Raw genomic sequence first — 129,975 nt, 5'->3', positions numbered from 1 at the left:
ATGCATGGTCGGATTTGTGTGCCTAATGTTGATGGGCTACATGAGTTGATTTTGAGAAGGCCCACAGTTCGCGGTATTCCATTCATCCGGGTGCCGCGAAGATGTACCAGGACTTGAGGCAGCACTATTGGTGGAGGAGAATGAAGAATGATATAGTGGGGTTTGTAGCTCGGTGCCTTAACTGTCAGCAGGTAAAATATGAGCATTAGAGACCGGGTGGATTGCTTCAGAGGCTAGAAATCCTAGAGTGGAAATGGAAGCAGATCACCGTGGATTTTGTAGTTGGGCTCTCACGGACTTCGAGGAAGTTCAATGTTATTTGGGTGATTGTGGATCGGCTGACCAAGTCCGCACACTTCATTCCAGTTAGAACTACTTATTTTCAGAGCGGTTGGCTGAGATTTACATCCGCGAGATCATTCGGCTTCACGGTGTGCCAGTGTCCATCATTTTAGATCGGGGCACGCAGTTTACATCGCAGTTTTGGAGGGCAGTACAACGAGAGTTGGGTACCTAGGTTGAGTTGAGTACATCATTTCACCCTCAGACGGACGGACAGTCCGAGTGCACTATTTAGATATTGGATGACATGTTACACGCTTGTGTCATTGATTTCGGGGGTTCATGGATCAGTTTATGTCGCTCGTGGAGTTTGCCTACAACAATAGTTACTAGTCGAGCATTCAGATGGCTCCGTATGAGGCTTTGTATGGGAAACATTGTAGATCTCTGGCGGGTTGGTTTGAGTCGGGTGAGGTTAGGCTTTTGGGTACTGACTTGGTTCAGGATGCTTTGGACAAGGTTAAATTGATTCAGGATCAGCTTCGCACAGCGCAGTCTAGACAGAAGAGTTATGCCAACAGGAAGGTTCGTGATGTTGCTTTCATGGTTGGGGAAAAGGTACTGCTCAAGGTTTCACCCATGAGGGGTGTTATGAGGTTCGGGAAGAAGGGCAAGTTGATCCCTCGGTATATTGGGCCTTTTTAGGTACTCCAGAGGATTAGATGGGTGGCTTACAAGCTTGCCTTGCCACCTAGTTTGTCGAGTGTGCATCCAGTATTTCATGTTTTTATGCTTCGGAAGTATGTCGGCGATCCATCTCATGTTTTGGATTTCAGCACGGCTTAGTTGGATGGTGATTTGACTTATGATGTGGAGTCGGTGGCCATTTTGGATCGGCAGGTTCGAAAGTTGAGGTCAAAGGACATAGCTTCAGTGAAGGTGCAACGGAGAGATCAGCCAGTTGAGGAGGCTACTTAGGAGACCGAGCGGGAGATGCAGAGAAGATATCCACACCTATTTGAGACTCCATGTACGTTTCTAGACCCGTTCGAGGACGAACGTTTGTTTAAGAGAGGGAGGATGTAACGACCCGGCCGATCGTTTTGAGAGTTGTAGTCCCGTTCCTCCATTTACTGCTTATTTTATACTTTATAGATATTATGTGACTTGCCGAGGTAGTCGGTTCGGGTCCGGAGGGATTTTGGAATGAAATGAAACACTTAGTCTCAAGGTTAAAGCTTAAGTTGAAATGGTTGACCGGATGTTAACGTATGTGTAAACGACTGTGGAATTGAGTTTTGATGGTTCCATTAGCTCCGTTTGGTGATTTTGGACTTAGAAGCGTGTCTGGATTGAGATTTGGAGGTCCGTAGTAGAATTAGGCTTAAAATGGCGAAAATTGAATTTTTGGAAAGTTTGACCGGGAGTGGACTTTTTGATATCAGGATCGGATTCTGATTTCGGAAGTTAGAGTAGGTCCGTAATGTCAAATGTGACTTGTGTGCAAAATTTGGGGTCAGTCGGATATGATTTGATAGGTTTCGGCGTCGTTTGTAGAAGTTGGAATTTCATAGTTTCAATAAGCTTGAATTGGGGTGCGATTCGTGTTTTTGATGTTGTTTAAGGTGATTTGAGGTCTCGACTAAGATCGTATCGTATTTTAGGACTTGTTGGTATGTTTGGTTGAGGTCCCAGGGGCCTCGGGTTGATTTCGAATGGTTAACAGATCGAAAATAGGACTTGGTGCATGGCTGAAGCAGGGAGTCTGCTGGTGTAATCGCACCTGCGGAGCTTTGATCGCAAGTGCGAGCTGAGGAGTGCATATGCAGCCAAGATTGGGGAGGAATGTGGTCGCACGTGCGAGGAGTTTTCCGCACCTGCGTGGCCGCATATGCGGCGTGATGGTCAAAGAAGCGAAGTGTGCGTATGTGCGATGGGAATTCTGCACCTGCGATTGCGCAGATGCGAGGTAGAGGACCACAAAAGCGGAGGCCCAGCTCTAGTGGTTCACCGCAGAAGCGGGTGGAATGTCTCTTCTGCGACGCCGCAGATGCGGTTAAGTTTCCGCAGAAGCGGAAGGGTTGGACAGAACACTTAAATTCAAGGGTTCGCGATTTTGCTTCATTTTAACATTTCAAGCCCGAGTTTGGGCGATTCTTGAGAGGAATTTCAAGGGGCTTCTTGGGATAAGTCACTTGTGCTCATTTTTTATCAATAATCTTGTTTCCCCATTGAATTTCCCACCTAGTTTGTGTGTATTTAAGGTGGAATTTGGGAGTTTGAGACTAGGGATTTGGAGAGTTGATTTGGGGATTTGAGTGACGATTTGGAGTCGGATTTTGGTAATTTTGGTATGGTTGGACTCATGGTTGAATGGGCTTTCGGATTTTGTGACTTTTATCAAATTTCGAGATATGGGCCCGGGGATCGGCTTTTAAGTCTATTTTTGACTTTTGATTAATAACTTAGTATATTTCTTTTGGAATTGATTCCTTTAGCCTCTGTTGATTATATTGAATTGTTTATGGCTAGATTCGAGGCATTCAGAGGCCTTTTCGCGAGGCAAGGGTATGTTGGAGTAGAGATTTACTTGGATTAAGGTAAGTAACGGTTCTAAATTTGGTTATGAGGGTATGAAACCCCGTATTATGTGTCATGTGTTTGGTTTTGAGGTGACGCACATGCTAGGTGACGGGCATATGGGCGTGCATCATAGGAATTGTGACTTGGTCAATTCCATGGAACTGTGTAGTTGAATAATCTGTTGTTATTCGTACATTCTCTACATATTAGAGAAATTGAATTGCAAATCATGTTTAGACCATGTATTGACACTGTAGGGACCCACAGAGGTCGTGCATATGTTGAATTATGTGCTAAATTGTTGTTTTGTACTCAATCACAGCTTTACTTTCATATTACATCTCAGTCTCTATTGTTCATTATTGATGCATTATATCATTGCTGTTTGGGCTGATTATCATGATTTTTGAGAGCCCGAGAGACTGGAGAGGTTGATGACTGAGTGAGGACGAGGGCCTAATTGTGAGGATATTTATGGGATCGGGCTGCATGTCGCAGCATGTTTCATTAATTTATGCCACGATTGGCTTGTTATAGCGCTTGGGATGAAGGAGCCCCTCCGGAGTCTGTACACACCCTCAGTGAGCGCAGGTACCTAATGAGTGCGAGTACCGAGTGCCGAGTGTTGAGCGATTGAGAAGAATGAGTGACTGTGAGGAATGGGTGATTGTAAGGTTGGAGTGAATGGGAGGACTGAGCGACTGTTGCTCTGAGAGGATGCATTTGACTTTCATTTCTATTGCACTTCAGCTGTCACATAACTCACCCAATCTCTCTGCCTTTTCTGAAGGGGCGATTCGGGAAGCCCAAACTTTGGGGGCCCTCGAGATAAACCGATCTCATGAAGGGGAGGACCCCTTCTGTGATTTGTTTACTGGTGTTGAGGATGTTGCTGGCCCTAGTGATGTGTCTGGCCTTTTCTGTGAAGTGCAATAAGCTCTAAATCGGGTAAGCTCTAACTCCCTTCGTTGATACCACTTTCATGTTTGCTATTCTTTTCGAACTTCTTTTCTTCTTTCTTCGTAGGCCGCATCAGTTCATCGAGAAGCATGTTCTCGGTCTCGAGTCGAGTTGCGTCGATACGAGGCCGACCTTTAACGGGTCGTGAAGGAGAGGAACGTCCTTAAACTCCTCTTAGGGCAAAGGGGAAAGGAAATCAAAGACCTCCGAGCTGAGTTGGGCAAGGCTCACCAAGATCAGAAGATCTATCCGAGCAGGTAATGATACTATTAAAAGCCTATGGGCTCGATATAGGAACAATGGCTAATTTTTTGGTCTCACAGCTGCAGCAGAAACTTAAGATGATCAGGAAACTCTGTGAGGAGGTCGATGTGATAAAGGCGGAGTCCTTGAAGTGGAAAGAAAGTATGGACTACTTTGCTGCAGAGAAAGAGGTTGCTCGAGCCCAATTATCATCAGCCGAAAACCAACTTCAAAGCATGAAGGAGAAAATCTCGGTTCAAGCAAGAAGAATAGAGGAGCTCAAGGCTCGGTTGGCCTCCGAACTTGCCTAGGCCAAATCTGACGCCGAAAAGGCAAAGGCCAATGTGGATGCATTCGTGGCCATCTATCGGGCGGATGTTAAAGCTGCTCAGGTACAAGTAAAAGAGGCAGCCGAGACCGCCAACACTCGAGCACATTGGGGTTCTGAACTTACTAAGTGACGATCTCGGAGGGAGACCCTCGAGGAGATCCATGCTTGAGGTTTCGATCTCACCGAAGAGATAAAAAGGCTAAAGAGCTCGAAGCCAATGCTGAAGCCTTGGCTTCCTATGATGATGATGGTGATGATGGGAGAAAGAGTGGGTCCGAGAGTGGGGAGGAGCCCGATGGGGAAGAGACTGCCCCGTAGATAACCAAGAAACTTAGCCCTTAGTTTTCATTTTTAGTTTTTTGTGTAGGGTCATGTTCGGACATTGTAAACATTCTTGTATATATATAAAGATCTTTTTTTTCTCGACTTTCCTCTGTTTTATTCTCTGCCTCGTGAAGATTTTGTTTCATTCATGCCTTATGAAGATTTTCATAAGGCTTTAGGCAATTTGATCGTATTTGGACCTTGTAGCCTTTATAACTGAGTGAGTGCTTGCTCTAACTTGAAATAAGGTATCCCCTAGTCTTAGTAGTCGAGTGAGTGATTGCTCGAACTTGAAGTAATATAGCCCGTAGGCTTATTTGTCGAGTGAGTGATTCGAACTCGAAGTAATGTAGCCCGTAGGCTTAATAATCGAGTGAGTGATTCGAACTCGAAGTAATGTAGCCCATAGGCTTAATGGTCTAGTGAGTATTTGCTCGAACTCAAAATAAGAGTATCATGTAGGCTTAGTAGTCGAGTGAGTGCTTGCTCGAACTCGAAGTGATGTAGCCCGTAGGCTTTTATGGTCGAGTGAGTATTTGCTCGATCTCGAAATAAGAGTAGCCCGTAGGCTTAGTAGTCGAGTGAGTGCTTACTCGAACTCGAAGTGATGTAGCCTGTAGGCTTAGTAATCGAGTGAGTGCTTGCTCGAACTCGAAGTGATGTAGCCCGTAGGCTTTATTAATCGAGTGAGTGATTCGAACTCGAAGTAATGTAGTCCGCAGGCTTAATGGTCGAGTGAGTATTTGCTCGAACTCGGAACAAGAGTAGCCCGTAGGCTTAGTAGTTGAGGGAGTGCTTGCTCGAACTCGAAATGATATAGCCCGTTGGCTTTATTAGTCGAGTGAGTGATTCGAACTCGAAGTAATGTATCCCGTAGGCTTAATGATCGAGTGAGTAATTCGAACTCGAAGTAGTGTAGCCCGTAGACTTAATGGTCGAGTGAGTAGTTGCTCGAACATGAAATAAGAGTAGCCCGTAGGCTTAGTAGTCTAGTGAGTGCTTGCTCGAACTCGAAGTGAGAGTAGCCCGTAGGCTTAATGGTACAGTGGCAGTCCCCGATTTGTGGGGTAATCATCGGCCCTTGAGTCTGTTTACGTAATAGATCATGAAATAGAGGATGGGTTGTGAGACATGAGATATGGGCAAAGAAGTTTCTTTTCATGTCGTTATACATGTGTTTATATTTTGTACCAGGGATCGAGCAATCTACACGAGCATGGTTCGTTTTGACCATTTGGCTCTTACAATTTTTCCTATCGGAACCCTGTTGTTATGAAGTAACTTTATTGCATCGAACTTCATATATTTGAGGGTAATGCCCCACCAGTATTTGAGGTTGATTGTAAAGAGGTCTCGGATACTGTTAAATTGTTCTAAGTTAGCATGATCAATGGTTGTCTCATTAAAAACCTTGCCGAAAAACCCATTTGAGATAAAAACGATCTAAGGGGAAAAGAGTGCAACGCGTGCTTTTAGACCTAAGGCTTCGTGTTGAATAATCCATCCTTGTTCTTGATTGAACTTATGCAAGGGTTAGTTTCGAAATATAAACGAACATGGGAAGGTCGTACCTTAGCAATAGTATCGTTTTAGGTATGACATATTCCAATTGCTTGGTAGTTGTTTGCCATTTATAATACCGAGTTTGTAGGATCCTTTACCGACGTTTTCGAGTATTTGATACGGTCCTTCCCAGTTCTAACCTATTTTTCCTTCGTTTGGATTTCGTGTGCTGAGAGTGACTTTCCTTAGCACTAAGTCCCCGATTTTAAATGGCGAAGATTAGTTCTTCGATTATAGTATCTTTCGATCCGCTGCTTTTGGGAGGCCAATTGGACGAGAACGGATTCTCGTTTTTCATCCAATAATTCGAGGCTAGTATTCATAGCCTCGTGATTTGACTCTTCTGTTGTATATCGAAACCTGGTACTGGGTTCCCCAACTTTGACTGGAATCAAGGCTTCACAACCATATACTAAGGAGAACGGGGTTGCCCCCGTACTGAATTTTGATGTTGTTCGATATGCCTAAAGAACCTCGGGTAGGATTTCTCTCTATTTTCCCTTAGCGTCGTTCAACCTTTTCTTTAGGTTTTAAATGATAGTCTTGTTTGTCGATTCGGCCTGTCCGTTCCCACTAGGGTGATACGGTGTCAATAATATCATTTTTATTTTGTGGTCTTCGAGGAATTTCATCACTTTGCTGCCGATAAATTATTTCCCATTTTCACACACTATTTCGGCAGGTATCCCAAATCGATATACGATATGATCCCAGATGAAGTCTATAACCTCTTTCTCTCTTACTTTCTCGAACGCCTGTGCTTCAACCCATTTAGAGAAATAGTCAGTCATAAATAAAATGAAATTAGCTTTACCTGTGATCGATGGTAGAGGGCCGACGATATCCATTCCCCATTTCATGAATGGCCATGGGGATAGGACTGAGTGAAGTTGCTCTCCGGGCTGATGGAACATCGGTGCAAACCTTTGATATTTGTCACATTTTCGAACAAAATACTTTGCATCTTTGTCCATATCGATTCAATAATATCCTGCTCTGATTATTTTTCGGACTAATGAATCGGCACCGGAATGATTTCCACAAGTACCCTCGTGAATCTCACGTAGGATGTAGTCGGTGTCTCCTGGACCTAAACATACTGCCAATGGTCTATCGAATGTCCTTCGGTATAATGTTCCATCTGCAGTCAATGTGAATCAAACAACTTTGGTTCGCATGGCCCTCGACTTTTTAGGGTCCGATGGGAGTTTTCCGTTCTCCAAGTATTCAACATACTTATTCCTCCAATCCCAGGTTAAGCTTGTAGAATTTATCTCGGCATGACCTTCTTCGATCACGGACCTCGAAAGTTAAACGACAGCCCCCGAGCTGATCTCATCTTCCTCGACCGATGATCCCAAATTTGCAAGTGCATCGACCTCACTGTTTTGTTCTCGAGGTATATGCTGTAAAGTCCATTCTTTGAAACGGTGCAAAGTTACTTGTAGTTTGTCCACATACATTTGCATTCTATCCTCTCGAACTTTGAAGGTTTTGTTTACTTGATTTACCACCAGTAAAGAGTCACACTTAACTTAAATGACTACTGGTCCCAAGCTTTTAGCTAACTCGAGACCTGCAATCATGGCCTCATACTCGGCCTCGTTGTTAGTCAACCTAGTAGTTTTGATAGATTGCCTAATAGTGCTACCCGTAGGCGGCTTTAAAATGATGCCTAGCCTGGACCTTTTTAGATTCGATGCCCCGTTTGTGAAAAGGGTTTATACCCCCGATGATGTACCCGATTTCAACAAGAGTTCTTTTTTGACTTCGGGTACGAGGTTTGGCGTGAAATCGGCCACGAAGTCCGCTAAAATTTGAGACTTGATGGTCGTCCGGGGTTGATATTCGATATCGTACCCACAAAGTTCGACGACCCATTTGGCCAATCGGCCTGATAGTTCGGGCTTGTGTAAAATATTACGAAGTGGATAAGTGATTAATACACATATGGGGTGATATTGAAAGTATGGTCTTAACATTCTAGAGGCGCTTATCAGTGCTAGTGTCAATTTCTCTAAGTGTGGATATCTAGTTTCTACTTCCCCTAAGGTTCGACTTACATAATAAACGGTAAATTGCGTACCTTGCTCTTCTCGAACTAGGACACCACTTACCGTGATTTTTGATACTGCCAAGTACAAGCAACGTTTCTCGTTTGACTTTGGGGTGTGCAGTAGTGGTGGGCTCGATAGGTATCGTTTCAATTCCTCTAATGCATGTTGGCATTCCGGGGTCCAGGCGAAATCATTCTTCTTTTTGAGCAGAGAGAAATATCTGTGACTTCGATCCGACGACTTTAAAATGAATTGGCCTAAGGCAGCAATCCGTCCCGTTAGCCTCTGCACGGCTTTTACACTATCTACGACGGTGATGTCTTCGATGGCCTTGATTTTATCGGGCTTGATCTCGATCCCTCAATTCGATACCATGAAGCCAAGAAACTTGCTCGAACCGACCCCTAAAGCACATTTCTCCGGGTTGAGCTTCATGTTATATTTCTTTAAAATCTCAAATGTTTCCTGCAAATGAGCCAAATAGTCCTCTGTGCGCAGGGACTTAACTAGCACGTCATCAATATAAACTTCCATTGATTTACCTATTTGTTCCTCGAACATTTTATTTACTAGGCATTGGTAAGTAGCTCCTGCATTTTTTAGCCCGAAGGGCATTACATTATAGCAATAGGTTTCATACATGGTGATAAATGAAGTCTTTTCTCGGTCCTCCAGGTTCATTTGGATTTGATTGTACCCGGAATAGGCATCGAGAAAAGTAAGGATCTCGTGGCCGGTCGTGGCATCGATCATGCGATCGATATTAGGCAGTGGAAAAGAATCTTTAGGGCACGCCTTGTTTAAATCCTTGTAATCTACACACATTCTAAGTTTGTTCCCCTTTTTAGGGACTACAACTACATTGGCTAACCATTGGGGATATTTCACTTCCCGAATGGACCCTATTGTGAGAAGTTTAGTTGGCTTGTTCTTTATGAATGCGTATTTTACCTCGGACTGGGGTCTTCTCTTTTGCTTCACCGATTTGAACCTTGGGTCCAGGCTTAGCCGATACGTCGTTATATCCGGTGGGATCCCTGTTATGTCTAAATGGGACCAAGCAAAATAATCTATGTTATCAATAAGAAATCGAATAAGCTTTTTCCTGAGTTAGGAGGTTAATCTCGTTCCCAGCCATGTTTATCGGCAGAATTATATCGCCTTTGGAAGTTTTACATGCCATATTGAATCCGTTTAGAACCAGGGTTGCGGGTACGACCTGGTCCTGTAGACCGAGCTGTTCTATAACCTTCGATCTAATAATGTTGGACGAGCTACTTGGATCAATTAACACACGCTTAACTTTAGTTTTATTCATAAGTACGGATATTACCAGTGCATCGTTGTGAGGTTGCATGACTCCTTATGCATCTTCATCATTAAAGGGCAAAGTTCCTATGGGTGCGTAATCCCAAGTTCGATGTCGCTTTTCTCTCATAACCAATCTCTTAGTGCGTTTAAGTACTGCCCCCTGAGGGGTATCGACGCCACCGATGATCATGTGGATGATGTGCTGTGGTTCTTCCTATTCGTTTTATTTACCGAAATCTCTGTTTTTGAAATGGTTTTTGGCTCTGTCGGTTAAAAATTCTCGAAGGTGCCCTTTATTGAATAACCGGGCTACCTCCTCTCTTAGTTGCCTGCAATCTTCTGTTCTGTGTCCATGGGAGCCATGATATTCATACATTTGATTGGGGTTCCTCTTGGCAGGATCGGTCTGTATGGGTCGAGGCTATTTAGTATCTTTGATGCGTCTGATAGCCGACACGATGGTGGATGCATTGATGCTGAAGTTATACTACGATAACCGTAGTGCTTCCTTCGGTCTGGTATGCCTATCGAACCCATTTCTGTTCATCAGTCCCCGAGACCCTTGGCTTCGATCATTTCTCTTTTTGCCTCATACGGGGTTGCGTGAAAGTTCGCTACCCCGGTGATCTCCGTTGTACAGTCGGTATCGATCATTGCTTGACCTTGGTTCTCGATCGGTATCCCTTTTAAAATCGGATCCAGAACCCAACTAGTCGTCTTTGACCTTTATTTTAGATTCATACCGATTGTGCACATCGGCCCAAGTTATAGCTGGGTATTCGATTAGGTTATGCTTCAGCTGCCGTGAAGCCATCGAGCTTCATTCGTTCAGACCTTGAGTGAAAGCTTGAACAACCTAATCGTCTGTGATTAGTGGTAGATCCATTCGCTACATTTGGAAACGAGATACAAATTCTCTTAGCATCTCGTTATCCTTCTGTCTTACCTTGAATAGGTCCGACTTTCGGGTCTCGACTTTTATGGCCCCGGCATGTGCTTTTAAGAAACAATCTGCAAGCATAGAAAAAGAATCGATAGAGTTAGATGGTAAATTATGATACCATATCATAGCCTCCTTCGACAGGGTTTCGCCGAATTTTTTCAATAATACAGATTCGATCTCATCATCCTCTAGATCGTTTCCTTTAATGGCACATATGTAAGAGGTGAATTTCAGGCATGCGAAACTTCTTTGGGATTAGTTTAGGGGCCGCGCTCGGGGGAGGGGGGAAGGCTTCTGTACGAATTTTTTGGAATCCAATCCTTTCAATATCGGGGGTGCACATTGGATCTGATCAACCCTGGAGTTGTACGTTTTCACTTTTTTGTTGTTTTCTTCGATTCTTTTTTCTCCTCATTCTATTCGTTTTGTCAGTTCTTCGAACATCTTAACAATTTCGGGATTAGTCCCCGATTCTTGCTCATTTGACCTCACTATAGCTGGTTCTATTCTGTGAGTGACTTTCCGGGGCGGATTGGGCTCCGGCTTGCTCGGTATATGGGTTTGACTCTGCAACTGAGCTATTGCTACCCGTTGAGCTTGCAACATTTCGAAAATCATACACAAGCTGACTCCATTTTCTTCAACGTTATAGGTATCTCGAGCTGCGGATCGAGTACCACCATGAATGTTATTTTCAGGTTCAGAACTTTGGCCTGCCTCGATGGCCACATGTGAGTTAACGTCCAATGGTACTTCGACTCGAGCTCCAACGGCGTTGACGAGTGGCTTTTCGCCACCGGACGCCAAGTTATTGCTCTCATCTTGAAGGCCAACTTCGTTGCCGATAGGCAATGCCATTAATCTGGAGTTCGCTGTTGCTAGTCTGAAATCAGAGATGCTTTAAAATAAGCGTGAAACAGTTAGTATTTCAGAGATTCGTGTCAAATAGCCACTGTTATCCTTAGCCCCACGGTGGGCGTCAAACTGTTTACCCGAAAAATGGATGGAGTTAAATTTGTACGTAGTTCTAAGGGTATGTGGTATAACTTGACACAAATCGTAAGAATGAATAGAAATACCGAATGAAAAATAAGCAAAGTTGGAAAGAAGATGATTTATAGATTAAGCAAGATGAATCAATCTATGAAGCTAAAAAAGGATAACTCTTCAATATATGAGTGTATGATATCTCAGTTATAATATATGCCAAACATGGTCCTTACAGAAATATAGCCATCATTTTTATAGTGGGGGGATCATACTTTAAATATAATTAAAAATACATAGTGGGAAACCCATGATAAATCGGTTTTTCCCTAATTTTCGCCGAGATTCTCTCCCTTAGTGCGGCTACAACAACTCTTGTCTATGAGCTCGATCTTGATCGGAATCGGTATTGGTCCGTTTTCAGTTTTAGAGCTCGATGCGGGTTTGAGGTCGATGCTGACTCGGGGTCTGATAATGACTTGGGCTCGGTATTGGTTGGCCTTTGACCCTTAAGCTCGATTCCATCACATCTCATCATAGTTCGATTCGGACCCGAGCTCGATAATGACTTCGAGCTCGGTATTTGACCTGTACCTGAAATTTGATGCTCGTTTGTGCCTTCTTCGGATCCCATCTCGATATTATGAAGACTTTCTTCGGTCCATTATGTTCCCATCTCGATCAGACATACGAAGGCCGAAATCAATTTCGACCGTATACAGATAGTCCCCTCGTTTCTCGAGATGGATGTGGCGAGAAACGATATGATTTCCCAACGGCTCGATCAGATATAAGCTGACGTTTACATCGAGCTCGATCATGACGCACGTGATAATTGTCCCGTTTGTTTAGTTTTTCAAGGCATTTAATGCGTGTCAGAAATAATAACCATCCAATTTATAGTGGATGGATCCTACTTTAGATATAATTAAAAATACATAATGGGAGACCCATGATAAATCAGCTTTTCCATAATTCCTGCCAGGATTCTCTCCTCTAGTGCGGTTGCAACGACTCTTGTCTATGGGATCGATATTGACTCGAGCTTGATATCGACTCGAACTCTCGATCTTGACTCGAGCTCGATTCTGACTCGGAGCCTTGTTTTGATTCGGGGTCAGTGTTGGTCGGTCTCTGCCTCATAAGCTCGATAACTTCACTTCGCATCATAGTTCGATTTGGATTCAAGCTCGATAATGATAACGAGCTCGACATTGATCGGTCCCTAGGGCTCGAAGCTTGATGACCTGACTTCGGACCTCTAACATGATATTATGAAGACGCTATTCGATCCAATACATTACCATTTCGACCAGTTCGTACGAAGGACTAACCAATATTTGACCGTATACAATTTGATATAACTTTACCCCATCATATACCAGCAAAATGCAACAAAAAGGTGTACGAGAAACAACAACGCATCAATTCTCGCTTGAAATAGGTTGTGCCGTAATTCTCGGGGGAAGCATACAGTTAGCCATTAATTAGAGCTGTATTTACTCTTAAGTCACTATTTAAAATGTATTTACTCTTTAACCAGTATTTTAATAAACTTTTATCTGACCGAACGAAAATACCCCTGTGCTAGACATGGTATCTATAACTTCATGGGTGTTGTGTAAATATTAAGAACAAAGTATCCTGAATTAACACATTCTATTTTAAACTTTAGGACATCATGTCCTTAACTTTATATGTACAATGTAAATGTTAAGGACATGGTATCCTTACTTCATGAGTGCTATATAAATATTAAGGACAAGGTGTCCTGTATTTGCACCTTTTGTTGTTAAACTTTAGGACATTATATCCTTAACTTCATATGCGCAGTGTAAATATTAAGGACACAGTATCCTTAACTTCATGTGTGTAGTGTAAATATTAAGGACACAGTGTCCTTAACTTCAAGAGTGTTGTGTAAATGTTAAGGACATGGTATCCTTAACTTCATGTGTGTTGTGTAAATATTAAGGACATGATGTCCTTAATTTCATGAGTGTTGTGTAAATATTAAGGACAAAGTGTCATGTATTCTGTTGTTAAACTTTAGGATATCATGTCCCTAACTTCATGAGTGTTGTGTAAATATTAGAGACATGGTATCCTTAATATTTACACAACACTCATGAAGAACGAGTAAAATCGTCTTTTTGTATTAATTTTAATAGAATAGTGGCTATTTTCGCCCAACATTTAAAATGCTGAATAAAAACTAAATACCACATTAAAAAATGGCTACCCCACGCCATTTCTACGTAATTCTCAATCAATCATGCGGCCCGACCCCCACATGTGCCAGGAACTATCGGCCTCATTTCAAAAATACTGCTTGTTCATTAATCACAGAAAAAGATTTTCGCTCTGGTTTTCCTCTCTAACAACCATCCAAAAATAGTTTAAGTTCCTTAAGCTTGTTGGTAATATGTGTTCGAAACCAGAAAATTAGAGAAGTAAAGAAATATTAGTTCAATAAACAAAACATAAAATAATTTTCGAGCCCATAAATTACTTGTGTGTCCTTAAGGAATTTAATCCCTTCAATGTTGCCCAAGGTTATGGATTACTTCCTCCCAGGATAAAACGGAAAAACTATTATGTAATACTAGCAATCGAAATTATAGAACTTCAACGAACTAAACGAATGAAGCAAATCACACTTGACATTTTGTTTATTTAGAAAAAGAATGCAACAATATAGAAAAGAGGAGAGAAGTTTTTAGAATTTTTATGTCTGAAAAATGAGGCCAACCCTCTAAATTTATAGGCAATGAAAGGGTAAGATGACGAGGTGCAATCCAAGAGGTGCCTCTTCCATTTTCCATTCACACTCTTTAGAAAAAACCCAACAGAATTCACTTGTTTTTTCTTTTTTGTGTTTAGAGAAAATTATGGATTTTTTGATAAATGAATTGAAGCTATAAGACATTTTTGAATAATCATGTGTAGCCAGTGTCGTTTGCTTTTGTTGGATTTATTTTTTACATTTAACCGGTCTAAAGTCTAAACTCATTCTTTTCACAGTTAGCTCAATCCATTCCCCTCTCATTACTGCTAGTTGCTCCGGAAAGAAATAGCAGTAGTTATTTATGTTCTTACACTTTTCTTTAAAAGCTACTTTGTGCCATCCAAAAAAAAAGTTTTACAAGCTACTCTACGTATTTAATGATTGCGAATGTGATGAGCTCAAATGACACCAACAACAATGAGGACACGTGAAGAGTTAAAGGGGTTGCGGTGGGGAAGTGGGCCCTCATTGGGAATGCATATCACCAAGGTTCAATTGGTCTAACACATTCAAAATTTTGTAGGTGAGCTACAGTAATTAACTATTTTAGCAGGATTTTGTGCAAGTGAGTTCAATGATAGAAGTACATAATTTTAATAGTAAAATAGTAGTTGTCAAGTGGCTTTAAATAAAATATTTATATAAAATTTATGCAACTTTAATCATAATTTATACATATACACAATATTATTTTTTGATAAATCGGATTCAATTGAACCCACTTTCTACCATATGCGTCGGCCACTGGTTATGACCCAAATAAAATAGTAACTGGATGCATCTCTTTGTAACCGGAGGCAGCTCAAATTCCTCACTTATTTATAGTAGGAAAATATACCCCACCTTTTTTTAAGACAAGAAAAATGGAAAAAAGATTTATAAGAAAAAGAATCTCAATTGAAAGTGACTCCCAATATCTGGCAGAAAAAATAAAAATAGCAAAAGATGCGGTGCAAACTGCAGAAATAGTAGTATTTCTTTTCGTATTTCAATTGATCTCCCCCGGCAAAACCAACAGAGTTTCATGTCTCAAAACTCACAAATTTGCAGAGCACAGAATAAACAGTTGCATTTCGTTGTTTATACATGTCATGTCGTACATATAATAAGTTCCAAGAAGCAGTATACAAGAACCATGTATACGTTTGTACGAAACATATACGAATACATATGAAACGTTTTACCTACCAAACATCTTCTTCCAATTCTTCATCTTCCTCACAACGTAATCACAAATCAATGTCTTCCCTTTTCCTCTCAAACCCTCGTCCTTTTCGCCCTCCTTTAAACCCTAAATCCAATCCCCATCTCGTTTTCCCACTTCGTACCCTCAATTTCTCCGCCAATTCTACTCCACCCCCTCCTCCTCCTCCTAACCCCAATACAAAACCACCCACCCTCAAAGAACCTCCCTTTTCCCCTCCTCCGCTGGAGTCTGCAGCCGCGGAGAAGAAGTCATTCGCGGTGGCGACCGGCGAGCTTTTCCTCGGCATTGCATCGCGAGTTTTGAGGCGTGGGAATAGTATAGTTAATGGTGCAGAAGAGAGTGAATCGTACTTTTGGGAACGGCGAAAGGAAGGGATAGCGGCGGTGGTTGAGGATCCGGTTCAGCCGGAGGTTGTGTGGGAGCAGAGGGAAAAAGACGTGGAAGCTGAGAAGAGCATGAAAACGGTGACTAGCCCTGGGTTTAGCTTCTCTGCTGCTGGGCTTTTGTTTCCTTATCATCTTGGGGTTGCTAAGCTTCTCATTGAGAAGGGCTATATCAAGGTTTGGTATATTCTACTTTATTTAGTATTTGGTTGTCGAATAATACTGCTTGTTGTTCTCTTGATTCTGTAGTTGATCAAGTAAGATAATATCAAAATAAAATCTTTTTGCTAATCCATAACAAGTTTTATTTTACTTTGGAGAAGGGGAGTGGAGGAAATGGGAATCTAGATGGATGAACCGCGATGAGCATAGTAATAGGCTATTGAGCTCGTTTGGATATAAGAGAATGTTGCTTCAGCTCCTTACCAGTTAATATTTTATTGATGTATGCCAGCAAAATGCAGCTTGGGGTTAAGTCATAATTGTTTTTAAAAAGGGCACCCTGGTGCATGAAGCATCCCACCTTCACACAGGGTTCGGAGAAGTGCCGCACTCCAAGGGTATTGATGTAAACAGGCTACCATAATGCAAGCATTAGTGGCTGCTTCCACGGCTCGAACCCGTGGCCTATACGGAGATAACCTTACCGTTGCTCCAAAACTCCCCTTCATTGAGGTATAATTGTTTTATACCAGCAAAATGCTGGTAAATACATTCAAAAGGGAGAACTTTATGGAGAATGTAAAGAACTTAGAATATCTTTACCCATTATATCTTTCAGTTAGTGAATTGATAGTTTGAATATAACAAAACGCATGAAGAGGATTCTTATAGGGGACACCAACTAATTGGGATTAAGATGTAGTTGAAAGATCTTATATAGACTTCTATAAGAACTTAGCAGTAGTATATTGATACATATTTATTGGATTTAACTATTGATGGGTGAGTGACGTTAATCGAGTGCCAGATGTCCGAGCCAAATTGAGTGTGTATAGCTCACTTCATAGTGCATTGCTCTTTGGAGGAACTTGAGGATTCGGGGACATGTATGTTAACCCCGCACATCACATAGGAATTAGGATAGATGAAGAAATTGGACAAGTACTTGCTACATCTGTTGTTGGATATTGTTGTTGACCATATGACCCTTGAGATCTGGAGTTTGGGCCTAATGTTTGTTGCTATGATGGTACTTCATGATGTGTAAGAAAGGGAATTTTACGGAAAGAAGAGAATTTACTATTAATGGGGATAATACTTTGAGAATTTAAGTTGCTACGGACCTTTTTGTTTGCCTTTCTTTATAAGTATTTTATTGAGCTTTTGCCTTGAATACTCAAGCAGCTTGATTTGCTAATAAGCTTATTGAGAGATAGAGGATTAAGGTCAAGAGGTTAAGAAAGCGTTATACCGGACTCTAAACACTGGTGGAGGGTCTTGTTGGATGTTCATTTTGGTTACAAATTAGAACTACAAAGATGACTTTTCTCAGTCCGACATATTTCTTCTTTCCCAGGAGACAACACCACTGGCTGGTTCTTCTGCTGGTGCAATTGTATGTGCAGTGGTCGCTTCTGGTGCGAGTATGCAAGAGGCTCTAGATGCTACCAAAATATTAGCTCAAGATTGTCGGCTCAGCGGGACAGCATTTCGCCTTGGTGTAAGTGTCATGACATAATTTCTTAATTGTGCAGGCTATAAAAATCATATACGTTCATAATTGTAATCTTTTAAGATAATTGATAGGTTTGATCTCAGTCAAAGTCTATGAAACAGATTTGATCTATAAAAAGTAGTCATTCGTGAAAATGAAATAGATTAATTGATAATTTTAATGTGTTTGCCTCAGTCAAAGTGTATGAATTGGGCATCTAAGAGTAAAAGATTTAAGTGACAGTCGTATAGAAATTTTAATCATGACTTGATTTGTCCACATAAAATTGTAATCTCTTATTTGGTGACAGAATGCAAATGTTTCTATGTCACTGGAAAATAACTTGACATGTTTAAAATTGGCTTATCTCGTGTCATCGAGATCTAGAGTACTCTTCTTGATGACAAGTATTTAGCTTTTTGGTATTTAAATGTTAAAGCATCTAAAAAATGTCATTCCGTATCAGGCTGTTCTTAGAGAAATTCTTGAGAAATTTCTTCCAGTTGATGCTCATATTAGGTGCAACGGAAGAGTTCGTGGTAAGTGTAGACTAACCTTTGTTCGTGCAAGCTGATATTTTGAAGCTCTTATGCAATACAATATGGTTTATCTGGGTTGAGAATGATGTAGTCATTTCATCCCAGTTGCTGTAACACAGATACTTTGGAGGCCCAGAGGCTTATTGGTTGATCAGTTTGATTCTAAGGAGGATCTTATCAATGCTGTCTTTACTTCTTCTTTTATCCCAGGGTACACATTCTTTCTGGCTTTATTAGCTTCTCTTTTAGCTCACACTCCAATCTAAACCTTTAATCTAAACCTTCAAAGTATCGTGAATCACAGATATCTTGCTCCAAGGCCAGCCACACTTTTCAGGAATAAACTTTGTATTGATGGGGGACTAACACTGTTTATGCCACCTACATCTGCTGCCCAGACGGTAACTTCTGAAGAAATTAATTAAGTAGTCCGCTATACTGCACATGTCCAGTCATGACTACCTTGCTTTGTCATTCATGTACGCCAGTTGCGGATTGATTTTGCCATTGTATGTCCCGTGCATTGAAATAATCTTTGGAGAGGAAGCTAGTTTCAAATAACCAACTTGCAGTTCTAAGAAAAATGCTGTGACTTTGATGAAGTTCATAAAAAAAGGCTAAAGGCCTGGTCTATTCACCCGACTTCACTTCACTTTATATTGTAGAGGGTGACGGTAAATCAATCCAACCCATTAAGAGATATTTCTGTTACCTTCTGGACATTTACTTAATTGACTTCGGACATCTGTAGACAAATATTTAAATCAAGTCATCTGATAACTAGTTGTCAACTGAAGCCCTGTCTGTTGTGGCTCTAGAATTAGTTCGGAGTTGCTAATATACACATTATTCTCAACTGTAAATTAGTAGTCTCTCCTGTTTAATAAGTTATCTGAAATCAGAATGCATTTTCCCTGTCCTTATGTTCTCTTATATAGCCTAAAACTAATAGCTATAAATTCAGAAAATCTCCCTGGGTTGTTGATTACCTATAATTCTTAAGATTTTATCTGTATGTTTGATTAGTAATCTACTTGTCTTTTCCTCTCATGTTACATCTTCCAGCATTTATTAGCAACATTTTTTTATAATGGTGGTGTTCGGGCTAGCTTACACGCACCTCGATTGTTACCTGCTACCTCCCACCACAGAGAGGTTTAGCTAGATGGAAAGTGATCACCTAATTTCTTTTTGTCTCTGTTAGGATTTGAACCCTGGTCTCCAAGGTTTGCCCCCATTGACCACTAGACCACACCCGTTAGTGCTAACAGTTTATGCTTTTTACCTGTCAGTTCCACAATAGAAACAGCGGTGACTTATCAGGATATTGATTTCTTTTCATCTGATTGCTGGAGGCAGTTAACAACTGATAGGTTGTATCCAGGTGCGCGTTTGTGCTTTTCCAGCCAGTCGGTTGGGATTGCAAGGAATTGGGATAAGTCCTGACTGCAACCCTGAAAATAGGGCGACTCCCCGCCAGGTACTTGAACTAATGCTGCTCGGTGGGCCGGGCCTGAACCGGACCGGACCGGGCCCGCGGTCCTAACGGGCCTGGTGGGCCTGGTGGGCCGGTCCTGGGTGGGCCGGTCTTGGTGGGCCTCTGAGCCCGTCACGGGCTGGTCTCCATGGTTGAGCCCACGAGCCCGGGACCGTTTGGCCCGGGACCGGCAGGCGGGCCTGGGCCGGTCCTGGCGGGCCTGGCGGGCCCAACGGCTATTTTAAAAAAAAAAAAAAAAAAAAAAAAATCAAACGGCCATATTTAAAATCTAGCCGTTTGGGCTGAAAATATGACCGTTTTTTAAGTTAAAAAAATGGCCATTTGGCCCCCAAACTTTATTTTAACCCCAAACTTTATATAATTACACTTTTCCCCATTTCTCAACTATAAATACCCCCTCATTCTTTCATTTTTATTCACCAATTCATCAATATCTCTCAATATCTCTCAATCTCTCTCAATCTCTCTACTACAATTACTTAATTTATTGTTGAAATTTCGTGAAAAATTGTGAAGTTGTTGAATTGAAGTTTTCAAGTGTTCAACGATTTTCAATTTTCAAGAAGTTGTTCGGCAATCCGGTAAACTCGTTTCAACTCTTACGTTTTTATAATATATTTTTGTGTGGTTTAGTTTGCATAATTATAATTAATATGGCATTTACTTTGAAAAAAATGTTTGGTAAAGGAAAAGATAAAACCGGTGAAAGTAGTGGCCAACCAACTACCCTTCCCCCGGCTCCCCGACCTAGAAAAGATAAGCAAGTTGAAAGTAGTCGCCAACCTAGACGTCCTCCTCCTTCCGTAATTCTTGATAGTGATCACCCTTGTTTTCAATTTACCGATAGTGAATTTTATCATAATGTTGCACCAGGTGATAGATTAGATGATGAAATTATGAATGCTCTTTATCCTAATGAAACCATCTTAGAAAATAATGAGGAAAATGAGGATGATGATGAAACTCAAGCACCGGATTTAGATGATACACCTACTAGTCCTCTTAATAACCCAAGTGATGCACCGGTCGACCCACCTGTAGAAACTCCTACTTTTAATAGAGAACCTGCTAAACGCTTAGAAACATCATTAGTTTGGAATTTTTTTACTCAAGTAAGAGAAAAAAATAAGGCTAAGTGTAAAACTTGTGGGAAATTAATGTCGCATAAATATGTAGGAGACCGTAGCGGCACAGGTAGTTTGACTAGGCACATAAAAACACACCCTAGAGATAAGGCTAGATTTTTTCAAATGAAAGCGCATCTAGAGGGGACAAGTGTAGATTCTGCGATTAACCCTAGTACAGGTTCAAATCTAGTTCAACCAGGAATTAACACTGTCACTGGAGGTATTTTATATTACGATCCAAATAGAGATCGTGAAGAATTAGCAAAGATGATTACTGTTATGTGCTTACCTTATACTTTTGCTTCTAATCCTAATTGGGTTCATTATATTAGAAGAGTGTTTAATCCTACTTATAAAGGTTGGCCTCGCGCAACAGTTAAGAGTGATATTTATAAATTCAAACATGAATATGAACAATATTTGCGTTATTTATTTACTCATATACCTAATCGGATTTCTATTACTACTGATATTGGTAGAAGTGGTAATGATTGTGATTACCTAACTGTTACAAGTCATTGGATAGATGAAGAATGGATAATGCAAAAACGCATAATTGCATATAGAATAATTAATTCGCGTCACACAGGTAAATTTATAGCTAACACTGTTGCAGATATTTGTAGATATTTTTGCTTTAGCGATAAAATAATGGCAATTTCAATGGATAATGCTTCTAGTAACACCAGTGCTATAGGCATGCTTACAACAACACTAAATCCTGCATTTACTAATATTTTCCATGTTAGATGTATTTGTCATATTTATCATTTAATTGTCGGTGATGGTATGCGAATATTAAACATAGAAATTGAAAAGGTTAGAATGGCTCTTAATTGGCTTTTTTATTCAAACCGTAGAAGTAGACTTAGAGAGTATTTTAAAAAATGTGATGAATATGGCCTTAGAGAAAGAAAGGTTCCTAAACCTTGCCCGACTAGATGGAATTGTATGTACGAAAGTTTAGTAGTAGCATATGAATATAGAAACCCAATTAATGCAACGTTTAATTCTCGGGTAGGTGGTGAAGATGATGATGAAATGCTTACCACTCAAGATTGGACTAATGTTAAAATTCTTTTAGATTTTTTAGAACATTTTCAAATTGCAACAAATGCATTTTCTGGGCAATATTATCCTACTATTTCAAACTGTTTAGTTTATATTGCAGCACTATCTGATTTGTTTGTTGAATTTAGTGAGGGTGGGGATATTTATGAACTTGCTATAAATGAAATGAAACAAAAGTTTAAAAAATATTTTTTTCCTATCCCTCCTATTTATGGTCTTGCTGCAATGCTAAATCCTACAATGAAATTGGGAGGTCCTCATTTTTGGTATTCAAATATTTATAAGGCTTTAGATCTTTCAAATGAGGAAATTGCGACACTTGCAGATGCAAAAGCTTCAATTAAGATTAACGCTCAAACAGTTTATAATGCTTATCAACTTGCCTTAGAGCATGCTAGGCCAACTATTCCAACCCCTACTTCGTCTAGCTCACAATCCTCTAAAAGAGTTGCGGGCTTAAAAGCTCTTAAATCTTGGACGGAGTTCAGGGGGTCTCAAGGTGAAAATTATGATGAAACTTCACATCTAAATGAGCTTCAAGTTTATTTGTCTCAGGGACTTGAAAAGGAGAATCCAGACGGCTCTTTTGATCTTTTGGAATGGTGGAAGGCAAGGGAAAAACATTTTCCTGTTCTTGCAAGGATGGCTCGGGATATTTTATCAATTCAAGCTTCAACTGTTGCATCAGAGAGCGCTTTCAGTCAAGCAAGACTGCAAATAGGTGATCATAGAGCGTCTATGAGGGATAGCTTGGAAAAATCAGTATTGTTTAGAGATTGGATCCGCTCGGAAAGAAGAAACTTTGGAATTGCAGAAGCACAACCGGCGATAGATGAAGCTTATGAAGAAATGATAGCGGAACTTACGGAGGATTCGGCTTCGCCCGGAAGTGGTGATGAACAAGCTTCTTTTCCACCACCACCAACGCAACCTCCTCCGAACCTTGAAGGATTTATGAGATTTGTTAGAGATAATACATAGAATAATATGTAACTTGTATTTTGGCACATCTTCCTTAGTTTTTTTCCTTCTAATGGTGGTATTAGTACCTTGTTGTGCTCATTCCATTGGGGGAAGGATGACTAAGAAAGATATGTCATTTTTTGGTAATAAAATTTATTGCTTCTACCCATGAGCTTCTTTTCGCAATATTTCTTTGTCTATACTTAGAATTATTTATATGCTACAATATATACATAATATACAATATATATACTACAAGAAAATATATTTATAAGATACAATATATACATAAGATACAATATATATACTACAAGAAAATATATAAGAGAATATATATACATAAGATACAATATAATATACTACAAGAAAATATATTATGCTACAATATATACATAATATACAATATATATACTACAAGAAAATATATAAGAGAATATATATACATAAGATACAATATAATATACTACAAGAAAATATATTATGCTACAATATATACATAATATACAATATATATACTACAAGAAAATATATTTATAAGCTACAATATATACATAAGATACAATATATATACTACAAGAAAATATATAAGAGAATATATATACATAAGATACAATATAATATACTACAAGCAAATATATAAGAGAATATATATACATAAGATACAATATAATATACTACAAGCAAATATATTATGCTACAATATATACATAATATACAATATATATACTACAAGAAAATATATTTATAAGCTACAATATATACATAATATACAATATATATACTACAAGAAAATATATAAGAGAATATATATACATAAGATACAATATATATACTACAAGAAAATATATTATGCTACAATATATACATAATATACAATATATATACTACAAGAAAATATATAAGAGAATATATATACATAAGATACAATATAATATACTACAAGAAAATATATTATGCTACAATATATACATAATATACAATATATATACTACAAGAAAATATATTTATAAGCTACAATATATACATAAGATACAATATATATACTAAAAGAAAATATATAAGAGAATATATATACATAAGATACAATATAATATCAAGAAGTGATATTTATGCATGACAATTTAGTGTTTTACTATTGTTTTGTTATTTTCTTTTTCGTCAAGCACTTTAATAATTAGATATACATATATACTACATATTAATATAGCCATGATACTACAAGAAATTGTCTTTAAAAAAAAAAAAAAAACCCGCTAGGCCCGCGAAGCCCACGAGCCCGGCCCGTTAAGCACAGGACCATGTGGGCTTAGGCCCGTCACGGGCCGGTTCCACCCATTAGGCCCACGAAGACCGGGACCGCCAGGCCCGGGACCGCCAGAGCCCGGGACCACGAAGCCCGGGACCGCGAGGCCCGGCCCGTTAGGCCCACTAAGGCCCGGGCCCGGGACAAAATACAGCCCTAACTTGAACATCTTACGGTCAATCGCCTGGTTCTTCTAGTGATAGACCAATAACAAGTTTTCTCTCATCTAATTTTTTGGCCACATTTGCAGCTTTTCAGTTGGGCGCTTGAGCCAGCAGAAGATGATATTCTTGATAAGCTATTTGAACAAGGTTACACGGATGCAGCTATGTGGGCTCAGGAGAACCCGGTCGGGGAGTTAGTTCGAGATGATAGTTCTTCAATAGGCAGCAGTCTAACACAATAGCTTTATACAGATTGATTTTGTTCAAGAGTGTACGAGATGATACAATGGCGTTGCAAGAATCAACTCATTTAACCTGCAAATAAGAGTAGTCTCTATGATACACAGTACACTTCAACAATGATGGAGCGCTCCTTGCCTTAACAAGGAGCTGATACTGAGGAAGATCGAAGAGGGTCGGAAACTGGTGGTTGGTTAGTAGCAACGTTATGTTTTGTATATACAGCATTGCTAAGATGTAAATTTTAAAGCAGGGAAGAAAGAAATGAACAGAAAAGCAAAAGAGGATAGGATTTAGGATATATGAGTACAACTAGGGCTCGATATTCCTGTAACATATACTGATGAAAAATGAATAGCAGCTTGGTATTAAGCATTATTTTCTCTTCTTGTATAACTCTAGTCACAGTTGACATTTTCCATTGCAAATTGCTATAGGGAGAAAAAGTTGGTGCCCTGAAGCTCCCATTTTGAAGTGGATATTGTTGTTAAATACATATTTGTAATATCCTTTTTCATACCAGTAAGATTTAAATCTTAGTGTTCGGTTCCTAACGTAGCTACTAGTTTAAGTAAAATTCTTTAGTTACTACTAATACGTGATGTCGAAAATATCCTTGTTATTACTGCATGAATAGCTGGTCAAATTTACTATTTATTTTTTCTAACCGGTATACATAGATTATATACAGTTATAAACATATTACATATGGGTTATACATATATTATACATCAACTGGCTATTTTTAGTTTAAACGGTCGGGTTTACGGCTATCTAGGTTAGTTCTTTGAAAAACCCGTGATCAGTTCGTATTGTAATACTCTATAAAAATGAATCAAAATGCTTTGCTTCACTAATTCTACCAAAAGTGATACAATTGTAAGTACAATGATGAGTGCTATGACCGACTCAAGTGCCCTTGATAATAACACATACCAGAGATTTAGCAACGTGGAAAATGAGCACACCAAGGGAGAAGAAGATAATTTGAGACAAAATAAACATGTGAGTCATCTGGAACCTGTATTTTCAAATTCAACCAGAAAAAATTTATTTACACTTAAAATAAGACCCCATGTGAATTAATATTAAAATCACGAGCTTGGCATCATTTTTAAATTTTCTGTCAAACCTTAAAAATAGCGCAATCTATCAAACTTTATTGCTCCATCAACGAAAGAGCAATAACATAATAATGAGAAATATCTCTGGCCCTAGATTGTTTATTTACTCCTTAAATTAATAATTTTTTAATTTAATACAAATAATATTAAATTCTCCGGTTCAAGTCATCTAAAAAAACCCAACTTCAATTTTCCAAAAAAATCTCAAATTACTTTCAGTGGATCGTTGTCCATTTAGGCAAGCTTAAAGATGAGTTCAATTTATGAAAAAAAGATACTCCATATTATTAGATTATAGCCAAGGTTGGAAATTAGGGACCAAATGTTAGTTTCCAGAACTCCAAGTCTTCAAAGAGGCCGTTCCCAAATATGAAAAGCGAACGAGCTTTGACCTGCCAACTACATCCATAAAGCAAGCAGACCGTACGATGCATTATTTTGATGTCAGATCCTAAAAACTAAAAAAAAAAAACCAAAAAAAGGAGGAAAAACAAAGAAAGATCACTGTCTTCAGTTCTCTACAAAACACTCCACAAATAATCTTTCATCTCAGAAAAAAGAGAAGTAAACTAAATGGTTTTTGAAAGTTCAGAGCCAAAAGGACAAAAAAGATGCACAGCAAATTACTTGCAGGAGTAGAACTAGTTAGCCCATCACCTGCTTTTTATGCTCTCCATTACCGTTCCCATCTTCCATTTTCGCCCAAGATTCTGTGCTGCACCAACAATTCTTCTTCTTCTTCTTCTTCTTCTTCGGACCATAAGTTCAAGTTCAATCTTGTGGGTGATAGGAAGTGGAAGTTCAATGATATTGATACCAGTGAGTGCACCAATTTCCTTTCCCCTACTTCAATTTATTTCTTCTTGGTCTTTTTTTATTTGTTTATAATTTCAAGATTCATTTAATTAGGTCCAGTGCTTTTTAGTTAGCTTATGTCAGTAAGTATAGTTGAACTGGCCTTGGGCCAAACTTCTCTCCTTGTTAATTGAAGCAGAAGTTTCCACTGGGACTGGTTTTCCACTGTAAATGACCTTGATGCACCCTCAGAAAAAGTGGAAATTGAATGAAGATTGAATCTTTTGAGGTTATTGACAATATGTTTTCACCAATATTGATTTTCCCCCTTCTATGGCTTGGGGGTGGTAGTGCTAGTGCTGTATTTATTTGTAAATTAAGCTTCACAGATGTAGTGAGCTACTTTAAGATGTCATGTTTTGTGCTCTATGTGATTATGCAGGAGAGTTGAAATAATATTCAAAGGTAACTTTTTCTTCTTCTTGACATTTTACATGCGAAACTATATTTCAAAAAGAAAAAAAAGGATGACGGTTTAGGTCCACCTTTCCTGTTAGGTTAGCAGCTAAACAATGATTAAATTGGTTATTCAGTTTTCCAACAAGTAGCACTCCGAGCTTACTCTTGCTCTGATACAGTCACTTCCTTTTACAGGTAGAGTGCAAGAATCAGTAAATCACTGGCTGTCAAAGACACAAAACTTTTTCAATGAAGTCACTTCACCGCTGGTAAAAACTGTAAATGACAAAAGAACCAGTGTGCATGCTGATACTCAAGATATGGAGGACACATTCATGGCTGAGCAGACTGTTGATAGCCAAACACTGAATGGTGATCTTTCTGTAGCTGCTATTCTTTCCATTGAGCAATTTAGCAGGTAAGATACATTTTTGTGGTCACATTGATTGGAACCACCTATTTCTGCATCAAGATGCTTGATTTTATGTGTCTATCTTGGAAGTGCCTGCTGTAAGTGTAATTCTTTTGGATTCTTATGTGTTGTGGTGAATATCCTGCGAAAAAGGCAGGGTGGCCGATAGATTTAAGGTAATTTGAGACATCTCCTCATGCCAAGGAGTCCCCCTCTTTATGTTTGTTGAGCATGTGCTAGAACCGTAAATAGGGGCCTACGGAAAAGTTTGCCATTCGTCAACGTAGATTTCCTACTTTTTTTCCTGAGGGATTGGACCCTTAAAAGGTCATTTTAGGCATTTTATTAGACAAGTCAGTAACAGGAGTCATTCTCCTATAATAGTTCAGTGTGAAAAGTTGGTCTATGAACATGTTTTAAGACTAAATTGGTTTCTAGAGAAGTCTTCTTCTCTCTCTCTCTCTCTCTCTCTCTCTCTCTCTCTCTCTCTCTCTCTCTCTCTCTCTCTCTCTCTCTCTTCCCCCCCTCCCCCCGCCCCCCCTTCTTGTTTCTCTTTTCTTGATTGGTTTTAGAGTAATCTCTTAAAAAGCTACTCAGATAATTTTCTCCGAGGTTTTCTTCAGGGGCATGGACTCTTCAGAATGTCCTCTCTGGACACTTTAATGGTCCTATCTATGTTGACAAAGAGTTCTTTTAGGAGACAATTCATTCAGATAAAGTCCTTCAAGTGTACTTGAGGTAATTAATGAAATGTTCTTAATGGGTGAATATAGAGAGAACTTTTGGTTGAGTGTTGAAACGCATAAAAATGAGAAAGAACAACTATGGCAAAAAACTCTGTTGGGCTGACATTGAGAGACAAAAGTTAGTGGAGCAAATGGGATTAGATACTCCAGTAGTCCTAACTGTAAATGATGGATAATAGGCGTTGTACGTATTGACCCGTGCAGTGTTCTAGCTAAACCGTTAGGTATTCCGGCTGGGGAGTATGTTCCTATATGTGACTGGATATTTGAGCAATCTGATTATATAGCTTATATAATGGGAACAATGTTAAAATGAATAAAATAATGGCCTCTTTTTTCGTATAGGAAGTGTGTTTCTTGATGTGAATAACGTGAAAGGATCAGTAAGTCTGTTGTAGACATGCTGGCATGGGCTGACATGAACTAGGCCTTGCCTTTTCTTTCTTTGGAAAAAAAAAACTTGTATTCCCTCCATCACACTTTCTATTTTGAGACATCTATAATGTTTGACACACTTGCATTATAATTTTTTTTTTTTGATAAGTCACTTTTTCTTTTTGAGAAGGAATTTTCTTCGATAAGTCACTTTCATGATAATTCTCCATCATATCAATTTTAGTGCCACCATTTGATTGGGCATGAAATTGAAGATGTTCATTTGACTTGTATATAATATAAGTGGCAGTTGCTATTAAGGCGATACATGCAATGTTTGTTTAACAGAGCAAACATCACATTAAAGTTTGATTAGTTAGTTAAATGTACTTAGTTTTTGAAATTTGTGAAAGTTTGTGTAATATGATATATTGATGGAACAACCAAAATAAGAAGACTCATATAAATTGAAATAGAAGTAGTATTTTATACAATTTCATATCTTTTAATGAGTTGAAATTCAATTAATAATCCAAGTTCTAACATGCATACATGATGTCATGTTTTAATTCGACGGAAGGGGTTAAAAAATTTGACCTCTCATCTTGTGGCACATTTAAGCACATCCAAATCTTGGGCGTCTTTGGGACATACTAGGTTAGGATTGCAAAACTTCTAGATGAGGAATTCTCGAAGTTTATTCTATATCACAATTTTTGGTTTGGTCATTATCCTACATAGACCTCCAAATACCCAATCTATATGTTCAAAACTATGATGATAGAATGTGTTATAAGGGAATAACGTATACTTAATCATGGAGGGTGGAGGGTGGTTGTCTTGAAAAAACTTGCTATCTCTTGAAATCCATGCAAAGTTAACTTAACAGAACACAATGGGAGCAGAGAATTCATATAGGCAATACGGACTGGTTGGGATAAAGATTTCGTCGGTATCGGACATTTATATCTGGTTTGGTGCTTGTCAGGAGTTTGTTTAGTTTGGTTAGATATTAATGTGTCAGTTTAGGGATAAGGGTGATGCTTAGAGAACCTTTAGTTTTGGAAAACCTTAATTTGTCTTAAAAGATAAGTTATTGGCATTAGAATGAATATGTCCAAAATGAAGCACAATGGATATAGAGGACTCATGTAGCAGACTAGCTAGATTGGGAAGTAGTTGTTATTGCTATTGTAGAGAGGGGGAGATGGAGTGGGGGGAGTTTAATTGGTTTAGGAAAAAATCCAAATAAAAATTATCATGATATGGTGAAATATATTTTTTAATCCTCTTGGAGTTAGGTGGTGCAAAAGTTTTTGACATTTTTGTATATGCTTGTCCTTGCAACCTTCGCTCGTTTTAGGAAGTCATTCTTGCGATTGAGTATTAAACTTGTGGAGTTGAGCTTACAGTTGTTGCTATCTGTGGTTAGCTTCAATACCCGACAAACCAATGATGAGTAATATATGTTTTTCTAAATTAAACTCTGGAGCTGTATATGACATATGATAGACATGCAGGATGAACGGATTGACTGGAAAGAAAATGCAGAAGATATTCAAAGCACTTGGTCCTGAATCTGTTCATAGTGATGCTCGCAGTTTGGTTGAATACTGCTGCTTTAGGTTTCTGTCGAAGGATTCTTCTCTCCTTCATCCTTGCCTGAAGGTTTGTTGGCTTAACTTCGTGTTTCCTTTCTAGTCTTTCATTAGCTTTTGATGAGCATAACATCAATTTTTTGCCTTTGTGAAACTGAAATTCTTTTTGGAGCTAGAAGTCTTATGTTCAGTTTGCTCCTCAATCCCACCCCTCCGATCCAATAAAGCAGAGCCCAATTTTCCATTTATTAGCTCTAAACTATCGTGAAAAGTTTCTTGTACGGTTAAGCCCTAATCCTTTAAGTAGTCTCTGCTTGTTGATGATTTGACAGAAGACAAATCCAAACTGAAGAAGAGAACATGTAACTCTTAGTTGGCTTGAAGTATCTTTGTGATCCTGTCAGTCATCATCTCTTTATATATGGATATTAAACGTTTTTAATTCTACTTTTGGTTTTGGTTTTGGTTTATAAAAGAAGTTTCAATATCTTGCTGGATATTTTGTCTTTTATGGTGAAGAACTAAATTTTGCTGTTGTGTTGATTCAGCACAATCTGAAAGCTGTAGTCTAGGATCAGTAAAATGTCGGTTTGAACCCTTTTAGATCAAGGAAGAGAAGAAGATAAACAAAGATAGAAACCTTGAGATCTCTCCTTGTTCCTCTAGGAATTGGAATGTTTCCAGTTAGCTAGTTTTTCTTTCCATGCATGAAGTGGCTCTAGAGTTTTACTTAAACAAAATGCAAACTCAATATTTTCAGGTAGGAATGAGCGGTAAAATTTAAGATTTATGTCTACTTATTATTAATATTTTCAGATGTGATTGCAGGAACCTGCATTCCAGAGACTGATTTTCGTAACTATGCTTGCCTGGGAGCGACCATATAGGAGCAGAGGAGACTCCCAAGCTAAAGTTTCAGAGAAGCATTCTCTCCAGGTTGTTTCTCCGATCTTTAGATTTCATTGATGATAGGTTGGATTGAATGTGACGTGGGCCACTTTAAGTATAGGTTGTTGGCTTTAGGCTTTTAGTGCTAAGCTGTTAATCTAACTATAGATGCATTTTAAAAGTCAGCTGATGGATAAATAAGATAGCATCAGCTACAATTGTATGACACCTTATATTACTCTTCTGATGATCTGCCAAAGAAGATAAATTTCTGGTGATGTGTATGCTCTAGAACTGATATGTTAGTTGATACCATCTTTTCAACCTCTCTGCCAAGAATCCACATATATTCTGTCTTTTCTTTCTGTTTTCTGGTGATGTGCAGTCAGATCAAGCTCGACTGTTGAAGTTTAACAAATTTCCCACTTAACTGAGTATAATTTTGGAGGCTGCTTGATTTTTTCCAAGAACAAGCTCAAACATTTGACATAACTCAAACAGTGAATAGTTTATGCGTAAATGTGCTGTAAAATGGTGGATGATAAAATCCCTTTGCAGTCATAATAGTGCATTTTAGGGGTGAATAAACTGGAAATGCTTGACATAGTTGGTGAACACCCCTCGGTGGCAATATCAATGACTATATATCTTTATCTGTTAAAATTTACAAAAGAAATTGCTGAGAATGAAGAAGGTTTAGGAAAGTAGAGGCTGGAGGTGAATGCAGTGAGGAGGAAAATCTTTTGGTTCTCGGTCATATTTAGTGCAGACCTCACTTTTGCTTTCCACGTATCCTAATTGCTTCCCTGACGATCAAAAATAAAAAGTTCTCCTTAATTTGCTAGGATATTTAATATTTGCAAACTTGGAAAGATGGCTTCTCCATTATTCATGTATTATATTCAACTGAGTGTTTCATGATTGTAATTCACTGGAATACTATGAAGACAAATATATGACATCAAGCCTCTTCGTGTTTGAGGAAGACTAATTTATTTTTCTAGGCTTTGTCGCATACACTTCTGTTGCTGTAACCTAAATATATCTGTTCCTGCTGAAGCTGAAGAGAAGACTTGTTGGAGAAGAGGCTTTTGTTCGTATTGCTCCTGCTGTTGCTGGTATAGCTGATTGGGCAACAGCGCACAACCTTTTCAAAGCTCTTGCTGGTAATGATAAGGGTATCTCATTTACCTCATGGTCCACATACATCGGTGAACTTCTCAAGTGAGAACCCTCTCTTTTTAGTTTCCTTTACAAAAGTTTCTTCTCCAAAGCGTTATTATGTTATGTGCATGTGATTGCACAAGTCAAATTTATGGTTGATTATCAGCTCACATACACAGAAAGTCGTAATTCTTAGAGAATATGTAGTTTATTAATTTGACAAATCAAAAGCTGAGCTGGATTTCTTGACAATTTGGCGTACTGTTACAATTCCATAAGAGTTTGACGTACTACTGAGTAACTATTTCTTTTTTAATAAAAATGCTAAATCCATGTAAAAAAATATGCCAGAAAATTTGTCCACTTGACTATGAGGAAGTGAACTTATCACATAATTCTGAATAAGGCAAGTATTTATGATTTGGATGAATACAAAAGCTTCAGAGTATTCATTTCTGAAATCTCCTACAATTTCTTCATTTTCTTAACATTTCAGTTGTTTGGTTTTATTAATATTTTGAGTAGTCCTATCCTTTTCAGTAATGGGGGAAATTTTGTTATTAATTCCTATTTTTGTTCATTAAAAGGAACTTATGTAGAAAATTCTTGACTAAGCTTGAAATTTTGAAGTCACCAATATAATTTTTCTGATGTTCATTTTCTTATTTTAGAGTGCATGAAGGACGGAAGTCATACCAGTTTAAAGATAACGCCCACCTCCATGATGAGAGAATCCTGTGCATTGCTTCCGGTGGAAAACACCCCGTTCTTAAATGGGAGAATAATATGGCATGGCCAGGAAAACTAATATTGACTGATAGAGCTCTTTACTTTGAGGTACTCATAATAATTACATACTTCCAAAGAGAGCGTAAAGGTCTCATGAGATGTTTCATCCTTGAGTGTAAAGTTTAGTTGGTATTTCCTTTATACTCCTAATAATTGAGCCAAATGGATGATGAAATTCGTTTGATTTGGCTAGTTGAACAGTATGCACATGAGATACTTTTTATATAATTGTTCTGGTGTTGTGCAGGCAGTTGGTTTGACGGGGAAAAGAAATGCATCAAGATTGGATCTTACAGGAGAAGGTTCACTCGTAAAGAGAACAAGAGTTGGGCCTCTGGGATTTGACCTTCTAGATTCTGCTGTATCTGTCACTTCAGGTCCTCAGTGCGTAAGCTTCTCCAACCAATCCCATTTGGACTGTATCATTTCCTTTATTTTTGTCCTGACAATCCCATTTAGGACTAAAGGAAGTAGGCCTGGAAATGCTCTTAGTTGCATTCTAACTTCAAGTTTCACATATCCATTCCAATCTTAAAAGGAAGCACATTAACTAATCACCAAAACTATCATATGACTAACTAATAATTTGCATCTGATCGGAATCCTTATACCTCTCGATTTATCATATTAGGCACTTTGTCAAAGTCATATCGGCCTTGGGACAGAGATGTTCCTTTGTTTCTTCTTTATTCCAATTCCCAACGAATTTCATGCTTTGGTTTGAGCCTGGATTTGAATGTAGACTTGTTAATCCTGAAATCATTTGTCCTTCCCCATGTTAGTTGACTATACAGGTTCTCTGACTGAAATTATAGTTTTATGTGATTTCTTTTTTGTTCGTTTATTTTCCTTCTGTTTTGATGTCAAATTCTCCCTGCAACATCCTTCTGGACAACTAGTTATCGTTTAATTTATGTGCTCTTATTTTTTCCTTGTGTTTCCCATTTCCATTAAGAATGGGAAGTTGCTATATGAAATATCCAACCCCTCCTCCCGAAACTGTAACCTGCATTCGTACTTGTAATAATGACTACTGTTATCTTTACAAAAAATAATGGCTAATGCTACTTACTTTTTAGCCTATTTAGTTTTTAAGATGGTTTTGCATCTTGTAGTGAAACTCAAGTTTTCCAATTCATTAAAAGAAACCAGGAGCCATAACTGAGACAATCCCATTTAGGACTAAAGGTAGGCCTGGAAATGCTCTTAGTTGCATTCTAACTTCAAGTTTCACATATCCATTCCAATCTTAAAAGGAAGCACATTAACTAATCACCAAAACTATCATATGACTAACTAATAATTTGCATCTGATCGGAATCCTTATACCTCTCGATTTATCATATGAGGCACTTTGTCAAAGTCATATCGGCCTTGGGACAGAGATGTTCCTTTGTTTCTTCTTTATTCCAATTCCCAACGAATTTCATGCTTTGGTTCGAGCCTGGATTTGAATGTAGACTTGTTAATCCTGAAATCATTTGTCCTTCCCCATGTTAGTTGACTATACAGGTTCTCTGACTGAAATTATAGTTTTATGTGATTTCTTTTTTGTTCGTTTATTTTCCTTCTGTTTTGATGTCAAATTCTCCCTGCAACATCCTTCTGGACAACTAGTTATCGTTTAATTTATGTGCTCTTATTTTTTCCTTGTGTTTCCCATTTCCATTAAGAATGGGAAGTTGCTATATGAAATATCCAACCCCTCCTCCCGAAACTGTAACCTGCATTCGTACTTGTAATAATGACTACTGTTATCTTTACAAAAAATAATGGCTAATGCTACTTACTTTTTAGCCTATTTAGTTTTTAAGATGGTTTTGCATCTTGTAGTGGATTTTTTCTTTTAGCTGATTTAGAAATGCTTATAGATATATTCTGCTCTAAATTTATTGCACTCATATCAGGTTGGACACATGGGTATTAGAATTTGTGGACTGGGGAGGAGAAATGAGACGGGATGTGTGGTATGCATGCATCAGTGAAGTAATTGCTTTATACAAGTTCATACGAGAATTTGGACCAGAGGAAGGTGATCAATCAGTGTACAATGTCTATGGCGCCCAGAAAGGGAAGGCAAGAGCAATTTCTTATACTACCAATGCTGTTAGGAGACTCCAGGCTCTTCAATATGCTCGAAAGCTCTTGGAGGAGCCAACTAAATTGGTTCAGTTCTCATATTTACAAAATGCACCTTATGGTAACGTCGTATTACAAACTCTAGCAGTTAATTGTTGGGGTGGACCATTGATTGCAAAAGTGACTGATCAAGAGTATCAATCAGGGGGATCACCTAAATCCACAAACGAGGCAACAGAAAGTAGTAGTCATGTGTTTGACATAGATGGAAGTGTGTACCTGCGGAAGTGGATGAAGTCTCCATCATGGGGTTCTAGTGCTTCTCTTGCTTTTTGGAAGAACTCTCTGTCGAAACGGGGGATAGTTTTCAGTAAAAATCTTATTGTCGCTGATATGAATTTGATGGAAAAAGCAGCAGTGACCTGTAGAGATAAATATCAAGTTGCGGAGAAAACACAAGCCACAATTGATGCCGCAATGATTGAAGGGATACCTAGTAACATTGACCTTTTTAAGGTTGTCTTATCTCTTTCCTTTTCTGTTCTTTCTGCCTGCAAATTTTTCTGACTTTTGGATTGATTAGTCTGCATTCATACATCTCGTAACTCCAGAACATTAAACGACCTTTTTGAAATTCATTCATGGGTTTAAATATTTAAATGCTTGGTTATAATTAGGACAATAAGCATGATAAATTTTGTAAGATTTCTTTTCCAAAAAGGACTTGCATTTGAATGGTCGCCGAGGATTACTTGAGAGCTTTGCTAATTGTTTTTGCACAAGGTAGGCTGATATGTTGATATTCTCTTGTGCTTGGAAAAATTATAGAAGCCTCACTCTACCCAAAGGTGTGCCCTAGTGGTTGATGAAGTTGGAAAGAAAGCCATGGAGACCGGAGTTAAAACTCGAGCAGAGACAAAAACAGTTAGGCCAATTTCTTCCGGTTGAAGACATAATTAAGTAAATAAAAGAGTGCTATCTCTAGCAACTTAAGTTTTGGATGAGATGATCACACACTTCAACATGGTATAGCATAGCAGGCAAAGGTCCTAGTTTGTGTCTCACTGCCATCCATTATCAAGAAGAATTTTCAGGTGCTTGGCTTTTCAAAAAGAATCAAACACGTGCATGAGGGGGCGTGTTAAAAGACATAATTAAGTAAATAAAAGTGTATTCTTTCTAATAGCTTAAGCTTTTAGATGAGATGGTCACACATTTCAACACTTCCCATCTGCCAAAGTCTCGATAGGCAGAGTTGCCCGGTACCTATAGTGTGGGAAGATACAAGTGCCGGTGAAGTAGTGAAGGTGCGTGCAAGTGGTCTGAACTCCAGTATTATAAAATAATAAAAAAAAACTATAGAAGCCTCACTAGTTAAGACTATTGTTTACTTTTTTGCGGACAGTTTTCGTGGTTATGGCTTCAACTTAGGCAGCTTTTCTTCTTTCTTTTTTTGTGAACTGAAATCTTGATGAACTTGACTTCAGTTTTGAACCTCTATCAGTTCTTTTACTTCATTATTATATTGGATGTTAAAGCATGCGGCTTAACATCTAACCAGGGTTACTTCTCCATTCAAGGGGAGGGATGAGGAACCTACCATGATTCGAAAATGAAAAAAGAAAAAAGGGAAAGAACCATCGATTATTTTCGGAGGGGAAAAAACAACATTAGAAGCTTTTATCAAGATTTCATAAGAATTGTAAATCATTGTGGAAGAGGACTGGACTCGGATCTTAATGTGATAGAGATGTGGCACTATATTAAGTTTGTGCTGCTAATGGTATTGTTCTCTTCTAGGGCTGTCAAATTTGGCCTAAGCCCAAATGAACTGCCCAACCCGCCCAAGAACTCATCCCATCTTGATCCAATCCATCTCAACCCATTTAAAGTTGGGCTGATTTTTACCCCAAATTGATCCATGAGTAACTTTGCTAAAATATCTTAGAAATATTTTTTTTTGTTTGATATGTTATATATGACCATAACAAAAGAAAAAATATCTTATTTACTAATTATACTTTTCTTAATTAAAGGTTGGTAAGAGTTGCGCGGGTTGGGTTATGACCCAAATTTTAGCCTATCGTGACCCATTTCAACCCAAGTAACTTTTGGGCGGGTCAATGACCCGCGCATTTATTGACTCAACCTATTTTGACCTGCTCAAAATCGGCCCAACTCGCCCATTTGACACCCCTATTCTCTTCCTTTATTGAAAGAAATTGGCTAGAATAGCTTGTTGGACTTGGTTCTGTGATCAGCCTTGTTGTTTGTTGTCTGTGTTTTCTAATTCTTACTCAAGCTAATTCTTTTATCAATAATGTTGATTATTGATTTCCCCCTTCTTGACAGGAACTTGTGTTTCCTTTAACAGTTGTGGTAAAAAACTTTGAGAAACTTAGGCGTTGGGAGGATCCCCTATTGACTGCCTCTTCTCTTGCACTTGTATATACACTTATATTCAGGTAAAAGTGCATTTCCGTATATCGAGAAGTCTACTGACATTGATCTTGTTTGCCTGTACACCTTAATGTTTGCTGAGACGTGTGGATGCATTCTGTAGAATACGTATATGTCCACGAAGTCCCAATAAATAATTTGCTTGGCACTGAAAGAAACTTCTTGTGGATAAAAATTTCATTACTGGTCTTAATGATTTTTATCCAACTGGAACCATATTGCTATCTTCTGGGATTGTTGCCATCTTGCATCTAATTTTTACATTAGACTCATGCTAATTTGAGAGACCATTCTAAACCTCCCAAATGGTCTTTACAGCATTTCTCATCTAAAAATTAGTTAGTTTCTGAAAACCATATTCTCAAAAGTTCTTTTTGCAGGTTGTGAAAGTTCATGGGAAATGCTACACTGTTGTACTCTTAAATTTTCGCCCATACGTGTGCATTTGGAAAAAATTGTATAATGTATAAGTTTCTCCTGTTGCTTGTTTTAAAGGATAAGCACAATTGCAGTGAATATGGGCCATGAATATCCATACATATTTATGATGCATCAGAGTAATTTGTTGCTGACTTGTGTTAACTTTGTTACTTTATTTTGTGAGCATGCTCCTGACTTTATTCCTCATATGTTAAAGTTATCTATCTTAATTTCAATGACTTACTCAGCACTCAATTTTCTGGGATCAGGAATATGCTGTCTTATGTTTTCCCAGCAATGTTGATGGTCTTGGCTGCTGGCATGTTATTACTTAAGGGGCTCAAGGAACAAGGTCGGCTTGGAAGATATTTTGGAAAGGTAACAATACGTGATCAACCACCATCAAACACACTACAGAAAATTATCGCAGTTAAAGAGGCCTTGCGTGAAGTGGAAAGGTATCTGCAGAGCCTGAATGTGTCGCTGCTCAAGATTCGAGCTATCATTCTTGCAGGCCAACCTCAGGTATCTCCTGAGAAACTTTGTAATTGCTTCTTAATTTTAACATCACTTGCTATGAAATCAGGTCTGTCTTTCTGTGGCCAGAGAAAGAACTGAAAAACATTGCCAGTGCTATGCTTAAAATGTGTGCTACTCAAAATATGCCTGCTAAGGACAGATAACAATAGCTTAGGAGTAAAACTTTAAACAGTCTCTTCAAGAGTTGATCCCTTCAATTATTTGATTCATTTTAGCTATTTTAAAAGGATTCTGTTTGATCAAATAAAGTAGATAGATTATGTAAGCCCTCTCAATTCCCTACTACATAGCAGAGACATCAATTGTTTCCTTCAAAAAATTGGCGGGCAATTGGAATTACTTAATAAGCAGTATATTATTATGTCCTAGTGTCTAGTTGCTTCGGTGATGATGTCTAATTCTCGTTCTGAACAATAGGGAAATTTGCTCTTAATATTCTCACTCTGTCCCTGTAATTAAGTAAATATTATTCTAGTCAATCAATTTGTTAAATCAGTCTGATCCCAGCAGAAGCAACACTAGGTGAATTTAGTGCAGGTGAATACCTGAAACTTAGAAGATTCTTTTTCCTTTAAATCATTTCCTTCTCGATGGCTAAATTTAGTGAACATACAGCAGTCCCCTTGTCCAACTCCACTCGTCATCACAGGAACTTTCCTCATCCCCAACCACTTGCAGCTATATCCCTAATTCTAACACCACTCGGAATTCCACACCTAATTCAATGTCAATAACCCTCTTTGTTAACCAAAATTGAGATTTGCACTATATTTTAAAATGAATCATTTTTCTTGAGGGACCAAAAGTTGCACTTTCTGCATAGAGCTAATATGATATGTTGGCTTCTTTATAGCACTTAATTTAGAGCTTAACTCCTTTTAGAAACTTGTTCGGATGACCTCCTGCTCCTTCCCCAACCCTACTCCACCCCTCCACCCCCCACCCCAACCTGGTTTTAAACTTAAATACAAAAAGGAGCTAAGCAAGAGCTAAAGAGCTGACAAAATCAAAAAACTTCATATGACAGTCATTAGGAACTAAATTATGCCAACTATACAACCATAGAAGACATCTAGCCTTAAGCACCATAGGAGCTCTCTAACAATTAGTTGTAGCTCCTTAAATTTTTTTTTGGCTATGCTGGATCCCTTTTAATTGTTTTAGGGAATCGATTCTGCATATTCTGGATTTACTGAGATTATTGTCCTAAATATTTATTTAGGTCCACTTTGAGTAATTATTTTAGGGGTCAATAAATGCTGAATGCTGAGTCTACTACTATATATTACTTGAACTTCAGGATAATAGCATTATTTCTTATCTAATACTTCATTTTGTCTTTCTTAAATTGAGTTAATTTTCAAAATCTGTCAGATTACGATGGAAGTTGCTCTGGCACTACTATTTGGTGCAACCATTCTCTTAATTGTTCCATTCAAGTACATAGCTGCTTTCCTGATTTTTGATGCATTCACCCGAGAACTCACTTTCCGAAGGCAAATGGTTTTGAGATTCATGAGCCTTCTGAAGGAGCGGTGGGACACGGTGCCTGCCACCCCAGTTGTCGTGCTACCATTTGAGGATGATGAGTCTGATGCACCAAGCCAAAGAAAGGAGTCCAGTAATGTAGTAAAACCAGAAAAACAGCTAAAGCAGTAGGTTATTGTAAATTCTCTTCTAGGTATTTTCTTTTCTCTTGTCTTTGTTCTTTATCCGGTTAGTTGGCGGTGACAGTAGGAGTGACAGGTTGAAGATGAAGCAGCAAAACATTTTTGCTCTTAATAACAGTATCATTTGGGTGGGATTTTATAGTTTAGCCTCTTGGACCCTAGATGAAATGGTAATTGATTTTGTATGAATGTCTTCTGAAAAGGAGACAATGCATTACTCCCTCTGTTTGAATTTATGTGAACCTATTTCCTTTTTAATCCGTGCCAAAAAGAATAAACTCTTTCCTTATTTGGAAACAATTTACTTTTATGTAATGATTTATAGTCACACAAAATATATGTGTCTCATTTCACACCACAAGTTCAAAAGTCTTCTTTCTTTTCTAAATTCCGTGCCCAGTCAAATGAGTTTACATAAATTGAAACGGAGGGAGTAGAATATAAGATAATGTGATTTTATTGTTGTTTTCATCGCTGGGCTTTCTAAGTTGTTAAAGTAGAAGTTACTTATTTCCTGTGATCTCATTACCTTAACATTTTTTCCTTGGAAAAAGCATTATAATGGGGTGGAAATTTATCATCTTCAGAGCATAAAAAGATAATATCCCAGACATGCAGTTTTACTGTGAAGTTTAAGCTTATGCACTTTGGGTAAATGGCCAAATATTGATGTTTTCCCACTTTTGAAGACTACTCTTGAGATTAAAAAGGGCAGCTCGGTGCATTAAGCTCCCACTATGCTTGGGGTCTTGCTACTCTCGAGATTGTGAACAAAATTTCAAAATACAAGGAAAAGCAATCAAAATCCTTAAAATGAATGAGAAAAGTAAATGTAGTTGCCAACAGGTATTCAAAAAAGATTTGAATCTGTACAAGATTCTGTCAAAACATCACCCCTCCAAGACTAATCACTGTTGTCAATCCAACCAGCAATATCTGCTTTGGTTGAAAGAGTGACTTCAATCCATATGCTCCATTACATGTCACGTTTTTGCCTTTATTTGTACACTCTGTCTGGTTCCTGCAGTTTCAACAAAAGAAAAGATTTCTTCATCCAACTTTGTGGGTCGAACTTCAATGAAGTGGGATAAAAACTACAGAAGACTATGGTTCAAATTCCAACAATGACAGAAAGCGCTAAGCGATTTCTTTCAATTTGTCTACTGGGTGAAGCTACATGGTCATAAGGGTGGTCACTTGACCACCCTTCGTCGAAAATTACAATATGTATATAAGTATAATATTATGTTTTAGAGGTATATAATATATACTGAACACTCTTTGTCGAGAATTTTTTACTTCTTTTAAATTTGAACACCCTTGGAGAAGTTATTAGCTTCGCCACTGTCAGTCTAAATCTTAGTGGTGGAGTTACCAAGTTTTTGTGCTAGTGGATTAGTCAAGGTGTGCACAAGCTGACCTGACATCACTGTTATTTAAAAAAGAAAAAGGACTTATTATTAAGAAGATTAGAATTGCTTACCTTGAAGAACAAAATGACACAACATAGTCAGTAGAAGAGCAAGTGATGACACTAGTTGGGTCATCAAAGGCAAAGCTATAAGCCACAGGGCATGCTGTCTTGAAAATCCTTGAAAAATTTGTAGGCAAACATGACACTGGACTACTATATGTACCCCGGCAACAATATTCATCGGTGTCGAAGACGTTGCACGCGCTCCGGCAAGCGATCGTCTTGTTGTCCAGCTTAAGAGCTAGCTCAGAAGGGCAATTTGGCCTAAGATCACTGTCACAACCAGCAGAACTGCAATTTCCTTTGCCATTTACAGGTTTTACTACTATAGGCAAGTTGAAACCATCAACAAGGCTAACGTCGTAAAAATCAGTTTCTCCAAGGGTAAATTCGGCAATTGAAGCTGGAGGCTGACCCGGTTCGTTACATTTTAGACCGGTTCCACATCTACCGGTTTGGCACGTACCATTATCGTTTTTGTCAAAGTCGCAGCCGGTTCGACCCCATATACGACCACTCCACCCGGCCGGGGCAGTAAAGACGGCAGATTGGCCTTGTTTCAGTTCAAAACCATCTCCACTGAAATTGTTTTTAGGTGTAATTCCAGGCCATACTGTCTCTTTACAATAGTTTATAATGGTAATATTTGCACACTCGGACAATTTTATCCCTGTCACACAAAAATTATATCAAGACTCGAGACTCACAAATATAAAATGATCAAAAAATGTAAAGAAAAGGAAAGACTAATTCTCCCTTGAGCTTGAAACACAAGAAAAATCTATGTGTTAGTAAAACGAAATAACTTAGAAAGATTTTGTACTATCAATCCAGACGATATAAAATATTTTTTTACAGTGTCATTTCCCCTTTATTTAACGGGAGAGAAAGGGAGTACGGGACTGAAACCTTCCATCTACATGATGAAAGGTTAAGGAGCTCACCAAGTGAGCTATCTCGCTAACTTTTTTCATCTCTTATTAGAAAAACGAAGGAAGGAGAGATAATGTGTTACCTAAGGCAATAGCAAGCAAGAGAAACCAAACTTTGGAAGATGAATTAGTGAAGTGCGAAGCCATGACCATTATGTACTCTAACAAGTAGTGTAACTGAGCCTTGATAGTGAAAGAAGTGTAAGACAAGTGAGTTTATAACAAGAACAAAAGATGTCAAAAATAAAAGTTAAGAGAAGAATACGTGCAATGGAGAGTGAACATTAGAAACTGTGGCCAGCCAAGAGAAGGCTTCCTTTCTTCTTCTTTAAATCAAGTGATTATTCCTTACCTCCGAACATTAGAAACTTATGTGTTCGTTACAATTGTCTCTCTCCCTCTCTTATCTTACTAGTGACCTATTTTCTTAATATTTCAATATTAACATAAAGGTGCAAGAATCGTGATGTCTAATTTTCCTTTATTACATACATGTACTGTGGGATTACTTTTAGGTCTCACACATTAATTGGCTGTTCATTTTTGTTAACATACTTTGGCCTCCAAACTAATTGAGATTTAGGAGCTCATGGGACTTTTAGGATCACGGGATGAATGCTTTCTATTAAGCATCTATGTACATTTCATTTATACAAATAATTAGTATAAAGAAAAGTGTTACAATATATTTTTTTGTTACTTGATTGAAGTTATTTTATACAATAAATTTATAAATTATGCTAATTTCTTCCCTCATTAATTAGTATATTTGCTCACTCTTCAATTTTAATTTTATCCTTTTTCTATAGGAACTAGTTTTTCCTCACGCGCGTTGCACGTGTATGCCTAGTTATGTAAAATCGACTTCCATTACTGGTCTTACTAAGATTGGATTGTTCATCAACACTAACGAATCAAGCAAAACAGATTTTGACAAACCCGAACATTTTAATTCATTATTAGATCTCCACAGCAGATAAATAATTTTTGCTCCAAATATCCTCTCTATCAGTCGTCATAGTAGAATAATTATCTTTTCGCTTGACTTTGGACGCCATATTTCTGCTTGTGGCATTTTCTCATAATCTTCCCAGTAAAATAGATGAATCCTCATTCTGTAGCCGAACAATTATGCACTATCAAACTTGATTTATCAGGTGTCTTTTTTTTCAAATTTCTTCACATATTTGTATGTTCGCACAAAAGGAAGATTCCACTAAATTGAAAAATTAGTATCCTAAAATTTTTGTAAAACATTGAAAATAATTCAATGGAGTAAAATTGTGCAAGAGAATTTTAACGAAAAATATAAAATTAATGTAGACATGATATTTTCAGAAAAGTACATTTAGATTAATAATTAAAATTATACTCAATGAATAACTATCATAGAATGATTGCTTATATTTTCTTTTTCTTCGAAGTTGATTCACGAAAAGATAGTGGGAGATGAATAGTCATTAAATTTTTAAACAATATGGCAAAAAACTGATTTTGAAGAAAATAAAAAAAAAGAAAAGAATATATGCGATACTGACACCAAAAGGTAATTCATCATTTGTAATTTCGTATTTAAATAATAAATAATAGCTTTTTCATGCTATGTAACTAATCATTCATAAATTCAACAATTAAGTTGAAAGATTAGTTGCAAAATAAAAATTATTTCATATCACAACTTAATTAAATATGTATTTTTTTCTCACCTAAACGTCTTTCATTTAACTCCTCTTGATTTTACATTGATATGATATTCTCTGCAATAATCTTAATCACGTTATGTTTCGTTTTTCCATCTCTTCGCTTCGTACAAATCTCGTCTTCCATCTTTTACTTCGCTATAACAATCTTTCACATTATCAAGCAAAAAAGAGAACAAAAAAAGAGAAATGACAAATGAAATAAATTAATTTTTTTTATAAAATGTTGTCTACGTACAACGGTACGTTTTAATCTCACCTTTGTTGGCAGTCTTCATCCAAGTCCTTTTGTCAGAGGGAAAGGGTACGATTGTTATAAATACGTTATAAATAAATTTAATATCCTCTTAATATGGTTTCACCTTAGGCCACAAGATCCGTTGAGCCACCCTTACTCTCAAGGGCATATACACCTTGTCCTATGCTGTCACGATCCAAAAATCCTAACCTGTCGTGATGGCGCCTATCTCAATACTAGGCAAGCCGACAACCTCAATAAACCACATTTTCTCTTAAGTTTGAGATCATAATATTTGAATTTCCATAGAAACATCTCACAAATTACTGACATAATATAAATTCCCAAAACGCGGTATCACTGAGTACATGACCATCTAACTGATAACAAAGTCTGACTGCTAAAAACACTGTCTGAAAATATATAACAGTACAAAAACTGAAAGGAAAGAGAGTCAAGGTATGCGGACGCCAAGCAACGACCTCGATAATCTCCAACAGATAAAACTCTGAGAACTAGCAACCGCCGTGTCCAGAATTACTTGGACCTACACACGAGGTGCATGGTGTAGTATGAGTACAACCAACTCAGCAAGTAACAATACTAAATAAAGAACTAAAAGTAGTGACGAGCTTCACGCTGAGTCCAATTACAGAAATTTCCAACATAATAAAGTAGGCATGCTTTCAAGTTTAACAATTAAGGCCAAAACAGTAATTTCATATCAAGTTCAACTGAAACAGGAGATAATATCTCTCAGAAATTTTCAACATAGTGATATATGATAACTGTAGTGCAATAAGAATGAAACCAAATGCATCCTCTAAGGACCACAGTCACTCAGCCATTCTATTCACTCAGCACTCGCACTCAATAGGTATTTGCGCTCACTGGGGGTGTATACAGACTCTGGATGGGCTCCTTCAGCCCAAGCGTTATAATTCATACTAACTCACGTGCTGCACGGACAACTCACGTGCTATAGTATCAATATCTGGATCCGCACGGACAACTTACGTGCTTCACGGACAACTCAGGTGCTATAGTATCAATATCTGGATCCGCACGGACAACTCACGTGTTGCACGGATAACTCACGTACTATAGTATAATATATGAATCCGCATGAACAACTCACGTGCTATAGTATAATATCTCACAATCAGGCTCTCGGCCTCACTCAATCATAAATCTCTTCAGTCTCTCGGGCTCTCAATAATCATGATAATCAACCCAAACAACAACGGTATGATGCATCAATAATGAACAATAGAGACTGAGATAAAATAAATAAGTAAACTGTGACTCAGTACACAATAACAATTTAGCAGATAATTCAACATGTACACGACCTTTGTGGGTCCCTACATTGTCAACACATAATCTAAACATGATTTGTGATTCAATTTCTCTACTACATGGAGATGTACATATAATCACAGATTATTCAACTATATAGTTTCATGAAATTTGACCAAGTCACAATTCCTACGGTGCACTCCCACACACCCCTCATCTAGCATGTGCGTCACCTCAAAACCAATCACATAATACATAATCCGGGGTTTCATACCCTCGGGACCAAATTTAGAACTGTTACATACCTCAAACCGTGTAATTTTCTATTCTGCTATGCCTTTGCCTCGCGAATCGGTCTCCAAACGCTTCAAATCTAGTCACAAATAATTCAATTCAGTCAATACGAATTATATGAATTAAGTCCATATGAAAATACAAATTTTCCAACAAAATCCGAAATTGCACTCAAAAATCGTATGTGGGGCTCATGTCTTGGAACCCGAAAAAAGTTATAAAATATGAACGCCCATCCAACCACGAGTCCAACCATATAGATTTCACCAATTTCCGACATCAACTTGACCCTCAAATCCTCAATTAAAGTCTTTGAAGATTTATACAATTTTCAACCCAATCTTTACCCATCTGAACTCAACAATCTTTCTACAAATCTTATTGGTATGTGTATGTATAAATAACACTCTCACACCCAAGAATCATATTCCCAATCACCCAACTTTACCCAAACTCAAAATTAAAGACCAGGGTTAGAACCTTACCTCTTGGGTGAAGATCTTGTGATATTTCTTGTTGGATTTTAAAGTTTCAACAAGATCTTGATGAACAAAGCACTTGGGTTTCTTTCTCTCTCTAGAACACTCTCATTTCTCTCTAAAAAAATATCATATTTTTGCCTTCAAAATGAGCCCCAAAGACTATTTATCAAAATAGGGGCGGGTTATAAAAACCAGAAAATGGAGCCTCGAAACACACTCTGTGGTCGCATATGCATCCACATAATGCTCATGCGGCCCAAATAATGGGTTGCAAAAAGGCCCTCTGAAACTGGGCAACATTGTTTCAATCTGCGGTCGTTATGCGGTCCGCATACCTGTTCTGCGGTCGCATCATGCACCGCAGAACTGGTCTGCGGTCGCATAATGCGCCGCAGGCCTTCCTCCAAACTTGCCCCACTTCTGATTCACTCTGTCGCCGTTATGCGATCCGCAGAGTGATTCTGCGATCGTATAGTGGGCCGCAGAAATGACCTTTTTCCGGCAAAAATTTTTCTTTACTCATTGGCGCATTGTTCAACCCAAAAGGTCCGAGCCGCGACGAGCTTGCGAGCCGCGAAGAATTTCTGCAATTCTCAAACACGTAAACCTAGTTCGGCACCACGAAACATTAATTTCCTTAGCAATTTTTTTTTTCCGAGGTCGTTACACATAAGTCAACATCCGGTCACCCTTTTCAACTTAAGTTCTAAACCTTGGAACTAAGTATTCCAAATCATTTCAAAACTTCACCGGACCCAAACCAATTACCCCGGCAAGTCAAATAACAATCGAAAAGCACAATTTGAGTAGTAAATAGGAGACGGGGTTGTAATACTTGAAACGACCGATCGGGATCGTTACATATGCGGTGTTACGGGATACCACTTCGCCGAATTTTTTTACTAGTTATGTATAAGAAAAATAAAAATATTAGGAATAAATATAAAAAATGACACCGCTTACAAGTACAATAAATTATTTATTTATTCATTTTTTCAAATTATGATACCGCTAATGAAAAATCTTGCGTACGCTACTGATTGCTCTATCATTGCATGCACATTTCTGTAGTTAATAAGTTTCCGTAGTTAGTCACAAATTTTCATGAACAAATACGTGTTTGAAAATAAAATCCGGAAAAGGATAAAAGATGGATTTTGCTCAGTTAGTTTCCAGTTCATTCGTTATTTAAATAGACAACAAGCAGAGCTAATTTGCCCATTTAGTTCTCATTCATTTCATAATGGAATAGGTGATAGGCAAATTCAACTATTCTGAAATGAGTAATAGCCTATCAAAAAATAGTGCAGAGCAAAAATCAAACTCATGTCAAGATTAATTAAGATGAAAGTTATTTCCCATGCATACAATATCACGACAGCTTATTCTTGTCTAATTAATCTTTCCTCTTCTTAGCATAATTCTTAGAATGAAAATCAAGGAAGAGTGCCAAAAGAGAAGCATTGAAAACTGCATTGAAGCACCATCCTCGAATCCCGGAGCAACCCGACCCGGTAAAGTGATAGTACAACATCAAACCCGAAATCAGGAAACTGAATACAAACTGGATAATTTGAAAGTCAGTGACCAATCTCTTCCACCATGGCCGTACTCCCAAGGTACACAGAAAATAATAAGCGTACATTAGCACATGAACTGAAGCATTAGTAACAAGCGCCACAGGAAACAGAGTCTGCGAAGAAGAAAGCCATAAATAACACATGACAACCACCACCGCATGATGGTACACGTGGAGGAACGACAGCCGTCTAGTTCGAGACCCACTTAGAATAATCAAAAGGGTGTCCAAAAATTCAAGAATCTTGGAGAAGTAAAAAATGTAAGCCCAGAAAAAGACAGGTCCATGTGGAGGAGTGTGATTGGCTGGGAAGCATATGACCCAAGTCCAGTCATTTTCCGGCATTTGGTAGACGGCTGAGAGGGAGCATCCAACGGCCATGATGAGGGAGAGAAGGGAGAGGATAAGGTTGTGAACGGCGGAGATGAGGCGGAGGGCGGCGGGGGAGAGTGGAGGGAGAAGAGGGAAAGTGTGGAAAGAGAAAGTGAGAATGAGGTAAGTGAGGACTGTGAGTGTGAGGAAAAGTGGTGATGCACCGAATGTGGAGCCTTCTTTCCATTGGAAGCTGATGATAATAGGATGAGTAACTAGCCAATAGTGAATGGTGGAGTAGAGAGCTTCCATTTCGCCGCCGACCGCCGGCGATAATGGAGATGTGAGGTTATGTTATCTATTTCGAAGCTGAGATGATAACGAGATAATACTACAGAGGTGATCCCACATCCGGCAAGTCAAAATGGAAAATTTGACTTGTGTTCTTTTCGATAGGGGATTGTGAGGCATCTAAAGCGACACGTCATCCCTTCAAACAAATGGACATGGTTTCTTTTTTCTGTTTTCTATTTTTGCCAATTATGGTACCTAAAATTTATGACAATTAAACCACACCCACCAACTCGTTTTTTTACTAGGAAAAAACTTACTGCCTCCGTCCCATTTATGTGGCAGTTTTCAGTGAAAGATCAAGTTTTCTAGAAAAAATATTTTTTAAACTTGTAATTTCAAATAAATTATAAATAATTGTAGAGCTATAATTTTTTTTTCAAGGATAACATAAAAAGTTTAATGTTAAAATTAAATATAGAAAAAGATAGTTAAATATAAAAAAGATAGTAATGTTATAAGAGAAATCAATAAGTTGGATGTCTACTCTTCCTCCATGATCTTCTCAAATGCTTAATGACATATTCAATGACATATTTCTATGCTTAATGACATATTCAATGACATATTTTTATTCACTTTTCATACCTATATAAAGGCCTTGTAATAGATAGGAAAAACACACAATTGAAGAAGAAATAAGAATCTCTCTTCCTCTCTTTCTCTCTATATATCTTAGCTTGTTTTTCCTTGTTTGATATTGTTATTTTGAGTTATATTTATAACACGTTATCAGCACGATTGTCACCTTCATTTTTACAATCACATCCTAGTTGTGTTCGATTCTCCTTCAAGTATATCACTATATATTCTTTTAGTTTATGGTAATATATATGCACCAATATGCTATTTATTAACAAATTCATATACTGTTAAGCATTTATTTTAGTTGATCATGTTACTGAAGTTCTCTTACCTTGTTTATTGTTAAAGAAAATATAAGATATAGATCTTAAGTGCGTTAAACTAACAAAAATAATTTAATAAATATGTGTGGACTTGCGTAGAGCAAAACTTATCTTCAAGACATTCTACAAAAATAAAATAGTGATAACCAAGGTGACAAAGTAATTATTGTACATACTAGTTTAAATTACTTTACAATTGGTGGAAAGTAATATTTGAATACATTCACTCTTATCACCGTATATGGTTATTCCTCAAATTCACGTTTATAATAAATTACTTTTCTTTTACCATACTAAATATATCTCTTTGTGTTTATTCATATACTCCATAATTCTTGTTTATTTGACATATATATATATTATATGTTACTTTTTATACTATATATATATATATATTATATGTTACTTTTTATACTACATATTTGAAGTGATCAACTTCTTAATTAGTTGTCTGATTTATTTTTACAAGTATATTTTCATTGAAAATTATTTGTATTTGTTCTAACCCATTTACTTTTGTGATTAGTTTCAATATGTCAAACTTGTCAAAGCTAGAATTTGTGGCACTAGAAATTACCGGGAAGAATTATTTATCATGGGTCCTTGATGCTGAAATTCACCTTGACGCTAAAAGTCTTGGAAATACTATTATACAAGAAAATGAAGCATCAAATCAGGATAAAGCGAAGGCCATGATTTTCCTTCGTCATCATCTACATGAAGGGTTAAAAACTGAATATTTAACTGTAAAATATCCACTTGAGTTATGGATTAATTTGAAGGATCGATATGACCACCTAAAACTTACGGTATTACCGAAAGTTCGGTATGAATGGATACATTTAAGGTTGCAAGACTTTAAAACCGTAAGTGAGTATAATTCGGCTATCTTTAAAGTAAGTTCTCTATTAAAATTATGTGGAGACACTATCACAGATGAGGACTTATTAGAAAAAATATTTTCTACTTTTCACGCTTCAAATGTGGTGCTACAACAGCAATACCGTGAAAAGGGTTTTAAGAAATATTCTGAGTTAATCACATGCCTACTTGTGGCAGAGCAGAATAATACTCTATTAATAAAAAATCATGAAGCCCGTCCCACTGGGTCAGCACCATTCCCGAAAGTGAATGCTGTAGCAGCATATGATAAGTCTGAAAGAAAATAAAATAATTACCATGGTCGTGGACATAGTCGTAGACGTAGACGTGGACGTGGCAGGGGATGAAATAATTATCGTCATTATGGTGGAAGTAAACAGGAGAACAATAAGGGTTCTCAAATTAATCCTTCAAAAGGTAAAATTAGTATGTGTCACCGATGTGGTATGAAAGGTCATTGGGCACGCATTTGTCGTACGCCAGATTATTTTGTCAAACTTTATCAAGCCTCCCTTAGAAAGAAAGAAAATAATGTGGAGGCACACTTGACCTTTCAAAATAATGATGATGAAGCAGGTCCCTCAAACAAATATGATTCTGAGGCACATCTTGCATATAAAGATGATGATTTTGGAGGCCTAGCAAATATTACTCATTTAGAAGCTGGAGACTTCTTTGAGGATATTGACTGAAGAACTAATCATCTTACTGGGAATGAAGCTATAATAAAAGTTGTCATTTTGTTATGTTTGCAACTAGTTTATTTTTCTTAAGTGTATTTTCCTAATATATCATGTGTTGCTAGTTTCTACATTCCTAATGTATTTCTTAATATATATTTTGTTTGTCTTTCGTATTTCTTATAATATACTTTTTAATTTTTTTTAATGAAGAATATGAAAATTTTTCGGTCTTCAGTTGGACTCAAGATTAATAAAGATGATATATGTCTTCTGGATAGTGCTACAACACATACTATTTTAAGAGATAAGAGATATTTCTCTTATTTGGTAATGAAAGAAGCCAATGTTAATACAATATCCGGTAGTACAAAATTAATTGAAGGTTCTGGAAGAGCCAATTTATTACTACCAAGAGGAACAAATTTGGCTATTGATGAAGCACTATATTGTAGTAAATCTCAAAGAAACTTATTAAGTTTCAAAGATATTCGCCAAAATGGCTACCATATTGAGACTACAAATGAGGAAAAGATTGAATATCTTTATATTACTACAATAATGTCTGGTAAGAAATATGTGCTTGAAATGTTACCTGCTCTTTCCTTCGGCTTATACTACACAAGTATTAGCAAGATTGAAACGCATGCCATAGTAAATGAAAAGTTTACTAATCAAGATAATTTTATTATTTGGCATGACCGGTTGGGTCATCCTGGTTCTACTATGATGCGTAAAATAATTGAGAATTCACATGGACATTCAATGAAGAACCATAAGATTCTTCAATTTAAAGAATTCTCTTGTACTGCATGTTCTCAAGGCAAATTAATTATTAAACCATCAGCTATTAAAATTAGGATGGAATCCCCTACATTTCTGGAACGTATACAGGGTGATATATGTGGGCCCATTCACCCTCCATGTGGACCATTCAAATATTATATGGTTTTGGTAGATGCATCTACAAGATGGTCACATGTGTGCTTACTATCAACTCGCAATATGGCACTTGCGAGATTGTTGGCTCAAATAATAAAGCTAAGAGCACAATTTCCAGATTATGCAATTAAGACAATTCGTCTTGATAATGCTGGTGAGTTTACATCCCAAGCCTTTAATGATTATTGTATATCAACTGGGATAACAATTGAGCATCCGGTTACTCATGTTCATACACAAAATGGTCTAGCGGAATCATTGATCAAACGCCTCCAATTAATTGCTAGACTAATGCTTATGAGAACAAAACTTCTCATTTCAATATGGGGTCATGCTATTTTACATGCAGCAGCACTTGTGCGGATAAGACCCACAAGTTATCATAAAGTCTCCCCATTGCAATTGGCTTTTGGTCAGGAGCCAAATATTTCTCATCTTAGAATCTTTGGTTGTGCGATATATGTTTCAATTGCTCCACCACAACGCACAAAGATGGGTCCCCAAAGAAGGTTGGGAGTATATGTTAGGTATGAATCTCCTTCTATTATAAAATATCTGGAGCCTATGACTGGAGATTTATTTACAACAAGATTTTCTGATTATCATTTTGATGAATCAGTATACCCAATATTAGGGGGAGAAAATAAGCAGCTGAGAAACGAGATAGATTGGAATGTATTATCAATATTTCATTTAGATCCTCGAACAAATCAATGTGAACAAGAGGTTCAAAAGATAATTCATTTGTAAAATATTGCAAATCAACTGCCAGATGCATTCACTGACCTACCAAGGGTGACTAAGTCACATATTCCAGCTGCTAATGCTCCAATTCGAGTGGATATCCCGGTAGGACAATTAATTAAAGCAAATAATTTTAAACCACGCTTGAAACGTGGTAGACCTATCGGTTCTAAGGATAAAAATCCTCGAAAAAGAAAAGGAGCAAATGATCAAAATGATCATAATACGGAGGTAGTGACTCAAGAAGAGCACAAAGACATAACAAATGATAAAACCTCAAGGGAGGTTCAGGTACCTGAAAATGATAAGAATGAAGAGATCTCAATAAGTTATGTCTTAACGAAAAAAGATGGAACCGAAATAATATTGTTATCGATAACGTTTTTGCTTATAATGTCGCTATTGAAATAATGCAACAAGATGAGGATCTTGAACCAAAATCTGTTGATGAATGTAGACAGAGAAATGATTGGCCAAAATGGGAAGATGCTATCCAGGCAGAATTAACTTCACTTGCAAAACGTGAAGTTTTTGGGTCTGTAGTCCAAACACCAAATGGTGTTAAGCCTGTTGGCTATAAATGGGTTTTTGTACGTAAAAGGAATGAGAAAAATGAGGTACAAAGATATAAGGCACGCCTTGTTGCACAAGGATTTTCACAAAGGCCTGGTATCGATTATGAAGAGACATATTCTCCTGTTATGAATGCTATAACGTTCCGTTATCTCATTAGTTTTGTTGTCCATGAAAAGCTTGATATGAATTTAATGGATGTGGTTACAGCCTACCTTTACGGCTCACTTGATAATGAGATATACATGAAAATTCCCCAGGGATTTAAAATGCCTGATGCACATAATTCGAAGTCCCGGGAAATGTTTTCAATCAAACTGTAAAGATCTTTGTATGGTCTAAAGCAATCAGGTAGAATGTGGTATAACCACCTTAATGATTATTTATTAAAGGAAGGTTATATAAATGATACCATTTGTCCATGTGTTTTTATAAAGAAAACAACATCAGAGTTTGTTGTACTTGCTGTATATGTTGATGACATAAACCTTATTGGAACTCCTACAGAACTCCAAAAGGCAATTGATTATTTAAAGAAGGAATTTGAGATGAAAGATCTCGGAAAAACAAAATTATGTCTTGGTTTGCAAATTGAACATTTGGCAAACGGGACTTTTGTTCATCAATCTGCCTACATAGAAAAGGTATTGAAACGGTTTTACATGGATGAAGAACATCCATTAAGTACTCCGATGATTGTTAGATCACTTGATGTGAATAAGGACCCGTTCCGACCTCAAGAAAAGAATGAAGAACTTCTTGGTCCTGAAGTACCATATCTTAGTGCAATTGGTGCACTTATGTATCTTGCTAACACTACAAGGCCTGACATAACTTTTTCAGTTAATGTCTTAGCAAGATATAGCTCTGCTCCTACAATGAGACATTGGAATGGAATCAAACACATATTGCGGTATCTAAAAGGGACTATCGATATGGGATTATTTTATGGCAATGATTGCAGTTCCGATCTTGTTGGTTATGCCGATGCTGGGTATTTATCTGACCCACATAAGGCTCGATCTCAAACAGGCTATGTATTTACATATGGAGGCACTGTCATATCTTGGCGATCGACTAAGCAATCAATAGTGGCTACTTCATCTAATCATGCTGAGATAATTGCTATTCATGAAGCAAGTCGAGAATGTGTATGGTTGAGGTCTATAATACACCTTATTCGAGACAAGTGTGGTTTGAAGTGTGATAAATTACCCACAATTTTGTATGAAGACAATGCAGCATGCATAGCCCAATTGAAAGGAGGATTCATAAAAGGGGATAGGACAAAGCACATTTCACCAAAGTTATTTTTCACACATGATCTTCAAAAGAATGGTGATATCAATGTGCAACAGATCCGTTCAAGTGATAATATGGCTGATTTGTTCACCAAATCTCTACCGATGTCAACCTTCAAGAAACTAGTGTACAAGATTGGGATGCGAAAGCTCAAGGATGTGAATTGATGCTCTCATCAGGGGGAGTTAATACGCGTTGTACTCTTTTTCCCTCACAAAGTTTTGTCCCACTGGGTTTTCCTTGCAAGGTTTTTAACGAGGCAACCAAAAGGCGTATTTCTAAACATGTGTACTCTTTTTCCTTCACTATGATTTTTTTTTTTCAATAGGATTTTTTCCTAATAAGATTTTAGCGAGGTACATTATCTATGGACATCCAAGGGGGAGTGTTATAAGAGAAATCAATAAGTTGGATGTCTAATCTTCCTCCATGATCTTCTCAAATGCTTAATGACATATTCAATGACATATTTCTATGCTTAATGACATATTTTTATTCACTTTTCATGCCTATATAAAGGCCTTGTAATAGATAGAAAAAACACACAATTGAAGAAGAAATAAGAATCTCTCTTCCTCTCTTTCTCTCTATATATCTTAGCTTGTTTTTCCTTGTTTGATATTGTTATTTTGAGTTATATTTATAACAAGTAACTCTTTTTTGAACAAACTAAAAAGGGAAATTTCCCACATAAAATGAGATAGATGTACATGTTTACATCAAAGCAATGAACAATATATAAATAATTAGCATTTACTTAATGTAGTTCGTTAGTGTGTAATTCTTCAATATATTAGTTTTTTTCAAACTTCAATATATTAGTAGTTTAGTTCGTTTCACTTTTGCCCATCCCTGTTTTTCTTTTTCTCACCTGCTAGGAGAAAGGGATCGTGTTGGGAAGAATGGTGAACTTTTTGCAAGCCAATTATGTATTGTACTCAGTCTTCATAATTACCACGCATCTTTAAGTTTTTGGATATATTCAAACTAACTTAAATTTGATGTTTCACTAGCACTATTAATATTAGTTTGATTTAGATATTATACTAAAAAGGGATGAAACAAGTAGGCTAACATTAATAGAAATATCAAACAGAACAGAATAATTACGAGGGAAAAGATTAAAAGCTGTCACTCCTTGTGTGGAAGTTTGTACATCTTGGTTGGATTAGAATAGGAAAAACATAACAAAAAAGAAATGAAAAAGGGCCAAGTTTTCTCAATCCCTGCCTAACAAGTAAACGTACTCATAATAGAGCTCTAGTGCACGACACTACTACGTCACTACCAGTGAGAAAAAGAAAGTAGATAAGGTGTAGCCATGAAACTATAAGCATCTGAAAAAAAATGATTGATCAGCAATATACCTACAACCTAGCCATTGAAAAGATTTGCAAACTTCAATCTTAAATCTTGTTATAAAAATCTAGAAAGGAATGAGGAAACAACTGAGATGCGGCTTTCCCAGCATCCTGGAACAGTTGAATCACTTCCAGCTGTAATGATCATAACTGAACTTGCATCTCAGCTTCTTTAGACCAAAAATCCTCATCCAAGACTCAGGTTTGCAAAAATTGAGCAGTTGAAGGCCTACTATATCAACTACCTAGGCTCAACTTGCTACCTTTTTCTTGACTACTCTTTTTCTCCGAGCCTTGGGAGCTGCTGGTGTTTCACCCTCAGTCGTTGAGTTATTCTGACCCTGTTTAATACCAAGAAGCCCGAGCCCGGAAACAATGGCATTCTTGGATATGAACCACTTTGACGATGACTGCTCGAGACCTTCAGTAGGCCGACTGTACGCCTTCAATACATCATCTGAATGAGCCAATGGATCCACCTCCACACCAAGCCAAGCTAGCCTTGATGTCTCTCCTACTTGAACATTCAAGGCTCTGCATAACAATAAAAAAATATTATAGTGCTGGAAAAGATCAAATCAAATAAACACCAATACTATTACAAGATCAACGATATACACAAATATATCCTGACCTCTAATCCAAGATATTGCATATAATTTCATCTAGTCTTGGGATACAGATGGTAATCTTTCTTTTACAGAAACAGAAATTGCTCTTAAAACTGCAGTCATTAAGTACTGCATCTGAAGAACTCAGAAAATACTATAGACCTGACAGAAGTGCAAATTATAGCCGAAAAGGACCACAACCAACTTTTTACTCATAGGGGTAATCATCTTTTGTATCAATGTTAGAAAAGGAAGGAGATAGAAAATGGAAAAAACTAATTTCCTGAGTAAACTACCAAAACATGAAATTGACTCTGATAAAACTGCGGTTTGCAAAATGCAATGATATCATCTATTTTCCCAGCTAAATACCTCATGGCAGTGCTGAAGAAGAGAGCCACCCCAATAACATCAAAGTAACTAATTACAGCTCTGTCAAATCCATTCAACAGCTGGTAACGCAGGTTTGCATAAACACCAAGGAAGGCCCCATAACCAAGTGCATTACTGCTCACAGATGGGATACTCACTGATAACCTGGTGAATGGTAGAAAGAAGCCATCAGTAATGACATACTTTACATTTCGCTTAAATGAATGAAACTTAAATGGAGAAATTAAATGACCCATATGCCAAAAAATGCTTACCTTCCCTCTTTTTTACTGGCAAGAAGATTTGATAGACCCCCTTGCACGGCTCCTGCACTGAGTCCAACCATACACAACTCTGCTGCCTTATAGAAAAAAGAATGAATTCTCTTCTGCAAGTCAAATTCTCTTAAAGGATAACTCTTTTCAAAGATATTGTTCGGAAGCTTCTGTAATGTGTTCTGCAAATCGAAGCGGAATGTATTCCCATAGGAATGACAAGGAGCAAGCGTCCAAACAACAGCAGCATTGCAAGCCGTTACAGTTAGAACGTTAAGAAGTGCAAGATCCCACTCCTGTTTAATCCTAGATCAGAGTAAAACAAAACATGTGCACTAAGTCAATCCTCTTGTAGTGAGTTTTATTTGCTTTTAACATTTCTGAACCAGATAAGATTGCCCAAGGTGGGGTGGCTTGAAGAAAGCCGTCAATGCCCCGCCAAATAAAAAAATTTAACAAATAGAACATTAAAAGAAAGGGGAAAAAAAACAAAGTACCTTTCCTTACGGTTTTTGATCTCCCACCACACTGAGCAACCAATTGTAGTTGCCTGCTCCAGAAGCAGCTTGTATACAAATGCCGGATCTGCGATCTTCCTGTCACAGAAAGACAATCCAGAAAAAAATAAGGAAACTGGAAATGTGGGCTTCAATATGTGGTAAAAACTTGAATACTCAAGACATGGTTTAGACAGCAACATATTAGACAACATTTACATTCAGAAAAGCTTAGATGACATAGCCTAAGGTGTCAAGCTGCTCCATGGATTTACAAAGCATTAAAGTTTGGGGACTGATATAGCCAGAGCAACTTCCATCCTGCAAAGTTTTATATCTTATAGGTTTTGCTGGTTTGATTTGATCTTTGTCGAAAATTGGTGCTATCAATTTCCTTTCAAGTTTTTGAAAGAAAAAACATGACTGCTGCTCCTCCATCAGCAGATCAAACACAATCCTGCCAGCTCATCACATGACATAATAGAAATCCCATCACAAAACCACATTTTGGCTGCAGAATTAAGAAGAAAGAAAGTTCCTTTTGGCGCTTTGTCTTCTTTGGTTCACTACTGCAGTAGCAGCTCTTTCATTGAATGCGTGGAAAAGGGTGAGGAACTTGTGATTTAGGTCACAGGTTCGAGTTCTGCACCATGCGAACTAAGCCTGGTGTTTAAGTGGAGCGGGGTAGAGGGGCGGGCCCATTATGCCCAAGTTTCATAGGCTGCAGCCACAGACAGATTTCTTGGACATAAAAAAAGCTCTGCTTCATTCAAAGATCTTTCACGATCTCGAACAAGCCTGGCAAACCCTGGCAGCTGAGTGCCCAGGAAATGGTATTGGGTTGATATCTTTTTCACCCCTCCATTTGATTCATTTCATTAATTCTTCTAAGTACATTCAGACAGTCTTTACATCTCGTTCATTTAGCGGCCAGTTAGAGAAAAGGAATTGACCTTCAAGAAAATGCTTGTGAAGCTAACAACACCATAAGGCTTTGAAGTAAATATGGGAATCGAGCCGAATTCCAGTTTTATGGCCGTAAAACGCCAAAAACCGAGGAACGGTCATGGCGGAACGGTGACCGATGTTCCTTAGGTCGTTTTTGATGGTCCGTAAAAATTTTGGGTGGTCCGGGCCGGGTGGCCTGGGTAATGGCTGCAATGGTAAGAAACGTACTCTTAAAAAAGTTATTATTATACATAGGGGGGTAGGGGTAGGGGAAGGAGAAATAGGGGAGGGGATTACAAAGTGGGGAATCGAACCCTTACCAACAAGGTGAAAGTTCGGATAACTAACCAACTGAGCTACTAAGAATCTAAGATCCCCACTTAAGAAACGTACTTGAAGATGCAAGATATTTGAGATGATCTTAATTTAAACAGACAAAATACTGATCAGCAATGATATTTCTGACATGCCATTACATACTATGTATCTAACAGACAGGCTTTTGTCCAAAATAATTGCCCTAGGGGTGTTTTGAGGACTGTAATAATGATATCTTACCTGCCAATGAATGCCCTGGATAATCCTGGAGGAAGTAACCGAGAAATAGATCTCTCCATGGTGGGCCTAGCATTAATAGCAAGAAATTTCACCATTTGGGCAGAGCTGACTAATCCCTGGATGAACAAGCAGAAACTAAAGTTAGACATAGAAATAACGCAACCAAATAAGACTACTCAATAGAGTAATTTACCATTTCATAGGCTTGCCGAAGTCCAGCTGGTAAATCTATCATTGTCTTCTGCCACTCGTTCAGCACGGCATCAACAAATTTACGATCAAACAACTGGGCAACATGGAAAAATTATGAGTGACATGATACTGTACAATAAACCCTGTAGAATAAACCCAGAATTAAGTAGAAACAATTTCCACTTGCAGAGGCCTCTTACCTCCTGCAGTATCATTCGTCTCCTAAAGAGTCCACCCTCATCTCCCTCATCACCATCATCAAAATCATCGAAGTAATCGTCATCATCACCACCATCGTCACCTCCATCACCACCGCCATGATTTAGATTCTTTCCCATATTTCCACCTCCTCCGCCAGTTGAAAGCTGTGATGTGGCCAAGTTATTAGCAAATTTGCTCAATCAAATGTTTATTAAATAGTAGCACAAGGTTAACAATGAAGCTTAAGATCATGAGAGAGAGACCGCATCGTTCTCAACATAGTCGGGTTAGAATGCTATATGTTATATAGCAGCAGAAGCGACACTCCACACCATCTACACCCAACTAAGAAGTGCATTCAAGAAGAATGCTATATCTTCTCTTGTCTTTTTTTTTTTCACTTTTCCATTTCATTGAAAAGAAAAGATGCTTAAAACAGAAAAAAATAGCAACAAGATGCATTTGGTAAAGGCATACGACACATCTCGAATCTAGTAAGCAACTTCAGAATTATTAATTCTTAAACACATTGCCATTTTAGGCAGAGTCAATTTTAACCAACTTTGCATTTTATTTTTGCTATTTGTCAGAGCTGGCCAGACCTTTGTCAATCAATTGTGAATAGCAATTGAAATCGCACATGGAAAAACTCTTTATTCCCAGTCTCCAGCATAACATGTGGGGAGAACAGAAACATCTATACAGTTATTCATTCTATACACAGCAGTGTCTCTACACCTCCTTCAACCTTTGTTAGCAATATACTAAACTACGACTTAAGTATGAAGATAAAAGTGGAAATACAAGAAAATTTCCAGCTCGAGTGTCAGCCAGTCAAATCTTGAATATCAACTTAATTTTGGTAAGCATGCCTTAATGATAGAAAGAGCCTTCTCTTGTTACAAGAATAACATAAAATGATATATGACGAACCTAAGACCAAGCAGGCAATGCCTAAATCTCTATATTAATCAATCAACAAAGCCTCAAAATTTAAGCTAGTTGGGAAATGGCCAAAACGCTAGAACTTGCTAAATTCCAAGCATTTAAGTTTTTGACAGTAATTTCAGCTTAAAAAGAACCTCACTGAAACATTAAAAATCTTATTTTTAGGCAGAGCTTTTTCAACTATCACTATATTATTTCTACCTCCAATTTTAGCAATCAGCTGGAGCTACAAAATTGGGGGGGGGGGGGGGGGGAACGGAAAATTAAGGGGGAAAACGCAACAAACCTCAGGGCTAGACCTGGTCTGCTTCTGCTGGGTCAAATCAAGCTTCGATTTTTCCAACGTAGTCGCACCAAACGCACCGTATTTTCCTCCCTTCATTACCGGGGCGTACATAACCGAAGACGACGCCGGAGAATCGAGAGAAGGTGAAGCTTGAAAGCAGCGTTCCAAGACGGCCATAGGGTCGCCGTCGACAGCCGGGGACGCCGTAGCCTTGATGATAACAACGTTGGTTTTACGAACTTTGCCGGCGAAAAGAGAAGGGCGGCAGAGTGAAGGGGGCAATAAGGGTTTCGAAGATAAGTGGGGTTTAGAAGAAGGGATGATTTGGGTATTGATAGGCATGATTTGTGCTGTTTGGAATACTGAATGAGACATTTTCTTCTCTTTTTTCAAACTTTTTCTTGTTTGGATAGGAAGAAAACTTATGTAAAGATTTTCTTCATGGGGGTATGGAACTCTCTGAGAGAGCAGAGCAGACTGCAGACGTTGAGGGGGAGAGAGCGAGAGAGAAACGAAAGGGTGAGGTTTTTGAAGATGAAGGGGAGAAAATTAGCCGACTACGCGACAAACCCAATCCGTTGCCTATTAACTCCTTCGCCCTTGCTTTTCCTTTTAAATTTAAACCCCAAACTCAAAATGCTAAATCAACTTATTTAAAGTTACTTTTTTTTTTCGTTGTTTCTTTTTTGTGGTTGGTGGGCTAAGGTGAGGTATGCTAAGGACAGCGGATGGCCAGGATTTTCTTTATTCAATAAAAGTACTATAAAAATTACTATAATAAATATGTCCTCATTTAACATGACTTATATTAAGTTGATTCATGTATGATGAACAATGATTCCATCTTCTCTTGAATTTTGATATAGAATTTTACTAAATTATTGTCTACTGTAAAAAGCAAAATTAGCAAGCGGTAAGCTCAAAAAAATAATAATTGGCATCTACGTTCTAATACTGAAGTCCAGTATAAAAAACACTGATTACCATGATTTGGCCATCTTACAAATATCACGTAAAAATCCCTTCAGAAGTTCAAAATTCTTAACAATGTTTTATGTTTTATGGCATACTTGATTGCGCTTATATAAGTTTGAAAGTTGCCTAATAAGTACCCATTAAAAATAATAAAAAGTGTTACTCCTAGTACATTGTATATATTTTTTGTTCGCACAATTATTCTACAAATATTTTAAAATGACAATTAATTGTTCGCGTCCTAAGCATAGACAGATATATAATTCAATCACGTGTATCAATTAGTTTTTTTGGAACATAGCCGCCAACAGATAATATTAGATTAAATCTAAAAAATATGTACATAAAATATCTAATTTTGCAAGAAACGGTGGGTTGGCATACACCATAATTTGGGCAGTAGATCCGCAAGATTCAGAGTAACCACTTACTTGATATATTATTATTAAAAAAAATAAAAAGGAGAAAAGAAGAACCTTGAAAATGGGTTTCTTCGTGTATTAGAATTGAGAACACCATTACCTGTTGCCAATACATTAGTCTTATACTTTACTTTTGGTAGGAGGAGTGGATTAAGGAAGCTGCAGAAATATCGTATCCAGAGGATAAAGAATCTCAAAGTGCAAAGCATTTCCAAAAAGCCATCCTTTTTCTTCCTTCCCTTCTCTTCTATAAAAGCCTTTGCATTTGTGACTTTCCTTCATCTAATTTGTCAAAATCTATAACTCATTTCCTAGCATTCTTTCTTCCCAAAAAAGAGTATGTCATTGATCCCTCGAAATCGCCCTCGAGTTATTGTCAATGGAGTCCAGAGAATGAGAACATACCATTACTACTGGTGCAGACATTGCCAAAGATCAATCAGGACAACTTCAGCCAATCCATTTGAAATTTTATGTCCTACTTGTTTTGGCCAAGTTCACTATGAACTTGATATTACAAGGCCTAGGGTAATAGTTTCTGATGTCACAAGGCTACAACCACAACCATCCTCGAATTCTCGCCTTCTTGATGCCTTGGCACTCATGACTGATCCATCAATCAGACAACAAAACAATAATAGTGATCAAAATCATCGGACTAGACAACGTGCTCGCGTCATTCTCCAATTTATTGGTCCTGATGATCAACCTATTAGGCCTGTTTCTCCTCATGAGAACGCGCTTTCTTTGCCATTCGTTCAAGAATTGACTCATAACTATAGGCCAGGGCCGCCTCCAGCACCATCTTCAGCAATTGATGCATTGCCAAGAATTGTGCTAAATGCAAACCATTTGGCAAATGACTCTGTTTGTCCTGTTTGTAAAGATGAGTTTGAAGTTGGGATACAAGTTAAAGAGCTTCCTTGCAAGCATTTTTACCATTCTGAATGTATTGTTCCATGGCTTAGAATGCATAATACTTGTCCGGTTTGTAGATATCAGCTAGAAGGTTTCTCAAACAATGAACACCAACATGGTTACACAAATGAATTTAATGAAGAAGAAGAAGAAGAAGAGGAGAATATGAGGAATCCTCTAATTTGGGGTTGGACTCAGCTTACCTCTTTATGGCCTTTTAGTTTGCTGTCAAGTTGGAGACAGAGATATTTTAACCCTTTTGAGACTGCAACTTCTGCTTTTCCTACAGGTTAGTTGGTTCTTTATTCCATTTAAAATGGTCTAATTTTTCACTAAAGAAAAATATTTGATTTTTGGACAGGGAGAGCTTGGTGGAACCCTTGGACTTTTCCTTGATATTGGTTGCTGCTTAGTTGGTTCTTTATTCCATTTAAGGAACTGTGCATAGTAGGTTGTTTTTATCGTTATTTGCTTCATTAGTCACTAAGCAGGTATGTTTACAATTCAACTATATCATTCTGAATTGAATCTGTGCATGGAAATTACCTGTGAATGGGATCAAATTAAGAGATTAAAGACTCAGCAGGTATGTACCCATTCTTCCCTCCCAATTAAGAGATTAACGTTATATGCGCCGATAATGTAAAGAACTTTATATTATCAATGTAATTTAACCGGACATAGCAGGTCGTGATTCTATTTTCTAGATTATTATTATATCAGACTCGATATGAAGAGTTATCTGTTATTATAGCTTATAGATCAACTAAAAAAAATCGGATCGGTTAATACTTAGTATCACGGTGTTTGATGAGTCAACATCCAGTAAGAGGTTGATAAGAATAAGCATGAATGTTGAAAGTATGAAAATTGGATTGGATCAGAGCATCACAAGGCTCACAAACATAAAAGAAAACGGCACTACTTTTAGCTATGTAATCTACTAACATATTTGGAAACTTATAATTATTGCAGTAATTTAGTTTCAGCTGGAACTCTTCTCTAGAAATCAATGTTGCTGATGGCTTATGGATTTCAAGGACATTGTGATTCGACTATTAAAGTCATGGATTTATTTTCAGCCAGAAAGATGCAAGAAGTAGAGGAAGAAAAATGTGAAGGGGAGAAAAAGAAGCCTCATTTTATTTCATAAGGGAGAATGTACAATGTAGTTTGTGGACCAATATTTCTATTATTTGTTCTTAATGATCAAAATTATGTCTAGCAGCAACCTCAATTTCAAGATGTAAAGCTTGTCTTAGAAATTAGAATGATGACAAACCACTAAAAAAATAAATAATTAGGTAACATGTTTGTTGTGTTAGGTGAAGGAATAGATTAACCAATTTCAAGTTTTAAATCTAGTGATATAATAGGTCACATGTTTTATACGGTAATTAAGCAAGTTTCTTAAGACTGATTCATGAAAAGAAAAATATAATATAATGTATCTAAAAACTGAATTATTATATAGAGTTCTACTTTATGTATTACATGTATGAGTTTTGTTCATGTCAAAATGCACCACGGTAGGTGCTAAGCACCCAATCTCATTGACCCGAACACATAATTTACACAAAAAAAATAATAAAATTTGCAAATAGAGTTATCTGGTACCCGATTTTCGGAAACACAATGAATGAACGGATTTTTATGTGAGTATTAGCAACTTTATGATTAAAAGTCATTAAGCATTCATGACTTTAAAATATTGGATCTGTCACTATGATCACCTCAAAAGAAAGAAAAAAAAAAAAGACAAAGCAAATTCAGTTTGAATTACTAGACGGAAGTTTTTAGTGCTCAATTTTGTTAAATTAGTGCATATTTAGTTTCTCGGAAATATAAAATGACAAAAACATGGAAATAAGAATTAAATTAAATTAAAAACAGAACTATAAGGGAGTCATCTGCAATTATAATAAAGTAAGAGGGACGTTAGAGCAATAAACTCGAATACCACTCGTTAAAATAGCGGGTATTTGGTTCGGGTTTAAGAATTTTACGGAGCAAAATGGAAATGGCGGGTTGGGCAGCTCTACCATCCAATAATCCAAAGTTTACCCACACATGGGGTCCCACAACCAGCCACCTCATCACCAACGCCGCCGCTCTCCGCCTCGGAGACTTCCTCCACCGCCGTATCCGCCTCACTTATCTTCTTCAAACTTCTATCAAGGTAACTTTTTGGATTGCGTTTCTTATGAATTTGCTGTGGGTTGTTGATCCTTGCAGTGTTTGTAAAGTTAAATGCCTTTTTTTTTTGCTGTGGTTCCAATTAATTTGATTAAACTCAGTTCAATGTGATTATATTGCTCGAATTTATGATATAATTAGTTAATCACTTGGGATAATGGATTAATAACTAATTGGTGCTGCACACACTAATCCTTTGTGACAACGGGTGCCAATTTAGTATAAATGTATATATTTTAAATATTTTCCACAATGTATATAGCTGAATTTTCTCTAAATTATTTTTACGAAAAATATATTTGGATAGGATTCTTGTAAACTAGCTCTGCTTGAAAAGTTCTTACCTTGGTTGAAACATCGTCTGATTTGCTTTGATGTAATACATATCTCCTTATCCTAGCAGTCGCAAGGAATTCTCGAAATGCAAAGATCTTAACCACCACTTTGGTTGCTGTACAGCATATTTATTGTCATGGTCATGGGCCTAAATTGAAGGATGTTTGGCATAAATGGACCGTTCATGTTACTGGATTCAATATCCTTCAATGGTCACAGGATGTCTTATCTGGCGCACACACGAACTTATTATTCTTCAATGCTGATGAAAGTAGAAGGGAATTCAAACAATTTCAGAAGTCATCCTCAAAGTCGTCTAGATCATTCTTTTCTAGTGAAAGAAAATGGACCAACATATTCCTTGCTCTTAACATATTGTAAGTTTAGTATTCTTAACCAAAATGGAGCAAATACGATGATATTGTTTTTACCTTGGATTAATATTTATATAAGTCAATTCGATCTTTTTCCCATTCGCCGCTCAGAATGAAGAAAAAGGCCTTCTTGCAAATATCAGGAAAAAGTAAAACCAGAAAAAGGCACCTTTTAAATATGGTTTTGATTGGTATAAGGGACAAAGAGCTTACTGTTACACAGAGAACTAACAATTTCTATCTCACTACAGGGTCTATATTGCACAAGTTGCAACTGATGGAAAGCTTTTATTTTGGGGAGCCAAGGTTAGACTGGATTAAAAGTGTAAAATTGCTGATATAATTTCTTTCATATCAACAATATTTTCTTTCACATGGTTGATTGATATGTTTTGCAGATTAACAGTCTTATTAACAAAGGGCAATTATGGAGGCTGATTACTTCTTCATTCTTGCATGCAAATATAGGCCATCTCTTGGTTTGACTTGACTCACGTTTTCTGGATTCCTAAATCCATCTTTGCTTAAGGTTTTAAAGCAGATGTGGCTTCTTTTCAGGTTAATTGTTATTCGTTGAATTCTGTTGGACCTGGTGTTGAAAAAATCAGTGGCCCTAGAAGATATGTTGTGTTGTATTTGACATCTGCAATTGCAAGTAAGACACATCACCATATAAGACATATTCGTATTTCAAAGAAGTAATTCCTATTATACTGTGATTCTGATTGCATCTTCTGAAAGAGATCAGGTTCAGCCATGAGTTACTGGCTTAGCAAGGCACCTGCAGTTGGTGCCTCAGGGGCAATTTTGGGATTAGTAAGTTCTGCTTTCCTTTTGCAGTTTTAGTGGACTTGCTATTATGGTGCTTGCAGCTGGGATTACTATCTCATGCTATTTCATGATTTCTTATCACTTACATTGTCCAACTCTTTGATCTCTAAATGTATCTGCTTATGTGGACTCATTTGTATATTGCTCTCTGGACGCTTGATGTGTAAATCCCATTGGCATTTTACTGCGAAAATTAACTTGCCTTCTAGTTTCTTTTTTTGATAAGGTAAAAGTTAACTTACCTTCTAGTTGTATGTAGTTTAGGAAAAATAATGCCTCATTTGTTTCAGTTATCATGAGAATACTTGGGATACTGAAGTTTTGTTTCTGGCCGCTACAAGGATCTATTTGTCACAATAGCAGTCAAGGAAATTAAATAATTAGACTTATTGCTTTTTCATTTATCTATGAAATACTGATATCCATGTTTTCGTGTCATTACCAGGTTGGATCTTTTGCAGTGTTTGTTTTGAGGCATAGAGGCATGGTAAAAGGCACTGAGGGGGATCTTCGATATATAGCAAATGTGATTGTTTTAAATATGGTAAAGTACTATATCATCTATTCAGCTCCAGGCCCTTTTGTTGGCACTCACCATGCGAGTGATAGAGCACAGATCTTATTATTAAGCATATCCTCCAAAAGTGTGTATTCTTGTGAACCTTCATAGGTTGAAGATGCTAGTTAGCGGTTTAAGGTTTTTAACTTTAAAGTAATATCAGAGTATTCATGAGGGCTGCTCATATCTGTGTTCGGTACCATAATACTTGCATGTTTACTGATTCACAAGTGTCAAGTTTGATCTCTTTTCTTAATATTTCCTTTTCCTTGTTCATCAACTGCTGGCAATCATTTCTCTTACAGGCTATTGGACTACTGAACAAAGGGATCGACAACTGGGGACATGTAAGTATAGCAATATTTAACTTCTGCATCATTTTCTCAGTATTTATGTTTTTTGTTCACCAAAGTGAAGGGGAGTCTAGGAGCAACGGTAAACTTATCTCCGTGTGACCTATAGGTCACGAGTTTGAGCCGTGGAAGCAACCACTAATGCTTGCATTACGGTAGGTTGTCTACATTACACCCTTCCCCGGACCCTGCATGAATGCGGAATGCCTTGTGAACCGGGCTGCCCTTTGTTCACCAAAGCTCGTGCTTTTACCACATTACTGGATGAGCCTGCTTTTGATTTGTAATGACAATCAATGGCACTCCAGCATCTCCTACATCATCTTTCCTTTCTTGTTGAGGAGTTCTTCTCTTCCATTCTGTTGCTCTTTTTAATTCCCAGCAAGCAAAAAGAACAAAGAACAACAGGAAATCTAAGATCTCTGCCCATAAAATATTCACTTTAACCATTCCGCAAGCCATATTTTAAGAGCTTAAATTTCGAGGATGCAAAATCTCTGGGGGTCTTATGATTTGACAAAGGATTATTCATCTTGTAAAAGGCGGTTTCCGCTTATTGAAGTACATTCTGCAAGGTCCATGCTTGCTACCAAATCTGTATTCAAAGTTAAGGAAGTAATATGGGAAGATATTTCATTCCTCTTATGGTCACGTCCTTCTCTTCTTCTTCATACTTCCTCCTCCCCCCCCCCCCCCCCCCAAAAAAAAATCTCTTGTTCTGTTTTCCTTGTGTTTTTTATGCCCTTCCACGTGTTTAATAAGTGTGTATATGTATATATAAAAGTAAAATGATTGCTTTATATTGGAATATGTTTTAATGGTTGTAAGACTTTCTAAGTGTTCTCTCATGAACATTTCAGCTTGGAGGCTTAATAGGAGGAGGAGCAGTGTCATGGCTTCTTGGCCCAGCGTGGAAGATTCAATCCATCTCCAGTGAAGGCCGACGAGTTTTTGCTGACACGGCACCAATTTTCTCTATTATTCAAACTAAAAGGGACAAGTCATAATCCCTACTATTCAACTACTAGTGCGCTAGCTAACGTGACTCAAGCCTTGGCCACCTGCAATTGTACTGATTTTTCCAATACATACGAAAAAGTGGCGTCCATTTATTCATACACTTGTGGTAATGATCCAGTTCACAGGTCTGTGCTGTATATAGTTTGCCTTTGAATAGGGAATATGTGACCAGAAAAATAAGGAGCAAATTAGAGGTCACTTCCTGTCGCGTTCATTAACTATAGATGGAGGCCTGATAAGCTGTATGGCACCTCTGTTTACCTGTCATTATATAGGTTTTTAGGCAGATGTCGAGGTTCTTGGTAATCTAATTTAGATTGCTGTTGGTCTGTTATTTATTGTACACTTCACCATGAGACTTTAAACTACATCCATTTGTAAAATAATCCAATTACTAAATGTTCAATATTTTGTTGATTGTTTTGTTTCAAATTGTCATATATCTTATTCTTACTTAAATGTGTGGAAGAGGATCCATTTTCCTTCCGAGGTACTTTGCAAGTTCAGGTGTCTTAATCGAGTTCATGAAATTTGGTTCACGTTATGAACTTGATTATTTGCAAGACGTGCTCATTTTAAATGCTTAATTGACCATATAACGTTCAGTTTCTGAACTAAGCGACACTAACCAACAGAGAGTGCCACCGAAGATTTCTCGGTCCAGAAAAAAGAACGATACCAATCAGTAGTTTGGAACAATAGACAGAGAGAGCCAAAAGGCTGCTATTTGAAGTTCAGCACATCAAAAGCAGCTAATTACAGTTTAAAGTAAGAATATACATCATGTATAGTGAGGTTATATAATGTGTTGTTGCATGTTTTGCAGCTTGTTCAAGAAGAACCAAACACATCTTACGACTGGTCTCTCCTTGAAAACCTGCAGATGAGCATGTATCTGAAACTGTTGTTTTCCTGAGTAGTCATTCCCTTCGGGAAGAAACATCTTTTAATGTCTTCATGTGAAGTAATTGTGTCAATTAGAGGCCTGCCACCTTTTGGCTTTGACCTGTGATTTCTTCTGTTCATATAGGGTTAACATGGCTTCTCATGGTAACCACAAACTAACCGGCAAAAGATGCTAGAATCCTAGTCAAATAAAGCTGCTTGTTGCTAAGTATACTTCTCTCTTCTTTGAAAATGAGAATTTCTTGTAGAAAGAGAACGTGACATTGTCACCATGTTCAACTAAGGATGTGAAGTACTGCCAATCCGAATAACCAGAATAAGCAAATCTCCTTATAAGAAAAGCCAGGTGCAAAAGCTGCAAGAAAAAAAGCGTCAATAGGATACTTGAAACCAAAACAAACAGCTAATGAGGGGCACAAATATACAACAGATTCCTACAATATTATATCACAAGGTCCGCACGGAAATGGTCATAACACGGTTGCCATGAAAGAGCTTCCTCCTTTTTCACTTTATTTCTCGCTACCTCTAAAACAGAATCTGTTGTAGCTAAAGAGATATCACTTGAGACATCTTAAAGTCACAAATTCCCTAATGGTTCTTAGCCATTCAAACAAATGATAGATGCTACCACTAGGTAAAAGCAAGTCAAAATGACAACAATGTATCATTGTGATTGCATGAATATAAAGATCAAGTAAAGAGGAGAAACTTACATGATGATGAAGATGAGATTGAGGAAGACATTAGTGGAGGAGATACGTCACCTCTTACATTCCTCGTGTTACCAGAGCCATATGATTCAGCAGATAAAGGAGAAGGACCAGGACTGGGAGCATATGGTGATGGGCTTGCTGCAATTCTGGAACTACTTGAACGTGGAACAGTATTTGTCACAGGAGAAGGTGGATCAGCCATGGGAGATGGAGAACTGCTAGGCTCTTTTTCACGAGTTGAGCTACAATGAAGCCTAGCATGTGATCGTAGGAACCTATGACAGTTGGGCAAGGGAGATGGAAATGGAGATGGAGATGGAGAAACAGCTGGTGATGGGGAAGGTGATGGCCACAAAGGTTCATTTGGAGAAGGAGCTGGAGTTGGAGCAGGAGGAAGAGTTGGTGGGGCAGAGTCTACAGTACGGTTTAGAAAGGAAGATAAACTTACTTGCTTCACTTTACCAAAAATAGAGTTATCAAGGCCAAGATTAGTTGCAGGAACAGATCCCATAATTATTTGAGCCAATTGTTGTAATCTCTGAGCCGGTATTCTCCCAGAGTCTGAATATACTGAAGCTTCGACAATAACTGGGGGATCTTTAGTAGAGCCAATTTTATTTGTTACCTGTAAAAATACATGCTGACAGAAAATAAAAGAAAAACAAGTCAGATATGACAATCGAATTCAGAAATGTACTATGGTAAACAGCATGAACGAAAAGAAGCAAGTAACATCTGCACCCACTTTTATATTTTCCAGACAAGGAAAAATGAAAAATAGGATGGGAAAAAGCAGCAAAATTGATATTCCTAGCACAAAAACATATCAACTTGCCCATAGGGAGTTAGATAACTTTGATAGCACATCAGTACAGGGTGGCAGAGAGTTGATATAGTTTGTTCCAAATATTTGGAAATGAATGGCCGAGGCTGGGATGCAAGCATGACTAACTAAATTTGTTTTCAATCTTATCATAGGATTCTCAAAATAATCCGCGCAAATGTTGCAGAAATTATATAATTATATCTCATGCAGTTTCATATATGACCAAATGTCAATAAAATATTAAGAAAGTATATATGCGTTTACCCCTTTTCTATCTCATTTTCAGTAATATTGAACTGCTTATGACAGCCTCAGCAAAGGAAAAACATTTCTAGAAACTCCTGACAACAGATCTATTGCACACATGTCACAAATTTCTGACAGGGAAATCTTATTAAAACCGGATACACCAAGATCTCTGACGTATATCCAGCATAGCTTTATTTTTTTGACAAACATTGATCTCTTTATTCACCATTTAAGAAAGAAACTTCAGACACACGTGTTGTGTATCATTATGTTCCTTTTAGCATCAAGTAGGAATTGCAATTCAGATACAACCCAATGAATAGCTAAAAGAAAAAGAAATGAGGAATATCACTTCTTTCTTCTGTAGTGATTCATCTATGCTTGTGTAGCGTATTTATAATGTGAAGAGGAAAATCGTCAAAAAGAAAAGAGAAAATAGAGGAGTATACGTCGAAATAGAATATCTTCTCTACTATTAAAACATCTGTGGATAACACACAGCAGAAAAAAAATACACAGTTTGTAAGCAAAAAGTAAAGAAACTCATTCTAAAAGATAAGGAAAAAACTATTGAAATGGAAATTTCCTTGAAAAGAAATATAAAAATCAAGAACAAGCATGTGCACCATGGACCAAATGAAAAATCAAGAAATAACACTACATATGTCATTTGATGTGTTTATTTCCCATAAAAATGAACCATAGAACATTTTGAGAATGAGAAAAAAGGTATCATAGAACTAATCTGTTGAGTTAACTAGTAACATAACAGTAAAGCAAGTGTTACGGTGATTCCTAAGCCATGAAAAAGGACTAAGCTAGACCTAAGAGAGGATGTATTAAGTAGACAAAGCATGGACAAACTGCTCGGCATAAATGTGTTTGTATTCTTGCCTTGGTTCCAAAAGGAGTCCTGTCTAAAGTATGCCCAAGTCTTAGCTTTCAGATGCCTCCAAAATCTAAGCCCATCCAGAAATATCAACTCGAAAAGAAAAAGAGATTTCATTTAAATTATGATATACCTCATCCTTCCTGAGACGCAAGTAAAAATTCAGTTGTTCCTTCAGCTCAATAAAATTTTCCCTTATTTCATCGGTAGAATTATGGAGAGTAAAATTGAAGAGGATATCGGGTAGGTTCAAAAAGGATAAGCGCCCGGGCATCATAGTGATTCCACCAGGACATTTCAAGACTTCAAATGAAGACGTCCGTCCAAATATCGAGGAAGTCAGTGTCAGATTGGTATCTCCAAGATATAGATCTAATAAAGCAGACTTCAATAGACTTAAGGACACTGGAGTAATAGAAGAATCAACTGGATCTGGAAGAAAACCAAATGTTACGTCAGTCTGGTTAGCCACACCTGCTCCATGCACGGATAGGATTGCAACCTGAAAATTCCCATTGTCAAGCTGACTTGCACTCTACCGAAACGAGACAGCATATATAAACAAGATTTTAATTTTGAGGAAGGTTGCAAACCTTTATGCCAGGGATAGCAATCTCTTCCAAAATATCATACTCCAGTCTTGCAATGTGGGGAACAATATCTGAAACTGGCTTCTCCAATCTGAAGTATGCTTGAGTAGTGGCTGAAAACAAAAGAACACAGCAACACTAAGAACTGATGATGGGTTAAAATACCAAAGGCGATAAATAAATGAATGGGAAATCAGTCTCCACAGCTAACAAGATCGGAAAGGTCACCAATTTTTAGAGATTATCCACATCAATCAGTCACATAACATGTAAAATTTAAATAGGACATTATCTTTCATCTGGTAAACTAATAGGAAAATACTGAGACTACAATCAACACAGATACAAGCAAGGTCAAGAGCATTTCCACTATCGACTAAAATTCCACCAGCCAATGGAAGCACAAAGGTAATCCAGTGTCTATTGACTATTTACAGTCCAAACTTTTGCAGAAAGGAATAAAATTGTGAAGCAGACCTTACAGCACCACACCCTGGCTATTATCAGAACAATCACGAGTAGCCCCCGGAAAACAAAAAAGAAAGATTAACTTTTACTTCTGTGCTGCCAAAAGAAAGAAATTAGGACTTCCATTTATAAAAGCAAGATAAGATAGGGATCCATCTATCTTGATCAGTATTTTCATCTCCTTTACCCTTTTTCATTGAAGGCATCCGGGCATAAAGCATCACCAAAATCCTAAGCAGCTAAGGAGAAAGTTCTTCGTTATATTTTTACTAGCAGAAGAACGTCGTCAAGAAAGATAATGTGCTTTTCTCATATTTTTTTGGTGAGTGTGAACAGTTCAACTATTTTGTACAAATATTGATAGGACGCAAACTGTATTCTGAATGTGGTGAGATGTGAATAACTTATACATTTGAACTGCCAGGCTCAAGAGCAAGAGACCAAGAGATTAAATGCGCCTGAGCCGTTGCAAGCATAATGCTTACAAGTACATACGATGATTAAGCCTAACAAGATTAGAACTCTGTGAAGCAGCAAACCATAAATACAACAATCCTGATAAACAAAAACAACAGAGCCTACATACATGTATAAATAAGCCTAATAAAACCAAAAACATAGTGCTACTCAATCGATCAGTCAACTACAGCTTAATCCAAAACTAATTCATCTAAAAACACTAATTGCACTACCCTAATTCATCTTAAAACCCTAATTGCACAGCAAACTAAAAAGAATTCTGAAATATTATGATGAAACCCTAAAAGTAGAAGGAAACTCACCGGCAAGTTTGATTGCCTGTTTGGCGTCAAATCCAGATGGTTTAGAACGATGTGGAAGGATCCAGAATAGGGCAGAGAGAAATAGGGCAATACTCAGTACCAAAACCACGAGACACTTGAAACTGAAGATTCTAGAAACACCCATCCAACATCTCCGACAGAAGAAGTTTCTAGAACCATCGATATTCTGCTGCTGCTGCAAAGGCAGTCTCTGTCCTTGCAATTTCCCCATGTCCAGAGCATCTGTAGAAAATCTGTCTCTTTCTCTTTTCTCCCTCCCTATGTAAGAATTTCACTACTTTCTTTCTCTCTCTAAGAATTTTCTCTGTCTAAAAGCTGGATTGACAACTGGGTCTACTCAAAGCCAAGTATGGGTTCAAGGTGAGCATACGCCTTTCTTTTGTTTATTTTGTTTCACATATTATTACTTTACTACTAATAATAGTAGAATGAATGGCATTACACTTCACTCCCACTAAGCTAAAAAGCTTTCAAGTGAATATTTTTTAATTGCATTAGAAAAACGAATGAATGATTGGGCAAAGCAAGCGTTGGGTAGAAGCAAAGGTGAAAGAGAAAGGAAGTATAAATAAAAGAGAAAAGGAGTGGATGGGTTTTTGAAAACAATATTAGCACAGTGGGATTAAAAGGTGAAAAAATAGTCCTCCCTATTTAAATTTAATTTTTTTTTTGGGTGTATATTAGCTGTGCTCTAAGTTTTTTTATACATTTTAAAAATAGGTATTAATACGTATTTTTTATTTATTTAAAATGTTAAATTTTCTACACCAAATTTAATTTTATCAAAATGACAAATAATGTGAATCTGAGATAGTATTGTCTTATGAACCCCTTATAATATTTCTGCTTAAGCAAAGATGATAGGTCCATGAGAATTATAGCCTATTTGGCCAATCTGAAAAAATTAACTTATTTTGAGAAGTATTTTTTTTAAAAGTGCTTTTCAAAAAATACTTTTGGAGAAAATCAGTTTGTGTTTGACTAATCAATTTGAAAAACACTTTTGAACAATAATTTGTGTTTGGCCAAGCTTTTCAAAAAGTGCTTTTATGTGTCAAATTACAAATAAGGACATGAAGAGATTTGCTTAATAATTAATATATAAGTAGATAAATAATTACAAAATTTTATTATTAAAGATAATAATTAAGTTTTTATTTTATTTAAGTAAAATATAAAAATAAAATTGAAAGGTACTTTATTCTTTCAAGATAATTTAAATATAACAAAAATCATCCAATAAATATGAAAGTTCATCCCAAAAGTCATTTTATATTACTTAATAGTTTAAACTAAGTAAGGTTATTTTGGTATATATAATATTTTACAAAGGGTAATTTTGGTAGGAAGAAAAGTCAAAATTGTTTTTTCTTCTACTTCTGGAGAGAAGCTATTTTTTTCTGCTTTTTCAAAACTGCTTCTGCTTCTAGCCAAAAACACTTTTTTCAAAAAAAAAAGCTTGGCCAAACACCTCAAATTGAGAAAATTTAAAAACACTTTTGACCTGCTGAGAAGCTTGGCCAAACATGCTATTAGTTTAGTGAATTTTGTTACCACTTACTAATATATGGGACAAATAACTTTATTAGTCAAAACTTAAATAAATAGAATTTTGAATTGTTTATTCCTTTTAATACGAGCAAAGTATATTCAGATAAAAATATCTATAGTTTGTTTCTCACATTTTTTCATTATGCTAGTGCTAGTATTGCTTCGCTTTCCTTTTTTTTTTTTTTTTTTTGGTGACAACTTTATCTTTTTGCATGTGCGCCTTTTATGATTGTTTATTGTTTTTCACTTCTTTGAGAGTTACTCAACATGTTGTGGTTGGGATTGAAAGTTTATTATTTGATTATTGACATGCAAAAAAGTTTGGCCATTTACATGCATACACTTGGAATTTGATGATTATTTCGTGTGTGATTTGTAACTAATTTCATGATGATATATTTTAGGGTAATGAAATTCAAATATAGGTATATGACAATCAAATTCTGATGGGACAATTATTATATCGCTTTGGTGACAATATATTTGATAACTTACGAGGTTAATATTTGAAAAGGTTATTTCTTTCACTTCAAGAAACTAATTTGTATTGCCTATACGACGTGCACATATGACATAATTTTATTTTTAAAAAACTTCAACTTTCAAGTCACTGACTCTAGAAAAAAAAGTATTTGGTATAATATTATACGTGTATAATGCAATTTTAGTTCTGAGACTACCTAATATTCTTTTATCGCAAATGTTATAACGAACTATATGCTACAAATTTCAGTTTTGCTAACTCTAACAATGGGGACAAAGTCCACTAACTGAATAAGTTACTTCGATCGCTAGCAATCTCGTGCACGGCAAAGAAAAAATGAAGTTAAGTTAAATATTTATATTTATAGTGTAAGAATTTTCTAGATAATTAATATAATTTAACTTAGTATAAAACTTATTAGTTATTATAACATAGGCGATTTTTTATTTATTTAAAAAAGGACATAGCTATTGATGACTAATTGGGCTATCAGGTCTAGAGTTATAGTTGGGTGACTCTCTTAGTATATTTTACAAAAGTTGTTAACTGATAGTAAAAAAGTAAGTATATAACATTAATAGTCGTGGTCTTAATTGTAGTATATTATTTGAAATAGTATTAGTATTAATTTCTTACACTAATAATGCAATATTTGGTTGATATATTTTTAGTTCTCGCATTAATTAATAGTCCCTTTATTAAATGACAACATTTGGTTCCAGTGGTGGATCTAGAGTGTTGTTACTGGGTTCTCGGAACCCAGTAACTTTTGCATAGACCCTGTATTTTTATTAAGAAATCCTCTAAATATTTATAAATATATAATTATGAATCCAATTATTATTGTATATTAATATGAAATTACGGTAGAAACACATAAACTTTAAATTCTCAATCCGCCTCTGTTTGGTTCATAGGGTTGCAAACGGGAACAAGCTAAGTTAGTTTTCGTGATTCCTAAGCACTTGAAATGATGTTAAATATTTAGGTAGTGTTTTTCATATTCAATGTTTTAACCAAAATGTAGAAAAATTAAGTTAGATTAGATAGGTATCGCATTCCACTCGAGGTCCAAAGGATATCTAACAGCTTCATTTAGGAATTAAATGAACTTCCTAATCTAAAATTTCAAGTTGATAGACTTATAGGAGTCATTTTAATTAAATGGTTCATTTTATTTTCTTATAAAACTAAAGCATGCCTTTGATGGAAAATTATAAGTTAGGCGACTTAGATTATCTATAATTAATGTTAGCTGGCCACACTAAAATAAATAATAAGTATATATGTTACCAAATCATGGCACGTATTTTAACCCCCTATGTTATTCCAAACTTAGTGGAGTATTATTTTTCAGAAAAAAGTGGTGTGTCACCTCTCTCACTCAAGGGCGGACATACGTTGGATGAAGCGGTGTCACGCGACACTCTTTCGTCGAATTTTTTTACTAAACATATATAATTATACATTGATATGTATTCTTGTCTGGCATGCTGATTAGGTTCCTGGTTTTGCTTTAAGAGGTCGTTGGCCTCTTCTAACTTAGGACTCCACAAAACGAAGAGCATGTTTGGTCAAGCTTCTTACAGGTCAAAAGTATTATTATTTTTTGCTCAAAAAAATACTTTTTGAAAAAGTTGTAATGTTTGGCTAGGATGAAAGAATGCATTTGAGCAGTAACAAAAGCAATTTTTCTGCTTTTGGGGAAAAACTACAAATTCTAGCTTCTTTCAAGAAACAGAAACAAAAAATAATTTGTCCAAGACAAAAATATCCTTGCAATAAATTTATATTTTTCAAATTATCCCTTGTTAATTTAAATGTTTTCTTTTTCTTTTTTTCTACTATGCCTTTCTTCTCTTTTTTTAATTATTATTTTATTCTCTTTCTCCTATTCCTCTCTGGAATATTCTCTCTATTATAAAGAGTTCTCTCTCTTTTTTATAGTGATTTATAAGAGTAGATTTTTAAATATATTGAATGATATATTTTGATGTATTTAAATCATCATTTAAATAATAAATAATGTCAGGTACACAATATTATTTCTTTGGAACTATATTTTATATTGACTAAAATTCTTAATTTATATTGTTACTTTATGTTTTATATTTTAGTTGAACCTTTATAATAAATATTTAAATTCATATATCTTTAATTACAAGCTGAATCTTTACTGTCCTTTTTTTTGTAATTTGATACTCAAAAGTAGGGGTGGGGATTAAAACCAAAAAACCCGAAAAACTGGACCAAATCGAACAAATTCGGTTCTTCGGTTTCGGTTCTTTGGTTTTCAGTATTAGGATATCGGTTCTTCGGTTCGGTCTCGATATTAGGATATCAGAATTTTGATATATCGAAATACAGAAGTTATAGTATGCACATTTAGTTGCCTAATTTAAATTTGAGTCCAACCCAAGTGTCATGTTTTTACCTGAATAACCTCTTAAGAAACTTATAGCCTAATTTACTTTTTATGTGCTTTGATTTAAAGACATATAAATGTTGCTTTAGCAGTGATCAGTGACAAAGTTTAATAGTTTAAGACTTATAACTGCTGCACTGATCGCTCACCACTCGCCAATATTTTGTATGTGCTTACCACTAAAGATACTTTAACAATAAGTCACCACTAAAGTGTGCTTGGTTTAAATCTTTATATTTGTTTAAGGATTAGAAAAATATAAAGATGTATTTTAGTATAAATATTATAATGTATAATGCAATTTTAGTTCTGAGACAACCTTTTATACTTTTATCGCAAATGTTATAACAAACTACTCATATGCTAAAGATTTCTGTTTTGCTTACTCTAACAATGGGAACAAAGTTCACTGAATTAGTTACTTCGATATCTCGTACACGGCCAAGACACCAAAATCCCCTCGGGGAGACTTAAATGTGAGGTTCAAAATGCAAAAGAAAAATGAAGTTAAGTTATTTATATTTATAGTGTAAAGATCTTTTATATGATTAATTTAATTTAACTTATTATAACATATTAGTTATTACCTGCATCAGGTTTCTACAACCTAGACGGTATAAAAAGAAAGAAACATAGCTATTAAGATGGCTAATTGGGCTGTTAGGTCTAGAGTCTAGTTGCGTGACTCTTTCAATATATTTTACAAAAGTTGTTAACTCACAAAAAAGTAAGTAACATTAAGAGTCGTGGTCTTAATAGTAGTATATTATTTGGAATAGTATTTGTATTAATTCTTACACCAATAATGCAATATTTGGTTGATATCTTTTTAGTTCTCGCATTAATAGCCCCTTTATTAAATGCCAACATTTGGTTCAGAGGGTTGTAAATGGGAACTAACTAGGTTAGTTTTCGTGATTCCTAAGCACTTGAAATGATGTTAAATGCTTAGGTAATATTATTTGTTTTTCATATTAAATGTTTTAACCAAAATGTAGAAAAATTAAGTTAGATTAGACAGGTATCGCATTCCACTCGAGGTCCAAAGGATATCTAACAGCTTCCTTTAGGGATTAAATGAACTTTCCAAAATTTCAAGTTGATAGACTTATAGGAGTCATTTTAATTAAACGGTTCATTTTATTTTCTGATAAAACTAAAGCATGCCTTTGATAGAAAATTCTAAGTTAGGCGACTTAGAACATCTAGAATAAATGTTAGCTAGCCACACTAAAATAAATAAGAAGTATATGTCTTACCAAATCATGGCTCATATTTTAATCCCTTTTGTTATTCCAAACTTTAATGGAGTACAATTTTTCGAAAATAAAGTGGTGTGTCACCTCTCTCTCTCACACACATGTTAGGTGTACAAAATTATCCTTAGTTTTTGTTAAGCGAGACAAATGTGAAAATTCTGATGGTTAATTGGTCCTTCGCGAGTATTATTCCTCAGAAATTAGAGGATTTAATAATTAAGAAATGTTGCTTAGAACTGTAACACTTTTTTTCCTTAAAATGGTTTAGGACCTATGGTTGTTTGTAAAAATTGTATGCTGAGTAAAAAACAATATGGACTGTTTTGGTTAGGTGACATTAACTAACAAGGTATGTTCGGTCAAGCAAGGTTCCATCTCATATCTATGTAAGGAGTAAAATATGTTCATATTTAATGATCGTATGAGAAAGTGATATGTGGAACCAAAAACAGAAGATAGTTAAATCCGAAGGCAATGATCTCGCTTGTCATCGGAGAGAGTGATACTTGTAACGACAAAATTAATGCCGTCATCCGGTAGCATTCAATGAAGAATATTCTACAGCATTAAGTGTATGATCCGTTACAGAGAATATGACATTCACTGCCCACCGTTACACATCCTTCAATGGCCCTCATAATTGTCATTAAAGAGAAGCTTAATCCTAGAGCCTTGTTCCCTAGGTACAACTATAAATAGTGAGCTCTATTAAAATTGTAAAAAAAAAAATCTAATAAGCATACACTATATTCTATCAAAAGCTCAATAACATTTTACTTTCTTGCTTATTTGTATTGTTCTTATCGCTCCAGGTAGCTCTGCGCCCGAAACTAAGATATTTGCCGGCTATTTCAATTTTAAGTCTAAGTCTTATATTTCTGCTTAATTCATCAATTACTTTTGGATCAAATTAATTCACTTGTCTATAAACCATGTATAAATTCAACTGTACCATTTTACGGATAAACAGTTTGACGCCCACCGTGGGGCATAGACAGTCGTGTAATTGAATTGATCCGTACATCTGTTACTAACTTGTGTGATTCTTTGTTCTTAGCAAAAATCATTAAAAATGACAGATAATGGTGTTAACAATACACACAACGTTGAGGCCCAAGGAAATCAGCATTAGCACGAGGATTCAATCAGTGACACCCGCAACGAGGGGAACGAGGCCATGCCGGTCCGCGACGGCCGATATCCGCGACATTTTTGGGAGGAAGTTCCTGATAATGCTGAAGAAGAGCACGTCGTCGAAGCAGTCAGGGTCTTGCAGGAGCAACATGAGGCCATAATAGGCCATCTCATACTGCAGGATAAGGTCATGAAGGAATTGAAGCGTGCGTTGTCAGTGCTTCCAACAACGCGGATGGGTGAGGCTCAGTTCTTCCCGGTGTTCCCGTAAACCAAACGACGCAGAGGGTCGACAACAATACCCCGAGGGTGTAGGGTCGGCTCCGATGGGACCGGGGGAACAGATCTGATCACAACAACGAGAGCGTTCCCTTTAAAATCGAACTCATGCGATTTATGGGAGAAGTAAACGCCTGAATGTATCAAATTTCGGGCACACCACCAGTGCTGAAAGGGTCGGACTCAAAGAAGTACACACAATTATCATACAAACCAAGCACGGCACCAGAACTGATACCGAAGGGGTTTAAAATGCCAGATGTGCCGAAGTATGATGAGACTTCGGATCCTCAAGAGCATATCACCACCTATACAACGGCGGTGAAGGGAAACGATTTAGCTCCCCACGAGATTGAGTATGTTTTGCTGAAGAAATTCGGGGAGACTCTTACGAAGGGAGCCCTGACGTGGTATTCGCTTTTGCCCGAGCATTCCATAGACTCCTTTGATATGCTCGCAGATGCTTTCATAAAGGCTCATGTTGGGGCCAGAAAAGTACAGACCTGAAAGGCCGATATATTCAGGATTGCGCAAGGAGAGTCTGAGTTGCTGCGGGAGATCGTAACCAATTCTAGAAGGAAAGGATGCTGCTACCAGCTGTTCGGGACGAATGGGCGGCCGAAGCATTCACCAAAGGTCTGAAGCCGAGAAGTTCTGACGCTTCCTGGAAGTTGAAAAAATGTTTGCTCGAGTTCCAGGCAACAACTTGGGCGGATGTTCACAATTGGTACGAGTCGAAAATAAGGATTGAAGATGATCAACTCGGTTTTTCGGCGTCGGTTAAGGGTCGGGACCGGGAGAAGAATAAAGAGAAATTGAACGACAATTTCGATACAGATCGACGGTCTTTGAGGAGTCAGTTTTTGCCCTATGAATAGGCCAAAGGACGTGGCAGAGATTTCCGGTCGACGGATAGATTCGCTACCGATAGTAGAACTGATCGCGGCCGAAATAACAGGTCGTTGCAGAACAATGAAACGTCAGATTCTTCCTGCCCCCAGACTTTCCAAATACAACTTCAATGTCAGCGTAATAGAGTTGGTCTCGACTATGAGGAACATTAAAGAAGCACGGTTTCCCGAAGCCAATGAGATCTGATCCCGGCCAGAGGGATCCTAATTTTTGGTGTGAATACCATGGGACAAACAGTCACCAGACTGAGGACTGCCGGTATCTGCACGAAGAGGTGGCGACATTGCTGAAAAACGGCCATCTCAGGAAATGTTTATGCGACCGGGCTAAAAACAACTACGTTCGCAATCGTGATAATGCAGAGCCTTCAAAAGCAGGAGAAGATCCCCCATGCCTGATGATCAACATGATTTTCGGGGGGAACGAGATTAACGGGGTTACATTTTTGGCGGAAAAAAAGACGAAGGTATTAGTGTCCCACAATAAAAGACTCTGGAAAATTGCTGAAGATGACATTACTTTTACGGAGGAAGACATGGATGGACTGCTACTGCCGTATAACGATGCCCTAGTAATCTCTTTAAATGTCTTAGATTTAAAAATTAAACGTGTTCTGGTGGATCCAGGAAGTTCGACCAATATTATCCTATGGAGAGTGTTGGAGCAAGCCAAGCTCACTGGAAATATCATTCCGGCCACAACACTCCTCGCCGTGTTCAATCTGGCAAGCGTGATAACCGGGGGAGAGATCTTGCTACCCACGAATGGCGAGGGGGTGATGAAGATGACCCTTTTCGAGGTAGTAGACGACGATATAAGTTACAACATCATCCTGGGGAGACCATGGTTGCACGAAATGAAGGTTGTGCCATTAACATATCATCAGTTGCTGAAATTTCTAACTCCCGAGGGAGTTAAACAAATAAGAGGTGACCAACCGGCAGCAAGAGAGATGAATGCAATCTTAGTCTCCAGTAGCAAAGGGAAGGAGCATGCGACATAGCAATTACATAAGCCGACGCTTGTTCCCGAGCTGAGAAAAGTCAACCAGGGGGAAGGGGCATCAGAATCCTATCAAGTACCAAGGTATTTTCAGGTACCAGAAGAGACGAACGCAACAAAGTTCACAGCGAAAGAACTTGAGCAAGTAGCATTATTCGAAAAATTCTTGGAGAGGAAATTCCACTTGGGGACAGGACTGCACCCCAAACTCAGGTCTATATTTATTGAATTTCTTTAATTTAATGTCGATTATTTTGCATGGTCGCATGCGGATATGACAAGTATCCCGCCGGAAGTGGTCGTACACAAGCTAAGCTTGGATCCTAGCATTCCTCTGGTAAGACAGAAAAAACATCCTATTGCCGAGGCCAGAAATAAATTAGTCAAAGAAGAGGTAACTCGCCTTCTTGATATCGGTTCAATCCGAGAGGTAAAGTATCCCGACTGGCTAGCTAACACAGTAGTAGTTCCAAAGAAGAAGAATAAATTTTGTATGTGCGTAGACTATAAGGACTTAAATAAGGCGTGTCCGAAAGACTCGTTACCATTGGCAAATATTGATCAAATGATTGATGCAACGGCCAGGCATGAGTTAATGAGTTTTCTCTATGCTTACTCCAGATACAATCAAATCAAAATGGACCCGGAGGATCAGGAAAAACTTCGTTCATCATGAATTTCGGCACATATTGTTACAACGTGATTCCCTTCAAGCTAAAGAACGTCGGAGCTACTTACCAATGGCTCGTGAACAAGATGTTTGAAAAGAAAATAGGGAAACCCGTGGAAGTTCACATAGATGTTATGCCTGTTAAGTCTTTGAATGCAGGTGATCATCTCAAACACTTGCAAGAAATTTTTGACATCTTAAGGAAGCACAACATGAAGCTTAACCCCGAGAAGTGTGTGTTCGGGGTCAGCTCCGGTAAGAACCTGGGATTGTTAGTGTCACAAAGGGGGATCGAGGTTAACCCCGATAAAATCAAGGCCATCAAAGACATCCTAGACCTTCTATCAAGCGTAAAAGAGGGTTAGAGGCAAACAAGGAGATCAGTCGCTTTGAGCAGATTCATTTCCCGGTCTTCAAAGAAATGCCATCATTTTTTCTCGCTGCTAAAAAAGAATGGACCCTGGAATGTCAACAGGCTTTGAGGGATTTGAAAAGGTATTTGTCAAGTCCTCCGTTATTATCGAAATCGGAAGAAGGCGAAAAATTGTTAGTCTACTTAGTAGTCTCGGAGGTTGTGGTAAGTGCTGTTTTAGTCTGTGAGGATGAAGGTACGCAATCTCCTACCTATTATGTTAGTAAAATTTTAACGGGAGCAGAAACTCGCTACCCACATCTGGAAAAATTGGCTTTAGCCCTTGTAGTCACCGCTCAAAAACTAAGGCCTTATTTTCAATATCATCTGATAGCTGTGGTGACCACCTTTCCCCTGCAGAATATCCTTCATAAACCCAAACTTTCGGGTAGTCTATCCAAGTGGGACGTCGAAATGAGTGAATTTGACATAGAATATAAACCTAGGACTGCGATTAAGTCACAAGTTTTGGCCGACTTTGTGGCCGATTTCAGTCTGGGACTATTACCTTTGGCAACCAAAGAAGCAGTGATGGTATGAGAATCGACATCAGGAGTTTGGACCCTATTCACAGACAGAGCTTCCAACGTAAAAGAGCTCGGGCTCGGCATAGTACTAACCACACCTTCGGGGGAAACCCTAAGGCAAGCCATAAGAACAATCCCGCTGACTAACAATGAGGTGGAGTATGAAGATTTGATTGCAGGGCTCGAATTGGCCCGAGGACTGGACTTCGAGGTCATAGAAATCAATTGTGATTCCCAGTTGGTGGTAAATCAGGTCTATGGGATCTCCGAAGCCAAGGAGGAATGCATGCAACAATACGTAATGAAGGTTCAGGCTCTGCTCACTCGGTTCCAGGTCAATCACGCATATCCCGAGGGAAGAAAATGCAGAAGCAGATGCATTAGCGAACCTTGGCTCATCCACAAAAATGAAAGGATCGGACTCCGATACGGTCGTACTGCTTATGCACTTGGTTCTAGACGCGGATTGCTAGTACGAGGTAAACGCGACTAATTTGGTCTGGGAGTAGAGGAACGAAATTATTGACTATCTCAAACACGGAAAACTGTCTGAGGATCCTAAGGCATCTCGGGCGCTACAAACTAAGACCGCACAATATAGTTTCAAAGGAGGTCAATTATATAGAAAATCTTTCCAAGGCCCGTTGTCCCGATGTTTGGGAGCCTCCGAAGCTAACTATGTTATGCGAGAAGTCCACGAAGGGATCTGCGGGAACCACTCGGGCGTAGATTCCTTAATACCAAATTTAATAAGGACAGAATACTATTGGCCCTCGATGGAACAAGACACCAAAGCTTATGTTCAAAAATGTGATAAATGTCAACGCTATGCACCATTGGTACATCAGCCGGCAGAGCCACTCCTCAGTTTTGTCACCATGGTCGTTCATGAAGTGGGGAATGGATATCGTTGGACCACTACCACCGACTCCCGGTAAGGTAAGATTTTTTTTGATTTTAACTGACTATTTTTCTAAGTAGGTTGAAGCAGGTCCTTATCAGAAGATAAACGAACGTGAAGTGGTAGATTTCATGTGGGAGAACATAATTTGCAGATTTGGGATACCAAAAGAAATAGCCTGCGACAATGGGATGCAATTTATAGGCGCAAAAATCACAAAATTCCTTAAAGATTTAAAAATCAAGAGGATCACATCATCACCTTATCACACGAGCGCAAATGGCCAAGTAGAATCAACGAACAAAGTGATCATACAAAATCTCAAAAAGAGATTAGAAGTAGCTAAAGGAAAATGGCTCAAAGAGCTTTCAGGCGTACTATGGGCATACCGAACAACATCCAATTTAAATTCTCTTATGTACGGGGAAAAAGCCCTAATCCCGGTGAAAGTAGGTGAACCTACCATGAGGTATTTTCGGTCAAATGAAGAAGCAAACAGTGAAGCAATATTAGTCAATTTGGAGCCGCTCGATGAACGCAGGGACTTGGCGCATATAAGAATGGCATCTCAAAAGCAGCGAATAGTGAGATATTATAATCGAAGAGCCAACCTCCATTATTTCAAAGTAGGAGACTTGGTTTTAAGGAAAGTAACTCAGAACACCCGTAAACTCATTGCGGGAAAGCTAGGTCCAACATGGGAAGGTCCTTACCGGATTTCTGATGTCACCGAAAAAGGGTCATACGAGTTAGAGAATCAAGATGGAGAAAAGTTGCTAAAAAACTAAAACGTGGCACACCTCAAGAGATACTATTGCTGATGAACATCACATGTACTGAAAGTATGTGCTGCACTCTTTTTTCCTTCGTCTGATTTTTGTCCCAATTGGGTTTTTTTGGCAAGGTTTTTAACGAGGCAGCAACAGAAAGCATACTACGAATGAAGTTTTAACAGCACAATAAGACCTTTTAATGATAAGACACACAAGCAACGAACCACTACAGAGCACTTAGATAGTATTTTGCTCGATAGCAAAGTTCCTACCGGGAAGTTGAGTTTGCTGTCGAACAGAGATTACCCGACCGTTCACAAATGCAAGCCACTGGGGGATTGTTGGATAATCTTTGGCTCGATAGCATAAATTCCTAAGGGTAAGTGAGGTTTGTTACCGAACTGAAGATTATCTAGTAATTCACTAGTGGAATCCTCGAAGGTATAAAACTCCTAGTGTTCTAATTCGCATTCTTCGCATTTGAACACTGGGGAATGATATGAGGATATGGAAGCAACGACTGCCACTTCAACCGAAATACAAAACCCGGAAACATAATTGTATCATCAGGACCGGGTACTGCACAGCCATCCCTATAGAAATAAGTTGTACAAGTTAGCCACAAGAAATTGCAATTTCTTTTTAGCACAAAGAATGCTAATGTACTTTTGAAAATAGAAGGAATAAAGTAAAGTCCTTTTATTTCTATCTTGTTTCTTGTCTGAATGATGAATTGATTTTATCATTTAAAAGTTAAACAAGTACTTTAAATGCTAGTGCCGTAATAAATAGGAGACATCATCTTCAAGAGCACCGTAAACATAAGAGGGCCCTCTCTTATGAAAACCCTCACGTTAAAGAGTTGATTTCGGAAGAACTTATGCCCGGAATCCAAATGCTTTCGGGGGAAAATATACCCAAAGCCTTGCATGATCAGACGCAAACCGTAAAACTTGCGCAAGCACTTAAACGAAAAAAGACGCAAAGAGCAAACTTGCGGAAATGTTTAAACTAAAGTACGCAGAAAGGGAAACGATACGATACTTGAACGAAAAGGTGTTTTTATTTACTATGAATGTGCCAAACGACACCAGTACAAAAATTTGACAAAATGAAATCAAAAACTAAGCTGCTGTATCTCCCAAACCCGGAAGAAGGGAAGCATCCGCACCCCGAGGAAAAGTGGGTAGTGATGAGCGCAAAACACACACTTAAATTGTGCTCGCTAGTCAAAGATAGTATAGTATAATATTGTGTCCAAAGGGATTAGATTTAAACAATATTATTGTAGTTTATAGCACGATTGCTATTCAGGAGGATCAACAGTTGAGGTTTATATAATTAATAATCTAAAATCTACAGCTATTGACTAATGGCAATCTCAACAAAGGTAAGTAAGGGAGTTATCAATGGGAGAAAATATGGGTTGATAGGATAGATGCAAGATAATTGTTCGGGATCTAACTCTAGATAATTCACTTCTAATATTCAAGTGAGTCTCTTGAATTCACTTAATTATCAGTACAATTGTTTAGTAGAAACTCCTATCTCGATTAAGTTTCAACCTCACAATATGAACTAATTTAGGCTCGGTGAAGATATGCAAGAATTCGTAATGGATTGGTATTTAGGAGAACCTCTTTCGATTATCCTCCTAACTAGGTTTAATCAAGGATTCAACTAGTCTCTTTTGATTACTTAGAAGAATCTATGAACTCAACCAACAATATAGTGCAAATATATCACAAGTTGTGCCTCTTTCAATTACAAGAACAAGTGAACATAGATGCAATAATTAAATCTTTCAGAAATGATTCAAATACATAAAAATAGAGTTATAATCCACAAACAACCATTAATACACCAAATCTATTTAAACCCAAAAGGTTCTACTCCATAGATATGGAGGAGTTCTTCACAAATGAAACAAAAATAGAGGAAAATATAAATACAATCCAAACTCGGATTTGAGTGAGGAAGGATGGATGAAATCCTTGTGCTCTTGCTTCTCTTTCTTCTTCTAAGCTTTCCTAGGTTTAATATATGTCAAAATGGTATTTTGGGGTATTTAATCCGCCCCCAAAGCAAATCCCAGATGAAACTACCCTTTCTTAGCGAAATAGGATTTTTCCCAGACAGGACATGCGCGACCGCGAACCTGGTCGCGCACTTTGCACATCATTCTGCCCCAAGTGCTCGCCCAATGCACGACCGTGCACTTGGTCGCGCACCTGGGTTGTATAAGTTGGGAATTTAGGAAGTATAAAATATGAAAGTTGTTTCCCTTTTAAATAGTTTTCCAACTATATATTGTGGAGCCCAAACAGAGTTCCGAGCGAAAAGTTATGTGCATTTTACTGGACACTGCGCAGTATGCCTGCTCGATTTTTCATTTCGTTCCACTATCATCCGTTGATCCCCGAACTCGATCCCGACTTAATCATTTGGATTTTACTCAGATTTCAAAGCTCCAAAAATAGCATGAATTCATACCACAACATCTACATAGCTCAGAATCACTTCTACAAGGCATAAAACACATAATAAGTGCAAAACACGCCTAAATAAAGCTCAACATAAGTAAAGTGCAGTGAATTAGAGTGCAATAAGCGACCAAAACACGGGATTATAACCTACCATCAACACCCCACACTTAAACCATTGCTCGTCCTCAAGAAATTAAACTACACTTCACAAAGACATAACCTTTTTAAACAACTCTCCTAACTCATCACACCAAGAATATTAGAAAAGATTATGCACAAGACCGTAACATCCTCGCCTCAAGAGTTAACTCAGCAACACCACGTATTTTTCACAACCTGCTCACTTACTTTAACACAGAGGTCAATGACATTACCATTCCTTCATGAATCAAGTGCCTTACACAAGAATAGAGAGTAGTTCCACAAACAATAAAGTTTAAGAACAATTAGGAACCCAAGATAGGAAGAATTCGCTCATTCTCAGAACAACATTTATCTGCAACAAAAAAATGTACCATAAGCTTGACCGTAGTGTACTACTCTACTAATTGAGCTTATTCAGTCAAGGATCAAGTAGGACTTTAATTGGTTGTAATGTAGGTTGCGGGATGGGTAGGATACATTTGGATATATTGACTACACCTCCCTAAGCACTTTAATACATACAATTGACCATTCAAAATCCCACACTTATGTCAAACCATAACCTCACCTTTACATCAATATACATTAACTCCCTACTTCTTTAAGCATAATTATATCAAGTAACCATTATCAAGGAATATTTTTCACAATCATACACTTATTTTTTTTTCTTTTTCAATTCAAGTGGCTCTTTCGTTTTCAAGAATGTGCACCTTTCTCCTTAGTTCAATAGTTCCACTCAAAAGCCAAACCAACCACCCCACACTTCAACCTTTACAAAGTTCATACAATTTCAAGTGCTCACGAGAGGTAAATGGTTCAAATAGATGGTCAATTCAAACAAATGGGTAAGGCTTGTAATGTGGTTGCTAAAGAAATAAGATTTTAGGCTCAGAGGGGGTCTAAGATACATAATAATTTTGTGGGTAAACACATATATCTGGCTCAACAAAGAAATGCCTAAATCACTTCTAAGACAGAACAAAACTACTATTTCGCTTTGCAAATATACTGGGGTAAGTTATAGACATCAAATGCAATGCACAGAATAACACAAAACCTCACACACACATGGCACATAACTCACTCAGGATCGGGCTCATCAAGACACTCTAGTCAAAGCAGTTAAGGTTAAGATCATATAATTTAAGGTGCTTATAAAAGAGTCAAAAAGCTGAGTCTAAGCGTCACAACTATAGCACTTATTATTCTCAAGGCATAATTAAGTCAAGAGATATTGCTTTCATTTAAAATCACAGCACAAGGTTTCCTACTTCTAAATAAAATTAAAACTAACTATACCTGGTTCAAACAAAACCCTTGAAAAAGAACCGCGATACAAAAAAAAATCAAGGGGGAATTATTATACTACCTAAAGAAAATAATATTTTTTTTCTTCGACTTTAAAAATTTCAATCAAAAGAAATGAAAACACACATAAGAAACAGAACACAAATAGTTATTTACATATTTAATGACATCCATCGTCGGGAAAAATCAAAATTTTCAATCAAATGAATTACAAAAACACACATAAACATTTATACATTCTATACATATATACATCTCTACCCCACACTTTAAATTGTGTCATGTACCTATAACATTCAAATAAAAATAAAGAGGTAAGGACAACTTCCCTGAACATCTAGTCGGGGTTTGAATCGAAGTTGGGCTCCATCCCTCGTGCCCGAACTAATGCACACATCCATGCAGACAACTTCTTCTCGGCCTTCCTTGGATACACCCCACACTTATCTTTTTCGCTCGCCGCAGTCTTCTCTTTCTTTCCCTGCACTTTCCACACAACACTAGCAACTAGCTTCTTCCTTTTTACCCCTGTTTCTACATCCATCTCAAAAATCACAGTCTCCTCGCCCACTCTAAGCATGAGTTTTCTCTCATGTATATCTAATATTGCTCTACCCATTTCTAGGAATGGTCTTCCTAGTATGAGGGGGACCTCATTGTTCTCTTCCATATTAAACACTATGAAATTTACAGGAAATACAAACTTATCTATCCGTACTAAGACATCTTCAACTATTCCCTTGAGTATTAAAGTCATTTGGTGTGATGACCCAACCAGTCTTTTTGAGAGTTATAGCCTATGTACCCTATTAACTGCTTCCCTCGTACCTATTTCTGCTATTGTGCCTTGCAGGGAGGTTTCGTTTTGGATTTTGGAGTGTTTTGGGACACTTGGTCCCTAAACGGACGTTTAAGCCTTAGGTTTTGGACCGTAGTCAGAACTGTGTGAAGACGACTCTAGAATGGAGTTTCTGTTAGCTTTATTAGGTAATTTTGGACTTAGGGGCGTTTCCGGATTGTATTTTAGAGATCTATATCTCATTTAGGCTTGAAATGGCGAAAGTCGAATTTTTGGAGATGTTGACCGGTAGTGGACTTTTTGATATCGAGGTCGGATTCTGATTCCAAAAGTTGGAATAGGTCCGTAATATTGAATATGACCTGTGTGCTAAATTTGGGGTCAATCGGATGTGGTTTGGTTGATTTCGGCATCAGTTGTAGAATTTGGAAGTTTCAAGTTCTTTAAGTTTGAATCGGAGGATGATTTGTGATTTTAGGATTGTTTGATGTGGTTTGAGGGCTCGACTAAGTTTTTATGGTGTTTTAGGATTTGTTGGTATGTTTGGTTGGGGTCCTAGAGGCCTCGGGTGTGTTTCGGATGCTTAACGGAAGAAATATTGGACTTAGGAAGTTACTGAAACCTTCAGGCATCTGGTGTTTTCGCACCTGCGGTGGGGAGACCATAGGTGCGGGGCCGCACGTGTGGATGATTAAGCGCAGAAGCGGTTTTGGAAGGAATGGTCAGGGGTCGCAGGTGCGAGGTAATTTCCGCATCTGCGATGCTCGCATATGCGCTGGTGAGATCGCAGGAGCGGTGGGGGACCGCAGAAGCGGACATAGGTCCGCAGGTGCACACACGCAGGTGCGACCTTTTGACCGTAGAAGCGGGCGATGCGTTTTAAGTGAAATTCGCACCTGCAATGGAAATTCTGTAGGTCCAGGACCGCAGATGCGGTTGAAGGCTCGCAGAAGCGAGATCTGTGGCAGAAAAAGGGCTAAGTGCGAAGGTTTGATTTCATTCTTCATTTTTGGACTTGAAAGCTCGGAATTTAGCAATTTTTTGAGGGATTTTCAGAGGAAGCTTTGGGGTAATGATTCCTAACTCATTTTTGGTTGTATTCCATTAATTTATAGTTGTTTTCTCCATTTAATTTCAGATTTGGGGTTGAAAATTTGGGGAAAAGTTGAGAAAAGTTCTTAGGCCGAATTTTGGGATTTTGATCGAGATTTGGGTATCGGATTTGAGTAATTTTGGTATGACTGTACTCGTGAGTGAATGAGTGTTCATATTTTGTGACTTTTACTAGATTCCGAGACGTGGACATAGGGAGGCTTTTTAGGGCGATTTTCTAATTTCTTGCTTTAGCTTTGATTTTATTAGTAAACACACAGCTTCAAATGTTGCACATTTACTTTTGAGACTATGAGGCGGTTCCTCGGGAGTTCTCCCTGCACATTTAATTTTGAGACTACGAGAAGGTTCCTCAGGAGTTCTCCCTGCATATTTACTTTTGAGACTATAACGCGGTACCTCGGGAGTTCTCCCTGTATATTTACTTTTGGGACTACGAGACGGTATCTCGGGAGCACCCATGTTGCTATATCATTGTGCGGTGTTGTTATTGCTTTGTGAATACTTGTTGTTGTCTTCTCCCTTTTCACTTCATTTTTATTATAGCATATGTTTTATTATTATTTCCCAGTAGGGCCCGGACCTGACCTCGTCACTACTCTACCGAGGTTAGGCTTGGCACTTACTAGGTACCGTTGTGGTGTACTCATGCTACTCTTCTGCACATGTTTTGTGTATAGATCCAGGTACTACTTATCAGCCCCGCTGTTAGCTGAGAGTGCTTGCTGCTGTACAGAGACTTCATGGTACATCTGTCGCGTTCGCAGACCTCGGAGTCTCCCCTCTATTCTCTCCTATATCATTTACCTTCCGTACTTTTGTTAGATTCTGGTGTATAGAGATACTAGTTTCCTTCTATAGCTTGTGACTTACGATGTTCCGAGTTTTGTTATTGTATATGGCGAGCGGCATTGTTACTAGTTATTCAATTATCCATTGCGGTTAGTTGTCAAGTTTTACTTTTGTTTTTGCTATATTTCGCAATTTGTTAGGCTTACCTAGTCGTAGAGACTAGGTGTCGTCACGACGTTATATAGAGGGAGTTTGGGTCATGACAAATTGGTATCAGAGCTCTAGGTTCATAGGTGTCATGTGTCACAAGCCAGTTTATTAGAGTCCGCGGATCGGTACAGAGACGTCTGTACTTATCTTCGGGAGGCTATGGAACTGTTAGAAAAAATTATACTTCTTTGATTCCTTGTCGTGCGAAATTTATTGACATCAAAAAAAATTCTAAACTTATGTATTCTATTCTCTCACATATGGTGAGGACACGTACAGGCGGATCTGATGACCAGGCACCCGCGCCCCCTGCTAGAGCGGCGAGTCGAAGCCAGGGTAGAGGCCGAGGACGTCCACGCGGTGCAGCCAGGGCACCCGCACGAGCTGCCATAGAGGAGCCCCCAGTAGCTCCAGCTGGAGGGCAGACACCTGAGGCACCTGTTGCTGCATTAGCTCTCCAAGAGACCCTTGCCCAGTTTCTGAGCATGTTCAGCACCTTAGCTCAGGCTGGATTGATTCCACTTGCTCCTGCCATATCTTAGGCCGGAGAAGGAGCACAAACTCCCGTCGCTGATACTCCATAGCAGTGGGTTCAGGATGACCAGGTTCCAGAGATTATACCGATGCAGCCGGTAGCTCCGATTCAGCACGAGACTAGGACAACCGCTTCTGAGGCGGAACAACTTAGACTTGAGAGGTACAAGAAGTACCACCCACCTACCTTCAGTGGATCGGCTACAGATGATGCTCAGGGTTTTCTGGAGGAGTGTCATCATATTCTCCGTACTATGGGCGTAGCGTAGACGAGTGGGGTTTCTTTTACCACTTTCCAGCTTAGAGGAGCAGCCTATCAGTGGTGGCGTGCTTATGAGTTGAGTAGTCCGGATGAGGCAACCTTACTCATATAGACTCAGTTCTCGGATATGTTTTTGAGATAGTATGTCCCTCAGAGCCTCAGGGATGCATGGCGCACAGAGTTTGAGCAGTTGCGCCAGGGTTCTATGGTTATGTCAAAGTATGCTGTTCATTTCAGTGATTTGGCCCGACATGCACCGGCCTTGGTTGTTACTGGTCGCGAGAGGGTTCATCGCTTTATTGAAGGACTCCACCCCAGCATCAGGATCAGTATGGCCAGGGAGTTGGAGATGGATATCTCTTACCAGCAGATTGTGAGTATTTCCAGGAGATTGGACGGCATGCTTACCCGGGATAGAGAGGAGAGAGAGGCCAAGAGGTCTCGAGACACTGGTTCTTATTTTGGTGCCTGTGCCCCAGCAGTTCGCCATGGTAGGGGTTATATGAGTCGCCCCGTACATTCAGCTCTTCTAGCCGCCACTGGTGTTCCAACCCCTTATAGGCCCCAGGAGCCTTATTATGCATCGACAATATCTAGTGTGCCTTCTGCTCGGGGTGCTTTTAGCGGCCAGCCCAGCAGACCTGGCCCGAGCTAGTCACAGTAGTCATGCTCTTCGAGAGCTTGTTTTGAGTGTGGCGACACTCGCCATATGGTGAGGGATTGCCCCAGATTTAGGAAGGGTGCACCTCCACAGACTTCTCAGCCACCACATGCTCCACTGAGTCCTCAAGCTATGATTCTAGCACCAACTACCACCCCACCTCCTCAGCCAACTCGAGGTGGAGGTCGGGGAGGTCGAGGTTGCCCTAGAGGGGGAGGCCAGGCTAGATATTATGCTCTTCCAGCTCGTACAAAGGCAGTTGCTTCCGACTCTGTCATTACAGGTATTGTTCTGGTCTGTCACAGAGATGCATCAGTATTATTTGACCTAGGCTCTACATATTCCTATGTGTCCTATTATTTTTCCCCGTATTTGGGCGTATCTAGGGATTCTTTGAGTTTCCCTATTTATGTGTCTACTCCTAGGGGAGATCTCTTATTGTAGACCGCGTGTATCAGTCGTGTTTGATTGCTCTTAGTGGTTTTGAGACAAGAGCCGATTTATTATTACTCAACATGGTAGACTTTGATGTTATCTTGGGCATGGACTGGTTGTCGCCCCATTATGCTATTCTTGATTGTCACGCTAAGACCGTGACGCTGGCTATGCCAGGTTTATCATGATTTGAGTGGAGAGGTACCTTAGAGTATACTCCCAGCAGAGTTATTTCATTTCTTAAAGCTCAATGAATGGTAGAGAAGGGGTGTGACGCGTATCTAGCTTATGTGAGAGATCTTAGTATTGATACCCATACAGTTGAGTCAGTTCCAGTAGTGAGGGACTTTCCAGATGTGTTTCCAGCTGATCTTCCAGGCATGACGCCCGACAGAGATATTGATTTTGGCATTGACTTGTTACCGGGCACTCAACCCATCTCTATTCCTCCATATCGTATGGCTCCTCTTGAGTTGAAGGAGTTGAAGGAACAATTACAAGAATTTCTTGATAAGGGCTTCATTCGGCCCAGTGTGTCACCTTGGGGTGCTCCTGTTTTATTTGTGAAGAAGAATGATGGTTCTATGTGGATGTGTATTGATTATCGCCAGTTGAACAAAGTTACAGTAAAGAACATGTATCTATTGCCTCGTATTGATGATTTATTTGATCAGTTACAGGGTTCCAGAGTGTTTTCGAAGATTGACTTACGTTCAGGCTATCATCAGTTGAAGATTCAGGAGCCAGATATCCCGAAGACTGCTTTCAGGACTCGGTATGGTCACTACGAGTTCCTTGTGATGTCTTTTGGGCTGACCAATGCCCCAGTAGCTTTTATGCACTTGATGCACAGTATATTCCGGCCTTATCTTGACTCATTCATCGTTGTGTTTATTGACGACACTATGCTTCAGACCTTGAGAGAAAAGAAGTTATATGCGAAATTTTCAAAGTGTGAGTTTTGGCTGGACTCAGTCGCATTCTTGGTCATGTAGTATCGAGTGATAGGATCCAAGTGGATCCGAAGAAGGTGGAAGTAGTGCAGAGTTGGCCTAGACAATCATCAGCTACGGAGATCCAGAGTTTTCTTGGTTTGGCAGGGTATTACTATCATTTTATAGAGGGATTCTCATCTATTGCAACACCTATGACCAGGTTGACCTAGAAGGGTGCTCCGTTTAGGTGGACAGAGGAGTGTGAGGAGAGCTTTCACAAGCTCAAGACAATTTTGACTACAGCCTCAGTATTGGTATTGCCTACAGGTTCAGGGTCTTATACTGTATATTGTGATACATCGCGGATTAGTCTCGGTACGGTATTGATGAAGGACGGTAGGCCGATTGCCTACGCGTTCAGACAGCTGAAGGTGCATGAAAAGAACTATCCTGTCCATGACCTTGAGTTAGCAACTATTGTTCATGCCTTGAAGATTTGGCGACACTATTTGTACGGTGTCCCTTGTGAGATTTACACCGATCACCGGAGTTTGCAGTATCTGTTCAACCAGAAGGATCTTAATTTGCGTCAGAGGAGGTGGTTAGAGCTGCTTAAGGATTATGATATCACCATTTTGTACCATCCGGGGAAGGCCAATGTGGTGGTCGATGCTTTGAGTCGTCGGGCATAGAGTTTGGGGAGTTTAGCATATCTACCAGCAGTAGAGAGGCCATTGGCGTTGGATGTTCAGGCCTTAGCCAGCCAGTTTGTAAGATTGGATATTTCTAAGCCTAGTCGAGTATTGGCTTGTGTGGTCTCTCGGTCTTCTCTTTATGATCGTATCCGGGAGCATCAGTATGCTGACCCCTATATTTTTGTCCTTAAGGACACGGTTCAACACGGTAATGCTAAGGGGGTCACTATTGGAGATAATGGTGCATTGAGGATGCAGGGCAGGCTATGTGTGCCCCAATGTAGATGGGTTGCGGGAGTTGATTCTCCAAGAGGCTCACAGCTCGCGGTACTCCATTCATCCGGGTGCCACAAAGATGTATCAAGACTTGAGACAGCATTACTGGTGGAGGAGAATGAAGAAGGACATAGTAAAGTATGAGGCTCGGTGCCTAAATTGCCAGCATGTGAAGTATGAGCATCATCGACCGAGTGGGTTGCTTAAGAAGTTAGAGATTCCGGAGTGGAAATGGGAGCGGATCACTATGGATTTCGTTGTTGGACTCCCATGGACTCAGCGGAGGTTTGATGCAGTTTAGGTGATTGTGGATAGGCTGACCAAGTCAGCTCATTCCATTCCTGTGATGACTACATATTCTTCCGAGCAGTTGTCTCAAATTTATATCCGTGAGATCGTCAGGCTTTATGGCATATCAGTATCTATTATCTCTGACCGAGGTATGTAGTTTACATCACGGTTCTGGAGAGCCGTACAATATGAGTTGGGTACTAGAGTGGAGCTGAGCACAACATTTCACCCTCTGACGGACGGACAGTCCGAGTGCACTATTCAGATATTAGAGGATATGCTTCGTGCGTGTGTGATGGAGTTTGGATGGTCATGGGACCAGTTCTTGCCACTTGCGGAGTTTGCCTACAATAATAGTTATCAGTCGAGCATTCGGATGGCACCATATGAGGCTCTGTATGGTAGGCGGTGTCGGTCCCAGTGGGTTGGTTCGAGCCGGCCGAGGCCAGATTATTAGGTACAGACTTGGTCCAGGATGCCCTAGATAAGGTGAAGGTGATTCAGGATCGACTTCGCACAGCCCGGTCCAGACAGAAGAGTTATGTGGACCGGAAGGTTCGCGATGTAACATTCATGGTTGGAGAGTGGGTCTTGCTCCAGGTATCGCCTATGAAGGGCGTTATGAGGTTCGAAAAGAAGGGCAAGCTGAGCCCAAGGTACATTGGTCCTTTTGAGGTGTTGCGGCGTGTTGGGGAGGTTGCTTATGAGGTTGCCTTACCTCCCAACCTTACAGGGGTTCATCCAGTATTCTACATTTCTATGCTCTGGAACTATCACGCTGATCCGGCTCATGTATTAGATTTCAACTCAGTCCAGTTGGACAAGGATCTATCTTATGTTGACGAGCCAGTGGCTATTTTGGACAGGCATGTCATAAATCTAAGGTCAAAGAACATTGCTTCAGTTAAGGTTCAGTGGTGGGGTCGGCCGGTCGAGGAGGCAAATTGGGAGACCAAGCAGGATATGCGCAGCCGTTATCCTCATCTTTTCACAGCTTCAGGTATGTCTCTATACTCGTTCGAGGACGAACGATTGTTTTATGTGGGGGAAGATGTGACGACCTGGCCGGTCATTTTGAGAGTTATTGCCCCTATCCCCTATTAACTGCTTCCCCCGTACCTATTTCTTCTATTGTGACTTGCCGGGAGATTTTGTTTTGGTTTTTGGAGTATTTTGGGACACTTATTCCCTAAACGGAGGTTTAAGCCTTAAGTTTTAGACCGTAGTAAGAACTGTGTGAAGACGACTCTGGAATGGAGTTCCGTCGGTTCTGTTAGCTCCGTTAGGTAATTTTGGACTTAGGGGCGTGTCCGGATTGTGTTTTGGAGATCTATAGCTCATTTTGGCTTGAAATGGTGAAAGTCAAATTTTTGGAGATGTTGACCGGTAGTGGACATTTTGTTATCGGGGTCGGATTCCGATTCCAGAAGTTGGAATAGGTCCGTAATGTTGAATATAACTTGTGTGCAAAATTTGGGGTCAATCGGACGTGGTTTGGTTGGTTTCGGCATCGGTTGTCGAATTTGGAAGTTTCAAGTACTTTAAGTTTGAATCGGAGGATGATTTGTGATTTTAGCATTGTTTGATGTGGTTTAAGGGCTCGACTAAGTTCGTATGGTGTTTTAGGATTGGTTGGTATGTTTGGTTGGGGTCCCGGGGGCCTCGGGTGTATTTCGGATGCTTAACGGAAGAAATATTGGACTTAGGAAATTGCTGAAACCTTCAGACATCTGGTATTTTCTCACCTGCGGTGGGGAGACCGGATGTTTAAGAGTAGAAGCGGTTTTGAAATGAATGGTCAGGGGTCGTAGGTGCGAGGTGAGTTTCGCATATGCGATGCCCGCAGATGCGCTGGTTAGATCGCATGAGCGGTGGGGGACCGCAGAAGTGGACATAGGTCCGTAGGTGCGCACACGCAGGTGCGACCATTTGACCACAGAAGCGGGCGATAAGTTTTAAGTGAAATCCGCACTTGCAATGGAAATTCCGTAGGTGCGGTACCGCATATGCGGTTGAAGGCTCGCAGAAGCGAGATCTCTGGCAGAAAAGGGCTAAGTGTGAGGGTTTGATTTCATTCTTCATTTTTGGACTTAAGAGCTCGTAATTTGGCAATTTTTCAAGGGATTTTCAGAGAAAGCTTTGGGGTAATGATTCCTAACTCATTTTTGGTTGTATTCCATTAATCTATAGTTGTTTTCTCCATTTAGTTTCGGATTTGGGGTTGAAAATTTGGGAAAAAGTTGAGAAAAGTTCTTTGGTCGATTTTTGGGATTTTGATCGAGAATTTGGTATCAAATTTGAGTAATTTTGGTATGAGTGAACTCGTGAGTGAATGGGTGTTCATATTTTGTGACTTTTACCAGATTTCGAGATGTGGGCACGGGGAGGCTTTTTAGGGCGATTTTCTAATTTCTTGCTTTAGCTTTGATTTCATTAGCTAGATTAGTTCCTTGTAGTTATATTTATGTTATGTAATTGATTTTGGCTAGATTTGGGCCATTCAGAGTCGGATATTCGTGGAAAAGGCATTGTCACCGATTGATTGAGTTTGGTTCGAGGTTAGTGGCTTGCCTAACCTTGTGTGGGGGAAATCCCCTTAGGATTTGGTACTTTTGTGATATGTGAGCACCGTGTACATGAGGTGACGAGTACGCACATAGGTTATTTGTTGTAAAACCCGATTCTTTTTACTATGTAGCAACATGTTTTTCCTTAAATTGGAAGTTATACCGTTTAAATGAGTATTAGTCTATTTTTCAGTCTTAATTGAGCTATTCCAATATGTGTAGTTATCCTGTTCAGTCTAATATCCAATATCTACGTGCTTTAACTGCTTATTTGAACTCTGTGCAGCATGCCTAATTGATTTCCTGTTTTTCCCTTGATGTTTATCAGTCTTAACTGTAAAATTCTTGCTATTAATTATTGTATCTATCGGTTTGAGCTGTGTGTTTAATTTTGAGACTACGAGGCGGTTCCTCGGGAGATCTCCATGCACATTTACTTTTGAGACTACAAGGTGGTTCCTTGGGAGTTCTCCTTGCACATTTACTTTTGAGACTACGAGGCGGTTTTTCGGGAGTTCTCCCTGCATATTTACTTTTGAGACTACGAGGCGGTAGCTCGGGAGTTCTCCATGTATATTTACTTTTGGGACTACGAGACGGTATCTCGGGAGCGCCCCTGTTGCTATATCATTGTGCGGTGTTGTTATTGCTTTGTGAATACTTGTTGTTGTCTTATCCTTTTTTACTTCATTTTTATTATAGAATCTGTTTTATTATTATATCCCAGTAGGGCCAGGACCTGACCTCGCTACTACTCTACCGAGGATAGGCATGGCACTTACTAGGTACTGTTGTGGTGTACTCATGCTACTCTTCTTCATATGTTTTGTGTGCAGATCCAGGTACTACTTATCAGCCCCGCTGTTAGCTGTGAGTGCTTGTTGCTGTATTGAGATTTCAAGGTACATCTGCCGCGTCCGCAGATCTTGGAGTCCCCCCTCTATTCTCTCATATGTCATTTACCTTACGTACTTCTTTTGTTAGACTCTGGTGTATAGGGATACTAGTTTCCTTCTGTAGATTATGACTTACGATGTTCCGGGTTTTGGGAAGACTATGTATTTATAGAGTATTGGTTATTGTACATGTCGAGTGACTTTGTTACTAGTTATTCAGTTATCCACGGCTGTTAGTTGCCAAGTTTTACTTTCGTTTTTGTTATATTCCGCAATTTGTTAGGCTTACCTAGTCGTAGAGACTAGGTGCCGTCAATATGTTATACGGAGGGAGTTTGGGTCGTGACATTTGGTCTGCCAACTACAAAGATATTGGTGCAGAACTTATCTCTCCAATCTCCTGCTCCAGTTTCCTGTAAGTAGATAGAGGCATTAAATTAATTGAGGCACCGGAATCATATAGAGACTTATCAAAATTAGTAGTACCTAAAGATCAAGGTATGGTAAAACTCCCTAGATCTACACACTTTTGTGGGAGTTTGTTTTGCAATATTGCACTGCAAAACTCTGTGAGCTTGACCACTGAGGTCTCTTCTATTTTCCTCTTATTTGTCAGAATCTCCTTCAAGAACTTGGCATAAGCCGGCATTTGTGAGAGCACTTCTGTGAATGGTAGGTTTACATGAACCTGTTTCAGCACATCTAGAAATCTCTCAAACTGCTTGTCCAGCTTTTCTCGACTTAGCTTTTGGGGAAAAGGCAGTGCAGACATATGCTTGCTCTCATCATGTTCCGCCCTTCTTGATTTTTCTTCCTTCTTTTTCTCAGTTTTCATCGGTCCTTTATTCTTTTAATCAATATCACCCTTCAACTGCTTCTCACTTTGTTTTTCAAAGTTCACGTCATTTTGGATCAGGGTGGGATCTTTCAACACTTTCCCACTTCTCAGAGTTACAGCCATCACTGTTTCTTTTGGATTTCTCTCTGTATCAGCGGGAAGTGTTCCTGGGGCTCTCTCCGACATTAGAGTAGCTAAGTGCCAAACCTGTTTTTCCAGTCTTCGAAAAGATGTACTCAATTCTTTGATAGCTGCATCATGGGCATGAAGCCTCTCATCTGTCTTGATAATGAAGGTCTTCATAAGATCTTCCATGCTAGATTGATTCGACTGTGGAGAGTGATACTGCTGCCTCTACTGATTTTGAAAAACTTGTAGCTCCTTGTTCTTGGAATCTAGGGTTGTTTTGTTGCCATGCATATGTAGTACCCCCATGTGAACTCCATGAAAAGTCGGGGTGCCTCTGACCTATTACATTATATTTTCCTATAGCATTCATTTCCTTAGTTGAGGCTTCTCACTCATGGGTGGGGTGTCCTCTTCCACATATATCACAAGCTGGGTGGCATACATTTTGCATCGAAGCTACAGTTAGATTCCGTATTTCTTTAGCCATAGCATCAAGTTGTACTTGCGCAGATGTAGTAGCATCAACTTGGTAAACACCAGTTGATTTTCTTCTTTCCATACTCTCAGAGAGCCACTGATTAGCATCTTCGGATAGTTCATCAAGAATTGTAACTATCTCCTTTGGAGTCTTCTTCATAAAAGGGCCTCCAACTACATTGTTCAAAGTTCTATGTGAGGCCGGTGTCAATCCATCCCAAAAATTATGCAGTTGCATTCAGAGTTCAATTCCGCTATGTTGACATCTTCTAACTATCTCCTTAAACCTCTCCCATGCTTCAAAAAACAGTTTCATTTTTTTTCCTGGCAGAAGTTATGGATTTCTCTTCTAAACTTGCATGTCTTGGCTAAGGATAAATATTTATCAAGAAATTTTCTGGTCATTTCCTCCCATGTTCTAATTGATCCATTTGGCAAGCTTCGAAGCCACTGCTTCGCATCATCTTTAAGTGAAAAGGGGAATGCCCTTGAATACACTACATCTTGTGACACCCTATTATATTGAAAAGTGTTCATAATCTCCTCGAAGTCCATCAGATGCGTGGTTGGATCTTCGTTCATCTTCCCTATGAAAACACAGTTGCTTTGAATGGTTTGAAGAAAACCTTGCTTCAACTCGAAATTATTGGCTGCAATTGGAGGTGCTCTAACACTTGACAATCCTTGATTGTAGACTGGTCTGGCATAGTCACCCAATGCTCTACCAGGCCTTGGTAGCGCATTCTTGAACTGGTCTTCAATCAAGGGTTGATTTAGATTGAATCTTCGACCCATATTGTCTTCGACAATTTTCTCAGCAGATCTATGGGCTGCCTCAGCAGCTATCTTTGCAGCTGCCTCTATCTCATTGTCATCGTTATTAGCCATGTGTTCTTGGGTTGAAGGTTGCCCCAAGAACCTTACGGTAAACTCTTTCTCCTTCCTCAGTTGCCGCAGGTGTTTTTCCAATTCCGATTTGTAGTGTATTACTTCTCTACAAGAAGATCGTGTCATACACCACGAACTTAACCTGTTGCCTGCACACGGAGGAGAAACCCGTGAAGAACAAAAATAAAAGTAAAAATAAAAATAAATTCCTGAATTAGCACTAAAAACTATTTCCAACACTATTAATTGCCAATCCCCGGCATCGATGCCAAAATTAGACGAGCTCAAAACACACACTTAAATTGTGCTCGCTAGTCAAATATAGTATAGTATAATATCGTGTCCACATGGATTGGAGTTAAATAATATTATCGTAGTTTGTAGCTAGATTGCTATTCAAGAGGATCAACAGTTGAGGTTTATATAATTAATAATCTAAAATCTACAGCTATTGACTAATGATAATCTCAACAAAGGTAAGCAAGAGAGTTATCAATGGGATAAAATATGGATTGATAGGATAGGTGCAAGATAATTGTTCGAGATCTAACTCTAGATAATTCACTTCTAATATTCAAGGGAGTCTCTCAAATTCACTTAATTATCAGTATAATTGTTTAGTAGAAACTCCTCTCTCGATTAAGTCTCAACCTCACAATATGCACCAATTTAAGCTAGGTGAAGATATGCAAGAATTCGTAATGGATTGGTCTTTAGGAGAACCTCTTTAGATTATCCTCCTAACTAGGTTTAATCAAGGATTCAACTAGCCTTTTTCGATTACTTAGAAGAATCTAGGAACTCAACCAACAATATAGTGCAAATATATCACAAGTTATGCCTCTTTCGAATACAAGCATAAGTGAACATAGATGCAACAATTGAATCTTCCAAAAATGATTCAAATACATAAAAATAGAGTTATAATCCACAAACAACCATCAATACACCAAATCCATCAAAACCCAAAAGGTTTTACTCCATAGACTTGGAGGATTTCATCACAAATGAAACAAAAATAGAGGAAAACATAAATACAATCCAAACCCGGATTTGAGTGAGGAAGGATGGATGAAATCCTTGTGCTATTGCTTCTCTTTCTTCTCCTAAGATTCCCCTAGGTCTAATGTATGTCAAAAGTGTGTCAAAAATGGTGTTTTGGGGTATTTAATCCGCTCCCAAAGCAAATTCCGGATGAAACTACCCTTTCTTAGCGAAATATGTGTCACGACCCAATCCGATGGGCCATAACGAGTGCCCGAGTCCTACCTGTCGAACACCCCTAAGCATGCATCTAAGATATAAACATGAATTAAGGGTAGGTCATGAATAACATCTGTCAATAAACTGCTAAATTACGTGAATAACATATGCGAGGAAAACATGCCCAAAAGACATATATACATATACATGCCGAATTTGGTAGGGCGAGCCGACAAGTCTGCTATAGACAACTATATATCCAAAACTGGAAGCCGACAAGGCCACATACTATCCAACTATAGACCTCTAATAGAGTGTACAACTGAATAAAAGACAGGACTGGGCCCCGTCGTACCCATATCTACATACCAAAAATAGCGTACCAAAACTAGTAACAGCTCCGGATCAAGTGGAGCACACCAACTGTCGCTGATCAAAGACCCTAAAAAGGGGGACCGTTAGCCTATCTACCTGCACCTACGGGTATGAAATGCAGGACCTGAGAAATAGGGGCGTCAGTGCGAATAATGTACCGAGTATGTAAGGCATGAAAATCAGTACATAAAGGACATAGAAGAAATATGGAGTAAAGGAATCCGCCTGTAAGTCTAAATAACTTTGTGAATCCTGAAATATTTTTAAAGTCATGCATATGGGTATAAATGTCGTATCATGCATAGGTATATGTGTACATAACATCATCAAGCCTCTAAGGGCATCCCGTTATATCATCTCGGCCTCTGTAGGCGAAATTATCAACATATACCAACTGATCAGGTGGTGGTGCGTATATAACGCCGTAACCTTTTCCCATATCCCATATACATATAATATACGTGTATATAATGCCATATGGTCATGGGTCAATGTACATGTATAACCGAATGAAATGCATAAGAAGTAGGTTTATAAGATTTCTCGGAATGTCATAAGATCAATATGCCTTTCGGATAAACTTTACCAATTACGCATTTTTCTGAGACCCATGAACAGAAGATATAATAATAAGACACATGGGAATTCAAGAACATAGGCACCCCTAGTGCTTCTACGAATAGAGACATTTATGAAAGTTGTGTGTTTGCTCGTTTCGTTTGTATCATATGGATCATGCCAAAAGGAAAGAAGGGGTAGCTTTAACATACCCGAGCCAATTCTCTTGATAATCCCTCTAACACACGTCAATCGCGATAAAACACGTAACGGCGAGATCGAAGTAGGGAAAAATCCGTATGATATTCTTGAAAAAGGTTATACCGGGCTCCCTTAGAATTGCAAATCAAGTTGCTATTACATTATGTAGTCTCATATGAATTTTGTTGTAGCAAATCACGTTGCTATTTCAAATCCGTATGATATCTCTCTTTAATGAATTGTTTGAGCTCCATACGTTACTTAGCAAACCTAACATCACACCTTAATGAGGTAAGAAGGTCTCTTATAATTGTGGGTTTGTGGGCGCCACTTTTGTAAGGATTATTTTTCCAAAATCCCTCTTAACATGCCACCTAGCCATATAGCCCAAGAGTCATTTTTAGTCTTAGCCATTTAACCCCTTGCTTCCATGTTGGGGTAATGTTTCCACCAAACTTATCCACCAATTTCCAATTACATATTAATCTCCCACTAAAAATTCAAAATTAACCAATTATCCACATAATTAAGAATTATCTCAAATTACTTAAAATACTAATCACTTTTAACACACTTTATATATCTTACTATCATGGTCATGTGGTACCTTGTATGGCACTAGTCCATAAATACGGGGTATTATAGCTTGGACTGTATTTTATCCCAAATTAACAAACTTCAATGAATACTTATTCTTTGATTTGTTTACCCTCTAATCTTTATGGCACTCACTTATCACCTGTTATAAATAGCATAAATACTTATAACCTCAAAAATAATCTCATTCTCGAGCCTACACCGATTAACTTATGATGAAACTTTAACGTACGAAAACGCAAAATGTAACATCCTTCCCCCCTTAGAAACATTTGTCCTCGAATGTTTAACTCCCCGGGATCTATATAAATTTTTGGCAGAGTCGCCTTTGTAACAATACTACTACCAACCCTTCCTATAGAAAACCCGATAATTCAATGCCACATAGGGCCACAATCATCAATAACGACAATAACCTCACACGAACAATGATAATAACTAACACAAGAATCCATACACGAACCTTAAGGCTATGATGTCTTAGTCAGATCCTCCTATGGAAGAGGAGACAAGTGAGGATACCTAGACTTCATGTCTTATTCGGCTTTCCAAGTTATTTCTTCCACATTATTATTTCTCCAAAGTACTTTCACTGAAGCTACGTCTTTAGTCTTCAATCTCCGAACCTGTCTATCTAGTATAGCAATGGGAGTTTCCTCATATGATAACTGCTCTGGGACCTGAACATCATCAACTGGCACGATTCTAGAAGGATCTCTGATACATTTACGGAGCATAAACACATGAAAGAATAGATGCACAGGCTCCAAGTTAGAAGGCAAGTCTAACTCATATGCTACCGGGCCTACCTTGCGTAAGATCTTATATGGTCCAGTGTACCGAGGGCTAAGTTTTCCTTTCTTACCGAACCTCATAACGCCTTTCATTGGTGATACCTTTAGGAATACCCAGTTGTCAACCTGAAACTCCAAGTCTCGTCATCGATTATCCGCATAAGACTTCTGACGGCTTTGAGCTGCTAATAGCCTTTCCTGTATAAGCTTAATATTCTCGATTTCCTGTTGTACCAGCTCTCATCCTACTAACTTAGTTTCCCCAACATCGAACCATCCGATAGGCGACCTACACTTCCGTCCGTAAAAGGCTTCGTATGGACCCATATGAATACCGGAATGATAGCTATTATTATAGGCGAACTCAATAAACGGCAGATGAGTATCCCAGCTACCCCTGAAGTCTATCACTCAGGCTCGTAACATATCCTCAAGTGTCTGAATAGTACGCTCAGCTTGTTCGTTTGTTTGGGGATATAATGTTGTACTAAGACTTACCTGAGTTCCCAATCCTTTTTGGAAGGACCTCCAGAAATTAGCTGTAAACAAAGCTCCTCTATCCGAGATAATAGATATAGGGACACCATGAAGTCATACTATCTCCTTAATATAAAGCCTTTCATAATCCTCTACGGAATATGTAGTCCTAACGGGCAGAAAATGGGTTGATTTTGTAAGTCTATCAACAATCACCCATATAGAATCAAACTTGCGCTGGGTACGAGGTAAGCCTACGATGAAATCCATATTAATTACTTCCCATTTTCAAGTCGGAATCTCTATAGCCTCCAATAATCCACCGGGTTTTTTGATGCTCAATCTTAACCTACTCGCAGTTAGAGCACTGAGCAACAAACTCCGCTATATCTTTTTTCATTCTGTCCCACTAATATATTCCCCTGATATCATGATACATCTTTGTTTCTCCTGGATGGACAGAATAACGAGAATAGTGAATCTCTCCCATAATCTGCCGGCACAGCCCTCCAACATTAGGGACACATAATCGTCCTCGATATCTAAGAACTCCATCTCCTATAATCTCAAATGGTGTCTTCTCCTTCTGAGGGGTTGTATCCCTGTAATGAGATAACACATGATCCTCGTACTGGCATTCCTTCACTTCAGTTACTAAAGAGGATGTTGTCGTGTCCTGTATAGTAATTCTGGTATCACCTGAGTCCAGTAATCGAACTCCAAGACTAGCTAGATGATGAATGTAATGGGCTATCCCACTCTTCTCTGGTTGTAAATATGACATGCTACCCATAGATCTACGACTGAGGGTGTTGATTACTATATTCACCTTCCCCGAATGATATAAAATATCAACGTCATAGTCTTTTAGTAGCTCCAACCATCTCCTCTAACATAAATTTAATTCCTTTTGCTTGAAGATATACTGAAGGCTCTTATGATCCATATAGATATCAACATGAATGCCATACAAATAGTGCCTTCACATCTTTAGTGCATGAATCACCGCGGCTATCTCTAAATCGTGGGCCGAGTAATTCTTCTCGTGCTTTCTTAGTTGTCTAGAAGCATAAGCTACAACCTTACCATACTGCATCAGTACACAACCCAATCCAAGCGTCACAATAGATAGCATAACCATCAGTTCCCTCTAGGAGTGTTAGAACCGGTGCTGAAGTTAATTTGTCCTTCAATGCTTGGATACTCCGCTCGCAAGCATCAGTCCACTGAAACCTAGCTCCCTTCCGAGTCAACTTTGTCAATGGTGTTGAAAAAGAAGAAAATCCCTCTACGAATCTCCTGTAATAACCTGCCAAACCGAGGAAGCTACGAACCTCCGTCGGTATCGTGGGTCTAGGCCAAGACTTCACTGCCTCAATCTTTTGGGTATCAACCCGAATACCTTCACCTGAAATAATATGCCCAAGGAAAGCTAAAGAATTCAACCAGAATTCACATTTAGAGAATCTTGCATACAACTTCCTTTTTTGTAGAACTCTAAGCATAGTACGCAAATGATCTGCATGCTCAGTCTCTGAACGAGAATACACCAATATATCATCAATAAATATAATCACGAACAGATCTAAAAAGGTTCTGAACACACGGTTCATCAAATCCATGAATACTACGGAGGCATTGGTCAAACCGAATGACATAACACGAAACTCAAAGTGCGCGTATCTGGTCCTGAATGCTGTCTTTGGAATATCTTTCTCCTTAACCCTTACCTGATGGTACCCGGACCTCAAGTCTATCTTCGAGAAACACTTGGCACCTTGCAACTGATCAAATAGATCATCAATCCTCGAGAGCGGATACTTATTCTTGATTGTTACCTTATTCAACTGTCTATAATCAATACACATCCGCAAGGAACCATCTTTCTTCCTTACAAATAACACATGTGCTCCCCACGGTGATGTACTAGGTCTGATAAAGCCTTTTTCAAGCAAGTCCCTTAGTTGTTCCTTCAACTCTATCATCTCTGTAGGTGCCATTCTATAGGGAGGAATGGATATTGGTTGAGTATCTGGTAATATGTCAATAGAAAACTCAATTTCTCGCTCTGGCGGAAGACCTAGAAACTCATCGAGAAAAACGCCGGGAAACTCATTAACCACAGGGATAGATTGAATGGTTGGTGACTCTACTTTCACATCCCGTACCCGAACTAAGTGATAAATATAGCCCTTTCTAATCATCTTCCCTGCCTTGAGATAGGAAATAAACCTACCTCTCGGTGATGCCGTATTACCTTTCCACTCCAAAACAGGCTCCCTTGGGAACTGGAATCGAACCATCTTTGATCTACAATTAACATTAGCATAACAAGAAGCCAACCAATCCATGCCCAGTATAACATCAAATTCTACCATATCTAACTCAATTAGGTCTGCTATTATAGATCGACTATGAACTACTACTGTACAATCTCTATATACTCGCCTAGCTATCACTAGATCCCCAATAGGTGTGGACACCTCAAAAGGTTTAACCAACTCAGGTTCTATTCCAAACTTACTAGCAACCAATAGAGTAACATATGATAAGGTGGAACCTGGGTCAATCAATGCATGTACATCATATGAGGAGACTAATAATATACCTGTAACAACATCAGGTGACGACTCCTGATCATGTCGACCTGCTAATGCATAAATGCGGTTCTGAGGACCGCTCGAGCTAGATGCTCCACCTCTGCCTCTACCACGACCGATTAGTGCTTGTGAACCTTGCCCAGGGGTCGTATTGATGATGACGAACCAGCTACAGATCCCGCTGACTGAACTATGCTTGCACCACCTCTCGTCGGACAATCTCTCATAACGTGGCCTGGATAACCACAAGTATAACAAACACCCAACCCCATATGGCACTGCTCGACATACTGCTTACCACACTGAGCACATCATGGCAAGGGCGGCCTCATCTGACTTGACTCACCCCTATTGTCACGACCCAAAATCCCACCATAGGCGTCGTGATGGCACCTAGTCTCTAAGACTAGGTAAGCCTATTTCTATTACATTTTGAAGCCTTTTTTTTGAATAAGTAACCAAAACTAACAGCGGAATAAATATGAATATACAACCTCCCAAGACTGGTAGTACTGAGTCACGAACTCTAACTGAATACATGGAATGATCACGAGGAGCGAATATACAATATTGTTTGATTACAAATTAACAGTACAATGAAATGAAAAGACTCCAAGGGACTGCGACGGCCAAGCAGCTCTACCTTTAATCTTTACGACCGCGCTTTAACTCTGATCAAGTCCGATATCTCCAATACCTGGCTCTGCACAAAAATGTGCAGAAGTGTAGAGTGAGCACACCACAGCGGTGCCCAGTAAGTATCAAGACTAACCTCAATGGAGTAGAGACGAGGTACAGTCAAGACACTCACTAGTCCAATACCCTGTGCAATATAGCAGTATACAATAGTATTGGAAAATAACTAGCAATGATAACAACAACTCAACCAGTGATATCACAATAAGGCAACATAAAACAACCAATGATATGCACAGTAAGATAATAAGGTCACCATTTAATATAGCTCAACAATTAATAAATACAATTACATCCAGTTAAATCAAGTTCTTCAATTAAATATCCTTCACATATAATTCTACCAATTAACTCTCTTTCAAATATAATTTTTCTCAAATAATTATCTTTCAAATATAATTCTTTCATATAATACTTTCTAAATAAAAATCCTTCCAAATAAATATTTTGAATATAATGCTTCAATTAACAAGTCACCATGTGACATCTCATTTCATAATTATAAAAATACGGGTCTCAGCTCATTTTTATATTTTTCATAAACACGAGTCTCAGCCCTTTTTCATATTTTTCATAAACACGGGTCTCAACCCATTTTTCATATTTTTCATAAACACGGGTCTCAGTCCATTTTTCATATCTCCAAGGTATTTCGTGCCCATAATTAAATCATCATATTTCCCCGGCACCTCGTGCCCTCATTTCATATCTCAACTTCACGGACAACTCACGTGCCAATATCCTCAATGTATATAAGATCCACAGGATCAATTTATTTTTCAATAAAGTAAGGTTAAAATCTTTAAATCAAGTAAGAAATCAATAAATGAATAAATTTATTTTAGAATCATTTGGGTGGAGAAATAACATTTTAATTAAAATGAAACATCAGATAAACTACTGATTTGGATATAAACTTTATTAAATTAAACATACTGGAAATTTTCTTTTATTTAAAACAACTCAATCATCAAAGACAAGTACAACCCAAAAATACAAATCCTCAAGGTCTCGTGCGAAAGAGTCAAGGTCAACACAATACATCAAGAAATACCAAAATACTTAATATTAAGTCAAATAATACATCACGAAAAACACAAGAATTTATAAATTACGGAAAAACAAAATAACCAAGGGCAAGTGCAAACATAGTCCCGAAGTAAGTGCTCAACAGAGGATCTCCCGAGGTACCGCCTCGTAGTCCCAAAATAAATATGCAACAGTAGTAATGCCCCCAGGCCATCACAAATCAATCCTCGACATAGCCCCCTTTGTCTCGCCACGTGTGCAATAGTAAAGTAATGCCCGCCTTGTCTCGCCAAACATGCATAATAATGTTCCCACCTTATCTCGCCACATGCGCAGACCCACATATATATATAAATAGCCCGCCTTGTCACGCCGCATGTGCATAAATCAATAGTAATAATAGCACGACAGAAACCTCGTGCAATCACCCGAACATAACTCCCACAATATAATGTGCCAATATCACATCTCCTAAACTGCACCTCAAGTGTTCAAATATTACAACATAGCATAGATTGCACATCAAATGCTCAATTATTACAACTTATCACAGATGCACATCAAGTGCTCAAATATTACAACTTATCACAGATTGCAAATCAAGTGCTCAAATATCACAACTTGCCACAAAAATCAACAATACCTTATTTTTCACAATAAGGAGCCCATGGCTCGACCATAATATGCACAAAAATCTTAACAAAATATCCGAAAGTGAACAACTCAACAAAATAATATTTTACATAAAAATCAATGTGGCAATCACACCAAATCATCATCTAAAAATAATTTCAACAAACAAGGATCTAGGCATGACAAATAGAGGATTTAATGAGTGTCAATAATTTCCAATTTAATACATAAGAGCGTATAAGAATTTTTAATCAATAAAATTTGCACATATAAACCAAGTACGTACTCGTCACTTCGCGTACATGGTTTTCAATTACACAATTTGCATATAAGACTCAATTCCTAAGGGGTAATTCCCCTGCTCGAGGTTAAACAAGATACTTACCTTTTTGAAGTTAGGCCGATATTCCAAAATAGCCTTCTTGCTTGAATTGACCTCCGGACAGCTCAAATCTATCCAAATTAATTGTATAACTTCATTAAAATTCATCGGAAACAATTCTGGATAATAATACGTCGACTTAAAATTTTATTCCAAAAGGTCAACAAAAGTCATTGCGGGACTCGCCTCTCAGAACCCGACATAATTTTCATGAAATCCGAACACCCATTCCGATACGAGTTCAACCATACCAATTTTATCGAATTCCAATAACAACTCGACTTCCAAATCTTAAATTTTTGTTTTTGGAAGATTTTATAAAAATCTTGATTTTTCCTCCATTAAATCTGAATTAAATAATGGATTCCAAGATATAATCATGGAAATTAATCAAAACTGGATAAGAATCACTTACCCCAAACACCCACGCAAGAATCTCTCCAAAAATCGCCTTCTACCGATCTCCCAATTTGATTTTGAGTTATGAACTCAAACTCTCATTTTTGGGACTTTTAATTCTGCCCAGATAGGCCTACTTCGCGTTCGCGACCTCTATCTCGCGTTTGCGAAGGCCAAAAAAACTCGCTGCCTCAATTTCTTCTTCGTGTTCGCGTTACCAGCGCCGCGTTCGCGAAGGCCTGCCATACATATCGTCGCGTTCACATTTAAGCTCCCGCGTTCACGATGCACTCAGGTCCTACTGCTTCGCGTTCACGATTGAAGCTTCGCGTTCGTGAAGGCTGATGGCTCCAGGCCCAGTCCCCTCCTTCCTTCTACGCGTTCGCGACTGGCCTCTCGTGTTTGCGTAGGTTCTTCAGGTATACCTTCGCGTTCGCGAGCCCTTCTTCGCGCTCGCGAAGGACAAATCCCATCAGCCTCAAAACTCCTCTTCACGTTCGCATGACTCTCTTCGTGTTCCCGAAGAAGGAAGTCAGATACCATATACAACAGTTCCGAAACTGGCCGAAATGATCCGAAACCACCCCAAAACACACCCAAGGCCCCCGGGACCTCAACCAAATACACCAACAAGTCCTAAAACATCATACGAACTTAGTCGAATTCTCAAATCACCTCAAACAACATCAAAATGACAAATCGCACCCCAAATCAAAATGTATAAACTTTGAACTTTCAAATTCTATAACTTGTGCCGAAACACATCAAATCAATCCGGAATGACTTCAAATTTTTCACACAAGTCATAATTGACATTATGGACCTACTCCAACTTCCGTAATCGGATTCCGACCCTGATATCAAAAAGTCCACTTCCAGTCAAATTCCCCAAAAATTCGACTTTCGCCATTTCAAGCCTAAATTGGCTACAGACCTCAGATTCACACTCTGGACACGCTCCTAAGTATAGAATCACCCAACGGAGCTAACGGGACCGACGGAACTCCATTCCGGAGTCATCTTCACATAGTTCTGACTACGATCAAAATTCTAAGACTTAAGCTTCCGTCTTAGGGACTAAGTGTCCCAAATCACTCTGAATCATCCGTAAATCAAACTCGACCACACACGCGGGTCATAATACATATTGCGAGGCTGCTCGAGACCTTAAGTCACTGAACGAGGCATAAATTCTTAAAACAACAAGTCAGGTCGTTACACCTATACTGAGAACTTGAGGCCCTGGAATTCTGACTAGGCCCTGAATATGTGGAACGATCAAATTTCCTATCGGCAAACTGAGGGGGTGAGTTGGCCGATGGATGGGCTAGATACCTTGGGTATTGTTGTCTCTGACCACCTCGAAACTCACCAGAAGGACCCGAAGATCTCGCTCTCTTACTCTGGACCCTATCATGCTCACGTTAGGCCCTATGCTTCTTCTTATGCTCCTCTACACCCTAAGCGTATACCTGAATATGAGAAATATCCATGCCTGGCTGAAGTGAGACCGACATACAGTCGTTAAGCAGGTGCAGCTCCAACCCCATCACGAACCGGTGAACTCGATCCTCCATCTTAGCTACAATAGTGGGAGCATACCTAGCCAATGAATTAAACTGAAGACTGTATTCCTGAACACTCAGGCTACCCTGCCGAAGGGTCAGGAACCTATCAACTCTAGCCCGTCTAAGCTCTGGTGGCAGATAATGATGAGGAAAAGCCTTTGTAAACTCCTACCATATCGCTGGAGGGGCATCCTCACCTTTGGACAACTTCCAAGACTCGTACCAATTAACTGCAACATCCTGAAATCTATAGGAAGCTAGCTCAACTGACTCAGTGGCAGTGGCCTTCATTACCCTCAAAGTCCTCTGCATCCTATCGATAAATACCTGAGGGTCCTCATTTGGATATGCTCCAGTAAATACCGAAGGGTCTAAAGTAATGAAATCACGAACCCTCGCACTGATGACCCTATCTGCATGACCAATACCTACTTCCTGACGCCGAGATTATGCGGCTACTAATTGAGTCAATAGCTGAATAACATCTCTCATCTCCTGCCCCGGTGCATCTGGCTGAGGAGCTGGTTGTATAGGGGCAGGCGCTGGAGCTGGTACCCCTCGGAGCTCCTCTTGGAGAAGGCGGGGTATGTGAAGTATGAGATGGAATCTCACTATGAGACTCTCCCCGAGCCCTGGTAACTTATGGCGCTCGACTAGTAGTCTCATCAGCCATGGACTTGCCCTTATGTGTGACTGTAGCCTTCTTAGGAATCGCTGACAATATAACACATCGTTAGGAAAATGAATTCTTATATCGCATGATCTAAGATAAGAAGGGATGATAACATCCTATATGCCCCGTAGCCTCCTGTTTATAAGTGTGGTGCACAACACAATCATAAATAAGACTCTACTAGACACGGTCTATAGACAACCCTAGGACAGAACTGCTCTGATACTACTTTTGTCACGACCCAAATCGATAGGCCATGACGAGTGCCCGAGTCCTACCTGTCGAACACCCCTAAGCATGCATCTAATATATATACATGAATTAAGGGTAGGTCATGAATAACATATGTCAATAAACTGCTGAATTACGTGAATAACATATGCGAGGAAAACATGCCCAAAATACATATATACATATACATGCCGAATATGGTAGGGCGAGCCGACAAGTCTGCTATAGACAACTATATATCCAAAACTGGAAGCCGACAAGGCCACATACTATCCAACTATAGACCTCTAATAGAGTGTACTACTGTATAAAAGACAGGACTGGGCCCCGTCGTACCCATATCTACATACCAAAAATAGCGTACCAAAACTAGTAACAGCTCAGGATCAAGTGGAGCACACCAACTGTCGCTGATCAAAGACCCTAAAAAAGGGGACTGTTAGCCTATCTACCTGCACCTGCGGGCATGAAATGCAGGACCTAAGAAATAGGGGCGTCAGTACGAATAATGTACTGAGTATGTAAGGCATGAAAATCAGTACATAAAGGACATAGAAGAAATATGGAGTAAAGGAATCCGCCTGTAAGTTTAAATAACTTTGTGAATCATGAAATCTTCATAGTGTCATGTATATAGGTATAAATGTCATATCATGCATAGGTATATGTGTACATAACATCATCAAGCCTCTGAGGGCATCCCGTCATATCATCTCGGCCTCTGTGGGCAGAATCATCAACATATACCAACTGATCAGGTGGTGGTGCGTATATAACGCCGTAACCTTTTTCCATATCCCATATACATATAATATACGTGTATATAATGCCATATGGTCATGGGTCAATGTACATGTATAACTGAATGAAATGCATAAGAAGTAAGTTTATAAGATTTCTCGGAATGTCATAAGATCAATATGCCTTTCGGATAAACTTTACCAATTACGCATTTTTCTGAGAACCATGAACAGAAGATATAATAATAAGACACATGGGAATTCAAGAACAGAGGCACCCCTAGTGCTTCTACGAATAGAGACATTTATGAAAGTTGTGTGTTTGCTCGTTTCGTTTTTATCATATGGATCATGCCAAAAGGAAAGAATGGGTAGCTTTAACATACCTGAGCCAATTCTCTTGACAATCCCTCTAACACACGTCAATCGCAATAAAACACGTAACGGCGAGATCGAAGTAGGAAAAAATTCGTATGATATTCTTGAGAAAGGTTATACCGGGCTCCCTTAGAATTGCAAATCAAGTTGCTATTACATTATGTAGTCTCATATGAATTTTGTTGTAGCAAATCACGTTGCTATTTCAAATCCGTATGATATCTCTCTTTAATGAATTGTTTGAGCTCCATCCGTTACTTAGCAAACCTAACATCACACCTTAATGAGGTAAGAAGGTCTCTTATAATTGTGGGTTTGTGGGCGCCACTTTTGTAAGGATTATTTTGCCAAAATCCCCCTAAACATGCCACCTAGCCATATAGCCCAAGAGTCATTTTTAGTCTTAGCCATTTAACCCCTTGCTTCCACGTTGGGGTAATGTTTCCACCAAACTTATCCACCAATTTCCAATTACATATTAATCTCCCACTAAAAATCTATAATTAACCAATTATCCACATTAATTAAGAATTATCTCAAATTACTTAAAATACTAATTACTTTTAACACACTTTATATATCTTACTATCATGGTCATGTGGTACCTTGTATGGCACTAGTCCATAAATACGGGGTATTATAGCTTGGACCGTATTTTATTCCAAATTGACAAACTTCAACGAATACTCATTCTTTGATTTGTTTACCCTTTAATCTTCACTGCACTCACTTATCACTTGTTAGAAATAGCATAAATACTTATAACCTAAAAAAATAATCTCATTCTCGAGCCTACGCCGATTAACTTATGACGAAACTTTAACGTACGAAATGCGAAATGTAACAATAGGGCTTTTCTCGGACAGGACATGCTCAACCGCGCACCTGGTCGCGCACTTTGCACACCATTTTGCCTCAAGTGCGCTCCCAATGCGCGACCACGAACTTGGTCGCGCACCTGGGTTGTATAAGTTGGGAATTTGGGAAAGTGTAAAACGTGAAAGTTGTATCCCTTTTAAATAGATTTCCAATGATATATTGTGGAGCCCAAACGAAGTTCCGAGCGAAAAGTTATGTACATTTTACTGGACACTGCGCAGTATGCCTGTTCGATTCTTCATTTCGTTCCACTATTATTCATTGATCCCCGAACTCGGTTCCGACTTAATCCTTGGGCTTTTACTCAGACTTCAAAGCTCCAAAAATAGCATGAATTTATTCCACAATATCTGCATAGCTCGGAATCACTCCTACATGCCGTAAAACACACAATAGGTGCAAAACACGCCTAATTAAAGCTCAATATAAGTAAAGTGCAGTGAATTAGAGTGCAATAAGCGACTAAAACACGGGATTATAACCTACCATCAGGTAGATCCGTCGCCAGTTCGATATCCTAACCTTCGTCATTTTGGCCTTCAGCATCATCGCTTTACGGCTCCTCTTCAGTGCCAAAGAACTCAGAACTAGAACCAGAAGAATCGGTAGCATCAGGTCTGGCCAGAAGACCCATTTTAGCAGCCAACTCTAGCTCATGGGCTTTAGCGATTTCGGCATCAAAGTCAATGACACCCACTTTAGCCTCTTCCAAGGTTTTTCTCCTCACATTGTACATAGCATATTGTTTCAACAACGAGGGAAGCTGCTAGGTGCTTGAGTTCTTCTTTAAGCTGGTCAACCTCAACAAAAAGGCTTTCCCTCCCGGATCTAACAGACCGCATGCTGACATCAAGGTCACGGACAGTAGAGCTGGAAAGTCTATTATGCTCAATGGTCTTCTTATGTTTCTCCTCCAATTGGGCATCCTTCACCCCGACGGTAGCAAGTTCTTCTGTTTTGGAGTTCAAGGCCACCTCATAATTGTTCAATCTTTCAGCGGAGGCAGCCTCGCGATCGGATGCAGCAAGAACGACATTATGGATTTCAACACATTTTGCCATGGCTTTTTCAAATTGAGCCCTCAATGGGGTGACTTATTGGCTAAGGGTTTCCACTTCTTGCTCGCTTTGCTGCAACTGAGCCTCCAACACAACAGCCTCAACAGCTCTAGCTTCTAGCTCTGAGAGACGTACAACAGTTTGGTCCCGCTCGGCCAAAAGTTGACATTGCTCGAACGTAAGTTCCTCCTTATCTCGAATCAACATTTGAAGGCCCTCGGAAGCAAGAGACTTGGCTTGCAAAACAAAAAATGCAAATTCAAAATCCTACTATATCAAAGATAGAAGAGATAACGAAGGAAACGAGGAATATACCGATGTTGCGTTGTGCATAGCATTGTTCAACAAACTCTCTCCCGAGAGAGCTTGTAACTTTTCCCTGTCTTTTTCTGAAGCCTTTGGCTTCATATGGTTTGCAAGTTTCATCGGCCGGGACAACATGTGGCATACGCTGGAGACGGAGAGAGTAACGCTCCTCCTCATTTGCGGATCTTCTGAGGGGGCAGAATATTTTTGCCCCAAGTTACCATAAACTGGGGACTGGGGAGAGGGACATCATATTCTCGGGCAGTTGCGGCCGGTGGAGATGATGTTATAATTGCTGGTGGCAAAGGAAGAGTTGGTGAAAAAGAAGATAAAGCTGATGGCATTGAAGGATGAGAAGTGATTTTAGCAAGTGCGTTGCTGGTTGTTGGTTGCTCATCAACCGAAGACGGAAGGGACCTGGTATTCAGCCTCATGGTACCGGGCATGACAACTAGGATCCAAAAGCGAGAGTTAGCATTTTCCACCATCTCATACTCCCCCAGAGTATAGAGGCATCGTCCTCGGTTGGTGTAACCAACTCAACAGATTGAGTAGTCTGTTGAGCTGAGGAATGTCGTCATCTTCTATGTAGAAAAGCCCCCTCCCTGCTGGCTTCCCCATCATCGTCAATCATTACGGTGTCTATGCCCGACCCGGGCGGGGGGCTCATCACCACAACTTCTAGAGACGACTCGGGAGCGACACTCTTCGCCTTTTTATTTTTTCCCCCAGCCACTGTGGAACATCTTCTCTTTGGCTGCTTGTTCTCCGGTCGGGGACTCCGAGAAGAAGCACTCACACCAGAAGCAGGCCCAGAGACACCTGTCTGTATAAAAGCCTCCTACAGTAGCCTCGCCGCATCAACAGGATTAGCCAAAATATTCTCCTCGGGGACGACAACTGAGCCACGGGGTAGACCTGAATCCAACATGAGAGAAAGGTTAAATAACTTCCTTATACGAAAAAGTAAGAATAATGTGAGTTTGACTTACCATGATTTTTAGCCTTCCACCCATATTTAAGGGCCAGTTCTTTCTACATGCGGGTCTCGTACATAGTAACATCCAAAATATTTTGGACCCACTGGTCCAAGACTTCAACCCTATGTGGAACCCACTGAGTCGCTGAAATAAGCGAAAGAAAAAGGGTCAATAACTATATGGAATGATCTTTAACGGAAGAAAAGACAAATGGTGAACTTACGAGTGCAGTTACATAATTCCGGAAAGGATGAAGCTGTAGGCAGAATGATGTCACTGGTAACGACTGAAATAAACCATTTCATCCACCCACAGTCGTTGTCATCATCCATGCTGGATAGCAGAGCATGCTGGTCGTGCTTGCTGAAATTTATCAATCCTCGCGTAAGATCTTGGGGGAATAGATGTTCATCAATCGAGCTAGGGTTAACTTTTATCCCGTCTCCTGGCACAGGCGCCGAAGACAAGCGACCATCCTCCACACAAAATGACTTACCTATGCGAAGCACACCTGGTAGCGGATGCAGAACTCCACGATGACGGAGTCAAGCTCTCCACTTAAAGAGAACGGTCCAAAGGTGAAGGGATACATGTAAAAATAAGTAAAACCCTTCCTGGGTAAGGTTATCCGCTCCTCCATATCGGGAGCGATAATATCTAAATCCTGATAGTGGCAGTCTTCCTTCATATCAGGAATACTGGAAGGACGGATGGAAGAAGGATATATGCTAACGGCCCATGTACGAGGGTGAGCAGAAGGATACTTCTCTTCAAAGTCTTTGGTGGTGACAAGACTCTTTGGGATGATGGAGCTCACCGTAGGAGGAGCATCATCATCATCTTTACCTTTGTGCTTTGAAGAACTAGAGTTTCTGGAAGAAGAGTCCATTTTTTATCAGAAAGGAGAGAAGATTTTCTCTCAAAAAGAAGGTTAAACAAAGGTTGAAGACAAAGTACAAGTTGAGTAAAGAGAGTTTGAGAAAGTGTAGAGAATTATGAAGTGTAAATGAAGAGGTTTGATGCGTATAAGTAAATGTATAGGCGGTTAAAATCGTGGCCATAATTCCCTCCATAACCGGCAAAAGTGATGCTAAATCGTGGGATGACGCGTGTTCGAGGCATTAAATACGGAGAGACATATGTCTAATCAACCGTCATAAACTTTTGAGAGGGGATGAGAGGATTTCCCGCCAAAAAAGGTATTTCTACCAACTTCCCGGTGACATAAAGTTATGCCACCGGAAAGCAGGGAGACTATCTGTATGGGATAAAATATGTTCATATTTAATGATCGCATGAGAAAGCAACACGTGGAACCGAAGGCAGAAGATAGCTAAACCCGAAGGCAATGATCTCTCTTGTCACAAGAGAGAATGATACTTATAACGACAAAATTAATACCGTCATACGGTAGCATTCAATGAAAAATATTCTACAACATTAAGTGCATGATCCGTTACAGAGAATATGGCATTCAGTGCCTACCGTTACACATCCTTCAATGGCCCTCATAATTGTTATTAAAGAGAAGCTTAATCCAAGGACCTTGTTCCCTAGGTACAACTATAAATAGTGAGCTCTATTAAAATTGTAAAAAAAAAAAAAAAAAAAGTGACAAGCATACACTATATTCAATCAAAATCTCAATAACATTTTACTTTCTTGCTTATTTGTATTGTTCTTATTGCTCCTGGTAGCTCTACACCCGGAACCAAGATATTTGCTGTCTATTTCAATTTTAAGGCTGTCTATAAACCACGTATAAATTCAACTGTACCGTTTTACGGATAAACAATCTCCAAATTAAATAAGATATGCTCAAACTATCCTGTGTTTGGTTACTATATACTAAAAAATTTGGACAAGGTTGAAGTCACGTACTTGGTTAGTTCCAACTTCCAAATAAATATCTCAATAAGAAAATAATTAAACTGCCCATTAAATGACTAGGTTATATAATGTAATTTATCTATGTTATAGACTTATAGTTATTGTGTAGCAATACAAACATGTATAATTAATGTCATTAATTATTAATAATCAAAATAATCTTACAAGTCCATATATCTTTAATTCGAAGATTAACAGTCCATCTTTAATATCACGAGAATCTTATTGTTGGATTACTAATTAATCTCATGTCCATTTTAATTCGATCTGATTATGATGTATTAAAAGTTCAGAAAAAAACAAGGTTTGCTATGAATGAGTAACTTTGAATTTCATGTACATATATCGTGTTTAGAAATATACATTAAGGTGTGTTTGGTAGGAATGAGAAATATTTTTCGAAAAATATTTTCCAATTTTCTCATGTTTAGTTGGCTTAAATGTTTTAAAAAATATTTTCCTCATTAACTCATTTTTCTCTAATTGGAGGAAAATATTTTTCCTATCTAGAGAAGGGAAAATATTTTCCAAAACTCTTTTTCAACCTTCCCCACCCTATTCCCCATCCCCACCAATCCACCCCCACCTACTCCACCCCACCCCCACCCCCACCCCTCACTCCCACTCCACCCTCACCCCAACCCCGCCCCACCTTTTTTTTTTATTTTTTATGTTCAAACTATATTGCCTAGGCCTTTCAGTTGATAAACTTCAAAACACAAAACTAAAAAAGACAAATGAAAACATTAAATTACTATCACGGCAGTGAGAGAAAACACAAAAATTGACAAGTACTTTGTTTCTAGTATTACTTTATGATGTAGTAATTTTTTTTTTCATTTTTAACTAAATGAGTATTTTCTTTTCATGATGTAGAATTTTTTTTTTTTTTTACTTTAACAAAATGAGTATTTTATTTTTATGTTGTAGAAAGAGTACTTTCTTTTTCAACAAAAAAAAAATATTTTCTTTTTAGTTATGAAGGACAAATTTCAATACTCTATTTAGAATGCTGGTAGCTACACCAATCAAAATTAGAATTTGAGCAAGAGATACAATGTGAAGATTGAAAATTTGATTATTAATATTACACGGCTACGAAGGACAATGAACTAGAAGAGATATACAAAGTTCCTTAAACAAACAACTAAAAATAAAAACTTAGTGTCACGATCCCAAATTCCCTCCGTAGGATATCGTGATGGCACCTAGTCTCTAAGACTAGGTAAGCCTACCAATGCGGAATAATAATAAATATCTGAAATAATTAAACTACAATGCAAATAATTTCAACTCCCAAAACCCGGTAGAAATAAGTCACAAGCTTCTAAGAATTTATTCTCTATGTCTCTATACATTAGAGTCTAAAGCAAATAAAGAAGACAACATAGTAAGATAGAAGGGGACTCCGGAGTCTGCGGACGCTGGCAGATATACCTCGAAGTCTCCTCGTACAACTAGTTTACTGATGTATGGTCTAATAAGATGTACCTGGATCTGCACAAAAAGATGTGCAGAAGCGTAGTATGAGTACACTACAACGGTACCCAGTAAGTGCCAAGCCTAACCTCGGTAGAGTAGTGACGAAGTCAGGTCAGGCCCTACTGGAGAATAAATAATGGCATGGTAAAATATTTAAACGATATTATAAGATAAAATGATAATGAAAATTAATCAAGTAGTATGTCACATTTAATTACATCAAATAATGGCAAATAAATACCTCGTGGAAACAAAACAGAATTCTTTTCAACTTTAAGAAAATCACAACAATAATCAAAGGCAACTGCGGCCATAAATCAATATCAACAAGGGCACTCCCGAGGTACCCCCTCGTAGTCCCAAATCATAAACAAATTCACAATATCTCATTTACTTATCTCACCGCGGGAGCCTTCACAATTTATTTTAAAGAAAATATTTTTCCCGAAATAGCATCCCGCGTTTTAGCCATCCTTATCACACCGCATGACTTCTAGTAGTTCCCCCTACTAGCCACGCGTATCAAGCCACCCTTATCTCACCGCATGCGTTTCAATACCCAGACCTTATACCACCGCATGCGTATCAATATCACAATATATCACAATTTGCACCTCAAGTGCTCAAATAATTTAACTTGCAAAATAATTCATCAATAGTATTGTTACAATAAAGAGCTCACGACTCATGTCAAAATAACTCAACAATAATATTTTTCCATGTCAAAATAATTCAACAATAATATTTTTCCACAATAAAGAGCTCACGGCTCATGTCAAAATAATTCAATAATAATATTTTTCCACAATAAAGAGCCCACGGCTCATGTCAAAATAATTCAACAATAATATTTTTTTCACAATAAAGAGCTCACGGCTTATGTCAAAATAATTCAACAATAATATTTTTCCACAATAAAGAGCTCACTGCTCTATCACAATGAGTACAAAAATCTTACAAAAATATTTAGGAGTAAATAATTCAGGAAAATAATATTTCAAAATCTTTAATACGTTGCTTCAATATCAAGTTTAAAAATGTTAAATACTTCATATTAATAATATTTAATTTAAAGGAAATCAACCGTCAAATAATGCACAGAATAAAAGAAACCAAGTTCCAACTAAACAGATAAAACAATTAGCAGGAAAAGGTCAAGCAAATTTAAAATATAAACATTAAATCAATAATGAAGATATAACAAAATAAAATAATTTAATTAATGCGCAACATTGATCCACACAATTAAAAATATAATCTTTCACATTTAGCCCGTGTACACACTCGTCACCTCGTGTACACGACTTTTCACACATTACAATTATCAATCCTAGGGAAATTTTCCACACACAAGGTTAGACAAGTCACTTACCTCGACTTGCTCCAATTTAACCAAGTATTATGCTTTTTTCTCGATTTTTCTACTCCGATCGACTCGTATCTAGTCATAATTAATTCAATACAGTCAACAAAAATTATAGTAATCAATTTCATAAGAAGATATTATATTTTTCAATAAAATCCGAAATTAGCTCAAATTTTGCTCATGGGGCCCACATCTCGGAATCTGGCGAAACTTACAAAATCCGATAACCCATTCAATTACGAGTCCACCTATACCAATTTTACCAAATTCCGATAACAACTCGACCTCCAAATCTTAACTTTTTGTTTTTGGAAGATTTTGCAAAAATCTTAATTTTTCTTCCATAAATTCACGGATTCATGATATAAATGAGTATGAAATTATGAAATATAATCAATATAGGATAAGGAACACTTACCCCAATGTTTTTCCGTAAAAATCGCCCAAGAACCGTGCTCCAAAAATTCAAAACGAAATGAATGAAATGACCATTTTTGGTCCTTAAGTTTCTTCCCATCCGACACTAAAAGTCCATTTTCCGTCACTAAAAATCCACCAGAAACTACTCTACCAGCCTGCTTTCAATCGATCATAACTTTATGTACAAATATTCAAATGATGAATGGTTTAACTTTCTGAAAACTAGAATCACACGAATACAACTTTCATGTTTTGAAATATTTTTGATTCCTTATGAATTGCGAGATATAAGCTTCTAAAGTCGGCTCCACGCATCAGAAATTGCTGGCGAAATTTCTGGCAAAACTGCTCTACTAGTCCTCATTTAATCCATCATAACATTCTGTACAAATGTCCAAATAATGAATGATTTAACTTTATGGAAACTAGAATCAAACTACTACAACTTTCATGTTTTGAAAATTTTCTGATTCCTTATGAATTGAGAGTTATAAGCTTCCAAAATTGGCTCCACACACCAGAAATTTCTGGCGAAATTTCTGCAATTTTCAGCAGCCTTCTTTGTCCGAAATCCATTCCATTTACCTTCCGAAATTCACCCGAGACCCTCGGAACCTTAACCAATTATACCAATATGTCCCAAAATATAATACGAACTTATTTGAGGCTTCAAACCACATCAAACAACATTAAAACGACGAATCGCACCTCAAATCCAAATCTATGAACTTTGAACTTTCAAATTCTATATCTTGTGCCGAAAAATATCAAATCAATTCAGAATGACTTCAAATTTTGCACACAAGTCATAAATGACATAACAGACCTATTTCAATTTTCAGAATCGAATTCCGACCTTGATATCTAAAAGTCAACCCCCCAGTCAAACTTCCCAAAAATTCAACTTTTGGCATTTCGAGCCTAATTCCACTACGGACTTCCAAATAAAATTCCTATCACGCTCCTAAATCCAAAATAATTATACAGAGCTGTTGGAATCATCAAAATTCTATTATGGGGTCGTTTGTACATAATTTGACATCCGGTCACTATTTAAACTTTTTAATTTTTCATCAAAATTCCATATCTCGGGCTAGAGGCCTCGAAATTTAATTCCGGGCATACAACCAAGTCCCAAATCACTATACAGACTTGTCGGAACTATCAAAATACTGATCCGAGTCCGTTTGCTCAAAATGTTGACCAAAGTCAACTCAGTTGAGTTTTAAAGCTCTAATTCATATTTTAATCCATTTTTCACCTAAAAACTTTCCGAAAAATTTTATGAACTGCGCATGCAAGTCGATGAATGATAAATAGTGCTTTTCGAGGTCTTAGAATATAAAATTAATTATTAAATTTAAAAATAACATTTTGGGTCATCACAGTCTCCACCTCTAAAATAAATGTTCGTCCTCGAACGGAGTTAGAAAAAGTATCTGAGCTGGTGAATAAGTGTGGATAACAGCTGCGCATATCATGCTCGGTCTTCCAAGTCGCCTCTTCGACCGGATGACCCCTCCACTGAACTTTCACGGAAGCAATGTTCTTTGACCTCAGTTTTCAAACCTGCCTATCCAAAATAGCCACTGGTTCCTCAACATAAGATAGATCCTTGTCCAACCGGAGCGAACTGAAGTCTAACACATGAGACGGACCGCCGTGATATTTTCGAAGCATGGAAACATGGAATTCCAGATGAACCGCAGAGAGACTATGTGGTAGTGTAAGTTTGTAAGCCACCTCTCCAACTCTCTCAAGAATCTCAAAAGGCCCAATATACCTAGGGCTCAACTTGCCCTTCTTCCCGAACCTCATCACACCCTTCATAGGCGAAACTCGGAGCAATACCCGCTCACCAACCATGAATGCAACATCACGAACCTTCCGATTCGCATAACTCTTCTGTCTAGATTGGGCAGTACGAAGTCAATCCTGAATCAACTTAACCTTTTCCTAGGCATCCTGAACCAAGTCTGTACCCAATAGCCTAGCCTCGCCCAGTTCGAACCAACCCACTGGGGACCGGCATCGCCTACCATACAAGGCCTCATACGGAGCCATCTGAATGCTTGATTGGCAACTGTTATTGTAAGCAAACTCCGCAAGTGGTAAGAACTGATCCCCAAGCAACCCCAAAATCTATCACACACGCACGAAGCATATCCTCCAGTATATGAATAGTGCGTTCAGACTGCCCGTCCGTCTGAGGGTGAAATATTGTACTCAACTCCACACGAGTACCCAACTCTCGATGTACAGCCCTCCAAATTCGTGAGGTGAACTGTGTACCCCGGTTAGAGATGATAGATACTGGTACACTGTGAAGTCTGACAATCTCGCGAATATATACCTGAGCCAGCTGCTCTGAAGAGTAAGTAGTAATCACAGGAATGAAATGAGCTGACTTGGTCAATCTATCCACAATCACCCAAACTGCATCAAACTTCCTCCGAGTCCGTGGGAGCCCAACAACGAAATCCATAGTGATCCGCTCCCATTTCCATTCTGGAATTTCCAACTTCTGAAGCAATCCACCTGGTCGTTGATGCTCATATTTCACCTGCTGACAATTTAGGCACCGAGCTACATATTCCACTATGTCTTTCTTCATCCGCCTCCATCAATAGTGCTATCTTAAGTCTTGATACATCTTTACAGCACCCGGATGAATGGAGTACCGCGAACTATGAGCCTCCTGGAAAATCAAGTCGCGCAAACCATCTATATTTGGCACACATAGCCTACCCTGCATCCGTAATACATCTTCATCTCCAATAGTGACTTCGTTGGCATCACCGTGCTGAACTGTGTCCTTAAGGACAAACATATGAGGGTCATCATACTGACGTTCCCTGATACGGTCATAAAGAGAAGACTGAGAAACCACACAAGCCAAAACTCGGCTTGGCTCGAAAACATCCAGTCTAACAAACTGGTTGGCCAATGCCTGAACATCCAAGGCTAAAGGCCTCGCTGCTACCGGTAAATATGCTAAGCTGCCCAAATTCTCCGCCTTACGACTCAAGGCATCGACCACTACATTGGCCTTCCCAGGATGATAGAGAATGGTGATATCATAATCCTTAAGAAACTCCAACCATCTCTACTGCCGCAAATTAAGATCCTTCTGTTTAAACAGATGTTGTAGACTTCAGTGATCGGTGTAGACCTCGCAATGGATACCGTACAAATAATGCCGCCAAATCTTTAAGGCATGAACAATAACTGCTAACTCAAGGTTGTGTACATGATAATTCTTCTCATGCACCTTTAACTATCTGGACGCGTTGGCAATCACCCTACCATCTTGTATCAACACTGCGCCGAGGTTAATACGCGACGCTTCACAATACATAATCTAAAACACTGAACCTGTAGGTAATACCAACATTGGGGCTGTAGTCAAAGCTGTCTTGAGCTTTTGGAAGCTCTCTCACATTCCTTGGTCCATATGAATGGAGCACCCTTCTAGGTCAATCTGGTCTTAATAGTTGTTCATAATCAATTACAAAATCGTCAATTAACTTCATGTTAACAAAAATCTCGTTTCAAACCTTCACAATATTGATAACGAGATACGAGGCATGAAAACCTCATAATTATTTACCCGAATTAATGAGTCACATTTAACATCACCTGGGAGGGAACCTACCTCGTAGGTTAAAACTCAATAATTACAACACAAAATTGGCAAGTATGCATAGAGAATTTCATATAGAATTTTCAAATAAGCCTAACAGGCATGACTCCCTATTAGTACTATAGTACAAATTAAAATTCACAAGGGAGAACTTAAACACAAGAATTTTCCTCACAAGGATATCGTCCTTATATAACTTCCACCACAGCTCGTAGCCCAGTTTAAACATATTAGTTTATATTAAAATGCGAGGATCTCGTCCTCGGTTCTGAGTCACAAGTAATATGCACATCGTGCCAATCGAAACTTTTCATTTGCTCCTTCTAAATAATTTCCGTTAAAAAAGAAAATCACAACACATAATGAACCCCACATCGGTAGGGCATATAATTCACAATTTATAATTAATTATCCGTAAATTACATCAAAACTTACCGAAATGAGTAACAGAAAACCACATTTAGCTTCATAGGTCTTATTAGTGACCAGCATGGAATGATAGGCATAGTTATCTCCATGAAATCTCCCAACAGGAGTAAACATATAAGTAGATTATAGAATTATGAAACTCACTCATAAGTGGAGCACAATAGGAGGACTCGTATCGATACTCAGAACCGAATCAAGTTAAGGAAATTATTCCTTTATATTATATCAAGGTCGTACCTGTAACGACACCAACTGATGTAGCGACCTCCGCCATACCATAAAAAATATATATCAGTGGCTGGGTCTCCACCTCTAGGACGCCTTCTACCCGTCTGTCCTCCACCCCTAACTGGTCGTGTGGGTGGTGTAGTAACTGCAATGGGGCACGTAGCCTGAGTGCTTTGATGAAATTAGTCTCTCCCAAGTTTGGGACAATTTTCTCATGATGTGCCTAGTATCACCGTATTCATAACAACCCCTTTGCGGGTTAGGCTGCTCATATTGA

General features: G+C 38.4%; 8 protein-coding genes across 14 annotated transcripts; 4 read left to right on the top strand and 4 right to left on the bottom strand.

Moving 5' to 3' along the window:
- Window positions 1-15,292: 15,292 nt before the first annotated feature.
- On the top strand, window positions 15,293-24,915 carry LOC107780405 (uncharacterized). 3 transcript variants are annotated; one of them, XM_016600938.2, is made up of 7 exons: window positions 15,307-16,139; window positions 17,482-17,625; window positions 18,086-18,158; window positions 18,264-18,369; window positions 18,463-18,559; window positions 19,518-19,638; window positions 24,371-24,509. In XM_016600938.2, exons 1-6 carry the CDS (start codon window positions 15,459-15,461, stop codon window positions 19,602-19,604), a joined length of 1,188 nt encoding a protein of 395 aa, XP_016456424.2. In that variant the 5' UTR covers window positions 15,307-15,458; the 3' UTR covers window positions 19,605-19,638; window positions 24,371-24,509. The 3 variants fall into 3 exon arrangements, with proteins under 3 accessions (XP_075094784.1, XP_016456424.2, XP_016456422.2); XM_016600936.2 differs by having other exon boundaries at window positions 15,308-16,139; window positions 19,543-19,638; window positions 24,371-24,915; XM_075238683.1 differs by lacking the exons at window positions 19,518-19,638; window positions 24,371-24,509 and adding an exon at window positions 22,410-23,005 and having other exon boundaries at window positions 15,293-16,139.
- Window positions 24,916-26,049: 1,134 nt separating this feature from the next.
- Window positions 26,050-40,301, top strand: LOC107780406 (uncharacterized). 4 transcript variants are annotated; one of them, XM_075238682.1, is made up of 12 exons: window positions 26,050-26,471; window positions 27,102-27,320; window positions 29,956-30,103; window positions 30,862-30,969; window positions 31,982-32,145; window positions 32,757-32,922; window positions 33,122-33,258; window positions 34,782-35,074; window positions 35,159-35,469; window positions 37,306-37,418; window positions 38,103-38,358; window positions 39,748-40,301. In XM_075238682.1, the coding sequence occupies exons 1-12, from the start codon at window positions 26,260-26,262 to the stop codon at window positions 40,030-40,032; spliced, it is 2,412 nt and encodes an 803-aa protein (XP_075094783.1). In that variant the 5' UTR covers window positions 26,050-26,259; the 3' UTR covers window positions 40,033-40,301. The 4 variants fall into 4 exon arrangements, with proteins under 4 accessions (XP_075094783.1, XP_016456426.1, XP_075094782.1 ...); XM_016600941.2 differs by having other exon boundaries at window positions 26,087-26,467; window positions 27,098-27,320; XM_016600940.2 differs by having other exon boundaries at window positions 26,050-26,467; window positions 27,098-27,320; window positions 34,782-35,469.
- A 438-nt stretch (window positions 40,302-40,739) lies between these two features.
- LOC107780411 (pathogenesis-related thaumatin-like protein 3.5) lies at window positions 40,740-42,777 on the bottom strand. The gene is made up of 3 exons (XM_016600948.2): window positions 42,533-42,777; window positions 41,527-42,187; window positions 40,740-41,064 (listed from the first exon to the last, which is right to left on the bottom strand). The coding sequence occupies exons 1-3, from the start codon at window positions 42,600-42,602 to the stop codon at window positions 40,926-40,928; spliced, it is 870 nt and encodes a 289-aa protein (XP_016456434.2). The 5' UTR covers window positions 42,603-42,777; the 3' UTR covers window positions 40,740-40,925.
- A 4,991-nt stretch (window positions 42,778-47,768) lies between these two features.
- On the bottom strand, window positions 47,769-48,828 carry LOC107780412 (fatty acid elongase 3-like). The gene has a single exon (XM_016600949.2). It carries the CDS (start codon window positions 48,663-48,665, stop codon window positions 47,859-47,861), a length of 807 nt encoding a protein of 268 aa, XP_016456435.1. The 5' UTR covers window positions 48,666-48,828; the 3' UTR covers window positions 47,769-47,858.
- Window positions 48,829-55,841: 7,013 nt separating this feature from the next.
- Window positions 55,842-61,612, bottom strand: LOC107780410 (uncharacterized). Its single transcript, XM_075238680.1, has 8 exons — window positions 60,985-61,612; window positions 59,750-59,914; window positions 59,551-59,643; window positions 59,358-59,473; window positions 57,852-57,950; window positions 57,355-57,660; window positions 57,080-57,244; window positions 55,842-56,630 (listed from the first exon to the last, which is right to left on the bottom strand). Exons 1-8 carry the CDS (start codon window positions 61,357-61,359, stop codon window positions 56,348-56,350), a joined length of 1,602 nt encoding a protein of 533 aa, XP_075094781.1. The 5' UTR covers window positions 61,360-61,612; the 3' UTR covers window positions 55,842-56,347.
- A 963-nt stretch (window positions 61,613-62,575) lies between these two features.
- Window positions 62,576-64,530, top strand: LOC107780407 (putative E3 ubiquitin-protein ligase RHC1A). Its single transcript, XM_075238679.1, has 3 exons — window positions 62,576-63,588; window positions 63,661-63,885; window positions 64,275-64,530. The coding sequence occupies exons 1-2, from the start codon at window positions 62,721-62,723 to the stop codon at window positions 63,693-63,695; spliced, it is 903 nt and encodes a 300-aa protein (XP_075094780.1). The 5' UTR covers window positions 62,576-62,720; the 3' UTR covers window positions 63,696-63,885; window positions 64,275-64,530.
- Window positions 64,531-65,287: 757 nt separating this feature from the next.
- LOC107780408 (RHOMBOID-like protein 10, chloroplastic) lies at window positions 65,288-69,394 on the top strand. 2 transcript variants are annotated; one of them, XM_016600944.2, is made up of 9 exons: window positions 65,288-65,478; window positions 65,955-66,208; window positions 66,457-66,511; window positions 66,604-66,684; window positions 66,764-66,860; window positions 66,954-67,021; window positions 67,482-67,580; window positions 67,901-67,942; window positions 68,809-69,394. In XM_016600944.2, the coding sequence occupies exons 1-9, from the start codon at window positions 65,314-65,316 to the stop codon at window positions 68,953-68,955; spliced, it is 1,008 nt and encodes a 335-aa protein (XP_016456430.1). In that variant the 5' UTR covers window positions 65,288-65,313; the 3' UTR covers window positions 68,956-69,394. The 2 variants fall into 2 exon arrangements, with proteins under 2 accessions (XP_016456430.1, XP_016456431.1); XM_016600945.2 differs by having other exon boundaries at window positions 65,899-66,208.
- Window positions 69,395-69,619: 225 nt separating this feature from the next.
- LOC107780409 (uncharacterized) lies at window positions 69,620-74,849 on the bottom strand. The gene is made up of 5 exons (XM_016600946.2): window positions 74,395-74,849; window positions 73,148-73,257; window positions 72,688-73,056; window positions 70,591-71,230; window positions 69,620-70,229 (listed from the first exon to the last, which is right to left on the bottom strand). The coding sequence occupies exons 1-5, from the start codon at window positions 74,624-74,626 to the stop codon at window positions 70,150-70,152; spliced, it is 1,431 nt and encodes a 476-aa protein (XP_016456432.1). The 5' UTR covers window positions 74,627-74,849; the 3' UTR covers window positions 69,620-70,149.
- Between the last annotated feature and the right edge of the window lie 55,126 nt (window positions 74,850-129,975).

Source organism: Nicotiana tabacum, chromosome 19 (assembly GCF_000715075.1).
Source record: "Nicotiana tabacum cultivar K326 chromosome 19, ASM71507v2, whole genome shotgun sequence".
In the NCBI taxonomy this organism is placed as follows: Eukaryota; Viridiplantae; Streptophyta; class Magnoliopsida; order Solanales; family Solanaceae; genus Nicotiana; species Nicotiana tabacum.
This window is presented reverse-complemented; position numbering and strand designations above follow the sequence as displayed.

Bases quoted from the DNA above. Each gene is read 5' to 3' on its own strand.
- LOC107780405 (XM_075238683.1), top strand. From the start codon at position 15,459: ATGTCATGTCGTACATATAATAAGTTCCAAGAAGCAGTATACAAGAAC. The intron at 17,626-18,085 runs GTAAGTGTCATG...ATTCCGTATCAG, and splicing joins GGACAGCATTTCGCCTTGGT to GCTGTTCTTAGAGAAATTCT. The intron at 18,370-18,462 runs GTACACATTCTT...CGTGAATCACAG, and splicing joins ACTTCTTCTTTTATCCCAGG to ATATCTTGCTCCAAGGCCAG.
- LOC107780406 (XM_016600940.2), top strand. From the start codon at position 26,260: ATGCACAGCAAATTACTTGCAGGAGTAGAACTAGTTAGCCCATCACCT. The intron at 32,146-32,756 runs GTGAGAACCCTC...TTCTTATTTTAG, and splicing joins TACATCGGTGAACTTCTCAA to AGTGCATGAAGGACGGAAGT. The intron at 35,470-37,305 runs GTTGTCTTATCT...CCTTCTTGACAG, and splicing joins GTAACATTGACCTTTTTAAG to GAACTTGTGTTTCCTTTAAC.
- LOC107780411 (XM_016600948.2), bottom strand. From the start codon at position 42,602: ATGGTCATGGCTTCGCACTTCACTAATTCATCTTCCAAAGTTTGGTTT. The intron at 42,188-42,532 runs GTAACACATTAT...TTTGTGTGACAG, and splicing joins CTTGCTTGCTATTGCCTTAG to GGATAAAATTGTCCGAGTGT. The intron at 41,065-41,526 runs GTAAGCAATTCT...TTGAAACTGCAG, and splicing joins GTGTCATTTTGTTCTTCAAG to GAACCAGACAGAGTGTACAA.
- LOC107780412 (XM_016600949.2), bottom strand. From the start codon at position 48,665: ATGGAAGCTCTCTACTCCACCATTCACTATTGGCTAGTTACTCATCCT.
- LOC107780410 (XM_075238680.1), bottom strand. From the start codon at position 61,359: ATGTCTCATTCAGTATTCCAAACAGCACAAATCATGCCTATCAATACC. The intron at 57,245-57,354 runs GTAAGCATTTTT...ACCATTCACCAG, and splicing joins GCCAGTAAAAAAGAGGGAAG to GTTATCAGTGAGTATCCCAT. The intron at 56,631-57,079 runs GTATTTAGCTGG...ATTGTTATGCAG, and splicing joins TTCTTCAGCACTGCCATGAG to AGCCTTGAATGTTCAAGTAG.
- LOC107780407 (XM_075238679.1), top strand. From the start codon at position 62,721: ATGTCATTGATCCCTCGAAATCGCCCTCGAGTTATTGTCAATGGAGTC. The intron at 63,589-63,660 runs GTTAGTTGGTTC...ATTTTTGGACAG, and splicing joins AACTTCTGCTTTTCCTACAG to GGAGAGCTTGGTGGAACCCT.
- LOC107780408 (XM_016600944.2), top strand. From the start codon at position 65,314: ATGGAAATGGCGGGTTGGGCAGCTCTACCATCCAATAATCCAAAGTTT. The intron at 66,209-66,456 runs GTAAGTTTAGTA...ATCTCACTACAG, and splicing joins TTCCTTGCTCTTAACATATT to GGTCTATATTGCACAAGTTG. The intron at 66,512-66,603 runs GTTAGACTGGAT...TATGTTTTGCAG, and splicing joins TTTTATTTTGGGGAGCCAAG to ATTAACAGTCTTATTAACAA.
- LOC107780409 (XM_016600946.2), bottom strand. From the start codon at position 74,626: ATGGGGAAATTGCAAGGACAGAGACTGCCTTTGCAGCAGCAGCAGAAT. The intron at 71,231-72,687 runs GTATATCATAAT...ATTTTCTGTCAG, and splicing joins TGCGTCTCAGGAAGGATGAG to CATGTATTTTTACAGGTAAC. The intron at 70,230-70,590 runs GTAAGTTTCTCC...TTTTTCTTGCAG, and splicing joins AATCTCATCTTCATCATCAT to CTTTTGCACCTGGCTTTTCT.